At 45.4% G+C, this 144179-nt stretch overlaps 6 protein-coding genes across 16 annotated transcripts; 2 read left to right on the top strand and 4 right to left on the bottom strand.

Annotated features, from left to right (window-relative positions):
• Positions 1 to 30648: 30648 nt before the first annotated feature.
• LOC109757300 (putative cellulose synthase-like protein H3) lies at positions 30649 to 32831 on the bottom strand. Its single transcript, XM_020316121.4, has 3 exons — positions 32640 to 32831; positions 32180 to 32530; positions 30649 to 31337 (listed from the first exon to the last, which is right to left on the bottom strand). The coding sequence occupies exons 1-3, from the start codon at positions 32721 to 32723 to the stop codon at positions 30777 to 30779; spliced, it is 996 nt and encodes a 331-aa protein (XP_020171710.3). The 5' UTR covers positions 32724 to 32831; the 3' UTR covers positions 30649 to 30776.
• An 11922-nt stretch (positions 32832 to 44753) lies between these two features.
• On the top strand, positions 44754 to 48619 carry LOC109757301 (probable xyloglucan glycosyltransferase 3). Its single transcript, XM_020316122.4, has 6 exons — positions 44754 to 44962; positions 45067 to 46240; positions 46323 to 46631; positions 46944 to 47234; positions 47365 to 47478; positions 47579 to 48619. Exons 2-6 carry the CDS (start codon positions 45386 to 45388, stop codon positions 48284 to 48286), a joined length of 2277 nt encoding a protein of 758 aa, XP_020171711.1. The 5' UTR covers positions 44754 to 44962; positions 45067 to 45385; the 3' UTR covers positions 48287 to 48619.
• A 21689-nt stretch (positions 48620 to 70308) lies between these two features.
• Positions 70309 to 75146, bottom strand: LOC109757299 (homeobox protein HOX1A-like). The gene is made up of 9 exons (XM_045234021.1): positions 74775 to 75146; positions 73547 to 73712; positions 73340 to 73463; positions 73138 to 73253; positions 72476 to 73048; positions 71929 to 72132; positions 71118 to 71318; positions 70944 to 71033; positions 70309 to 70858 (listed from the first exon to the last, which is right to left on the bottom strand). The coding sequence occupies exons 1-9, from the start codon at positions 75068 to 75070 to the stop codon at positions 70739 to 70741; spliced, it is 1890 nt and encodes a 629-aa protein (XP_045089956.1). The 5' UTR covers positions 75071 to 75146; the 3' UTR covers positions 70309 to 70738.
• Positions 75147 to 80472: 5326 nt separating this feature from the next.
• On the bottom strand, positions 80473 to 82887 carry LOC109757298 (probable nucleolar protein 5-1). The gene is made up of 6 exons (XM_020316119.1): positions 82842 to 82887; positions 82599 to 82693; positions 81406 to 81573; positions 81152 to 81331; positions 80758 to 80958; positions 80473 to 80655 (listed from the first exon to the last, which is right to left on the bottom strand). Exons 1-6 carry the CDS (start codon positions 82885 to 82887, stop codon positions 80473 to 80475), a joined length of 873 nt encoding a protein of 290 aa, XP_020171708.1.
• Positions 82888 to 84782: 1895 nt separating this feature from the next.
• Positions 84783 to 88293, bottom strand: LOC123497771 (uncharacterized). Of its 6 annotated transcripts, XM_073509731.1 has the most exons (6): positions 88181 to 88293; positions 87865 to 88106; positions 86340 to 87483; positions 85920 to 86229; positions 85540 to 85787; positions 84783 to 85470 (listed from the first exon to the last, which is right to left on the bottom strand). In XM_073509731.1, exons 3-6 carry the CDS (start codon positions 86358 to 86360, stop codon positions 85045 to 85047), a joined length of 1005 nt encoding a protein of 334 aa, XP_073365832.1. In that variant the 5' UTR covers positions 86361 to 87483; positions 87865 to 88106; positions 88181 to 88293; the 3' UTR covers positions 84783 to 85044. The 6 variants fall into 6 exon arrangements, 4 of the variants coding, with proteins under 4 accessions (XP_073365832.1, XP_073365833.1, XP_073365834.1 ...); XR_012203991.1 differs by having other exon boundaries at positions 85540 to 86229; XR_012203992.1 differs by having other exon boundaries at positions 85540 to 86229; positions 87865 to 88099.
• Positions 88294 to 88499: 206 nt separating this feature from the next.
• On the top strand, positions 88500 to 92038 carry LOC109757295 (uncharacterized). 6 transcript variants are annotated; one of them, XR_012203989.1, is made up of 5 exons: positions 88500 to 88614; positions 88689 to 88930; positions 89312 to 90455; positions 90566 to 90875; positions 91008 to 92038. XR_012203989.1 is itself a non-coding variant. In XM_073509729.1 (5 exons), exons 3-5 carry the CDS (start codon positions 90435 to 90437, stop codon positions 91748 to 91750), a joined length of 945 nt encoding a protein of 314 aa, XP_073365830.1. In that variant the 5' UTR covers positions 88501 to 88614; positions 88696 to 88930; positions 89312 to 90434; the 3' UTR covers positions 91751 to 92038. The 6 variants fall into 6 exon arrangements, 4 of the variants coding, with proteins under 4 accessions (XP_073365828.1, XP_073365830.1, XP_073365827.1 ...); XR_012203990.1 differs by having other exon boundaries at positions 90974 to 92038; XM_073509729.1 differs by having other exon boundaries at positions 88501 to 88614; positions 88696 to 88930; positions 90566 to 90746.
• The last annotated feature ends 52141 nt before the right edge of the window (positions 92039 to 144179 follow it).

Genomic DNA, 144179 nt, shown 5'->3' with positions numbered 1-144179 from the left:
GACTGAGCCGGCATTGTCATCTTGAGATTTTACGAAGCCACCGTAGGCACCTCATAGTCGACAGGACGTCTCTTCCCAGTGAACGCATATCGCAGGAAATCATGAAATAAATTCTGGATATATGCGAGCATCGGGACAGCTACCTAAGACCTTTGCCAAATTATACCCACTTTCGTATGTACACGTCGTACGGATACCTTCTGTATGAGCCTCTCTGCTTTTGTTCTCGCGTGCCTGGCCGGACCATTTAGTCAAGTCCGTCAGTTTTATGTAGAAAAACTACTGCAAAAAAGGAGATCATGAGGACTCAAACTCAAGTCTTCGCACAAGTGCCTTTGATTTCATATAGCATGAATTATATAAGAACAAACAACAATGTTCATATGTAGAAAACATTTCTGAAAAAACCCAAAACTTTTCTTGAAAAAATGTGAACAATTTAGAAATGCAGAATACTTTAAGGAAATATCTAATAATTTATGAAGCTCTAATTTTTTTGAAACATTTTAACTATTATCGAAATTCAAGACATATTTACAAAAAAGGTGGAAATTGTTTGGGATTCTGAACATTTTTCAAAAATATAAACAATGACTGTAACATTGAATAGTTTATCAAAAATGAGATTTTTTTAAAAAATTCCAAACATTTTTAGAAAAACATGAAAAAAGATTTTTTTTTTAAACATGGACACGTTTTGAAAACATGAGAACATTTTTAGAAACCCCGAGCAACATTCGGAAAAGAAAAAAAATGGATCTGTGAGGAACTTTTTAAAGCGGGAACATTTTTTTAAATCATGATTTTTTTATAATTTGTTAAAAATATAAATAAGAATACTTTTTAACTTTTGATATTTTTTAAAAAGCGCAATTGTTTTTACATTCTCGGTATTTTTTTTCGAAATCACATTTTTTTAAAAGACTACATTTTTTGAATTTTGATTTTTTATAACATGAACTATTTTCGAATTAGTTTTTTTCAAAAACATGAACAATTTTTTAAAAAATGCAAACAATTACTCATATTTCCAACAAGTGCCTGATGGGAGCGATGCTAGGCGTAGTTGGGCGAAGGCCTAACCGTTTTTTTTCTATACTTTTGTTATTCTTTGTATTTTTTTACTTCATGCTTCTTCTTGTTGAACTTTATATATCTCTTTGGAACCAGTTCAAAATTGGAAATATTTTTCGGAAACCAAAATAACAGTTTAAGGAAGTGTTTCAAATTATTTTTTGTCAAATATTTATTAAATGCTTTTTAAGAAAATCATTTACTGTTTTCAAATTCATCTCTTTGTATTTATTAGTTGTGTTAAAAACTTAGAATAAAAGTTTTCAATGCCTATTTAAATTATGATTTTGAATACTTTTTTCCTTCAAATCTGGAACGGATGCATACCAGGGGCATTTCCACCTGCTTGCAAAAGTTGATGTCATTTCAAGAATATCCAAATCTAGATCATGAACAAATAATTCAAAAAACATGAACATTTTTTGAAATTCCTAAATATTTATAAAATTTTAAATATTATTTAAAACAAGAGGAATATTTTCCAGTATTCTAGACAACGTTCTGAATTTTGAATAGATTTCAAAAAAACTAATAAATTTCAAAAAATAATAATATAAAAATGATTTAACAAAAGAAGAAAAGAAAAATGAAAAAGACAAAAGAAAAAAAATGCTTAGCCAAGATCCTTTCATGGCAGGACCGTCAGACTCTGTGCCTTGGGCACCATGGCTGGTTCAGCTAATGGCGAGGATGGTTAAGGGGCCGAAGCACATTGATCTTGGAATGTCACTGTTTTTTAGCAGCAATTCATATGATCTTGGAATGTCACTGTTAAGGGGCTAGTGTCACGGTGTTACATCATAAATTCACTGTTCAGCACCTCCATTGGTGCCTCTCCGATGATGCATGAGTAGTTCTATGTAGACCTTCGGGTCCGTAGTTAGTAGATAGATGGCTTCCTCTCTCTCGCTGAATTCTCAATACAATGGTCTCTTGGAGATCCATATGATGTAACTCTTTTTGCGGTGTGTTTGTTGGGATCAATGAATTTTGAGTTTATGATCTGATCTATCTTTTTATATCCATGAAAGTATTTGAGTTTCTTTGATCTCTTTTATGCATGATTGTTTATAGCATCGTATTTCTTGTCCAATATTTGGGTTTTGTTTGGCCAACTTGATCTATTTATCTTGCAATGGGAAGAGGTGCTTTGTAGTAGGTTCGATGTTACGGTGCTTAATCCCAGTGACAGAAGGGGAACCGACACGTATGTATCATTGCTACTAAGGATAAAACGATGTGGTTTATCTCTACATATATAGATATTGTCTACATCATGTCATCGTTCTTATTGCATTACTTCGTTTCTCCATGAACTTAATGCACTAGATGCATGCTGGATAGCGGTCGATGTGTGGAGTAATAGTAGTAGATGCAGGCCGGAGTCGGTCTACTAATCTTAGACGTGATGCCTATGTAATGATCATTGCCTGGGTATCGTCATGATTATTTGAAGTTCTATCAATTCCCCAACAGTAATTTGTTCATCCACCGTTTGCTATTTTTCTCGAGAGAAGCCACTAGTGAAACATACGGCCTCCGGGTCTCTTTTCTCATATTATTTGCGTTTGCGATCTATTTTCCTTTGCTTTTATTTTCAGATCTATTAAACCAAAAATACAAAAATACCTTGCTGCAATTTATTCTTATTTATTTTATTTGGCGTTCGATCTATCAATCTACTACAATTTTATTCACGTTTGTTTGCCCATCTTGGGGCGTCGCTACCCGCAAGGGATTGACAACCCCTTTTACACGTCGGGTTGCGAGATGTTGTTATTTGTGTGCAGGTGCCGTTTTACGTTGTGTTGCTTGGTTGTCCTATTGGTTTGATAACCTTGGTTTCAGATCTGAGGGAAATACCTACCGCCGCTATGCTTCAAGCCGACGTAGCTTCAAGCCGCATCAGGGAGAAGTAGTGAGGAAGAAGCAAAGTGAGGAAGAGAGGAGGTGGTTGCTAGGGGAAAGTGAGGAAGAGAGGATGGGGGAGCGGAGGGGGAGGAAAAAAGGTGGTATGGCTGCGGCTTAGCAGTAGCGCTAGGTGTAAAATGCGCTACTGCTAATAAGATAGCAGCAACGCGCTTCTGGCATACGCGCTACTGCTAAGCGGGGCTAGCCATGTGGCCAGGTTCGAAATTAGTAGTAGCGACCTGCAAAAAAGCGCGCTACTACTATTACTTTAGAAGTAGCGTGTTTAGCATGGGCACGCTACTACTAAACCTAGGGTGGCGGGAACGGTCGGGCAATTTTAGTAGCAGCGTGGTTCTACCGAGCAGTGCTACTGCTAAGTTGGTAGCAGTAGCGCGTGTTTGGGGCCTGCGCTACTGCTAATTAGCAGTAGCGCCTCTTCCTGACCCGCGCTGCTGCTAAGATTCTGTGTATAAGGTTTTCCCTTGTAGTGATTCATGAAATCAAAGATTCAAAAAGTTTATTGTGTCCTCAATACAAGCACTAGTAGAAAAAGGGTCAAATGTCAAGCACATTAGTGCCGGTTTGCTTTTGAGCCGGCAGTAATGTGTGCATTAGTGCCGGTTCCAACGGCTAGCCAGCCGCTTTCATTAGTACCGGTTCACGGCCGACCTTTAGCACCGGTTCGTGCCACGGACCGGTACTAAAGTGAGTGGTGGCAGGATGTTGTCAGTCCGTGGCCCCTCCAGCACCTTTAGTACCGGTTCATGGCACGAACCGGTGCTAAAGGTCGTCCTACATAAACCCTTCGTCCACCCGAGCTCACTCTGTTCTTCCCCTTTCCCCTCTCCTCTCTGTTCTTCCCCTCTTCCTCTCGAGCTCATCACACATTTTGCCCAAAATTTGTCAAGATTTGAAGGCCCCCATTGTAACACCCTGAGGATCATGCTACAGTAACTCTCTGTGATTAAGCTAATCATGTTGCTAAACAGGGCATGATCACATTTGGAATCACATTTCTTTTCAAACTCCTAATTCAAACTTCAATTAAAATTAAAGTGGAAAATAAAAGTTTTCAAAAATTTAAACAAAAATGTTCGGTGGGTGCCAAATAATACACTGGTAATTATGGTGAAGAAAACACATTTTTATAAAATACCTAAATACTTTTAAATGAAATAAAACAGAAAAGAAAATAAATAAATAAAAAGAAAATACAACAGAAAACAGAACAGGCAAAGAAAAAAGAAAAAAAGGAGAAGGCCCTCCCCCCCCACTGGACCCCTGGCCCGACTGGGCCGACCCCCGGCCCAGCCCACCTCTCCCACTCGCCCCCTTCCCTGTTCCCCCGACCGGGGTCGGAACAGGGGCAGTCCCCGCCGCACCCCCTCGCCGGCGACGGGGAGGATAAGGGCGCCAGCACCCCCCCGCCTCCTCGGGCCTCTCTCCCACTCACCCCCGCTCACCTCTCGGCCCCTGCGCCTCTCTCTTCCCCCCAGATCCGCGCCGCTCTCTCCTTCCCCACGCCCGACGCGGTCGCCGCCGTTCCCGTCGTTCACACGGCCACCGTGCCCACCTCGCCGCCCCACGTTGTCTCCAAGGACCGCCGTCGTCCGCTGCTTCGGCTGGTGCAGCCCGTTGGAGATCGGAGCCCCTACAACGAGCACACCGAGCTCGTCTTCAACTTCGGACGCCGGCGACCCCCTTCTTCCCCGGCGCCGACCTGCTGCTCCTAAGCCTCTCACCGGCCTCCGTGTGCCGCGCGGTGAGCCTCTCCCCCCTCCTCCCCTGTCCTTTCTCTCTCGCGCGCCCCCTAGCTTCTTCCCCACGCGCGCCCGAACGCCGCCCAGCGGAGCTCGCCGCCGGCGGGTCTCCGGTGACCATTTGGTCATGGGCGTAGGCCCGTTAGCTCGACCGCATCGTGCCGCACCCGCCTAGCTAGTTAGTTCGGCCGCTCGCGCGCTCTAACGCCGCACCCGCCCCAGCCCGAAGCACCTCGCCGCCGGCGAGCTCGTAGCGCTCGCCCCCGCCCGTTCCAGCCACTCCGGCCACCACCGTTGGACGCGCGGCGCCGAGCCGCGTCGAACGCGCCCAGCCACAACCCCGCAGACCCCTGTGCGCGAAACCCGCGCCCCTCCCGAGCCGCGCCGCCGCGTTTGGCTCGTCGGAGTTGCTCCGGCGCCGGCCGCCGACGTGGCTGGCCTGGGGCCACCCCAGTGCCACTGCCAGTGGGCCCCGTGGGCCCCGTTGACTGGGTCAACCCAGTCAACGTGCTGACTGGGCAGGCCCAGCCACTGACATGCGGGCCCCGCCGCAAAATTAAAAAAAAGAGAAAAGAAAAATGTTTTTATAATTAAAACTAATTAATTAATCTAATCACTCACTGACAGGTGGGCCCAGTAGTTAATTAACTAAAAATTAATTAGTTTAATCTTCTGATTAGGCCACTGTCTATGACAGATGGGGCCCACTGGTCAGTTTGACCTGGTCAGCCGCTCTGTTGACCTGCTGACGTCAGCATTGCCTCATGCTGACGTCATAATTCATTTTTGCTTAATTCAAATAATTCCAGAAATTCAAATAAACTTTGAAAATTCATATCTTTTAAACCGTAACTCGGATGAAAATGTTTTCTATATGAAAGTTGCTCAGAACGACGAGACGAATCCGAATACGCAGTCCGATCGTCCACCACACCTCCCTAACCTATCAAACTAGCAACTTTCCCCCTCCGGTCCGTCTGTCCGGAAACGCGAAACATCGGGAATACTTCCCGGATGTTCCCCCCCTTTGCCGGTACCACCTACTGTCGCGTTAGGGCACACCTAGCACCGCTCATTTTCATGTCACGCATCGTCATGCTTATGTTTGCATTGTATTTACTGTTTCTTCCCCCCTCTTCTCTCCGGTAGACTACGAGACCGACACTGCTGCTGCCCAGTTCGACTACGGAGTCGACGACCCCTCCTACTTGCCAGAGCAACCAGGCAAGCCCCCCCCTTGATCACCAGATATTGCCTATTCTTCTCTATACTGCTTGCATTAGAGTAATGTAGCATGTTACTGCTTTCGATATCCTATCCTGATGCATAGCCTATCCTTGCTACTACTGTTGTTACCTTTACCTGCAATCCTACATGCTTAGTATAGGATGCTAGATTTCCATCAGTGGCCCTACATTCTTGTCCGTCTGCTGTGCTATACTATCGGGCCGTGATCACCTGGGCATGATCACGGGTATATACTTATATACTATATACATGACACATGAGATGACTAAAGTCGGGTCGGCTCGTAGGAGTACCCGTGAGTGGATCTTTGTGGCGGAGCGACAGGGCAGGTTGAGACTGCCTAGGTGAGAGGTGGGCCTGGCCCTGGTCGGCGTTCGCGGTTTGTTAACACGCTTAACGAGATCTTGGTATTTGATCTGAGTCTGGCCATTTGGTCTATACGCACTAGCCATCTACGCGGGAGTAGTTATGGGTATCCCGGCGTCGTGGTATCAGCCGAAGCCTTCTTGACGTCAGCGACTGAGTGGCGCGCGCCGGATTGGACTGGAACGCCACTAGGCTAGGTCTGCTTCCGGCCGCGTACGCAACGTGCAGGTGTGCATAGGGCGATGGGCCCAGACCCCTGCGCGCATAGGGTTAGACCGGCGTGCTGACCTCTCTGTTGTGCTTAGGTGGGGCTGCGACGCGTTGATCTTACGAGGCCGGGCATGACCCAGGAAAGTGTGTCCGGCCAAATGGGATCGAGCGTGTTGGGTTATGTGGTGCACCCCTGCAGGGAAGTTTATCTATTCGAATAGCCATGTCCCTCGGTAAAAGGACGACCCGGAGTTGTACCTTGACCTTATGACAACTAGAACTGGATACTGAATAAAATACACCCTTCCAAGTGCCAGATACAACCCGGTGATCGCTCTCTAACAGGGCGACGAGGAGGGGATCGCCAGGTAGGATTATGCTATGCGATGCTACTTGGAGGACTTCAATCTACTCTCTTCTACATGCTGCAAGATGGAGATGGCCAGAAGCGTAGTCTTCGACAGGACTAGCTATCTCCCTTTTATTCTGGCATTCTGCAGTTCAGCCCACTGATATGCCCCTTTACACATATACCCATGCATATGTAGTGTAGCTCCTTGCTTGCGAGTACTTTGGATGAGTACTCATGGTTGCTTCTCTCCCTCTTTCCCCCTTTCCTATCTATCTGGTTGTCGCAACCAGATGTTGGAGTCCAGGAGCCAGACGCCACCGTCGACGACGACACCTACGACACCGGAGGTGCCTACTACTACGTGCAGGCCGCTGACGACGACCAGGAGTAGTTAGGAGGATCCCAGGCAGGAGGCCTGCGCCTCGTTCGATCTGTACCCCAGTTTGTGCTAGCCTTCTTAAGGCAAACTTGTTTAACTTATGTCTGTACTCAGATATTGTTGCTTCCGCTGACTCGTCTGTGATCGAGCACTTGTATTCGAGCCCTCGAGGCCCCTGGCTTGTATTATGATGCTTGTATGACTTATTTATGTTGTAGAGTTGTGTTGTGATATCTTCCCGTGAGTCCCTGACCTTGATCGTACACATTTGCGTGCATGATTAGTGTACGGTCAAATCGGGGGCGTCACACCCATCCATTCAAATGATCACAAAGGTTAGCAACTTTGTCCTTTCATCTCTCATTGCTAGATTAGCTCTTGCAATGCTTTGTATAGTGATTAATTTATGAGTTTAGTAATTTGGTAGAAAATATATGTGCTAGTATTTGATTTATATGCAATTTGTGGTCAAAACTAACACTTAGTTTGCATATGTAGGTGTGGTTTACTTAGTGCCTTCTAAATCTCCATCGTAACCACAGTCGATCGCCCGCACCGTTCCGTCGCCGGCACCACCTTGTGGTGAGCCTCTTGTTCATGAATGTTTTACATTACCAAATTGATGTTTGTGTGATTTGGATATATAGTTACTCGTATAATTATCTTACCCGTACGTTGTTTGTTATACATAGTGCCATGGTTTTGATATCCGTCCCCGTCGGCCCTCGTCCTTGTTATGATTCGGATGTGGTATATTCTCTTTTAAAACTAGTTGTTGCATTTCGTGTTTATGACAAATTATGCCCATCAAGTTGACATAGATATTTTTGTCTAGGAGGTTTGTGAACGGGAAATTCCAACCGACCCTATTGTCGAGAGGTTAAATTTAGTTGAAAGAGAAAACGAGTATTTTAAAGAAAAATTGAAAAGAATTGAGGGGGAGAAGATGGAATTGGAGTTGCATGTTGCCGATGTCGTCGATGATCACAAGATCAAGATGCAGAAAATGCGCTTGAAGATTAGAAAGATTAGAAAATATGACATTGTTAGTGAGGCTTGGTATCATTATGCTGTTGGATCAATTGTTATCTTAGTTGCGATCTTGATCGCATTTGTTGTTGCATTTAAATTCTTTAGTTAGAGAGTTATTTGTTTGTTGCATTTAAGTCTTGTATGAACTTGTATTAATTTGGTCTATTCGGTGTTGTGTAATGAAGATGAGCCGACAATGGATGTACGATGACCGATGCTATCCCGAGTTCATTAATGGCGTGCAAACTTTTCTGCTTGCGGCTGAGGCAAACAAGCGGGCGGATGGTTTTATGCCTTGTCCATGTTTAGTCTGTAAGAATGATCACAATTACTCTACGTCAAGAACCATTCACGTCCACCTATTTAAGTCCGGTTTCATGCCCCACTATAATGTTTGGACCAAGCATGGAGAAAGAGGGGTTATGATGGAAGACAATGAAGAAGAAGAGGACGACGATAGCTATCCTGGCCATGGGTTCCCTGAATACGATGATACGACAATGGGGGAAGAAGCTGAGCCGGCAATGCGGGAAGAAGCTGAAGAAGAGGCATCAAATGAGCCCGTTGATGATCTAGGTCGGGCCATTGCCGATGCAAAGAGAAACTGCGCAAGTGATTTGGAGAAGAAGAAGTTGCAGCGCATGTTAGAGGATCACAAGAAATTGTTGTACCCGAATTGCGAAGCTAACAAGAAAAAGTTGGGCACCACACTGGAATTGCTGCAATTGAAGGCACAGAATGGTGTATCTGACAAGGGATTTGGAAAGTTGCTGGTAATGATAAAGAATATGCTTCCAAAGGACAACAAATTGTCCAAGAGTATGTACGAAGCAAAGAAGGCTGTCTGCCCTCTAGGGTTAGAGGTGCAGAAGATACATGCATGCCCTAATGACTGCATCCTCTACCGCGGTGAGTACGAGGATTTGAATGCTTGCCCGGTATGCGGTGCATTGCGGTATAAGATCAGGCGCGATGACCCTGGTGATGTCGAGGGCGAGAGCCCCAGGAAGAAGATTCCTGCCAAGGTGATGTGGTATGCTCCTATAATACCACGGTTGAAACATTTGTTCCAAAACAAAGAGCATGCCAAGGCGATGCGATGGCACAGAGAAGACCGTAAGAAAGACGGAAAGTTGAGAGTACCTGCTGACGGGTCGCAGTGGAGAAAAATTGAGAGAAAGTACGGGAAGGAGTTTTCAGATGACGCAAGGAACGTATGGTTTGGTCTAAGCGCAGATGGCATTAATCCTTTTGGGGAGCAGAGCAGCAACCATAGCACCTGGCCTGTGACTCTATGTTTGTATAACCTTCCTCCTTGGTTGTGCATGAAGCGGAAGTTCATTATGATGCCAGTGCTCATCCAAGGCCCTAAGCAACCCGGCAACGACACTGATGTGTACCTAAGGCCATTAGTTGAAGAACTCTTACAGCTGTGGAATGGAACAGGTGTACGTGCATGGGATGAGCACATGGGGGAAGAATTTGACCTAAAGGCCTTGCTGTTCGTGACCATCAATGATTGGCCTACTCTCAGTAACCTTTCAGGACAGACAAACAAGGGATACCGCGCATGCACGCACTGTTTGGATGATACCGACAGTATATATTTGGACAATTGTAGGAAGAATGTGTACCTGGGACATCATCGATTTCTTCCGAGCAGGCATCCTGTAAGAAAGAAAGGCAAACATTTCAAAGGTGAGGCGGATCACCGGACGAAGCCTCGCCACCGTACTGGTGCTGATGTACATGATATGGTCAAGGATTTGAAGGTAGTCTTTGGAAAGGGTCCTGGCGGACAACCTGTTCAGAATGACGCTGACGGACGCGCACCCATGTGGAAGAAGAAATCTATATTTTGGGACCTGCCCTATTGGAAAGATCTAGAGGTCCGCTCTGCAATCAACGTGATGTACGTGACGAAGAATCTTTGCGTGACCCTGCTTGGCTTCTTGGGCGTGTATGGGAAGACAAAAGATACACCTGAGGCATGTGAGGACCAGCAACGTATGCATGGAAAAGACGGCATACATCAGGGTCATGCCAGCTACGCTCTTACCAAAGAAGAGAAGGAAATCTTCTTTGAATTTCTGCTCAGTATTAAGGTACCGTCTGGGTTCTCGTCGAATATAAAGGGAATAATAAACATGGCAGAGAAAAAGTTGCAGAACCTAAAGTCTCATGACTGCCACGTGATTATGAAGCAACTGCTTCCGGTTGCATTGAGGGGGCTTCTACCGGATAACGTTCGATTAGCCATTGTGAAGCTATGTGCATTCCTCAATGCAATCTCTCAGAAGGTAATCGATCCAGAAATTATACCAAGGTTAGAGAATGATTTGGTGCAATGTCTTGTCAGTTTCGAGTTGGTGTTCCCACCATCCTTCTTCAACATCATGACGCACGTCCTAGTTCACCTATGCGAAGAGATTAACGTTTTGGGTCCTGTATTTCTACACAATATGTTCCCCTTTGAGAGGTTCATGGGAGTCTTAAAGAAATATGTTCATAACCGTGCTAGGCCAGAAGGAAGCATCTCCAAGGGCCATGAAAATGAGGAGGTCATTGAGTTTTATATTGACTTTATTCCTGACCTTAAGCCGACTAGTGTTCCTGAATCGCGGCATAAGGGCAGACTGGATGGAAAAGGCACACTAGGAGGGAATCAAAAAATATGTATGGACGGACATTCTCTCACTGAAGCACACTACACAGTTATACAGAATTCCGCCTTGGTGGCTCCGTATATGGACGAACACAAGAATTTTCTACGCTCCAAACACCCGGAGCGGTCTGATGACTGGATTACTCGTGAACAAACCAGGAGTTTCACCGGCTGGTTGCAGACACGTACCATGCATGACGCCTCTATTGAAGATGACCCGTACTCGCTGTCCCAGTTACCATCTTCGAATATAATGACTTTCAAAGGGTACGCGATAAATGGTAATACATTTTACACGATCGCCCAAGATAAGAAGAGCACCAACCAAAACAGTGGTGTCCGCTTTGATGCAACAACCAAGACGGGAAAGGAAACATATTATGGTTACATAGAGGAGATATGTGAACTTGACTATGGACGTGGTTTGAAGGTCCCTTTGTTTCGGTGCAAATGGGTCAATATGACACGATATGTGGTAACGGAAGACCCGCAGTATGGAATGACAACAGTGGATCTCAACAATCTTGCGTATGCAGACGAACCATTCGTCCTAGCTAATGATGTGGCACAGGTTTTCTATGTGAAGGATATGTCTACCAAGCCGAGAAAAAGAAAAGATAAGGAAGCGAATGCATCATACGATGAGCCAAAGCGCCACATAGTTCTTTCTGGGAAGAGAAACATCGTGGGAGTGGATGACAAGACAGACATGTCAGAAGATTATGAAAAGTTTGATGAAATTGCTCCATTCACAGTGAATATTGACCCGAGCATCCAGTTAAATGATGAAGATTTTCCATGGCTACGGCGCAAAGGGACATACGCGAAGAAAAAGTTTCACACCCAAAGATCTGGGATGTGATCGGCTTCACTATCATCACTTTCTTCTGTGTTTCACACCCAGGAGGGAATCTCTGTAATAGTTAGGGTAGTTATGTGTTTTGGCATTTGAAACGCGAAGAAATTTTATGTGCAAACAAATTCTTTCATGCATTTACCGATTTTTTCAGCTAAATGACCCTGAATTTGAAAAGCATTTCAAATGAACTCAGAAAAGGTTGAAAGTTGGCATGGTATCATAATTTCACCCACATAGCATGTGCAAAAATGTAGAGAGGGTTACCGCAAAAACTGGATGCACTTCGTGTATAAAATGTAAAATCTTTTTCGAAGTATCAGGGTTTCGGATGAATCCTCACCCGTTACAAAGGCATTTCATTTTTTAAATAACCTAAGCATTACCTAATTGAATATAATGATAAAACACACTAATATTAAACATAAGAAAAAAGAATCACTGAAAATCTATTTTCAAAGTTAAGTTATTCACAAACTAGTGATTCACACAAATTTCAAATAATTCAAAATGTAAACTATTCAAATTTGTAAACTACCGACACTAATAGAAAGTTTGTAATTTTTTGTACCTAAAGCAAAAATATTCACAAAGAAACTCTAAATACAGCAAAAAACAACTCAAAAATAAATAAAACAAAAATAAATAAAGCAAAAAAATAAAATAAAATAAAAAGCCCGCCTACTGCGCCACAGCGACGTGCATACGACTAGAAACTCAACCTGTTGTTGGGCCAGGATGCAGGCCCGCAAAGGCCCAGTAGGCCCACAGGGCAGCATAGAACATTTAGGCCCAGTACGCCTGCTTTGGAGAGGAGCTCGAGAGAGCTACTGCACTGGGGCTTATAAACCAGTGCGGACGCCCCTCGGCTAGCGAGGTGGGACTAAACATGACGCACTGCACCTTCACCAGCGCACCACCTTTAGTGCCGGGTGGTGGCTCAAACCGGTATTAAAGGGAGGGTCTTTAGTACCGGTTGGAGCCACCACCCGGTACTAAAGGTGGGCGCTTCCCGCTGCTTGGCCTGGCCAAATTGACCTTTAGTACCGGTTGGTCGCTCCAACCGGTACTAAAGGCCCATCCTATATAAGAAAACACTTCAAAAAATTCAGTTTCTCATCTGCTTCTTCTCCTCTGCCCCGTCGCCCGCCGCCCCCCGTCGCCGCCCCCGTCGCCACCCCTCGTCGACGCCCACGTCGCCGCCCCGTCCCTGTCGTCGCCGCCCCGGCCGTCCCCGTCGCCGCCCCGTCCCCGTCCCCGTCGTCGCCGCGCCGCGCCCCGTCGTCCCGTCGTCCCCGCCCGGCCCGTTCCCGTCCCCGTCGTCACTGTTGGGGAACGTAGTAATTTCAAAAAACTTCTTACGCACACGCAAGATCATGGTGATGCATAGCAACGAGAGGGAGAGTGTTGTCCACGTACCCTTGTAGACCGAAAGCGGAAGCGTTAACACAACGCGGTTGATGTAGTCGTACGTCTTCACGATCCGACCGATCAAGTACCGAACGCACGGCACCTCCGAGTTCAGCACACGTTCAGCTCGATGACGTCCCTTGAACTCCGATCCAGCCGAGTGTTGAGCGAGAGTTTCATCAGCACGATGGCGTGGTGACAATGTTGATGTTCTACCGACGCAGGGCTTCGCCTAAGCACCGCTACGATATTATCGAGGTGTAATATGGTGGAGGGGGGCACCGCACACGGCTAAAAGATCGTTGATCAATTGTCGTGTCCATGGGGTGCCCCCCTGCCCCCGTATATAAAGGAGCAAGGGGGAGGCCGCCGGCCAAGGAGGAGGGCGCGCCAAAGGGGGGAGTCCTACTCTCCTTTCCTTGTTGGAATAGGAGAAGGGAAGGGAGAAGGAGAAAGAAGGAAGGGGGCGCCCCCCTCCCTAGTCCAATTCGGACGAGTCCATGGGGAGGGGTGCGGCCACCCTTTGGGGCCTTTCTCTCCTTTCCCGTATGGCCCATTAAGGCCCAATACGAATTTCCGTAACTCTCCGGTACTCCGAAAAATACCCGAATCACTCGGAACCTTTCCGAAGTCCGAATATAGTCGTCCAATATATCGATCTTTACGTCTCGGCCATTTCGAGACTCCTCGTCATGTCCCCGATCTCATCCGGGACTCCGAACTTCTTCGGTACATCAAAACACATAAACTCATAATATAACCGTCATCTAACTTTAAGCGTGCGGACCCTACGGGTTCGAGAACTATGTAGACATGACCGAGACACGTCTCCGGTCAATAACCAATAGAGGAACCTGGATGCTCATATTGGTTCCCACATATTCTACGAAGATCTTTATCGGTCAGACCGCATAACAACATACGTTGTTCCCTTTGTCATCGGTATGTTACTTGCCCGAGATTCGATCGTCGGTATCTCGATACCTAGTTCAATCTCGTTACCGGCAAGTCTCTTTACTCGTTTTGTAATACATCATCCCGCAACTAACTCATTAGTTACAATGCTTACAAGGCTTATAGTGATGTGCATTACTGAGTGGGCCTAGAGATACCTCTCCGACAATCGGAGTGACAAATCCTAATCTTGAAATACGCCAACCCAACAAGTACCTTTGGAAGCACCTGTAGAGCACCTTTATAATCACCCAGTTACATTGTGACGTTTGGTAGCACACAAAGTGTTCCTCCGGTAAACGGGAGTTGCATAATCTCATAGTCATAGGAACATGTATAAGTCATGAAGAAAGCAATAGCAACATACTAAACGATCGAGTGCTAAGCTAACGGAATGGGTCAAGTCAATCACGTCATTCTCCTAATGAGGTGATCCCGTTAATCAAATGACAACTCATGTCTATGGTAGGAAACATAACCATCTTTGATTAACGAGCTAGTCAAGTAGAGGCATACTAGTGACACTCTGTTTGTCTATGTATTCACACATGTATTATGTTTCCGGTTAATACAATTCTAGCATGAATAATAAACATTTATCATGATATAAGGAAATAAATAATACTTTATTATTGCCTCTAGGGCATATTTCCTTCAGTCTGCCACTTGCACTAGAGTCAATAATCTAGTTCACATCGCCATGTGATTTAACACCAATAATTCACATCACCATGTGATTAACACCCATAGTTCACATTGTCATGTGACCAACACCCAAAGGGTTTACTAGAGTCAATAATCTAGTTCACATCGCTATGTGATTAACACCCAAAGAGTACTAAGGTGTGATCATGTTTTGATTGTGAGATAATTTTAGTCAACGGGTCTGTCACATTCAGATCCGTAAGTATTTTGCAAATTTCTATGTCTACAATGCTCTGCACGGAGCTACTCTAGCTAATTGCTCCCACTTTCAATATGTATCTAGACCGAGACTTAGAGTCATCTAGATTTAGTGTCAAAACTTGCATCGACGTAACCCTTTACGACGAACCTTTTGTCACTTCCATAATCAAGAAACATATCCTTATTCCACTAAGGATAATTTTGACCGCTGTCCAGTGATCTACTCCTAGATCACTATTGTACTCCCTTGCTAAAATTAGTGTAGGGTATACAATAGATCTGGTACATAGCATGGCATACTTTATAGAACCTATGGCCGAGGCATAGGGAATGACTTTCATTCTCTTTCTATCTTCTGCCGTGGTCGGGCTTTGAGTCTTACTCAATTTCACACCTTGTAACACAGGCAAGAACTCTTTCTTTGATTGTTCTATTTTGAACTACTTCAAAATCTTGTTAAGGTATGTACTCATTGAAAAAACTTATCAAGCGTCTTGATCTATCTCTAGATCTTGATGCTCAATATGTAAGCAGCTTCACCGAGGTCTTTCTTTGAAAAACTCCTTTCAAACACTCATTTATGCTTTGCAGAATATTTCTACATTATTTCTGATCAACAATATGTCATTCACATATACTTATCAGAAATGTTGTAGTGCTCCCACTCACTTTCTTGTAAATACAGGCTTCACCGCAAGTCTGTATAAAACTATATCCTTTGATCAACTTATCAAAGCGTATATTCCAACTCCGAGATACTTGCACCAGTCCATAGATGGATCGCTGGAGCTTGCATATTTTGTTAGCACTTTTAGGATTGACAAAACCTCCTGGTTGCATCATATACAACTCTTCTTTAATAAATCCATTAAGGAATGTAGTTTTGTTTATCCATTTGCCAGATTTCATAAAATGCGGCAATTGCTAACATGATTCAGACAGACTTTAAGCATAGATACGAGTGAGAAACTCTCATCGTAGTCAACACTTTGAACTTGTCAAAAACCTTTTTGCGACAATTCTAGCTTTGTAGATAGTAACACTACTATCAGCGTCCGTCTTCCTCTTGAAGATCCATTTATTCTCAATTGCTTGCCGATCATCGGGCAAGTCAACCAAAGTCCACACTTTGTTCTCATACATGGATCGCATCTCAGATTTCATGGCCTCAAGCCATTTTGCGGAATCTGGGCTCACCATTGCTTCTTCATAGTTCGTAGGTTCGTCATGGTCTAGTAACATAACCTCCAGAAGAGGATTACCGTACCACTCTGGTGCGGATCTTACTCTGGTTTACCTACGAGGTTTGGTAGTAACTTGATCTGAAGTTACATGATCATCATCATTAACTTCCTCACTAATTGGTGTAGAAGTCACAGGAACAGATTTCTGTGATGAACTACTTTCCAATAAGGGAGCACGTACAGTTACCTCATCAAGTTCTACTTTCCTCCCACTCACTTCTTTCGAGAGAAACTCCTTCTCTAGAAAGGATCCATTCTTAGCGACAAATGTCTTGCCTTCGGATCTGTGATAGAAGGTGTACCCAACTATCTCCTTTGGGTATCCTATGAAGACACATTTCTCCGATTTGGGTTTGAGCTTATCAGGATGAAACTTTTTCACATAAGCATCGCAACCCCAAACTCTAAGAAACGACAACTTTGGTTTCTTGACAAACCTCAGTTCATAAGGCGTCGTCTCAACGGATTTTGATGGTGCCCTATTTAACGTGAATGCAGCTGTCTCTAATGCATAACCCCAAAACGATAGTGGTAGATCGGTAAGATACATCATATATCGCACCATATCTAATAAAGTACGATTACGACGTTTGGACACACCATTACACCGTGGTGTTCCAGGTGGCGTGAGTAGTGAAACTATTTCATATTGTTTTTACTGAAGGCCAAACTCGTAACTCAAATACTCTTCTCCACGATCAGATCGTAGAAACTTTATTTTCTTGTTACGATGGTTTTCCGCTTCACTCTGAAATTATATGAACTTTTCAAATGTTTCAGACTTTTGTTTCATTAAGTAGATATACCCATATCCGCTCAAATCATCTGTGAAGGTCAGAAAATAATGATACCTGTTACGAGCCTCAATATTCATCGGACCACATACATCTGTATGTATGATTTCCAACAAAACTGTTGCTCTCTCCATAGTTCCGGAGAACGACGTTTTAGTCATCTTGCCCATGAGGCACGGTTCGCAAGCATCAAGTGATTCATAATCAAGTGATTCCAAAATCCCATCAGTATGGAGTTTCTTCATGCGCTTTACACCAATATGACCTAAACGGCAGTGCCACAAATAAGTTGCACTATCATTATTAACTTTGCATCTTTTTGGCTTCATTATTATGAATATGTGTATCACTACGATCGAGATCCAACAAACCATTTTCGTTGGTGCGTATGACCATAGAAGGTTTTTATTCATGTAAACAGAACAACAATTGTTCTCTAAGTTAGATGAATAACCGTATTGCAATAAACATGATCAAATCATATTCATGCTCAACGCAAACACCAAAAACACTTATTTAGTTTCAACACTAATCCCGAAAGTACAGGGAGTGTGCGATGATGATCATATCAATTTTGGAACTACTTCCAACACACATCGTCACCTCGCCTTTTACTAGTCTCTGTTTATTCTGCAACTCCCGTTTCGAGTTACTACTCTTTAGCAACTGAACCAGTATCAAATACTGAGGGGTTGCTATAAACACTAGTAAGTACACATCAATAACATGTATATCCAATATATCTTTGTTCACTTTGCCATCCTTCTTATCCACCAAATACTTGGGGCAGTTTCGCCTCCAGTGACCAGTCCCTTTGCAGTAGAAGCACTTAGTCTCAGGCTTAGGTACAGACTTGGGCTTCTTCACTTGAGTAGCAACTTGCTTGCCGTTCTTTTTGAAGTTCCCTTTCTTCCCTTTGCCCTTTTCTTGAAACTAATGGTCTCGTCAACCATCAACACTTGATGTTTTTCTTGATTTCTACCTTCGTCGATTTCAGCATCACGAAGAGCTCGGGAATTACTTTTGTCATCCCTTGCATACTATAGTTCATCACGAAGTTCTACTAACTTGGTGATGGTGACTAGAGAATTCTGTCAATCACTATTTTATCTGGAAGATAAACTCCCACTTGATTCAAGCGATTGTAGTACCCAGACAATCTGAGCACATGCTCACTAGTTGAGCGATTCTCCTCCATCTTTTAGCTATAGAACTTGTTGGAGACTTCATATCTCTCAACTCGGGTATTTGCTTGAAATATTAACTTCAACTCCTGGAACATCTCATATGGTCCATGACGTTCAAAACGTCTTTGAAATCCCGATTCTAAGCCGTTTAAGCATGGTGCACTAAACTATCAAGTAGTCATCATATTGAGCTAGCCAAACGTTCATAACGTCTGCATCTGCTCCTGCAATAGGTCTGTCACCTAGCGGTGCATTAAGAACATAATTTTTCTGTGCAGCAATGAGGATAATCCTCAGATCACGGATCCAATCCGTATCTTTGCTACTAACATCTTTCAATATAATTTTCTCTAGGAACATATGAAAAATAAACACAGGGAAGCAACAACGCGAGCTATTGATCTACAACATAATTTGCAAAATACTATCAGGACTAAGTTCATGATAAATTTAAGTTCAATTAATCATATTACTTAACAACTCCCACTTAGATAGACATCCCTCTAATCATCTAAGTGATTACGTGATCCAAATCAACTAAACCATGTCCGATCATCACGTGAGATGGAGTAGTTTCAATGGTGAACATCACTATGTTGATCATATCTACTATATGATTCACGCTCGACCTTTCGGTCTCCGTGTTCCGAGGCCATATCTGCATATGCTAGGCTCGTCAAGTTTAACCTGAGTATTCCGCATGTGCAACTATTTTGCACCCGTTGTATTTGAACGTAGAGCCTATCACACCCGATTAACACGTGGTGTCTCAGCACGAAGAACTTCTGCAACGGTGCATAGTCAGGGAGAACACTTTTATCTTGAAATTTTAGTGAGAGATCATCTTATAATGCTACCGTCAATCAAAGCAGGATAAGATGCATAAAGGATTAACATCACATGCAATCAATATAAGTGATATGATATGGCCATCATCATCTTGTGCTTGTGATCTCTATCTCCGAAGCACCGTGCTTGTGATCTCCATCTCCGAAGCACCGTCATGATCACCATCGTCATTGGCGCGACACCTTGATCTCCATCGTAGTATCGTTGTCGTCTGGCCAACTTATTGCTTTTACGACTATCGCTACCGCTTAGTGATAAAGTAAAACTATTACATGGCGATTGCATTTCATACAATAAAGCGACAACCATATGGCTCCTGCCAGTTGCCGATAACTCGGTTACAAAACATGATCATCTCATACAACAAATTATATCACATCATGTCTTGACCATATCACATCACAACATGCCCTGCAAAAACAAGTTAGACGTCCTCTATTTTGTTGTTGCAAGTTTTACGTGGCTGCTACGGGCTTAGCAAGAACTGTTCTTACCTACGCATCAAAACCACAACGATAGTTTGTCAAGTTGGTGCTGTTTTAACCTTCGCAAGGACCGGGCGTAGCCACACTCGGTTCAACTAAAGTGAGAGAGACAGACACCCGCCGGTCACCTTTAAGCAACGAGTGCTCGCAACGGTGAAACCAGTCTCGCGTAAGCGTACGCGTAATGTCGGTCCGGGCCGCTTCACAATACCGCCGAACCAAAGTATGACATGCTGGTAAGCAGTATGACTTATATCGCCCACAACTCACTTGTGTTCTACTCGTGCATAACATCAACGCATAAAACCAGGCTCGGATGCCACTGTTGGGGAACGTAGTAATTTCAAAAAATTTCTTACGCACACGCAAGATCATGGTGATGCATAGCAACGAGAGGGAGAGTGTTGTCCACGTACCCTCGTAGACCGAAAGCGAAAGCGTTAACACAACGCGGTTGATGTAGTCGTACGTCTTCACGATCCGACCGATCAAGTACCGAACGCACGGCACCTCCGAGTTCAGCACACGTTTAGCTTGATGACGTCCCTCGAACTCCGATCCAGCCGAGTGTTGAGCGAGAGTTTCGTCAGCACGATGGCGTGGTGACAATGTTGATGTTCTACCGACGCAGGGCTTCGCCTAAGCACCGCTACGATATTATCGAGGTGTAATATGGTGGAGGGGGCACCGCACACGGCTAAAAGATCGTTGATCAATTGTCGTGTCCATGGGGTGCCCCTCTGCCCCTGTATATAAAGGAGCAAGGGGGAGGCCGCCGGCCAAGGAGGAGGGCGCGCCAAAGGGGGGAGTCCTACTCCCACCGGGAGTAGGACTCCTCCTTTCCTTGTTGGAATAGGAGAAGGGAAGGGAGAAGGAGAAAGAAGGAAGGGGGCGCCCCCCCTCCCTAGTCCAATTCGGACTAGTCCATGGGGAGGGGTGCGGCCACCCTTTGGGGCCTTTCTCTCCTTTCCCGTATGGCCCATTAAGGCCCAATACGAATTCCCGTAACTCTCCGGTACTCCGAAAAATACCCGAATCACTCGGAACCTTTCCGAAGTCCGAATATAGTCGTCCAATATATCGATCTTTACGTCTCGGCCATTTCGAGACTCCTCGTCATGTCCCCGATCTCATCCGGGACTCCGAACTCCTTCGGTACATCAAAACACATAAACTCATAATATAATCGTCATCTAACTTTAAGCGTGCGGACCCTACGGGTTCGAGAACTATGTAGACATGACCGAGACACGTCTCCGGTCAATAACCAATAGCGGAACCTGGATGCTCATATTGGTTCCCACATATTCTACGAAGATCTTTATCGGTCAGACCGCATAACAACATACGTTGTTCCCTTTGTCATCGGTATGTTACTTGCCCGAGATTCGATCGTCGGTATCTCGATACCTAGTTCAATCTCGTTACCGGCAAGTCTCTTTACTCGTTCCGTAATACCTCATCCCGCAACTAACTCATTAGTTACAATGCTTACAAGGCTTATAGTGATGTGCATTACTGAGTGGGCCCAGAGATACCTCTCCGACAATCGGAGTGACAAATCCTAATCTCGAAATACGCCAACCCAACAAGTACCTTTGGAAGCACCTGTAGAGCACCTTTATAATCACCCAGTTACGTTGTGACGTTTGGTAGCACACAAAGTGTTCCTCCGGTAAACGGGAGTTGCATAATCTCATAGTCATAGGAACATGTATAAGTCATGAAGAAAGCAATAGCAACATACTAAACGATCGAGTGCTAAGCTAACGGAATGGGTCAAGTCAATCACGTCATTCTCCTAATGAGGTGATCCCGTTAATCAAATGACAACTCATGTCTATGGCTAGGAAACATAACCATCTTTGATTAACGAGCTAGTCAAGTAGAGGCATACTAGTGACACTCTGTTTGTCTATGTATTCACACATGTAGTATGTTTCCGGTTAATACAATTCTAGCATGAATAATAAACATTTATCATGATATAAGGAAATAAATAATACTTTATTATTGCCTCTAGGGCATATTTCCTTCAGTCAACGCCCCGTGCCCATTCTCGTCGTCGCCGCCCCCCGTCGCCTCGCCTCGCCGGTGAGCTCCTGCCCCGGCCGCCATGTCCACACACACACACACATTGTTTTTTAGTTTTTTAGTTATAGAATTTTTTTCTGTTTTTTAGTTATAGAAATATTTATAGAAATGTTAGAATTTTTTTTCTGTTTTTTAGTTATAGAAATATTATAAATGTTATAGAACTGTTAGTTATATAAAAATGTTATAAATTTTTCTGTTTTAAGTTATAGAAATGTTAGTAGAAATGTTAGCAACTTTTCTGTTTTTTAGTTATATAAATATTAGAAATGTTATAGAAATGTTAGTTATATATATAGAAATGTTAGAAATTTTAGAATTAGTTTTAGTTAGATGAATTAGATTAATGTCAAATTGTTAGAATTTGCATATAGAATTTTAGTTATCACAATCCAATCATTTAAAAAATGTTACTTTTTGCGGGCATGTAGTATTTGTTCTCGATGATGCCCGGCCCGCATCCTCGCCGTCAACCCGTTCGCGACGATGTCCGGCTGACCCATGTCCGGGATTGGGCTCCACCGGGATGGCACTGGGAGGTGCTACCTGGAGGGGTGCGCCGCTTGGTGAGGAACCCGGCCTCGGGTCCCGTCGTCGACCCTGATCTCCTTTGGTGGCGTTCGCGTGGGCCACATTCGGTACAGAGGGAGCCGGCCCCGCCGGAGGTGGTGCGTCGTCGTGTCAGGGAGGAGGACGAGCACGCCCATCGCTACATGGCTGCTATGGACATCAGGTTCTCCAATACCTGGCAGTTTCTTTGGGCAGATGACCGGAGATATGATCCTGTGATGGTTCCTTGTCTTTGGGTGTCCACCGCCCGCGCCCCAGGAACCGCGAGTGGCCTAGATTCTTCTATAGTATTCGATCTTTATTAGCTACCTAGCCAGTGATGTATTCGAGATTATATATTATTCGAGACGATGTATTCGAGATTATATATTATTCGAGACGATGCATATTATGTACTATATGATTCAGTTTTTCCTTATTGATTGCATCCATGCATTATAATTTGAATACTAAATTGTTTTATATTTCTTCTATATTAGTTAAATAAAAGCTATGGCGGACAATACCGGCAGAGAGGGAGAAGAGGCCCTGTTCGAGATCATACGTAGCCCTGGCAGGCCAGATGATCTGAATGAAGCAAATGACGGCTCCCAATATCTGAACAATACCGGGGAGGGTGATGATAAGATATTCAATCTCGACGACCGAGCTGATGAAGTCATGAACTATGATTATGATTATGATGACGCAGACAATGATTATGATGACGAATACAATGTTGATCTTGAAATAACAAAGACTACCTGTGAGGTATATTTATATAAGCAGGCATCTAGTGATCATCACATGTTTTTCTATTGAAGATATATTAATGAATCAATCTTTCTTCTTTCAGCCCTCCGGATCGAGCAAATCTGCTTCTACAGACAGCAGGACAAAGCGCGGCCCGGGCAAAAAGTTGAAGGAGGGTGTAAAGTACAACATCGATTCCATCAAAGCTAGTGGCGAACCCCTCACGCCTAAGAACATTGCGAACAAGTTCGTTCGTCAGTGCGGAGTTCTTGTGAAGGACCAACTCCTGATCTCCATTCAAGAATGGAAAGAGCCAAAAACTAAACGCCCAGATGTTACTTGGGTCGACGACAGAGCAAAACAAAAGATTTGGGAATCTCTGATGGAACATTTCACCCTACCAGATTATTTCACTGATGCAGATGTGCAGAAAGTCAAGGACGCCGCTCTTAAGAAGATGGCAATTGCATTCAACACCCACAAGAAAACTGTATGGGCCAACTACCTCGCTGCCGAAAGGAAGACTCCAGAATTCAAGGGAACACTGGAGAAGCAAAGAGAACACTGGCCCGCTTTCGTGAAATTCAAGGAATCAGAAATATCTAAGGAACGGTCGAGAAAAAACAAGGCCAATGCCGCAAAAAAGACGCAGTTCCATAGGCTGGGTCCAGGTGGCTACGCGGTGACAATGCCTAAGTGGAATAAGTCTGAGCAAGAGATGGAGGATGCAGGGGTCACTCCGGTTACTAGGATCTGGCCCCCCAGGTGCGGAAATTGGTTCTATGCGCATGGGGGGGCGTTGGACCCGAAGACAGGCCTGGTTTCGAAGAAGGCAAGTCTAAAAGGAGCAGAAAAAAAGTTACTTGACGCAATAGAAGATGCTCGAAAGGGGGTGTTCACGCCCAACAGAGAGAACGACGAGCTTACGCGCGCCCTGGGAAATCCTGAACACCCAGGAAGAACACGAGGCAAGGGCGTTATTCCCTGGTATGAGGGCTTTTCGGAATGGAACGACGACTACAGGACCCGTGCAAGAAAGAAGATGGAGGAGGAGAAGAAGAGGAAGCTGGAGGAGGAGCAGAGGAAGCAGGACGCAGAACGCCTTCAAGGCCTAGAAGCAAGGCACGCGGACTTGGCACTCAAATTCCAGCAGCAGCAGCAGCAGCAGCAGATTGACTCACTTAGCCAGGAAAGGGGGTCTCAGCAGCGGTAGCAGCAAGCGGATGATCATCCAGCATTGGATAGCACCGTCCCATCCATGCCGAGAAGCAGCGTTGGTTCCGCCCCGGGTGACGCACTGCTGGATACATACCCTGTGGATGACATCATAGAGAACACTAACTGTGAGCTACACTTCAAAAAGAAGAACATATCCATGAAGGTGGCGGACGCCGTTGCTTTTACAATTACCCCCGAAGCAACCTTCCATTGCGCCCCGATTCCAACGGGCTATGCTCGTGTCTTGGTTGATGAGGTGGTGGACCCATATTCGGGGCTAGAGCTTGACATTCCTGGAGGTGACGACGAGCACACACTGGGAGAGGCCATACATCGTATCATACTATGGAGAAAGGATTGCATCATCTTTCGAAGTCCACCGACACTGCGTCTGCCGACTGCTCCTCGAAGTCCGCCACCGTGTCAGCAGACTCCCGCTCCTCCATGTCCACGAACGCGTGAGCAGACTCCTGCTTCAAGTCCGGCACAACGTCAGGCCACTCCTCCTGTTTCAAGTCTGACACCGTGTCAGGCCACACCTCCTGCTTCAAGTCCGGCATAGCGTCAGGCCACACCTCCTGCTTCAAGTCCGACATCGTGTCAGGCCACACCTCCTGCTTCAAGTCCGGCACAGCGTCATGCCACTCCTCCTGCTCCAACTAAGCCATGTCAGCCATCTCCGCTGCCTAAGCAATCGCAGAAGAGACACGCCGTAGCTATGGTGCGTAGCGGTACGAGTCGAGGTAGTACAGAAAGTACAGGCGGAGGCAAGCGATATAAATATGGTCCAAGCAGCCTCGCTCCTCTTCCTCAGAGGCCTTACGACATGACCGAGGAGCAAAACGATGCAATAGTGCGGGCCGAAGTGGACGCTCATTTTCGACCGAAACCGGCAACGCCGCCGAGGGAGAAAGTGCCTGAGGAAAAGATTGACCACTTCATTCGTATGGCTAGACCACCAGCTCCCAAGCCTGTTGACTCAGACTATGAGCGCCAAATCAGGAAGGCACATCGAGCACGACTACAGAAAGAAGCGAGCTCGAGCTCGAGCCAACAAGCAACTGTCAAAAAATGCGGGAAAACCGTTCCCCAGCTGGGAGAACAGGCGGCGCAATCGACCCCCCCGCTTGTTGTGCCAACAACACATGAGAGTACGCGCGCCCAATATTATTGTGGGCAAACCGTTTACGTTCCCGAGCTGGGCGATGTGGTAATAACCGAGGAGCATATAATGCAGGCTGAAATGCTCAAGATCACTGTTGGACAACTCCTCGATATCGAGCCCATGTCTCCGCTTAGAGAGGAGGAAATAAAACGGAAATATGTCCGGGGCCAACCTTTGGTCGAGCCCGAGGAGGTCAAGAACCTCCCAACGAGAATGTATGAATTGCATTATTGGTACATGAAAATTACCAAGATTTCCAATCGAGAGTCCCTCATGGTGCAAGTCGAGGAAGATCATTACTTCAATAAGAAAGCTCTGTCCGTTGAGTATTCAGAACTATTTCAGTTATTCAATCAAGATGCACTCGACAAATCTATCGTCAGTTGCTATTGTCTGTAAGTGATTTCTTTCTGTAATTTAAGTCTCAAGCTAGCTCTAGTGCTCATTGATTGATCATTAATTACCTGTAATTATATATCCTCACTATATATTCTTTTCTGTGGTATTATGCAGGATGAAGATGTATGAAATGAAAAAAGCTGGACGCTATGGCATTGGGTTCATTGACCCAAATACCGTTAAAGAATACACATGGAAATTGGAATGGTGTAGACAAGATGTAGAGAAAAACATGGTAGAGTTCTTGAAGCGCCTCAATAGCAATGAAGATATACTACTTCCTTACAACTTCGAGTGAGTCACACTGTCTTGTACTACAAATTCTGTTTTTGCTTACTAGCTAGATGTTAATAAGTGTATAGTGTAGGAGATATGCCCTAGAGGCAATAATAAATGATATTATTTATCTCCGAGTTCATAATTATGTTTATATTCCATGCTATAACTGCAATGGTTCTCGAGTCTGCAATATCCACGAGGCTCGGAGGAAGACTCATATGCACGTGTGGAATAATAAACGGTAGAAGTATTCCTAGTCTGGCCTCTAAGACTAGCTCAAGTGTTGCATGATGGTTCTGTTTTCCTGATCATGGGCATGTCTATGCCAGCAATTTTGAGGGCACAATGTTAAGAGAACATTTGTGTTGAATCAACCCGGATTGATGTTATGCTAAGAGATTCATTCGTCACAAGTTAATGGTTTATAACACAGAGATAGTTAATGTTTGCATAATTCCTTAGACCATGAGAGTATCGAGTTTCTTCATGCTTGCTTCATGAACTCTGGGGTTTGTTAAACGTCATCCGTAACTGGATGGCTATTACGGCGGCTTACGGGTTCATGGGAAAGTATGTTAAGTAACTTGATAGCTCGAGATTGGGATTTGCTCCTCCAACGATGGAGAGATATACTTGGGCCCTCTCGGTGTTACGGTATCCATCATCGTCTGGCCAGACACTTTGTGATTTGATCACGGGGATGCCGGAACATGATAACGAGAAAAGAGAACAATACCGGTAACGAGGTAACTAGCATAGTGGACAAGTTGTTGATCCACGGGAATGCCAACATGTCTCACCTCGGGTATTTGTAACATATCGCGAAGCAACAGGAATAGCACACGGCAACTGGAGGTTCACTCGAATATTTATTCGTGTGGGTATAGGGGTGAATATGGGTGTCCATGGCTCCGATGTTGATCATTGATCGGAAGGGGTTCCGGGTCATGTCTATACTTCACCGAACCTATAGGGTCACACGCTTAAGGGTCATCTATCTGCTGAATACTAGACAGGGAGTCTAAGAGAAAATCACCGAAAAAGTTTCGGACACCAAAAAGTTTCGAACAACGGAATCGTACCGCAGAGAGAGGTCATCGGATAAGTTTCGATGATACTGAAAAGTTGTTTCGGGATACACCATTAAGTCAAATTGGTTTCGGCACATGCCTGATAATTCTTGGAGGATGCCAGAATCATTCTGGAAGCTTTTTGGAATTTTCTGAGATAAAAACCGGAAATGTTCCGGAGCTGCCGGAGCCACTTCAGATGTGTTTCGCAGATGAAAATCACTAAAACCGGAATTGTTTCGGAACGCGTTGAAAATCATTTTAGTGGGTACTGGAAATGTTCTTAGCCCACATAAATATTTTCAGTTCGATCAGACGCTGAAAAATGTCGTCGTGAATAGTGAAAATCAGCTTTATGGTTACTTTATGGAAAGCCACCTTTTGGGGCTTTGCTCCAAAAGATCTTGGGGATGACATGGATGGATAGGAGCCATTTTTTGGGCCCCTCATGGGGGTGTGGCCGGCCACATGGGGTATCCCCCCTTGGGGACCCTCTTGTTCCTTGGTTTCACTCCTAGGTCCTTGCGGAAGGACTTCATTCATGTGCATTTTGGGTTTTTTGTGAAACTACCCTACCCCCTTGGGATTTCCTATAAATAGAGGTGGAGGGGCAGCCCTCCACACTCATCCCTTGCTCTCATACACATGCCATGCATTATCTGGCTTCTTCTCTCCCTCCCATGAAAAGAGTTTCGTAGAGCTGAAAGGCTGTCTGGGTTCCGGCAGGAACTAGTTCTGGACGGCGAAGCCCTGCCGGATAGATGACACCGTATGTGTGCAACTCTGTAGAGAGATCGTAGTTTCGGTCTTAGTTCGTGAGTGCCTCCCGAAGGGCTGTCCGTGTGACCGTCCGAGTTTCGAAGGTCCTCCCGAAGGGCTGTCCGAGTGACCGTTCGAGTTTCGAAGGTCCTCCCGAAGGGCTGTCCGCGACACCGTCCGGGGGGCTGTTCGACCGCCTCCCGGAGGGCTGTCTGAGGAGCAGATGAGGGTATACATCCTCGCGGTTGGGAGGTTGTAAATCCTAGCTGCGGGGATCTGCACCGCCGATCGTCATCGACTCTACTTCCCGCTGCGCTACGAGTCGGTAACGAAAAAGATCAAACCATGTATGCAGTCTCCATAGTGGTCCTGGGCTGGTGCGTAGGTCGGAATTTTTTTTCTGCTGCGTTACCCTACATATAGGGTAAGCGGCATGAAATGTAAGTCATTGGAAGTCCTAGATAGGAAAGTAGAGTAGGCACAGATCCTCCAGAGAAGGAAAAATGTATATGAAAAAAGATTGATTGAACTTTCCAACGGACTCGTTCCATGAGTAAACGATTGAATGAGATTCGCTTGGGCAATACATGACCCTAAATGTGATTGTGCATATATGTACTAACATGAAACAGCCACCTAAAAATGATAGAAGCAGATATGATTATGGTCAACAAAATAGAAAAATAATGACTGCATGGTGGAATGATGGAATAAAGGGAAACTAATCATAATTTGAGATATTTAGTTGTTTTTGTCTATATTAGGTGTCCATATTTTCAGTTAGCCCACCTAGAAGGAATTATCCACATTTATAAACTATCACGTAGACACTATTAGAAAACTCATCGGCTTAATTTTAACGGAAAAAGATTCTATCCATCAAAACTCTAATCTAGAAGCTTCAAAATTAAGTTCCATTTTTATAATTCTATTACAGACCTAATTACAGAGTCCTTAGAAAATGTACTAATATTTATAAAGGGTGGAATTTTTGCATCATCATTCTCGATAAAAATATATTGACAGAAGCAGATGTTTGGAACATCCAAATGATCTGAAACCATCGTCAAAATATATGTACCTAGAAAATTGGACCTTGCAAATGCGAGAGCATCTTTTGTTTAGTTCATCTGATGTCTTGAGTATTTATGTTGATTTTGCGTGAATTTTTTATTCCTCTTTACCCTTCATTGCATAATATTCAACAGTTGACGCGCCAATACATTTATAAGGTGGTGTACCAATACGTTATGCATATTAATACTTTCGGGTTGGAGAAAAAATGACCCACACAATCATGAGGGAATTTTGCATTTCTATGATTGAAGACTCTAGATAGCATTATTTTAGAGCACCCAACACAAATGACAGCATCAGAAGATGGGTTAGGAAAGATGGTTCTCTAGGATTCTTGGATGTGTCAATCGCATGCACCGGCAATAGAAGATTTTCCTTGCAGCATTGTGTGGGAAAATTAATTGGGCATTGTCATGATTCCATAGTCATACTTGAAGATGTTTTGCCCCATGATATATGGACATGGCATTGTGATCTCACATACCTCCTATTAATAAATGGAGTGAATTTAGTGCTTTCCAGAGTGTTGGAGATTGGTGCGTGAAGTTATTAGGCTCTTGTTAGGTGGGAGTCCAAGTGCAGAGACTGTCGGACAACATTAAATTTAACTTGAGAACAATTGTTTATCAAATCCATGGAGGTAATGGAGCACTATAGTTCTCTCCTCAAATATTTTTTTATTGGGTGCTAACATGTAATTCACATCAAATGTGACCGTTCAACACACATTTGTTTGTAGGGAACCCAAATTTTTATTTCTCACTCAATTGCGATTTTCTTAAATGTCAATCAATCTGATCTAAGAGCCTTACTTGAAATAAGATCCAAAACAATCGGTAATCATAATCTAGGAGTAGCATGATTTGAATATAGTAAGCAGCATGAAAGGTAAGTCATTACATGACCCTAAATGTGCCCGTGCATATATGTAGCAACATGAAACATGCCACCTAATAATGATAGAAGCAGGTATGATTATGGTCTACAAAATAGAAAAATAATGACTGTATGGTGGAATCGTGGCATAAAGGGAAACTAATCGTCATAATTTGAGATATTTAGTTGTTTTCGTCTATATTAGGAGTCCATACTTTCAGTTAGCCCATCTAGAAGGACTTATGCACATAGTGAATGGAACCACTTTTGGTATGAAGGAGTTTGATAGTACAAGATAAACGCATGAGTTAATTCATGATTCCTTATCTATGGGTGATAAAGCTAATTTGTGATTTGCTGATAACAAAGTGAATGATTCGTGCACAGAGAGTACATAGTTGATAAGGAGGTGATAGAGCTAATTCTTGATTCGTGATTCATCCACATGTTTAATTCATGATTCGTTATTCAGTTATGTATGTTTTCTATTCTAGTTATCTAAAGTTCATAATAAGGAAGTGAATGAATGTCACGACGTTTGATATGCACTTGGATGGATCTTTGGAATTTATGAAGTATTCATTAATTTTCAAAAAGTTACATTAAGTTATGAATGTATTTCGATGCACATCAAAATATTTATTTCAAATGAAAAGTACTCTTCTGAAATAGTTTTGTGATGACTAATGGTCATACAAAATATTCTCTAGTTTGCAGCTTGTTGTAGTTGTGTCTTAAGTGGAGCTATGGATACTTTATTTAGATAATATAGAGCAATTGTACTTATTACATATTCCAATAGTTGTTCAATGGAAATACAAATGTGAGATTTCAATGTTGTGGAGTCCCACCAACTTAATCTCCTCTACAGAAGTACAAGAAGGCAACCACAATCACCCAAGCCTTGAGCTTGACATTCCATGGGATTCCATATCTTCCCCTACCAACAAGGCCTTTGATAAATGGCCAAAAGTATAATATCATCCATCCACAACACATAAATTCTCCAATATTTTGGCAATCATGATTTCCTGTTATCATCCAAAAAATGGCATGACGCCATACCCCGATAGCAATTGTGGCAATGTTCAAGATTGCAACTGTCGTCACTGGGATGAACACTGGTGAAGAGTCAAAGGTGAACCACCCTAGATCAGTCTCATGGGTGCTGGGATCACCATCTGATGTGCTTTTGTCCTTACGGGTGACCTCAAACACAGTTTTGGAGAGGCCGATTGTTTTGAGGACCACACTAAGGAAAGCAAGGAGCCAAGAGGAGATTGATACGATGCATTGCATCCTCATGTTGTTCCACCAAGTCCGCGCTGAGAGTCCGCATTCCATGTACTCCACAAAGTTGTATATGTTGTAGGACAAGAATAGGGCTAGTTGAATGCTGAAACCATGGTTTGATGCCTGCAAAAATACTATGAATTTCTGAGGTGACAATCATCAAACTAGTAGATGGAAAAATTGTATCTTTCCCAAGATGGGAATACCCTATCTATCTCTACTATATTACTAAGACAAAATAAAAAGCACGATGGAGATACATCAATCTTAAAGGACGGTACACATTGAGGACACGAAGATAAAGTTTGTGAAGAAAGTACAACTCTAAAGATTGAATAAGTGCTTAAAACTCTAATAGAGTTTGTGATATATAAATAGAACTTTATATTGGTCGATTTATTATTATATTGAAATAAAGAAAAGAGATAAGTGTAAGAGTTAATATAGCAAACAATAGGAACAACCACATGTGGATTTGTTTTAGAACTCCCTCAAATAACACGAGGATATAATTAAAAGGCCATCATCGATCAGGATGATACAATTAATTAAGATAAACCATATGGATACGAGCTTAGATTCCAACATGTACTTTTAGCTAAATTGTGCATCAATTATACCCGTATTACTACCATAAGTAAACGAAATCATGGTATAAGTTTATAATAAAATTTACTATAATTTATAATGTATAATATGCATGCGAAACAATTTGAAATCTACTTCATTAAATTAATGTATAGAATTGGCGTTATTGAAAAAACAAGAAGTATTAAATTCATAGGGAAGAGATCAATATGTAATAAATCTAGACGCACAAATGTGCAGGGCATCAAGATAGTTATTGTAGGTAATTAAACAATATTGTTGATTAGATGGTGGGTCTGTAAGAACTAAGTTGGCAGAATTATAAGATAGAAAATAGCTCTCAGCTAATTTTAATGGACTGTGAGACAAAGGTTCACCTTGAGAAGGAAGGATTGGTTTCTGAAGAGACAGAAAGGTCCTAATAGTGCATAGCATAGCTCGAAAGGTGCCCTCATGGACCAGACGTAGAACACTAGGTATGCAAGGGACTGCCGGAACTGGAGGCGCTTGAAGATGGTGGCCATGATTGGGCTATTCTGCCCGAGGAGTATTTCTAGAAGGCCAGTTGCCCATCTCTTATACTGGGTAAGGCTGGCTGGTCCTCCTGTAGGAGCGCATCCCAAGAATGCTGGTGGGTTAGTGTCCAGCAGCGTGGATTTCCAACCTGATGAATGGATGCGCTGGCCGGTCAAAATGTCTTCTGCCATTGACCCATAGGACCAACCAATCTGCAGATAAATGGAATGGATGAATATTAATGGTTGACAAAGAACTAGGAAAAATATAGTATGTAGCAAAAAAGTAGCGATGGAAATTGGATGAAAAATATATGTATACCTCCTGACCCCAATGTGTGTCCGTCTCATAGTTGCAGCTGGACACTTGTTTTGCCACTTGGATGCGACTCGATATGTCGATCATTGGACTTGGCGGTATTTCTCCGGAATATATGTTCCTGGCTGACTCGACCAGTTCCACTGAAGCTCCAAACTTGGTCCGCAGATCCTCGTAGGACCGTGAACCTTTTTTTCAATGATCCGGGAAAAAATTGCATTGTAGTATGGCAAAATCTACATGTGCTATGCCATTTGTTTACTCAACACAAAAAAGATCCGTGGCAATACAAACCTGAATTTGCTTATGGAACAAACAAAGTTGGCCCTATTCAGAAAAGTAAAAATTGCCATGGTTTTCTGAGACGCCATAAAAATGCCATGATACATTTAAATCTATATTTACTATGGGGTGTTATCTAAATTACCCGTGTTGTGAACTAAATTTGCCATGGTCTGTAGAATAAATTGCCATGGTAGATTGTGAGAAGGTGGCAAATTTTAGGGTTTGTTCGTACATGGCAAAAAAAGTGTCATAACAAATAGCTTGGAAAATTTTCCATGGTATATAAATGTGTTTATGGCATGGCAAAAGTTGCAGTGGTGACAAGGGAAAAGCTATATTACAGGCACGGCGAAAACTATAAAATCTTTTTTGGTATGGCAAAACAGTGCTAAACAGTACTTACTTTTGATTCATGAAAAAACTGGAGAAAATTTTGTTGCACGACTCAAGGCAAAGCTAGAGTTGGTATGTACTGGCATTGCGAAGATTACAAAAATTTGTACTACAGACTACTTACTGGAGGAGCAATCCCCATGTTAAAGTAGAGAATCAACTAGACATTTCAACATTCTGTGATGTTCTACACAAATGTCCTGTTCTACTCAACTTGTCGTGTCTCGACGTTTTGAACAAACTTGCCATGTTCCCATGGCAGCTAGTAGAAGAGCATCTAGAGATTTATTCATGCATCATCACAAAAGGTTTTGTAATTTTTTGAAGCCATGATTCAAACAAAGAGCAAAGTAGACATGTTAAAAAAGGAATAAATTTGCCATGATATATACATTAACTTAATTTGCCATGATATGTGAACTAAATTTTCCATGGTTTCGAAAGCAAAAAAGATAGGGTCCATAAAAATAAATTTTCCATGGTTTGGAAAGGAACAATGCCATTAGAGGCTCTCACGAGTCATGTGAGAGACGATCCCACTCTTTCTCAGAATGGTAATCGATGCATGAACTAGTTCGGAATAGTCTTAGATGGTGTGTGTGTGTGTGGGGGGGGGGGGGTCAAGTTAGCTACTTTAGTGCACTTTAGTGCTTTAACAAGATCCAACATAGCAACATTCCACAAAACATTAATTGTGCATGTAAGTTAGATCCAATCGCATCGCCTGGCATATACTTGAATGTTTATCGACTAAGTTCGGCTTTTGCCAAAAGTGGATCTCTCTGGTGATGACCAGCGTGTTGTCAGTCAGATCCCATGGGAAGCTTGCGCGAAGGTGATCCGCTGAGCTTGCTCGTTCCGGAAGGTTTGTCCAGAGCATTGGTACATGAAATTACTAGTGGAAGAACCACTCGAATTAAAATTAGGAGGGAACCTTCGTATGTCCCACCTCGTTTTCCCTGATGACATCATTTTGTTCTTCAAGGCATTGCTGGCTCTCGGAAGTCATGTGAGAGATGAGCCCACACTTTCTCAGAATGGCAATTGATGCATGAACTAGTCCGCAGTAGTCTTCGATGGTGTGTGTGTGTGTGGGTGTCAAGTTATCTAGGTTGGTCGATGGTGCATTTCATGTTTCATGTCGACGGTTTGAACTTGTTGTAATGAATTTCACTCATTTTTCAATAGTAATCAAGGAAATATCTTCTGCTTGATTAATTGATTGAGACATATAGACTCCATTCAAAAGAGAATACATTACTGGACTAGTGAAAATGATGAATAACCAATCAACTCCTGTAAGATAAACAAACAATGAAATGTATTTTTTTATTAGAAGGGAAACAAAGAACCGATCAACTACTCTACCACATGGTACATGTGGCAATCTATCTCTAAAGTTCTAATAATAATGTACGTAAAATGCTGCTTGTAATTCTTTTAATGAAGGAAAAAATCTATTTTTTGTTCTTTGTAGTGACGAAAAAAGTGTCCTGTATACTTCAAGATCCTTGACAGGCGCATGATGAAACATGGTGAGGTGCCGGTTGTGCAGCTCAAGGTTCAGCGGCAACTTGGCTCCCCCGACACAGCAACTCTAGAGGATTACAACGTGCTTCGGCGGTGTTATCCAATAGCTCCGACATGGGAAGAGGAGGCCAGCGCGTAAGGAAGGGAGAATGTCACACCTGACCATCCCCTTGATAGTGTGACTTGACACGCCTGACAAGCGGGGCCCACCTTGCTAGTGTGTGCATCGGGGGGGATATCTGGTGCACCAGTGATTGTGGTGCTACCGGTGCATCAGACCTCCATAACACATTTTAAAAAGTTCTAAAAAATGTGAAAAAAATTGAGTAAATTCACACAACATCAATGGTTTTTGTCGAAAAATTTCAAATTAAAATTCACAACATTGCTCAAGATATAAAAATGACAATCTAGCACTGTATGGTATGTAATATACGTTAGACTTCATATGTGGCCCATTATCACGTTGATGCACATTTGTCATTTTTGTATCTCGGGTGATGTTTTGGATTTTGATATGAAATTTTGTGACAACAAATATTGATGTTGTGTGAATGTGCTCAATTTCTTTTAACATTTTTTGGAAGATTTTAAAATGTGCTATGAGGTCTGGTGCACAGGTAGCACCACAAGCACTGGTGCACTGGATACGTTCCCGTGTGCGTCGAGAGGGTTAAAGAGCCAGCATGTTGGCCGAGCGAGACATGCATGTGTAAACCACTTCCTATATCCTCAACCATTCGTCTGTAATCTCAACCCCTTCTCCAAGATCACCCCCCCTATCCCTTGTGCAACTCTCACCTACTCTGGATCATCGATTCCCTTCCTCCGATTGGGGTATTACACTAGGTTGGTCGATGCTGCTGGTTATGTCTCGTGACAACGGTTTGAGCTTGTTGTAATGGGTTTCAATTCCTTTTTTTTGTAATAATCGGGCAATTCTCTTATGCTTGATTAATATATTGAGACATATAGACTCCATAGGAAAATAATAAAGTACTGGACTGGCGAAAATGTTGAATAACCAATCAACTGCTCCAAGAGAAACAATGAATCTGTTTTATTATCACAAGATAAACAAGGAACTGGTCGGAAAATCCATTTTGGCTCTAGGGAGCACATGCTCCTCCGTGCGAAAAGTAGATTTTTAGAAATGACCAAAAAATTGAAAAATATAGATGTGTTCATCGTCACACCCTAATGGTACATGCAAATTTTCATGGAAAAAACTTAAGCATTTTGACCTGTGCAAAAAAAAAAAACAAGTCGAACGCCAAATGTTACACTTGCTACACTATTATGAACATCTACAAAAAAAATCAAATTTTTAAAATTTAGTCAGTACTTATTTTGTTTTTACTGGTCATTACGGAGCATATATATGCTCCCAAGAGCCAAAAATCCGTGTCCAGAACTGATGCGCTACTCTACCACAATCTATCTCTAAAACCTTAATAATGGTGTACATAAAATGCTGCTCCGTACTACTTTTAGTGAAGAAAATTAAGAAAAAAAATACCAATCTTTTGGTTTTTCTAATGAAGGAAAAAACCTGACAGTACTAGTACTTCAGACTTCAGAGCTCTATTTTCTGGCAGGTATCGCCCGAAAATGTCAGCCACACTTGCCATACGCCACCTCCTAAAACATACACATTCTCATAGTTTGCCCAAACGGCTGCCAGTCACATCACCTACCAAGGGGAGGGAGCAGCGCCGCGCACCTCGTATCTTTAATTTTCAGTTTCCGCTCGCGTCACTCCGTCCGCGTGAGGAAGTGCGACAGACCACACTTGGGGCTTTTCCTTCTTTTTGGAACTGATGGGCATTGCATTCCGTCTCAGTGGGTGCACAGCACACACTTATGCACCAGCCAGTCAGCCAGCAGCCTTTCCATCTCCTCGACCCATCGCCTTCGTTCTTTACTCTAACCTGTCAGAACCATATAGCTGCAGCTGGACGGCCCTGTTCATGATCCTCTACTCACCCTGTGCCAGCCGCTTTTGATATATATAGATGTGTATCGGCCTTAGGCTTGTACCGTGTTGTGATAACTTAGTATGACACACAGATTGTATTGGTAATGGAATGAATGTCCTCTACTGACTTCAAAACAAGATATTTTGTAGATGCAGATTTAGCTACTATCAGTGTTTGATAAGTTGTATAATGTGATCACTTGTTACATCCAATAATGTTGATTGTAGGTATAGAAAGCGATCTACCTTTTTATTCAAAAAAATGTTAATTATAGTTTATGTACTTGATGTAGGTGCTAAGATACCAATTCTTTTGTGACTGCTCCCAACGCAAGACAATTCGCCGAAGCCGCCTTCTTCGTTTTTATTACAAGAATATAGTTTCTGGCCGCCATCCGATGGAGTTCTCGAAAATTTGTAAGGAAATTAGATACTTCTTGAATCGCAAAAAGTTTCAGAAAACTTTTCTTGAAGCGTACGCCAGTAAAGGCAGGAAAAATCAAAGGTTTGCCAAATTTCTATTCATGTATTTGATTTGATTTGCTGTTGCTTCTTATTTAGCGCTTTTGCTTCTTACTGACTTAGATTCCCTGGTATATTAGGCGCTGTTGATTCTTGAAACATTAATATTTATTTCATCTGTATATATGTTAATTAATTAGCAGCTTCTTTTTCTGGAGCTACAATACATACGGATATGATTTACTAGAAATGTGAAGACCACATTATTCCTCGAATGTGGTCTTCACATTTCTAGTAAAAATGTGGTCTTCACATTTCTAGTAAATCTTATCCGTATGTATTGTAGCTCCAATAAAAGAAATTGCTAATTAGTTAACATATATAGAGAGTAAATCATATCCATATGTATTATAGCTCCAGAAAAAGAAGTTCCTAATTAATTAACATGTATACAGATGAAATAAATATAGAAATGTGAAGACCACATTCGTCTCCATATTAGTGGAGAGAAATGTGGTCTTCACATTTCTAGTAAATCATATCTGTAGCTAATTAATTAAAATATATAAAGATGAAATAAAGAAGTTGTCTCCTGGAAGCCTCCCACCTTTGGGATTTTCAAGATTAATGTCGACGCGAGTTTTGTGGAGGCCATCAAAGCTGCGAGCGTTGGGGTGGTCGTTAGAGACCATTATGGACAAGATATCATCTCCTCTTGGGACTACATTGGAGCTTGCCATAGCGTCGAGGAAGCGGAACTAAGAGCGACCCTATCCGGCTTGTATATTGGTATCACTCTTGACAAGCCCATCATTTTAGAAACTAACTCCTCTTTTGTGGCTTCTGTGTTTGGAAAAGAGTGTGTTGACAGGTCAACTCTGGTGGATCTAAAGACGGAGGTGTTGAATGTCTCTAGGCAGATGGTGGGTATAGAGATAGTCAAGATTAACAGGAGGGCCAATATGGTGGCTCACGAGATTGCTAAGTTCAGTTTTGATAATAGGTCTGACGATATTCTTTTTAATACTATCCGCCCTGTGTGGCATGTTTTGTAATCGATGATTGTATGAATGTTATAATTTAATTAATATATGGTGGGGTTTTCAAAAAAAGAAATGTGAAGACCCACTGCAACAATTTTTTTTACCCACTGCAACTAACTAGGCTCACAATTAGTCTATTATTATGAACCGCCACAGAAGTACAAAAAAGGGTAATCTTGGTAACTACGAAAATACAAAATTAAAAGATTCTTGAGTTGGGTGTTAAGCTAAAACACTGCCTTTTTGTTGGTCTTTCATATTTACTATGTTGTAAACCACTTCCTATATCCTCAACCATTCGTCTGTAATCTCAACCCCTTCTCCAAGATCACCCCCCCCCCCCCCCACCTATCCCTTGTGCTCCTCTCACCTACTCTGGATCGTCGATTCCCTTCCTCTGATTGGGGTATTACACTAGGTTGGTCGATGCTGCTGGTTATGTCTCGTGACAACGGTTTGAGCTTGTTGTAATGGGTTTCAATTCCTTTTTTTGTAATAATCGGGCAATTCTCTTATGCTTGATTAATATATTGAGACATATAGACTCCATAGGAAAATAATAAAGTACTGGACTGGCGAAAATGTTCAATAACCAATCAACTGCTCCAAGAGAAACAATGAATCTGTTTTATTATCACAAGATAAACAAGGAACTGGTCGGAAAATCCATTTTGGCTCTAGGGAGCACATGCTCCTCCGTGCGAAAAGTAGATTTTTACAAATGTCCAAAAAATTGAAAAATATAGATGTGTTCATCGTCACACCCTAATGGTACATGCAAATTTTCAGGGAAAAAACTTAAGCATTTTGACCTGTGCAAAAAAAAAACAAGTCGAACGCCAAATGTTACACTTGCTACACTATTATGAACATCTACAAAAAAATCAAATTTTTAAAATTTAGTTAGTACTTATTTTGTTTTTACTGGTCATTAGGGAGCATATATATGCTCCCAAGAGCCAAAAATCCGTCTCAAGAACTGATGCGCTACTCTACCACAATCTATCTCTAAAACCTTAATAATGGTGTACATAAAATGCTGCTCCGTACTACTTTTAGTGAAGAAAATTAAGAAAAAAGATACCAATCTTTTGGTTTTTCTAATGAAGGAAAAAACCTGCCAGTACTAGTACTTCAGACTTCAGAGCTCTATTTTCTGGCAGGTATCGCCCGAAAATGTCAGCCACACTTGCCATACGCCACCTCCTAAAACATACACTTCTCATAGTTTGCCCAAACGGCTCCCAGTCACATCACCTACCAAGGGGAGGGAGCAGCGCCGCGCACCTCGTATCTTTAATTTTCAGTTTCCGCTCGCGTCACTCCGTCCGCGTGAGGAAGTGCGACAGACCACACTTGGGGCTTTTCCTTCTCTTTGGAACTGATGGGCATTGCATTCCGTCTCAGTGGGTGCACAGCACACACTTATGCACCAGCCAGTCAGCCAGCAGCCTTTCCATCTCCTCGACCCATCGCCTTCGTTCTTTACTCTAACCTGTCAGAACCATATAGCTGCAGCTGGACGGCCCTGTTCATGATCCTCTACTCACCCTGTGCCAGCCGCTTTTGATATATATAGATGTGTATCGGCCTTAGGCTTGTACCGTGTTGTGATAACTTAGTATGACACACAGATTGTATTGGTAATGGAATGAATGTCCTCTACTGACTTCAAAACAAGATATTTTGTAGATGCAGATTTAGCTACTATCAGTGTTTGATAAGTTGTATAATGTGATCACTTGTTACATCCAATAATGTTGATTGTAGGTATAGAAAGCGATCTACCTTTTTATTCAAAAAAATGTTAATTATAGTTTATGTACTTGATGTAGGTGCTAAGATACCAATTCTTTTGTGACTGCTCCCAACGCAAGACAATTCGCCGAAGCCGCCTTCTTCGTTTTTATTACAAGAATATAGTTTCTGGCCGCCATCCGATGGAGTTCTCGAAAATTTGTAAGGAAATTAGATACTTCTTGAATCGCAAAAAGTTTCAGAAAACTTTTCTTGAAGCGTATGCCAGTAAAGGCAGGAAAAATCAAAGGTTTGCCAAATTTCTATTCATGTATTTGATTTGATTTGCTGTTGCTTCTTATTTAGCGCTTTTGCTTCTTACTGACTTAGATTCCCTGGTATATTAGGCGCTGTTGATTCTTGAAACATTAATATTTATTTCATCTGTATATATGTTAATTAATTAGCAGCTTCTTTTTCTGGAGCTACAATACATACGGATATGATTTACTAGAAATGTGAAGACCACATTATTCCTCGAATGTGGTCTTCACATTTCTAGTAAAAATGTGGTCTTCACATTTCTAGTAAATCTTATCCGTATGTATTGTAGCTCCAATAAAAGAAATTGCTAATTAGTTAACATATATAGAGTAAATCATATCCATATGTATTATAGCTCCAGAAAAAGAAGTTCCTAACTAATTAACATGTATACAGATGAAATAAATATAGAAATGTGAAGACCACATTCGTCTCCATATTAGTGGAGAGAAATGTGGTCTTCACATTTCTAGTAAATCATATCTGTAGCTAATTAATTAAAATATATACAGATGAAATAAAGAAGTTGTCTCCTGGAAGCCTCCCACCGTTGGGATTTTCAAGATTAATGTCGACGCGAGTTTTGTGGAGGCCATCAAAGCTGCGAGCGTTGGGGTGGTCGTTAGAGACCATTATGGACAAGATATCATCTCCTCTTGGGACTACATTGGAGCTTGCCATAGCGTCGAGGAAGCGGAACTAGGAGCGACCCTATCCGGCTTGTATATTGGTATCACTCTTGACAAGCCCATCATTTTAGAAACTAACTCCTCTTTTGTGGCTTCTGTGTTTGGAAAAGAGTGTGTTGACAGGTCAACTCTGGTGGATCTAAAGACGGAGGTGTTGAATGTCTCTAGGCAGATGGTGGGTATAGAGATAGTCAAGATTAACAGGAGGGCCAATATGGTGGCTCACGAGATTGCTAAGTTCAGTTTTGATAATAGGTCTGACGATATTCTTTTTAATACTATCTGCCCTGTGTGGCATGTTTTGTAATCGATGATTGTATGAATGTTATAATTTAATTAATATATGGTGGGGTTTTCAAAAAAAGAAATGTGAAGACCCACTGCAACAATTTTTTTTTACCCACTGCAACTAACTCGGCTCACAATTAGTCTATTATTATGAACCGCCACAGAAGTACAAAAAAGGGTAATCTTGGTAACTACGAAAATACAAAATTAAAAGATTCTTGAGTTGGGTGTTAAGCTAAAACACTGCCTTTTTGTTGCTCTTTCATATTTACTATGTTGTGCCGGATTGTTAATCAACCAAGAGTGCGTCAGGTAAAGTGACAGGCTTACCATCTTTAAATTTCATTTGAGAAATACAATAATGAGTCTACATTCATCTAGCTCTCCATTAATTGTGGTGTGAATCTCTTTGGTCCATGTTGATTGTTCTTTGAGAAAAGAAAGAACGGAAAGGGATTTTCGTGTTCAAAAAAATTGTCTTGCTCCCGTAACTAGGCGTACATGTGGAGGATTTTGTAGTAGGCATCTGTCACACTGTTTTCTAGTTGTTGCACGCAACATAAGTTGGTTTTGTGGCCAAAAGGTATCAAGCCATTTCTGTCATACTATACACATCCATTTTTTATGCTTCCTCCCTTCAGCGTATACTCAAACAGAGCTTTATCCAGAAGCTTCTTGATGTGGATGTACTCTTTCTTTTGGATCCTTGTTGAATCCAAGAAATAAGTATCAGCGGATGTCGGGGCAATAAAATATGAGGACGTAGTGTTTGCTGCACAAAGAGTTCATTAGAGCAATTATGTATCCTCAAATTAACCTTGGTACCAGCAAGCATAATAGAAATCTAGGAAAGTGTTCGCTGCACAAAGAGTTCAGTAGGGCCAAGTACACGAACGACCCACCAGAAGCCCATGGTCATCGATACGGCCAAGAAAGACCATGGGCCATGAGATGTCGTCGTCAACCCATCAAGTTAAAAGAGGATGGCTCAGGAATTGGCTAAGTCCCTACAGTCGGATCCTGAGCCGTCCGATAGACAAGATCCAGCAGTCGGCTGGCTACCTAGGGTACCTCTCAACCATGATGTTTTTAAGACACCAGTTACCCAAAGATGGAATAATCTAGTTAAATATGGCAGTTACCAGTAGTAACTTCCATGGAATAGTCGGCCACACCTGAGGCCATAGATAGCATTAATATCAACTTGTTACATACCCCCTCCTAGTGCACTCTATATAACCCAGGAGAGGAGCATGAGGCTAAAGGTAAAACATTCAGGCCTTGTATCTTACGCCGAGAGCTAAGGGCACCATGATAGTAGGTTATTAACTCCACCGAAGTGGGCCTGAACCTGTATAATTCCTTGTGCGTACTCCCACCCGCACCGTTTGGTGGATACGATTGCCACTACATTCCTACTCATGAAGTATTGTCAGGATTATATACATGACAGAAAGGGTGTGCATGCATCCAGTCAGGCGACGTAGAAGAGGTGCTAGGTTTAGGGGAGTGGGGAGCGGAGGGGTGGGGTGAGGGTGAGGAGAGGAGGGGAGAATAGACGCGCTCTCTCCCAGCGTTATTCGGCTGGCAGCCATGCTGTGAAATGACAGTACCCCCAACCGAACGATCGAATTGCCCAACCTGTGCCATTAGTGAACATATCTGACATGTCATGTTGATTGCCGAAATATCCAATGGCCGGCGTCAATCAGGGAGAAAACTGAAAGGACTGCATCACCTGGTAAATCAGATCGAATGGCCTAGAAGATCCAGCGAATGTGGGAGCTCTCTACCTATAGGATAAGGGAGGGTAAAATATTATTAAGACCAGCAAACATACTTAATTTTACTATTCGAGTACTTTTCACAGAAACAATCATGGAAATCCTTTTGCTGCCAATATCAAAAGCAAGTATCCATTGTGCTGCTTTTGTTGGGCTCTTCCTATCGGGCCGACACTCACTCCTAGAGTGATACTATTAGACACTGCAAAGTGTGGTTGTAGTGAAGATCATAATGGCAATTCGGTTCTAGCAATTCACGATCATTAGATCCTCTGTCATTTCCTGTTCTCTCATGTTGCAGCGCTTTGCTGTCTCTATTGTGTTCATCTCTTACCCTCTTGTCTTCTTTGTGTAGCATACGTAGCGGTAAAATTCATAAATAATTTTAGCCGGTGGACCGCGGTGCAATATCACCCGTGTCAACGGATGATTACACTAGCGAAAGTTATAGATACATTTAAAACATATCACCTCTTGGTCGAAGGATGGATGATGCCACGACAGTGTATCCTTTTTGAAGCACAAAATAGGTAGACGTTCTCCTCATGGTTAGACCATGTTCCTCTCTTGGGCGTCGCAGTTACTGTACCAACATTACTGATTAGCGTGTTAGGAGTTCGATGGTGTCGAGCAGCGCTTCGCTTTGCACCTTTTTTTTGTGCGGTTGTTTGTTAGTACACTTGATTAGTTGTTCCTCTTAGTTCCTTGTATCGGATTGACCGCTCGGCCGGTGTTTTTTGACACTAAATCCTCCACTGTCCCAGCCAAAAAAAATTAATGTGTCGGTTTCGTTTAATTTATTGATAAAGAGGGACAGAATCTATTTTGTGATCTAGGCAGTGGTAAGCCTGAGCTAACCACGATTCGATCGAGTCGAGTCCAGCTTGCCGACAAAGAGAGAGCAGCCCAAGCAGGAGAACACATGACACCGACAAATTCCAAGGATTCCCTTGGCAGAAAAAAGAACACCAGCAAATTCCAAGGAAGCTTCTTAATGTGAATACTAAACGGAAATTAGCTGTCCCTGAAGGGCTAAATTCAGAGAGTGAGCTCAATTAGCAGAGTGGTACTATAGTAGTGTGTACACATGATCAGCGCAGGCTCCAGATTCCCAATGCATTTAAAGACCCACATGGACTCGATCGATCGACGCACACGATGCCGGGCAGATTCCCCGGTTCCACACTTGAAGTTTTGAAGTCAAGATCACACCACCATACTTGAATTTAATGCCGCAATCAGGTCAACTCTAAGCTAGTACGTACGCGCTCTGGAGCTATGCTACTACGTATACTATGTTAAAAAAAAGGGAGCTGATGTACGGAAGGGAACTTGGTACACCCGGGTGCTAGCCATATATGCGCAAAATATCTTAGTAATTGCAACAAATTATAAAAAACACATAACATTTTTAGAGTCAAATGTGATCAAGTAATTTTTTGACATTTTTTTAATTACAGTAGTAATTTATTTTGTGTGCGCTGGCACCCGGGTTCACCAGAGTAATTCTGGGTGATGTACTTGTTAATGAGTGTTGCATCTCAAACTTGGCTAGGTCTATAAAACCCTCCAAGTGGGCTGCCTACCGGAAGCCTCACTCTGGAGTCTGGAGTCGATCTGGAGCTTGTGGTACAGCAGTAGCAGTAGCAGTAGCAGTTGGTTGGTTACACTCTGCTCAGTACTACAGCTCCACTGTGTCTCTACTGAATCAAGCTAGCCACTCAAGTGAGCGGATCTAGACACCAGAGCGAGAGCCACTCAAGTGAGCGGATCTGAAGCACGGCCTCAATTTGTTTTCTCATCAGGTTACAAGGTACGTTACTTGTGCACAGTTTGTTTGTTCATCGATATTTCCACAGCTAGATTGTAATCTAGCGACAAATTCTTAGAAACTAAATGTACTATGCTCATATATAGACATAGGTGAGTAGTAAGTGTATCATTCCGAGAGGCAACAATCCAAGGGACGCATCACTAGCTAGCCCAAGATCTTGGATCGGGGGCCAAGACGGAGGTGGTGCCGTGGGCTGAAGCAACCTACCTCACATGCTGTGTTGTTGGAACCGAGCTTAGCAGCTGCGCTTCCAAGAACAGATCGTATCACTAACCAGCTGGGCTTGGCTTCCCGATCCGTCAGCACAGTTACCAACGTGCTCACGCACTGACTGAGCTGAAAGATCCATCCATCGAGCAAGCAAGCTACGCTTTGTTCACTGAGTGATCTGAGCAAGCAGCCATGGCGTCGTCGTGGTGGGGCGACAAGGAGGAGCACGGCACACCGGTGGTTGTCAAGATGGACAACCCCTACTCCCTGGTGGAGATCGACGGCCCCGGCATGGACAGCTCCGAGAAGGCGCGGCGCAGCAAGAACGCCAAGCAGTTCAAGTGGGTGCTCCTCCTGCGCGCGCACCGCGCCGTCGGCTGCGTCGCGTGGCTCGCCGGCGGCTTCTGGGGCCTCCTGGGCGCCGTTAACCGCCGCGTCCGCCGGAGCCGGGACGCCGACGCAGAGCCCGACGCCGAGGCCTCAGGGCGCGGCCGCCACATGCTCGGCTTCCTCCGCGCGTTCCTGCTCCTCTCGCTCGCCATGCTCGCCTTCGAGACGGCCGCCTACCTGAAAGGGTGGCACTACTTCCCCCGGGACCTGCCCGAGCACTACCTCCGCCAGCTCCCCGAGCACCTGCAGAACCTGCCGGAGCACCTCCGCCACCTTCCGGAGAACCTTCGGCACCTTCCGGAGAACCTCCGCCACCTGCCGGACGGCCTCCGCATGCCGGAGCAGCAGGAGATCCAGGGGTGGCTCCACCGCGCATACGTGGCATGGCTGGCCTTCCGCATCGACTACATCGCGTGGGCCATAGAGAAGCTCTCCGGCTTCTGCATCGTCCTCTTCATGGTGCAGTCCATCGACCGCATCCTCCTCTGCCTCGGCTGCTTCTGGATCAAGCTCCGCGGCATCAAACCCGGCCTCAAGGCTGCCGCAAACAAACGTGGCAGCAAATACGCCGACGACGATGACCTCGAGGACGGCGATGACCTCGGCGCCTACTTCCCCATGGTCCTCCTGCAGATGCCCATGTGTAACGAGAAAGAGGTACGTGCATCATGCATGCATGCTTTGTATCCGCTTGATGCTACATTTTTCATACTTACGTTTTAATGAAACTGACGTGCAGGTGTACGAGACGTCGATCTCACACGTGTGCCAGATCGACTGGCCGCGAGATCGGATGCTGGTGCAGGTGCTGGACGACTCGGACGACGAGACGTGCCAGATGCTCATCAGGGCGGAGGTGACCAAGTGGAACCAGAGGGGAGTGAACATCATCTACCGCCACCGGCTGTCGCGCACCGGGTACAAGGCCGGCAACCTCAAGTCCGCCATGAGCTGCGAGTACGTCAAGGACTACGAGTTCGTCGCCATCTTCGACGCAGACTTCCAGCCCAACCCAGACTTCCTCAAGCTCACCGTCCCACACTTCAAGGTTTTTCTCTTTTTTGCTACTTTAATTAGTAGTAGTAGACTAATTAACTCGACTATCGATGCATTGCTTAACGTTAACTCCGTCGACAAGCATGATAAAAGAGAGATCTACTACCCAGCTAGATGGACTAACTTTCAGCTCAAGTGGATCGATCTCAGATTTGGCCGTTGACCTAGCAAGTAGCTAGATTGCTAGTGTAGTGATCTAAACGCTCTTATATTTTTCTTACAGAGGGACTACTATCGTATAGAAGTATACAAAACAAATTGGCTTTGAATTTACATGTTTAGATGGATTGATATTTGTTTGTAGGGGAACCCGGAGCTTGGGCTGGTGCAGGCGCGTTGGAGCTTCGTGAACAAGGACGAGAACCTGCTGACCCGGCTGCAGAACATCAACCTGTGCTTCCATTTCGAGGTCGAGCAGCAGGTCAATGGCATCTACCTCAACTTCTTCGGCTTCAATGGCACCGCGGGCGTGTGGCGCATCGAGGCCCTCGAGGACTCGGGCGGGTGGATGGAGCGCACCACCGTGGAGGACATGGACATCGCCGTGCGCGCCCATCTCCAGGGATGGAAGTTCATCTACCTCAACGATGTCAAGGTATATTATACTACTGCCTCTGTTCCAAAATATAAGAGCGTTTTTGGCATGTATATAGTATCGGATGCAATCTAGCTATGTCCAAAAAAGAAGAAGAATGAAGCCAATATATATATGTGTATTTGTGTAGGTGCTCTGCGAACTGCCGGAATCGTACCAGGCCTACCGGAAGCAGCAGCACCGGTGGCACTCCGGCCCCATGCAGCTCTTCCGCCTCTGCCTCCCAGCCATCATCAAGTCCAAGGTGATTTTATCGATTAATTAACAGTCACAATCGCATGCATGCTGGCACATAGAGATCTGCTGCTGACTAGGTCCTTGTATGTTTATTTAATTGCATGTAGATCCCGTTGTGGAAGAAGGCCAACCTGGTGATGCTCTTCTTCCTCCTCAGAAAGCTCATCCTGCCCTTCTACTCCTTCACGCTCTTCTGTGTGATCCTGCCGCTCACCATGTTCGTGCCCGAGGCGGAGCTGCCGATCTGGGTCATCTGCTACGTGCCCATGATCATGTCGGTGCTCAACATCCTGCCGGCGCCCAAGTCCTTCCCTTTTGTCATCCCATACCTCCTCTTCGAGAACACCATGTCCGTGACCAAGTTCAACGCCATGGTGTCGGGGCTGTTCCAGCTGGGCAGCTCCTACGAGTGGGTCGTCACGAAGAAGGCCGGCAGAACCTCGTCGGAGTCCGACATCTTTGCAATGGCCGAGGAGACCGACACCGCCACCAGGCCCGCCCCCAGGCTCGTCCGCGGAGTGTCCGAGGCTGGGCTGGAGGCATGGGCCAAGACACATCAACTTGACAACAAGGACCTGCAACTGAAGGCCCAGGCGGAGGAGGTCACATCACTGGCAGCTGCGATCAAGAAGACCAGTAAGGCCAAGCCACCCAACAGGATCTTCAAGAAGGAGCTGGCCCTGGCCTTTCTCCTCCTCATCGCCGCGACGCGCAGCCTGCTCTCGGCGCAGGGGCTGCACTTCTACTTCCTGCTCTTCCAGGGCGTCACCTTCCTCGTCGTCGGACTCGACCTTATAGGCGAGCAGGTCAGCTAGTGGCAAGCAGAAATAAAGTGACCCTACTTGCCATGCATCGATCACGACGACAACGTACGCCAAGGCTGCATAGTGCCCATGGGAGAAATTTTGATCGATCAGGCTACTGGGATTATGACTTTTGGCCCTTCTATTAAATTTATATATCCTTTTGATTTTATTATCTTGAGAGATGAAAGACTCAATGTTACATGAACTGTTCTTGTGGTCTAGCTAGCTAGCTAGTTTTCTGCTGCCAAAGTGAGAGGCAAGCAAGCCAGCAAGCCGGTTGTTAATTACTTTTAACACAGTACTCCATCCGTAAACAAATATATAAAAGACATTTTAGATAGTTCAATATAGACTACATACGGATTGAATGAGTTAACAAATACGCTAAAATGCGCCTATATGCATCCGAATTAGAAAAGAGTTAGAACGTCTTATAATTTTTTATGGAGGGAGTAGTATTTAATTCGGTAGCCCTCTTCCGAACTCGGTAAGAGTGAGGATTTGGTAGCCACCGTGGGTGGTGCACCAAAATTATGGACCATCGGATATAGATCGTGCGGTCTCGTGCTAACCAGGTCTTGTAGAAGGATGGACGTCTAAGCTGCGGCTGTGGCGTATGAGTTGCAGGTGAGGGTACATCGTGTTGCAGGATATGTAATGGGCATCGTATGAGTTCGTACGTATGGGCATCGTATGACCCAATGGGGATATGTTATCTAGGCAGTAGTAAGCCTGACAAAGAGATGCCCAAGGAGGAGAACACATGACACCAACGAATTCCAAGGTGAATATTAAACACCAGTAAAAAAGGTCAATTTTACACGGCAAAATTCAGGGAGTGAGCTTAATTACAAGTGTATCACATGATGAGCCCAGCCTCCAGATTCCGAATGCTTTAAAGAACCCCACATGGAGTCGACTCGATCGACGTACAGGGTGCCGGCCAGATTCCGCCCAAGTTTCTAAGTCAAAGATCGCACCACAGTACTTAATTACATGAATTTAATGCCCTAATCAGGTCAACTTCAAGCTAGTAGTACTGCGTGCTATGCTACAACTATGGTAGCTGATGTACTTGTTCGTGTTCCATCTTAACCTTGGCTAGGTCTATAAAACCCTCGTAATGAATCTTAATTAAATGCCAAACTGTGACTGAATCCAACAAAAAACACATATATTTGAAAGAACCTATATTTCGCACGAAATTATAAGAATGTTCAATACACAATTTTCTTTATTAAAACAATATATTTGATTCACATTTTTTTATGCACATAGAAAGTTGAATATAAATATTTTGTGAGAAAAATAATTTAAATGTTCCAATTTAAATGACTATAGCCTAAATAGTACCCCATGTACATAATATAATACCTTTTAGATCACTAAAGTAGTGATCATTAAAGTGATGATCTAAAAGTCTTCTACTCCCTCCGTAAACTAATATAAGAGCGTTTAGATCACTAAACACACTTATATTAGTTTACAGAGGGAGTATTTGTTTATAGACGGAGTACTCCCTCCGTCCGGAAATACTTGTCATCAAAATGAATAAAAGGGGATGTATTTAGACGTATTTTAGTTCTAGATACATCTCTTTTTATCCATTTTGATGACAAGTATTTTTGGATGAATGGAGTACTAGATAAACAATTGTCCTAAATAATACTTGACGTGGGAATACCTACAGGGTATGCCCACGGATACATAATGGCCCAGCCAAGGGCTAGCTCAAGCGCATCAACGATATGGTGCAAGAGAGAAACAGCCAAGGGATAACACACTAAGCCCACTGAAATTACTACCCAATTTTATGGTGTAGGACTAGTGAAATGCTGCCATGACGTCCTCCTTGATGATGGGCCAGCAGGAGCGGTAGAACGTGCCGTTGAAGCCATCCAGCCCTGGGGATTTCTCCTGCGGAGATTTGCAGATCGCCGCCCACACCGCCTCCTCGGTGAAAGGGTTGTCGAGGCTTGCCGCGGGCAGGGTCGGCAAGTGGATGGCGTCCCAGTCAATGGTGCAGCTACGAGGCGTCGCCGTCCCCACTGTGGAGTTGAAATGCTCATGAATGATCCGCTCTTTGTCACTGTGGGAGGTGGCAATGGAGTTGCTGGTGCGGAGGGCGTGGATGAAGTCCTTCAGGCACCTGGAGTTGATTTTAGCCTGGAAAAACACCGTCTTGGCATCGCCCGCACGGAGCCAGGTGACACGCGACGCTTGCCGCTTCCGAGCTTTGTCGATCGCAGCGAGGCCGAGGATGCGCAGCTTGAGATGCTTTCGCAGCTGGAGCTCGCCGTGCGACAGTTATCTGCTTTCCTGGGTGATGTCGAGACGCAGAATGATCTCGTTGGCCATGTGCATCTGGAGCCTTGTCTCGCTGAAGAAACCTTTCGCCCAAATCTTCAGGTCCTTTGCCGTTCTGGCAACCTTCACGTTGAGACGCTGGAAGGCACAGCCGGAGGTGACCGTATGCTTCCACGCGTGATGGACCGTGACGTGGAAACGAGGGAAGCGCGGCCACAAGGATTCGAAACAAAAACGGGCCACGCGGCGAGGTGCAGAAGCTTCTGACAGCAGAAAGGGGCAGTGGTCGGAGCACGATGTGGAGGCAGCATGGAGGAGGTAGGACGGGAACATGGAGCTCCAGGCCACATTGCAGAAGAACTTGTCTATGCTAACTAGGGTTGGAAACGCGCATTCGTTGCTCCATGTGAATTTCCTGTTTTTGCACATGATCTCCTTCAACCCTGCCGCGTCGATTGCAGCCCGGAATTTGCCCATGATCCCATGGTTTATGTTGCTATTGTTCTTATCTCGCGCCTCATAGATCAGGTTGAAGTCGTCGTTGATGAGCCAGGGGTCGCTCGGTGCCGGCGGTGTACGTGCCAGCTCGGCCAGGAACTCGTCTTTCCTCCCATCATCAACGGGTCCGTACACCGTCGATCATCCAGAATGATGTTGTTGTTGCCGCGAGAGTGATTTTGGCCATGATGGAGAAACGACCGATGGCGTGGGATTGCACATCTACGCGGCTCTTGTCCCAAAAGATTGCCGCGCCTCCCCTAGTGCCTGTTGTCGGGAGGACGATGCAGTCTGCTAGCCTGGTCCCGCCCACCTCTCTAACTAGAGATCTATTCCATTCGTCCATCTTTGTCTCTTGAAGGCAGAGAAGAGCTAGCTTGTGCGCCTCCGCCATCTCGCTCACAACGGCTAGCCGGGCCGGCGAGTTGAGCCCTCGTACATTCCCGCTCATAATTGGGTAGTTTGTTTCAATCATGGGGAAACAGGTGGTTGCTCCGACGACTAATTCTACTAGAAAGGAAACGATAGCACACCGCCATCGGCCCGGGGGGTCGCTGGCGGCCACTAATAGGCCCCAAATTCTGTGGCGATCAACTACGCCTCTACTGCAAGAGTACTCTAGACTGTTACAACACATAAAAGAACCTAACTCTACCCAGCCGAACGCTGGGGGTCGCCGGAGACTAAAGCTACTAGGGAAACCTAACATGGGGATGCGGTGGCCTGAGCGGCCTCTTCGTCTGGTCCGTGCATGCCTGCGTGAAGGAAATATGCCCTAGAGGCAATAATAAAGTTATTATTTATTCCCTTATTTCATGATAAATGTTTATTATTCATGCCAGAATTGTATTAACCGGAAACTTAGTACATGTGTGAATACATAGACAAACAAAGTGTCACTAGTATGCCTCTACTTGACTAGCTCGTTGAATCAAAGACGGTTAAGTTTCCTAGCCATAGACATAAGTTGTCATTTGATTAACGGGGTCACATCATTAGAGAATGATGTGATTGACTTGACCTATTCCGTTAGCTTAGCACTTGATCGTTTTAGTATATTGCTATTGGTTTCTTCATGACTTATACATTTCCTATGACTATGAGATTATGCAACTCCCGAATACCAGAGGAACACTTTGTGTGCTACCAAACATCACAAGTAACTGGGTGATTATAAAGGTGTTCTACAGGTGTCCCCGATGGTACTTGTTGAGTTGGCGTATATCGAGATTAGGATTTTTCACTCCGATTGTCGGAGAGGTATCTCTGGGCCCTCTCGGTAATGCACATCACTATAAGCCTTGCAAGCATTGTGACTAATGAGTTAGTTGTGGGATGATGCATTACGGAACGAGTAAAGAGACTTGCCGGTAAGGAGATTGAACTAGGTATTCAGATACCGACGGTCGAATCTCGGGCAAGTAACATACCGATGACAAAGGGAACAATGTATGTTGTTATGCGGTTTGACCGACAAAGATCTTCGTAGAATATGTGGGAGCCAATATGAACATCCAGGTTCCGCTATTGGTTATTGACCGGAGACGTGTCTCGGTCATGTCTACATAGTTCTCGAACCCGTAGGGTCCGCACGCTTAACTTTCGGTGACGATCGGTATTATGAGTTTATGTGTTTTGATGTACCGAAGATAGTTCGGAGTCCCGGATGTGATCACATACATGACGAGGAGTCTCGAAATGGTCGATACATAAAGATTGATATATTGGACGGCTACATTCGGACACCGGAAGTGTTCCGGGTGATTTCGGAGAAAACCGGAGTGCCGGAGGGTTACCGGAACCCCCCGGGAGAACTAATGGGCCATATGGGTCTTAGTGGAGAGAGAGAGGGCCGTCTAGGGCAGGCCGCACGCCCCCTCCCCCTCTGGTCCGAATTGGACTAGGGAAGGGGGGCGGCGCCCCCCTTTCCTTCCCCCTCTCCTCCTTCCTTTCCCCCTCCTAGTAGGAGCAGGAAAGGGGAGTCCTACTCCTACTAGGAGGAGGACTCCTCCTCTCCTGGCGCGCCCCAAGGGCCGGCCGGCCTCCCCCCTTGCTCCTTTATATACGGGGGACAGGGGGGCACCCTAGAACACACAAGTTGTTCTCTTAGCCGTGTGCGGTGCCCCCCTTCACCATAATCCACCTAGGTCATATCGTTGCAGTGCTTAGGCGATGCCCTGCGCCGGTAGCTTCATCATCACCATCATCACGCCATCGTGCTGACGAAGCTCTCCCTCGACACTCTACTGGATCGTGAGTTCGTGGGACGTCACCGAGCCGAACGTGTGCAGATCACGGAGGTGCCGTACTTTCGGTACTAGGATCGGTCGATCGTGAAGACGTACGACTACATCAACCGCGTTGTCATAACGCTTCCGCTTACGGTCTACGAGGGTACGTAGACAACACTCTTCCCTCTCGTTGCTATGCATCACCATGATATTGCGTGTGCGTAGGAATTTTTTTTGAAATTACTACGTTCCCCAACAGTGGCTTCAGAGCCAGGTCTATGCGTAGATGTCATATGCATGAGTAGAACACAAGTGAGTTGTGGGCGATAATAGTTAGACTGCTTACCAGCATGTCATACTTTGATTCGGCGGTGTTGTTGGATGAAGCGGCCCGGACCGACATTACGCGTACGCTTACGCGAGACTGGTTCTACCGACGTGCTTCGCACGCAGGTGGCTGGCGGGTGTCTGTTTCTCCAACTTTAGTTGAATAGAGTGTGGCTATGCCCGGTCCTTGTTGAAGGTTAAAACATCACATACTTGACAAAAAATCGTTGTGGTTTTGATGCGTAGGTAAGAACGGTTCTTGCTAAGCCCGTAGCAGCCACGTAAAACTTGCAACAAACAAAGTAGAGGACGTCTAACTTGTTTTGCAGGGCTTGCTGTGATGTGATATGGTCAAGACGTGATGAGATATAAGTTGTTGTATGAGATGATCATGTTTTGTTGAAGTTATCGGCAAATTGCAGAAGCCTTATGGTTGTCTCTTTATTGCATAAGATGCAAGCGCCAAATAATTGCTTTACTTTATCGCTATGTGATAGCAATAGTTGGCGAGACGACCATATGACGACACGTTGATAGAGATCAAGATGATAGAGACCATGATGTGATGCCGGTGACGATAGAGATCATGACGGTACTTCGGAGATGGAGATCAAAGGCACAAGATGATCATGGCCATATCATGTCACATATTTTGATTGCATGTGATGTTTATCCTTTATGCATCTTATTTTTCTTAGTTCGGCGCTAGCTTTATAAGATGATCCCTTACTAAAATTTCAAGGTATAAATATTCTCCCTGAGTATGCACCGTTGCGACAGTTCTTCATGCTGAGACACCACGTGATGATCGGGTGTTATAAGCTCTACGTTCACATACAACAGATGCAAGCCAGTTTTGCACATGCAGATATGGCCTCGGAATACTGGAGACCGAAAGGTCGAGCGTGAATCATATAGTAGATATGATCAACATAGTGATGTTCACCATTGAAAACTACTCCATCTCACGTGATGATCGAACATGGTTTAGTTGATTTGGATCACGTGATCATTTAGATGGCTAGAGGGATGTCTATCTAAGTGGGAGTTCTTAAGTAATATGATTAATTGAACTTTAATTTATCATGAACTTAGTCCTGATAGTATTTGCATATCTATGTTGTAGATCAATAGCTCGCAAATAGCTACCCCATTTATTTTGGATATGTTCCTAGAGAAAATTAAGTTGAAAGATGTTAGTAGCAATGATGCAGACTAGCTCCGTGATCTAAGGATTATCCTTATTGCTGCACAGAAGTATTATGTCCTTGATGCACCGCTAGGTGACAGACCTATTGCAGGAGCAGATGCAGACGTTATGAACGTTTGACAATGCTTGGTATGATGACTACTTGATAATTTAGTGCACCATGCTTTACGGCTTAGAACCGGGACTTCAAAAATGTTTTGAACGACATGGAGCAAATGAGATGTTCCAAGAGTTGAAATTTGTATTTCATACTCATGCCCGTGTCGAGAGGTATGAGACCTCTGATAGTACTTTGCCTACAAGATGGAGGAGACTAGCTCAACCAGTGAGCATGTGCACAGATTGTTTGGGTACTACAATTGCTTGAATCAAGTGGGAGTTAATCTTCCAGATAAGATAGTAATTGACAAAGTTCTCTAGTCACTATCACCAAGTTACTAGAACTTCATGATGAACTATAATATGCAAGGGATGACGAAAGTAATTCCCAAGCTCTGCGCGATGCTAAAATCGGCGAAGGTAGAAATCAAGAAAAGCATCAAGTGTTGATGGTTGAAAAGACCACTAGTTTCAAGAAAAAGGGCAAAGGGAAGAAGGGGAATTTCAAGAAGAACGACAAGCAAGTTGCTGCTCAAGTGAAAAAACCCAAGTCTGGACCTAAGCCTAAGACTAAGTGCTTCTACTGCAAAGGGACTGGTCAATAGAAGCGGGACTGCCCCAAGTATTTGGCGGATAAGAAGGATGGCAAAGTGAACAAAGGTATATTTGATATACATGTTATTGATGTGTACTTTACTAGTGTTTATAGCAATCCCTCAGTATTTGATACTAGTTCAGTTGCTAAGATTAGTAACTCGAAACGGGAGTTGCAAAATAAACAGAGACTAGTTAAGGGCGAGGTGATGATGTGTGTTGGAAGTGATTCCAAGGTTGATAAGATCACCATCGCACACTGCCTTTACCTTCGGGATTAGTGTTGAACCTAAAATAAATGTTATTTGGTGTTTGCTTTGAGCATAATATGACTGGATCATGTTTATCGCAATAAGGTTATTCATTTAAGTCAAAGAATAATTGTCATTCTGTTTACATGAATAAAACCTTCTGTTGTCATACACCCAAGGTGAATGGTTTATTGAATCTCGATTGTAGTGATACACATATTCGTAATATTGAAGCCAAAAGATGTAAAGTCAATAATGATAGTGCAACTTATTTGTGGCACTGTCGTTTAGGTCATATTGGTGTAAAGCGCAAGAAGAAACACCATGTTGATGGGCTTTTGGAATCACTTGATGCTTGCGAACCATGCCTCATGAGCGAGCAGCTGATTTATTGGATATAATACATATTGATTTATGTGGTCCGATGAGTGTTGAGGCTCGCGGCAAGTATCGTTATTTTCTGACCTTCACAGATGATTTGAGCAGATATGGTTATATCTAATTGATGAAACATAAGTCTGAAACATTTGAAAAGTTCAAAGAATTTCAGAGTGAAGTGGAAAATCATCCTAACAAGAAAACAAAGTTTCTACGATCTGATCGCGGAGATGAATATTTGAGTTACAAGTTTGGCCTTCATTTAAAACAATGTGGAATAGTTTCACAAACTCACGCCACCTGAAACACCACAGCGTAATGGTGTGTCCGAACGTCATAACCGTACTTTATTCCATATAGTACAATCTATGATGTCTCTTACCGATTTACCACTATCGTTTTGGGGTTATGCATTAGAGACAGCTACATTCACGTTAAATAGGGCACCGTCTAATCCATTGAGACGACACTGTATGAACTATGGTTTGGCAAAAAATCTAAGTTGTCGTTTCTTAAAGTTTGGGATTGCGATGCTTATGTGAAAAAGTTTCAACCTGATAAGCTCGAACCCAAATCGAAGAAGTGCGTCTTCATAGGATACCCAAAAGAAGATGTTGGGTACACCTTCTATCACAGATCCGAAGGCAAGATATTCATTGCTAAAAATGAATACTTTCTAGAAAATGAATTTCTCTCGAAAGAAGTGAGTGGGAGGAACGTAGAACTTGATAAGGTAATTGTACCTTCCCCCGAATTGGAAAGTATTCCTTCACTGAAATCAGTTCAAGTGATGCTTACACCAATTAGTGAGGAAGTTAATGATGATGATCATGAAGCTTCGGATCAAGTTACTACCGAACCTCGTAGGTCAACCAGAGTACGTTCTGCACCAGAGTGGTACGGTAATCCTATTCTGGAGTTCATGTTACTTGACCATGACGAACCTACGAACTATGAGGAAGCGATGATGAGCCCAGATTCCACAAAATGGCTTGAGGCCATGAAATCTGAGATGGGATCCATGTATGAGAACAAAGTGTGGACTTTGGTTGACTTGCCCGATGATCGGCAAGCCATAGAAAATAAATGGGTCTTCAATAGGAAGACGGACGCTGATAGTAGTGTTACTATCTACAAAGCTAGACTTGTCGAAAAAAGTTTTTGACATAGTTCAAGGTGTTGACTATGATGATATTTTCTCACTCGTAGCGATGCTTAAGTCTGTCCGAATCATGTTAGCAAATAGCCACATTTTATGAAATCTGGCAAATGGATGTCAAAACTAGATTCCTTAATGGATTTCTTAAAGAAGAGTTGTATATGATGCAACCAGAAGGTTTTGTCGATCATAAAGGTGCTAACAAAATGTGCAAGCTCCTGCGATCCATCCATGGACTGGTGCAAGCATCTCGGAGTTGGAATGTACGTTTTGATAGTGTGATCAAAGCATATAGTTTTATACAGACTTTCGGTGAAGCCTGTATTGACAAGAAAGTGAGTGGGAGCACTACAACCTTTCTAATAAGTATATGTGAATGACATATTGTTGATCGGAAATGATGTAGAATTTTCTAGAAAGCATAAAAGGAGTGTGTGAAAGGATTTTTTTCAAAGAAAGACCTCGATGAAGCTGCTTACATATTGAGCATCAACATCTATAGAGATTGATCAAGACGCATGATAAGTTTTTTCAATGAGTACATACCTTGACAAATTTTTGAAGTAGTTCAAAATGGAACAGTCAAAGAAGGAGTTCTTGCCTGTATTGCAAGGTGTGAAATTGAGTAAGACTCAAAGCCCGACCACGGCAGAAGATAGAAAGAGAATGAAAGTCATTCCCTATGCCTCAGCCATAGGTTCTATAAAGTATGCCATGCTATGTACCAGATCTATTGTATACCCTACACTGAGTTTGGCAAGGGAGTACAATAGTGATCTAGGAGTAGATCACTAGATAGCGGTCAAAATTATCCTTAGTGGAATAAGGATATGTTTCTCGATTATGGAGGTGACAAAAGGTTTATCGTAAAGGGTTACGTCGATGCAAATTTTGACACTGATCCAGATGACTCTAAGTCTCAATCTGAATAAATATTGAAAGTGGGAGCAATTAGCTAGAGTAGCTCCGTGCAGAGCATAGTTGACATAGAAATTTGCAAAATACATACGGATCTGAATATGGCGGACCCGTTGACTAAACTTCTCTCACAAGCAAAACATGATCATACCTTAGTACTCTTTGGGTGTTAATCACATGGCGATGTGAACTAAGATTACTGACTCTAGTAAACCCTTTGAGTGTTGGTCACATGGCGATGTGAACTATGGGTGTTAATCACATGGTGATGTGAACTATTAGTGTTAAATTACATGGCAATGTGAACTAGATTATTGACTCTAGTGCAAGTGGGAGACTGAAGAAATATGCCCTAGAGGCAATAATAAAGTTATTCTTTATTTCCTTATTTCATGATAAATGTTTATTATTCATGCTAGAATTGTATTAACCGGAAACTTAGTGCATGTGTGAATACATAGACAAACAGAGTGTCACTAGTATGCCCCTACTTGACTAGCTCGTTGAATCAAAGATGGTTAAGTTTCCTAGCCATAGGCATAAGTTGTCATTTGATTAACGGGATCACATCATTAGAGAATGATGTGATTGACTTGACCCATTCCGTTAGCTTAGCACTTGATCATTTTAGTATATTGCTATTGCTTTTTCATGACTTATACATGTTCCTATGACTATGAGATTATGCAACTCCCGAATACCGGAGAAACACTTTGTGTGCTACCAAACGTCACAACATAACTGGGTGATTATAAAGGTGCTCTACAGGTGTCTCCGATGGTACTTGTTGAGTTGGCATAGATCGAGATTAGGATTTGTCACTCCGATTGTCGGAGAGGTATCTCTGGGCCCTCTCGGTAATGCACATCAATAAGCCTTGCAATCAATGTGACTAATGAGTTAGTTGCAGGATGATGCATTACCGAACGAGTAAAGAGACTTGCCGGTAATGAGATTGAACTAGGTATTGAGATACCAACGATCGAATCTCGGGCAAGTAACATACCGATGACAAAGGGAACAACGTATGTTGTTATGCGGTTTGACCAATAAAGATCTTCATAGAATATGTGGGAGCCAATATGGACATCCAGGTTCCGCTGTTGGTTATTGACCGGAGACGTGTCTCGGTCATGTCTACATAGTTCTCGAACCCGTAGGGTCCGCACGCTTAACCTTCGATGACAATCAGTATTATGAGTTTATGTGTTTTGATGTACCGAAGATAGTTCGGAGTCCTGGATGTGATCACGAACATGACGAGGAGTCTCGAAATGGTTGAGACAAAAAGATTGATATATTGGATGGCTACATTCAGACACCGGAAGTGTTCCGGGTGATTTCGGAGAAACCGGAGTGCCGGAGGTTACCGGAACCCCCCGGGAGAACTAATGGGCCACATGGGCCTTAGTGGAGAGAGAGAGGGCCGGCCAGGGCAGGCCGCGCGCCCCCTCCCCCTCTGGTCCGAATTGGACTAGGGAAGGGGGCGGCGCCCCCCTTTCCTTCTCCTTCTCCTCCTTCCTTTCCCCCTCCTGGCGCGCCCCAATGGCCGGCCGGCCTCCCCCTTTGCTCCTTTATATACGGGGGGCAGGGGGCACCCTAGAACACACAAGTTGATCATTGATCTCTTAGCCGTGTGCGGTGCCCCCCCTCCACCATAATCCACCTTGGTCATATCGTTGCAGTGCTTAGGCGAAGCCCTGCGCCGGTAGCTTCATCATCACCATCATCACGCCATCGTGCTGATGAAGCTCTCCCTCGACACTCTGCTAGATTGTGAGTTTGTAGGACGTCACCGAGCCAAACGTGTGCAGATCACGGAGGTGCCGCACTTTCGGTACTAGGATCGGTCGATCGTGAAGACGTACGACTACATCAACCGCGTTGTCATAACGCTTCCGCTTACGGTCCATGAGGGTACGTAGAAAACACTCTCCCCACTCATTGCTATGCATCACCATGATCTTGCGTGTGCGTAGGAATTTTTTTGAAATTACTACGTTCCCCAACACTGCGGCGATCTTGAGAGCCACGGCATCGAGGTTGGTGAGCTTGGCGATGGCCGTGATGTCGGAGTCGGAGAGCGGCTCGTTGAAGCGGCGGATTAGTGCCTCTGCTGCCTTGGCCGTCATGGTCTCCTTTGGCCCTAGGATGCCGAGGCCGTGCACGATACGCAGTGTGGCCCTCTGGCTGACCGAGACGTTGGACGGGTTGCTTGCCTGATGAGCGCTCTGGCAGGGACGGGGGCACAGTAGGTTTGGAACACTTCGGCGTCTTGGCACGAGCAGGGGCCTTCCCCAGCACGGATGGCACGGTGCTGGCAAACCGCTGACCCGGGTCGCTGCTTCCACCAGCTTCAGTGATCTGTAGGTGGCACACGTGGGAGTTGACCGCGCCGAGCTGCAAGGAGTGCGTTGTAGCCGCTCTAGGGGTGTGCCGGGCGAGGGAGAGAGCCGGGCCCATGTCGATGCCGTCCTCGTTGTTGCTGACAGCGTCTGCGTTCCCGTCGAAGCAGAGAGGCTTCTCCACGGTGGCCGCGGCTGCCTTGTCTACCGCGGCCATCCTTGGGGTCTACCCGCGGCGGAGGGGGCAGCTCCTTGCCCACCTCGTTGAAGAAGGCCACCAGCGGGTCGTCGTCATGCGTGGCCCCCGACGCCCTGGGCAGGGGCCGGGGCGGCGCCAGCAGCGGGTTAGTCGGTGGTGCAACCATCCCGGAACAAGATGCAGCCCGGGAACCGCCCTTGCCTGCCCTGGCAGCGTGGCCCGAGCGCCCGTCGTGAGGGCGGCTCCGGCTGTGGCGCGAGGTGGGGGTGCGACTGCGGTGGTGCTCCGTGGGGGGGGGAGCGCGGCCGGCTCCTTGCCGCGACCCCGCCCAAGGATGGTGTCTTTCCAGGACCTCCTCTAGTTGTCGTCGCCATCATGGCCACGCCTGTGGCCTACCAAGGGCATGCCCTTGCAACCCGAGGACGCCACCTGAGCGGGAGGGCGTAGGCCTGGCCCCTGGTCCTGCGATGGCTTGCCGTCCTCCACGCCTGGCACCCAGCCTCCCGCGCGTGGGAGGAGCGGGGGGACAACGGTGTCCAGTCTTGAACGCGATCGATGTGCACGAGGACGTCCCAGCGGAGCAGGTTGGGAGGTGGCGCGACCACCCGGCTCGGCGGTGAGAAACCGAGCATCTCCTCCACCCTGCCGGTGCCCCGTGCGTGCTTCCACAGCGTCCCCTTGGTGGGGATGTGGTGGAGTTTCCACACCCACACCCAGACGGCGAAGAGCTTCCTGTCCGCGCGCTCAAAGGTGCGGCTGTCGAGGCGGTCGATGATCACCATGTCGCCCAACGCGTCCTTCGCGCCCTCCAGGGTCCATAGCTGCATTGGCAGCTTCTCCATGACGACGCGGATGTGCAGCATCCAGGTGTCGTGGATCACGTGCGTATACTCCCTCCACGGCTCCAGGAGGAAGGAGACGCCGTCCACCGCGATCGAGCCACGCCGAACGACGAGGTCCTTGTGCGCCAGCATGCTGAAGTGGATGAAGAAATCCTCAGGATCGTGGCTGGTGACACGGAGGAGGTGCGCGGGGATCTGGAACTCCCGCTAGATGGTCCGGCCGATGGAGAGGGGGCTGGCCGCGTGCAGCTTGCTCACCGCGGTGACCACCACCGCGTGTTGCTGCAGCGGGAAGATCTGCTGCTCCATCTCCGGAGTGGAGGCGATCACCTTGTGGCTGGTTCTTGGCCGGCGCCCGTGGTCGATGTAGGGGGCGCCCGTCGGGGCCATCGGTGGCGGGGAAGGGCGGGCGGGGGCGGGGAGCACCAGCCTGTCTCACACTGGACGAGCTTGCAGCCCGCCCTCTCTCTGGTTTCTCTTGTTCTTCGGGCACTCCCTGCCGATGTGTCTAGGGAGCTTTTAGATGATGCAATGGAGTGGGAGGTGGGCATGCTACCTCTTGAGCACAGCGTTGGTTTTTCCTTGAAGACGAAAGGGTGATGCAGCAAAGTACCGTAAGTATTTCCCTCAGTTTTTTAGTACCAAGGTATCAATCTAGTAGGAGGCCACGCTCAAGTCCCTCGTACCTACACAAACAAATAAGAACCTTGCAACCAACGCGATAAAGGGGTTGTCAAGCCCTTCACGACCACTTGCAAAAGTGAGATCTGATATAGATGATAAGATAATATTTTTGGTATTTTTATGATAAAGACTAAAAGTAAAGAACGCAAAATGAATGGTAATAGCAATTTCTAGTTGTTGGAAGATTAATATAATGGAAAATAGACCCGGGGGCCATAGATTTCACTAGTGGCTTCTCTCAAGATAGCATATATTACGGTGGGTAAACAAATTACCGTCGAGCAATTGATAGAATTGAGCATAGTTATGAGAATATCAAGGTATGATCATGTATATATAGGCATCACGTCCGTGACAAGTAGACCGACTCCTGCCTGCATTTACTACTATTACTCCACACATCGACCGCTATCCAGCATGCATCTAGAGTATTAAGTTCATAAGAACAGAGTAACGCATTAGGTAAGATGACATGATGTAGAGGGATAAACTCAAGCAATATGATATAAACCCCATCTTTTTATCCTTGATGGCAACAATACAATACGTGTTGTTTCCCTTTCTGTCACTGGGATCGAGCACCGCAAGATTGAACCCAAAGCTAAGCACTTCTCCCATTGCAAGAAAGATCAATCTAGTAGGCCAAACCAAACTGATAATACGAAGAGACTTGCAAACATAACCAATCATACATAAAAGAATTCAGAGGAGAATCAAATATTGTTCATAGATAATCTTGATCAGAAACCCACAATTCATCGGATCTTGACAAACACACCGCAAAAGAAGATTACATCGAATAGATCTCCAAGAGAATCAAGCAGAACTTTGTATTGAGATCCAAAGAGAGAGAAAAAGCCATCTAGCTAATAACTATGGACCCGAAGGTCTGAGATAAACTACTCACACATCATCGGAGAGGCTATGGTGTTGATGTAGAAGCCCTTCATGATCAATGCCCCCTCCGGCGGAGCGCCGGAAAAGGCCCCAAGATGGGATCTCACGGGTACAGAAGGTTGCGGCGGTGGAAATAGGGTTTCGTGGTGGCGGAACTCCCGATCTATTGTGTTCCTCGATGTTTTTAGGGTGTATGGACATATATAGGCGAAAGAAGTCGGTCAGGGGAGCCACGAGGGGCCCATGAGGGTGGGGGCGCGCCCAGGGGGGTAGGGCGCGCCTCCCTGCCTCGTGGCTTCCTCGAAGCTTCCCTGACGTCTACTTCAAGTCTTCTGGATTGCTTCCATTCTAAAAATAACTCTTCCAAAGGTTTCATTCCGTTTGGACTTCGTTTGATATTCCTTTTCTTCGAAACACTAAAATAGGCAAGAAAACAACAATTTGGGTTGGGCCTCCGGTTAGTAGGTTAGTCCCAAAAATTATATGAAATAGCATATAAATACATTGAAGACGTATCAGGGCACACTATATAAGCCGGGAGGTGGGCACCAAACTGGGGGTTGAACTCTCTCATATGGAAACCTACAACAAGGCAAGAATATCCCATATGAGTAGGGTATTACCTCCACCAATGAGGGCCCAAACCTGTCTAATTCCTTGTGCGTACTTGCATCAGCATTGCAAGATATATATGATTGCCTCTACGTAGACAACCCGTGATATTGTTAGGATTATATACACGACCGTTGGCACTCACCATCGGGCAAACATCTATCGACATGACGGTGCAGATGTTGTATTCTTCGGATTCCGCCTGCAATATGCGTTTGAGCGGTCTCGAAAGCCATCGACAGTTTGGCATGGGGTCCTAATGTCCCGCTGTAAAAAGAAGACATGCCAGTGCATGGGATCCGCCACTACCGAGACAATGGCTCGGGCATCCAGTGTCTTCACGTTTCGTCTTCGCACCAGCCGGCTTGGCTAGCGCCTCGTCGTTGCCGGAAGCACTCAAGCAAGGCTTGCCCTCGGTTTTTTCTTGCCGCAGGCAAGGTCGTGGGCAGGATGGACACCGACTCACTATATTTTACACAATTTTGGAGCTCAATTATTGTGTGTTATCTCCATATATAATGTGCCATAGATCTAAGTACAAGTCCATTATGCATGTTTTCTAGTTTCCACTCTTTCCATTATGACCATTCCATAGTTTGTGGTTTTATTTAGTTTTCATTACTTTCCTTTGTTCTGTACGGAGGACTTCCAGGTAGTAGACTTGGGATTTGGATGAAAAGCGAGCTCAAGAACTTCAAATTCCGAGTTCGTTTGAAAAAAAGGCAACCGTTTTAGCTGAGTAGTCTAGATCATTCAACGATGCATAGTGCTTATATCACTTCCTGACAAGCTCGAAAAGGCTCATATCGGACATGATTCTTCACCGATTTCATTAATGTTTGTTCCCATGACCTCCTTGGATAATAAAGAAGCTTTTGAGAGAGGATAAGGCTCATCTAGAGCCCTTGGATCTATTCGCACATGAGAACGTCACCGTGTACCATCAATGCCACGGGTAATGCACTGCAACTCACGTCGAAGAAGAATGGTATGCAAGACATCCTGCGGGCGCTTTTGTAGAACGAAAACACCACTCGCTTTAGAGGGACCCCATCAGGCTAGCGGTGGCTAAGCACTGCTCCAGGTCAATTCAGTCACCCCTGGGGCATCATGGATCCTCAATCCTCCATCAAAGAGGACTTATGAAGGAACAGAAGCATGACACAAGGTCAGCATCACTTCATTTTTGGTTCAATTGGTGTTGTTCAACGTGCGTTACCAATATATGAGGCGGCTCGAATACCCGTACAAGAAAAGTAATTATCTAGGTTTTTCTTGCAAGAAAATAAATAAATCAATACACGTCCTAAAGTCCTAATTCTAGTCCAACAGGGACTCAGCCCGGATCTAACTCGTACTCCTGTCATACTACTTGTCTGGGACGTAGAAATCGCATAAAATCTCTTATTGAGATAGTCCAAACATTAAACTTGTGTGCCTCAACCAGACAAACAATTCCTGTGGCACCAATTTTCCATATAAGGCCAATCTTTAGTTTCAGTTTGGTATCCGTCACATGGCTGGCTGCGATGTTCAACAATTTTCTAGGGCAGATCACCGTTTCTTAAATATCCGAAGACCCGTAACTCCAATCGGGTTAAAAGTTTAAGTTGATATTATTAGTTTTTTTGGTTTCCCGTGGTAAAAGTAGAGCCCCAACTGACATAAGGGGCCCCCACGCGTAACCACCATGCACCTAAGGGTGGCCGTGTGGGCCTTCCGTGTGGCACCTGGTAGCTCCCCTTCACCCCATCTTCTGGCTGTGGGAGTATTCTGGCTTACAAGAATTTTTGGAAAAAATTCAGATTTTTCCATGTGGAAAGTGAACCATGACACGAGTCGAAGTGAACTACAAGACTTTTTTTCTTTCACTAACTTTTTATAGGCACATTACATGGTCAGTGTACTGCAACTTATTTTTTCAAAAAAATTTTGACTTCTTCATTAATGAGTCTAGACTACAAGGGCAGAAATTAGTGAACTACATCCATTTTTTTTGGCTGCACGCGCCAACGCAGGGACCTGTCGTAAGAGGGATACTTCGGTGTGGTCAATGAAAAAGTGAACTGCACATCGAAAAAAATGAACTGCATAGTTTTTTAGCCAACATTATGCCAATTTTTGCGTGGACAAAAGCGAATAGCCCGTAAAATAAAGGTGTACTCCTTATGGAATTTCCCCCCTTTTCTCCCAGAGGGTTCTGATTAGAAAATATAGAACTTCACAAATACATATTTCCAACACATACTACATACTTTGACACAATCCCATGGCTCCCGTACATCACACAAAAAATGAAAAAGAAGTCCAACTAAAAAAATAAGTTTGGAAAAGAATTGTTTGTTTGATCTGCATATGGTAGACATGTGATCTTTTCATCGCACTATTAAATCTTCAGTGATTTGATATGCTACTTCTAAATCTTTTGGACACACTACTCGATTTTCTGAAGGGTTTAACAAAGGCTACTCGTAGCGTTTCGTCGAAAGTACTAGCTACACATATAAACATAGAAACCATTGCATCCATACATTGATATATACGAAACATGTCTTCCTACAACCAAAATAGCATTAAACAAGCTAGGGTTCGGCTAGTCGGACCATCAAACTAAAGATAGATAGAGTACTCTAGTCCTTCTTCGACGCTCCATCCGGGCCGTTATCTGGGCGAGGACTTTTGTCGATGACCGTCGACTGGTCACAATCGCTACGCTAGGCATCGTCTTAATAGTTGTCCTCCTCCTTCTCTGACTCAGAATACTTCAACTCTGAGTCTGTCTCTGAGGGCTCCTTCTACCTTCCCATGGCCTCGATGAAGTGTCGGGGCTGGAGGCCGACGAAGGCGGATCTGAATCCTCGCTATAAGCGGTATTGTGAGTGTTGTCGTCCTGGAGGACTCAACATGACATGCCCCATTCCAATACGGTCGTGCCCGGAATTTTTTACACTAATTAGTAGTTGTATATATCTAGCTAACTTTCTGACAATTAACAACTATATATAACTAGCATTTGCTACTAACTTACTTTTATCAATATTGCAAACAAATTAACATCATGCAAGCATGATATCTAACTTAATTATTTTAACTAATAAAAAAATTCCTTCTAGCTAGTATTTTAACAAATAAACAATTTGCTTCTAACTAGCATTTTAACAATTAGCAACTAACTAGAATTTCTTACCATCATAGATCTAACTTATTTTAACAAATAAAAATGCATGCATTTTAGCAAAAGAAAAAACAAGAAAAAGTTAATGAAGAATTCACCTCACGCGCTCCTTCTTGAGGATGGGGATGCCAGTGATGGTGTGATGAGGAGGTGGGCAGCCGGCGCCGTCTGTGGCTGCGGTTGTGATGGTGGTGGAGCCAGTGGCCGAGGCGTTCATCGGTGCAGCGGGCTCCATGGCGATGTCGGGAAGAAGATAATAGGAGGGGCGGCACATCAAGGAGAAGGTAGCGAAGCAGAGGTGGTGCCGGAGGTATGACGGAGGAGGGAGACCATGCCAATGTTTATAAGTGCGGTGTAGACGAAGGCTCAGCCCTTTGTGGAGTTTCGGAACACGCTATAGGAAACCCTGTCAGAACGTTAAGAAGTACGAAACATGGAAAGCATTGCAAGACATGGAAAACATCATTGTTCAGCCAAGACTGGGATCATCGCCGTGAGCACCGCCAAGACCAGTACCACCATACAAGAGTGGAGTGACTAGGCTCTCTAAAGCAGGAGTCGGGCCACCAACACCAGATGGAAAAACCGATGATCCACCGGTTCCCTACATGTTTGAAAAGAGATTGTAAGGGTAAATATGATAGTGTTGAATCAACGAGAACTAGTTGGTGAATAGTTAGGCAAATGTACTAACCGGAGTACCACTGCCTAGTGCCACCCATTCTTCGATCATGGGCACGTATGGGGGTTCTCCAGAAGGTGGTCATGCGGGTCCCATTGATGGTGCATCCGTGTGGTTTTGCATAGACGAGAACATAGCCTAGATGTTAGTTAACCAAGCAAACACGGAGATCAGAATAAATGGAAGTGCAAAATTTAGGTTCGTTCTAAGTAGGTAAAAGTTACCGCCGTCATCCGACGGTTCTAATCCTCATTTGCCTTTACTCTTTGCAAGTACTCCCACACCTCGACATGCTTAAGCTCGACAAAGGCCTTGCATGCCTACAAAATTTAGGTTATTTCTAAGTGGGCAATACAGAAAATAAAGTGAGAAAGTGAGAAAGAAAGAAGATAGGTGGGAAAGCACTTACAACATGCTGGATGGCTAAGCTAGGCTACGAACAGCTCGTACTGCCGCTCGGGTTAGGGTTGGTAGCTCGGAGCCATGTGTAGGAGACAGAACGAGTGATCAAGCCATCGAAGACAGGTAGCGGCCATGGAACTTCGGCTGGATGGCCACCACTGCCGTGTCATCGAGCTGAGACAGGACGGGGTCACCAGCATCCGGACCAGGATGAGGCCTCTGAAACGACTCCTTGTAAGACTCCAGGTTCTCCTCGGTATTGCCATAGTACTCGCTCTCAACGTCCTTGCGGTTACTCTGTGCATGGGCCAGCTTCGACAACTTCATGCCAGAGAGCGGCTTCTTCAACTTCTCCTCTTGAACATCAAACAAAAGTTAGCCATACATAAGAACATGAAGGTAAAAATAAGAAAAAGAATGCATCATGTATATAGATATACCTTCAGTACCTTGTAGCCCTAGTGGTTCCTGTTTCCTTGGTCGTGTGTTCCGTCGGTTCCATGGTTAGCCCGGCTCTTTGTGCTCTTGGCAACAAACTCTGCATCCTCACCAAGCCACCTATCCACCAAACTTGACCATCCCTCATCCTTTCCGTAGCACCAAGTAGGAATAACCTAAATAATGGAAGCATGACATGTCATCACGAAACAATGAAATTGACTGTTTAGATGTCGGAATGAAAAGTCTGTAGTACATATGTGCCGACGGCCTTCCTATGCCTACAGTTGCCGTAAGCATAGACGGCGGTATGCCGACGGCCTTTCTATGCCTACGGCCTCAGCAAGGCCATCGGCATATATCCATCTATGCCGACAGCCCCAACAAAAGGCCGTCGGCATAGAAAAAGTCGTCGGTGTCGACAATTATTCCGGTAGTGTATGCGGCATGATTATTCGTTCCGGTCATAGAACACCAGAGACTTTTTGGGGCAAATCTTGTTATCTTTCGCTGCCTTGCGTCTCCTCCTGAATAGAGACGACAGCCGTCACCCATCTACTAGGGGTTTGACTCGTTTGGTTTGTTCTGCTCCATGGAGAAATCAAGCAACCTAGTTCGTCTTCTAGTTATGATCCCACTCGCCAAACCTAACCAACCACAGGTCCGCAACTAAGGCTTCAGTTTCACCGAGGCCAACTCCAACGCTAGACCCAAAACAGACGTTCGATTTGTCCGGATTTCGTCCGTTTGAGGCAGAAAAAAGGACACGTGCGTCCGGTTTTGGACGTCTATCATCTTGTGCATCCAATGGGATGACCGCATCTCAAACTGTCCGCCCGCCCCCACCATGGCTCGCCCGTGCTATCCGGCACACTGGCGCGCCCAGCCGTCCATGCCTGCGCGCTCGCCCCGAGAGTTGCGCCCAGCCGTCCACCAGCACTTGCCCCGAGCGTGGCGCACTACCTAGCAAGCCCATGGGAGCCGGCCGCTAGCTAGCTAGCAAGCACTGACGCGCATGCGGCTGGCTATCTAGCGAGCAGCTGTGCACGTCCGCACGTCGCCCCCATCGCGCTCGCCAGTTGCGCCCTCGCACTCACTAGTTGCACCCGCCAGAGTCGCCCACGGCGAGCTCGGCCCGCCTCGCCGCAGCCTTCTCTGCATGCCGCTCCCGCCGCAGCGTGCTCCAGGTTGGGCTCGGGTGCTGCGACGCCGGGCGTGCTCCAGGTCTGTTGTCTACTTGCCGGCCGCGGCGGCTAGGGCCTCGATGCCGGCGAGGCGAGGCCGTCCGGAGGGAACGCCATGCGGGAGGGCCAGGAGACCGCCGTAGGCAGGGCAACTGCGCCGCGTGCTCCTGGGAACCCCGCTGCTGCCTAGTGGTGGTGGGTGGGCGTGGTGGGCCAGGTAGAGAAAAGACGGAGAGAGAGTGACTGGTGGGCCAAGCGCGGACACAAACGGACGAAGAGGACGCGAAGACGTCCGTTTTCTGTCCGCTTGGTCCCAAATCCAGAGCAACCTTGTTCTAAAAATGAAGCAGAACCAACACGGGCCGGACCAAAAATCGGGATGGGATCTACGGTTGGGCCATATTTTTTGTCCGTTTGATGCAAACAGACGCGGCCCACCACGCCATATTTTTTGTCTGTTTGCATCAAACGCGGCCGGACGATTTGAGGTCTAGTGTTGGAGTTGGCCTAACACCGCGTCAAGATAAACATGTCAAAAGGAAAACATAGCTTACAGTACAAATGAAGGACTGATGCAGACGAGGGATAAGAGGAAATCATCAAAAGGAAGTCTCAAGTCTTAACGAGAATATACTCCTTCAAAAAGTACAACATATATTTCCCGCAAAAAGGAAAGATTACAACATGTACCAAGGAGATCAACTGACATATCGTCAAAAATTCATATGAACAATAAACAACTAGTCACTTATTTCTAGGTAAACAACAACTGACACAACAATGACCACAACCAATGACAGAACATGAGCATGATTCTACATCATATTAAAGGAGACAACAACAGGGACGCAAGGCACAATCAAACGTGAGTGTGTTCCATTCTCTCCCATAACAGTGTGCGGTCCCTTTGCGGGCGGTCCCTTATATCGCAGCAAGCTTCCACCACAGGATTGAAACACCTGCCATTTGGATAAAGAAGGAAACAATTGCTTGACTTGTAGGAGCCAAAATCCTTAGCTAGAAACGTCGTTAGCCAATCTTCCTCTTCTTTAGCTCCTGCGGCATTTTGCTATGGTTTTCTATGGGATTGCTGTTTTTGTTAGATGCTTTTTTTAAGTGACGCCGTCTATTTTCAAACCATTTCTCAACCTGTTAGCAGAAGCCGTAGTCAGGGTTAGCTCAATGCCAAGACAACTTACATGCAGTTGGAAATTCATGAAAAAGAGGTACAAACCTGATGAAATGTCAGACCTAGTTCTTGTGCCAAGCTTTCTTTAACAACACGGCTAGGGTATTGATGTATTTTGAATTGCTCATGTAGCCTCTGCGAAAAATAAAATGAAGTGAAGTGCTTGCGGATGAATCAAACTATAGGACTAATGTTATAGGAAAAAGAATGCCACTGTACCTGATTAATTATTGGCCCATAGTGTCTCTTCTGACCTGTTGTACTGCTTCCATTAGGGGTAAGCAGCTCTTCTGTATTTTGCCAATTCACCGAACAATTCAAGCTTTGTTGAGGGCTTTGCGGAGTGAATTCAGTTTCAGGTGTGCATTTCTGAGACAAATCTTCACGGTAACTCGAACCAGGTGGTGCTTTCCCATCAGCCTGCTTTTGGTTTCGACATGAAGAAGAAATATTTTATGTTTATAAGTGAGATCATCACAAAATTGTACATAACACTTTAGGCAGAGGGAGTAGTTAACAAAAAATTTAGAGCAATTGTTTAGTATCAGCTCAAATGCTAAACAAAATACTAAACTGAAGACATAGCAGCCAAGCTACGTATCTGGTACTATATTATCATGATATCCATGTATGTCTAAGAGCTGGTATAATAGCAGGCTTATACCCCGCTTATATGGCAATTTTACCTATGTAGAGGAGAGAAAAATGAAAAGGTATTGGACGTATGATCTCATGCAAGAGCTTTCCACAGCATGTGCTCTTAGGAAAGTACAACAAATATGAAGACAGGTTATTACAAAAGACATGGAAACACCATAGAGCCAGCAGTTGGCTGTACTATTAGGCATGATTTAACTCATATTCCAATCATTTTGAGCATTCCCATGATGGCTTTTTGATTTTCTAAATAAAGTAATGATTCGCCCAGTTGACATCAAGGCAAACAAAGATACGAAAAGCTTTAATGGAGGACAAAAACAATTATCATAAAAGCTGCTAAAATATGCACACAGGCAAGTTGGGGGCTTACAGCCTGGTCCACTTCAGGACCAGAGGTCAGCCTCCTGGAGTGTTGATCATTTACTAAACCACGATGCACAGCTCGCGTTCCCCTGGAGCTTTTGTGTACAAAGGAATCCACTTCATTTTCTTCTTCACTGTCTTCTTTGAGTGTGCTCTTCCCAGACCAGTCTTCGCCATCGCTTGAATCAGATGGTGCTTCCCCATAAGCATCCTTTTGATTTCAGCATGAAGAAGAATCATGTCAGGTTCACAAACCCAGTAGAACACATTCTGATTAACAGTTGAGTTAGTAATTTCTACTCAACAGTGGTACTTGAGTTAATGGTCAGCATCACTTCAATTTTGTGTTCTAAACAGAATAACGAAAAATCAAGAAATACAAGACCAGCTACGCATCTATACCAAAATTATCAAAGTATTCATGCATGTTTTATTACGGTCATCACATTATAATCATGTTAATCACCCCCAAAAATGTTTTTTTCAATCTTCAGTGGAACTATTGGATTTGACTATATTTTAAGAATAAAGTAATGCATGCAAGTTGAGCTTACATCATAAAGTTTTTTGTAGTCCAACGGTTTAACCTGCCGTCTCCTTGATGGTAAAATCGCATCCTGGTCGATCTCAAGATCCTTGGTTGTGAGATGTGAAATTGATGTGTTAGGTCCAACAGGGGCCCCTTCCAAGTCATTAGTATGATCTCCAGCCTTACGACCAGATGAAACTTCCTCCATATGACAAGACTTCGCAATGTCAGCACAGAAATCATCAGAGTCTGATGTGAAGTCTGACTCATCTTGCTTCTCTTTGATATCTTCATCAGAATCTGGCCCTGCTGGATCATAGTCATCATCCTCCGAGTCATCAGAAGGTAATCCAAGGTCATCAACTTTCTCTCCGTCCTTCACATGTTCTAAATTGTCAGAAGAGGTGATGAAATTGGAGTCATCAGAGTATGAACCTTCATCCCCATCCTCTTCTGATGATCCTTCTACATCACAAGCCACATGTTCTTCGGATATATTGGGGTCGAAGTCATCATCTTCTGAATCGTCCGATGGAAGATCAGGTACATCACTTTGCATAGGCCCGTGCGCCATGGCAGCTGCCTCAGGAAAAACTTTCTGCAAAAATAATGTACTATCATGGTGAAATATAGTTCAAATTAAATTGCCTTGAATCAGTGAAGTATTCTTAACAGTGAAAATGTTACCTGCCAAGAGTCACTAATTGAAAGATCTGATGTCCCTTGGAATTTATTTATTGATTCTATACAGTCTATCCTGCAATCACATGCAGGGCAATGCCATTTTTCCTCTCCCTCGGGGACTACAAAGGCAATGATCACATGAATGAATTAACAACAGAAATAACAGAACCTTGAATAGCATAGGAAATAGGAAAATAAGTATTACTATCTTTAGTCAGTAAAGGAGGGTTTAGACAATTCTGGTGGAACCCTCTTTTGCAGGCTCCGTCACAGAGAATGATGTCATTATCCAATGTATCTTCTTTTAAACTACAAGTGGCACAAATAATCTGCAAGATGGAAAGCATGATCACTGATTAAAATATTAAGCATAACAGAACAGAACACTGGAAAAGAAAAATGTGTTGCATACATCATCCGAAGATATATTTCCTTCAGAATCAAGCAAACATTCCTCGGGCTTCCCCACAGTTAGAAGATGATGAAGATTCTGGAAAGCTTCTCGTATTTTTAATTTGTACCGCATGATATCCTTCTTGGCCCGTTCAAGATCCTTCTCGGGCCTTATTTTTTCCACACTGCATGTTTATGTCTGGGTGAATAACATTTCTAAACTGCAACTAACGCTGCAAGGAACCCAAAGTAAGAACGTCCAACAAACCGTGTTGTTAACCATGAGTGTGACCCCAAAAAAGAAAGCATGCTCATGCGCCATTGATGAAATAACCAGCCAAATAAGAACATTGATTTAGTTGAATACTAAACTGGAACCTGGTGTCATCCAAGTGACTAGTAGCGCGCGGCCGGCTGTGCGCACAGCCCGCCACCGCCTTCGAGCTTTGGGCTCGCAAGGCTAGTGCTATTGTTCTAAATCATTGATTACAACTGGCCCAATTTGAGATTTTAAATGTACATGAATGAGATTTTAAAGACATCAGCAGAGATAAAATGATAAATCCTGTAATACATGAATGTTGACCTCATGACTCGTGACTGTATTTCTAAACCAAAATGCACAGATGGTAAGCCTGTCACTTTTATACTTCTAACCTCGCACTCTCTTGGTTGATTAAACTGCAGATTAAATAGGAAACACCGACAAAAAGGGAGCGTTTCTTAACAGCCAAATCGGGGAACCTTTCAAATTTTTAACTAAAAAATACCATTTAATTGTACTTCTGCGCCGGTTCCAAATTAATACACTAGCAGTGAGCCGAGTTAGTTGCAGCAGGTCTTCACATTTCAATAAATCGTGTCCATGTGCAAACATATATACAAATGAAAGAAATATAATTGTTTCAAGAAGCAACTTTGCCAAATACGCTTAGGAGTCTAAGACAATAAGAAGAATGAAATAGTTCAACTAAAAGTAAATATTGTTATCCTTAAAGCCATTTTATTGTGTGATAGATGGGAGTCAGATACGTTTTGATATATGTAGCTGCAGAAGGGTGTCACAGCAACTCGGATGCAAAACGATATATGCGACTTCCAGTTCGATTTTTTTTCCAACTAAAACACCTTAAAGAATGGAATGCAAGGAGTAACAATGAATGAAAGTTTAGCCACGCACACAAAGGTGAGTTCAGGAGAAGTCGCCAGCAAATCAAATCAAATACATGAACAGAGAGGTGGCGAACCTTTGATTTTTCCAGCCTTTACGTGTATATGCTTCAAGAAAAGTCTGATGATAGCTTATCCGGTTGAAAAAGTATTTAATTTGCTTACGAATTTTCGACAACTCAGGTTCCGGACCACTCTCTGTGGGTCTTTTCCTTCTTATTCTTTTAGCAGTTGGTTTCACTAGAGTATCCACTGAGTCGGCAGGTGGCTTCTTCGCGGGTCTAGAACGAAGAATCCTGACCTCGAGGTTCTGGCTAGAGTTCCGAGTCTCAGTAATGTCCTCAGCGGAGGCAGAATTATTTCTTTTGTCCATCGGATGGCAGCAGGAAACAATATTATTAGAAGAAAAAATGAAGAAGTCTTCTTGTGGAGCCTGCGCCGAATATGGATCTCAGCACCTGCAGAAAGTAGACATGGTATAATCAACTTATAAAACAGTGATACCTAACTTTGCATCTTCAAACTATCTCGTTTTAAAAGCCAGTATAGTACATTCATTTCCATTACCAATACAATCTGTGCTTCATACTAAGTTATCACAACATGGTAGGAAGCCTAAGAGCGATTCATACACATGTGTTAGAAGTCAGATCTACTGCTGCCAAGACATGTTCTGGATTACAATCAAGTACACCAGCACGCAGCACCATCAGCACAATCTATATATGAAACCATCTCAAAACTGGACCATCAGCACATCTCAACCGAATCTACAAGGTACCTGATCTAGCATGAGCAAAGCATCAAAATCCTAGATACCACGCAATCTATAGACTTGAGAAGGGATCTATAGATGAAGCCATCTCAAAACTGTACATCAGCACAATCTATACCACGTGGGCACACCTGTACATCAGCACAATCTATAGATCAAGCCATCTCAAAACTGGACCAGCTAACTGATCTCAACCGAATCTACAAGCTACCTGATCTTTCCTCCCTCTTGTAAACCCAACTTGAGAACGGATCCATGAACCACCGCTGCAGGCTGCAGAGAATCACGAAGAAGAATACAAACCCAAAACGACTGAAAAACGCCGCACAGATCTTGCGACCCACGGAGACTAGGGCTTGGCGAAGCAACCCTACGAGAATTCTACCATGAATGATTGGATTTGGCCGACGCTAGAACGAGACAGGGAGTCCCAAGGGGGTGGCGGACGGAGGAGGAAGGGAGGCGGACGGAGCTGGGCGTGGAGGAAGGGGGGTGAAGTGAACAACTCACCGGGTGGGGTGGAGGAAGGTCCGCCGCCGCGCCGCGATGATCTGTGGCCAAGCAGTGGACGACGGCGCTCTGACGGAGTGCGGTGAGGGAGAGAGAGATGGGCGATGGGGGGAAACTCAAAATATATAAGCCACCAGATGCGCGGTGCTGTCCCGTGGTAGGTAGCGTATGGCTTCTGGGCCAAGATTGGGTAAGGTTTTGGGAGGTGGATGCCGGCCCATTTAATCCTGCCAACAAATAGAGTTCTCAAGTTCAGATATAAATATAACAAATAGAATTCTCAAGTAGTATAACGTAGTAAAATAGATTCTTATTTCTCTTATGATAAAAAATATATATTCATTCTCTCTGTTGGAGCAGTTGATTGGTTATTCGACATTTTCGCTAGTCGAGTAATTTATTCTTTTCAATGGAAAACTCTGTACTTCTTGATCTATTAATCAAGCAGAAGAGAACAGCCTAGATCTTTTCCCTATTAAAAATTGATTTATAATCAAATAAATAACCCGATATTTTATTTTTCCATTAAATGGTCAATAAGTAAACCCCTTGTCTCTACAGTTGTTCATGATCGAGACTTAACTAAGTACGGTCGGACACGACCTTGTTGTGAGGAGGCACCCAAATTATTTCTCAACATTTCTAAATATATGCCAAACGGAGTGAGGTGAGGGAGATATTTTCTAAATATATGCCCCCTCTCGAATACAAGGACCCCCCCCCCCCATGGAGAGAGCCTACCACTCCCTAGGCCCCCCTTGCTATCTTGCAGCCACCCCCGTAAATTTCCGCCTCTAGCCCTCCTAACTGATGGTGTCCTAGACCAGGGTGTGCTCACCACGTCGACTCCTGGCCAGGTGGGCGGGGCCGAGGATACCCATGGTGGTTCATTAGTGGGCCATGAATGGAAGAGCCACGACGTGTACAAGGAAGGTTCTAGAAGGCTTGACATGTACTCCAAGGCCGGCCAATCCTCTACACCACGATATCCTTACATAATGAACCAAGGGGTAGGGCATGCAAAATCCCATAGAATCTTGTCGTAAGAACACTTGTACACTGTACTCCATGCACCTCATTACAAACATAGCAGGTCATAGGGGGTTATCTCTTCAAGAGAGCCCGAACCTCGGTAAAAACTCACGTGCCTTGTTACCAGCATACGCTACCAGCTCGGGACCCCCTATGAGAGATTCGCCTGAATCAAATCGGTGATAGGTGGCCCATACAGGTCCCCATCGTTAGCCGAAAGCGTCCGATGGGAATCAACCCAAGTGAGCACATCGGTTCTCGCGTGACTTCTAGGCCACAACAGATTTTCCTTATTTGAAACATCATGCTTCTCGCTGACTCAGTTGACCACCTTGGCCAGGTCGAGAACCTCACTCCCGGTCAGATCATGATATTTGGCAATTTGGAGTATACCGTGGATTCCTGTGGTGAGTTGAACCTCTCAAGTTGGGTGTCAAACCAGATCGAGGAACAAAAAGATAGGCCCTTCTCTGCGCCAATGTCGGATCGGGCCCGGAAGAAGGAGAAGAAACCCACACTTGATCCAGAGATGAACTCTGTCTTGAAGAACACGCGTGCACCCCAGGCGCTAGACCTGGCCCCACAAACGTACCTCGGATCCACGTCAGTGTAGATCTTGGGTGAACTTCCTCTTGTCCTGACATTAGACTAGGCTCCGGAGGACTACAACAAAACTTCCTTGGACAATATGTTAGATCGAATTCAGAGGCTTGCTATTTTCGACGAGTAACCATCCATCTATGATCGGATCTGGGAGTCTGCAAGGAAGGTCAGAAATTTTGACCCACCCAACACCCACGTAGTTGCCAACATCGAGGACCTAACCGTGGGTCCTATAGAGCGGCTCCTAGGAATTCGACTATCCAGACGAGGACTTAGAAGAATCCTCGAGCGGCCAGCCAGCCCCAAACGCACCCATGGTCAAGTGGATGGCAACCTCCACCTATGACATCTACATGGTGATCCCGCAAAAAAATTGACATCTACATGGTGGACACCCCGGAGAGGCAATGACACGAATGACCCAGATGACCCCAATGGCAATGTCGGCAGCAACAATGGCGGCGGCTGAAGTGGCGACGAAGCCAATGGTGATAATAATGACAATGGAGATAACAACCATAATGACAACAATTATGAATTCGATGACTTGTGCAGTAGCATGGGTCCTGAGGACAATGAGCTCTTGAATGAGACCCTGGGTAACTCGGCCCATGATGATTTAAGGATAAGGCTGGTCCGTAGGGCCAACAGGATAAAAACCTGAGAAGAGGCAGATATGTAGGAGCAACAAGACCAAGATGAGGCCGGCGACTAGGCATGTAGCACCGCCTAGCTATTATTGAAACCTTATGAAGGATATCGACGAAGCTGCCGAGGAAAGCACAATATCTAAGAATCAGTGGGCACAGGTCTACGTAACAAGACCCGACCTCCCCGCTTTGATAGACGAAGGGAAGGCACTAGCAGACGCGCCACCGACGATGATAATGGCAGCTCTATAGTATGCGTTAACAACCGAATCTGGGGGAAACAATCTACCCAATAAGAAATCTTTGTTTCTCGAAACTTATATCAGACCATCCAGCATAACTGTCCTCCTCCAGGTCTGGCCGGATGCCTTGCTTGGCTGGCAAAATACTAGACACCCCCCCCCCCCCCCCCCCCCGATGACTACACAAAGTACGATGACTATGCAGATGGTTGATTGCAGCGAAGTGGAAGCCCTCACCGCATTCCGAAAAAATATCAGTGATGAGTAGCTATTGAGAGACTTTGTGCATTCAAAGTTGAGGACTATGGCCTCTCTCACTCAAATGATGAGCAGATTTTACTAGCTCTCCAGTGAGAAGGGCCGGAGTGGTGATCCGGACACATCTGAGGTGCGTGACGAAAACGGTAAACGATGTGGCAATCGGAAGGGCAGACGTCGGGACAGAAGAAAATTGCCTTCTTCAAGAGGACAAGAGAGAAATAAAGCTCCACCTTTTTGCCATCTTTTAGCAGTCTACAACCCATTGATTCCCTGTAGAGGACGATGCTTTTCAAATAGTCCCACAACGTTTCACGTGGCAACGAATTGTGCGCAAGGAACCTTATGTGTGTAATGGAATCACTTGTTGGAGCAACATTCTGGCAGTGTGCCAGCGGGATCCAATCCAATCCAACTCTCTTTGTCACTCCTCTCTCAATCCTGTCCCTAGTCTATCAAAATAAACGTTCTTTCCTCTCTCCTCGTGATCTAGCCGCCCCTCATCTGGATAGAACCCCCCAACCCGGTCCCCGCCTCATCTCCGAACCCATTGCACCAACACATCCACCCCGCTCGTGTCATGGTTGCCGGCGTTGTGCTCCTGGTCGATCTACTCCCTTGGCTCCACCTGCGTCGTCGGCGCCACAACCATGCATCTTCTCGAGACACAATGAACCGCTCATGTGCTCCTCTCGTACCACCAAATTTGAGATCTGTGTGGCGGCTACAACGACTGACAAACATAATCATATTGCACATGTTAGTCCTGGTTGATATCAAGGGTGGTGGTGGTGGAAGGCCACGCCACTATCGGTGATGTGGGCTAATGACGTTGTTGCCACAATGGATGTAATAAGGCGTATCACTACGGATATGATATGAATAATTTTGAGTGACAGACTGAATCATGTTACATAGGCTACTCGTGTTTTATATCATGGGTGGGGGTGGTAGACACCCAAAGCACTCCATTGGGGATGTGAGTAAAAGGCGTTGTTGCCACCATGGATCTTACAAGGCAGTTCAGAGGGATGCCCCTATGTGCACTGGAAGGTCATGCTAAGCAATCGAGGTTGATCCTGACGGGTTCTTTTCATGATAAATATTTCATTTTTTAATCATTTTTTATTACTACTTTCTTTGCTATGGTTAGCTTTATCTTTTGACTCAATCCACTTATCCTTCACATTCCAAAAAGACAAGAAAATTTAGGGTAGGAAACATTATCTGGATTTTCTTTTTAAGATTCGAACAAATATTGGATTATACTAGAAGTTGAACGGATCTCCTTTTTTTTACTCAAACGAGCCCATATCTTTTGTTTGTAATCAATTGCTAATTCTGATCTCCCTCGCCAGTGTAGAACTGTAGATAGAAATTCCCTTTCCCTCATGGTGTAATTCAGAGAAGGAGTAAATACAATGAAACTGAACATTCACAAATCACACCTACTTGGACCAATATTCCATTGAAAGCGAAAAAATGACGTATAAGCAGAATTATAGTAGCCAATTGAACATAATTGCTTAACATTAATTTGCCCTTGGGTATTGTTAATAGCCAAGCAATACAATCCTGGGAAAAGTACTATTGAGCATGCCAGATAAGAGTAGCTTGCGAAAGATACATAATAAAGTCAACCAAGCTTAGTATGTACTTCTTGGAGAGAACAAATTATGAGCTTGTGCTTCTCTGGCAGTTCCGTTTATTCAGCTTCATATGCGTCCAGAGCTTGCGCAATATATTTTTTCAATAGTATTTTCTTATCATTCCTAAAATGAAAAACTGTTATCATTTGTCTGGAGACTTTCAAGCAAGCATCCTTATCCAGCTTAACTTCATATTTATCGGCATCATTGACCAACCTCTTTACCTCGTGTTCTGAAAACTAAGAGAGAGATATTTGCACATTTAGAAGTCACAAATATGCCTATAAATGTACATATGTTGCAGCTTGGAACACATTCACAAAATAATACATACAATTTACCTCACAAGAATTGCTAGCTTCTTTAGGGCACCATATCCTCCTCACGGCTGTTGCAATTTTTGGTAAGTCCCAAGCATCAGTTTCGATGCCAGACACATCCTTAATGACAGAAGCTACATGGTGCAAGTCTCCAGACTTCTCGTTCTCAAATGAGTCACACTCAAACAAGGCATAAGCCATAATAAGAATTCTTTCGTTGAGCTGGATAGAAAGAGGATTGCTTCATCACTAAAGCAAATGTCGAAAGGATATGCTTTCCCTAGAAGTTGCATTCAGAACTTTGGTGTGAAAATGAAGGACTCCAAATGTACAACACAGAAACTATCATACAGTGGCATGCTAAATGTCATGGCCCTATAAATGAAAGGGAAAGCATGTGAACTAGTTAACTCACCATGTCCGGGTTGAAATAATTAAAATCATAACGACTCAAGACATTTTGTAGTCCTTGACTCATTGGGAGAAGTTGAGATTCATGCAGATACGACTTTTCTCTAGGCACCAATTGTCTCATACGAATCTGTATGCCCCACATTAACTCCATCACAGTTGGATCATACACGCAGGTTATTTTCTGGAAAAATTCACAGCAAAAATGGTGAACAATGCGGTACAAAATAAAGGCATACCAGTAGAGCTTATACTCACCAATCTTTCTTCAATGATTTTTTTATATCCAGACTCTCCAACAGCCATTCTCTGCCCAGGGCAGTGATACTTCATGATCATCTCAGTAAGACTTCCATTAACACCAGTGCTTTGATTAATGGCGCTAGAACTGTCCTCTATAGTTTGAAACTGCCTCAGCCAAACAACCTGACAAAGAAGTAAACAGGGATGAGAATGTTAAGGGGCCAAAAGAAACAATTAATCAAATATCACGACATGCTTCTAAATCAGGAGAGGAGGTTGATTCTGATTCAATAGGTATCCCAACAGTAAAGATATACCCACCATGCAATTATGTAGAAAGTAATTAAAAGTGTGTTTACGTTCCGCAATGCAAGAAAAAAATAACTACTATGATTAATTTGGCACCATGTGCACAGGTTACGCACCCCTTTTCTCCTAAGTGCACAGGGCTCCCAACCTAGGGTTTCCGCTCCCTCCCACCGCGCCTCTGCCGGTCTGCCTCATCTCCTGTTCCCTTAGGGCCATGGAGGCACGTCCTCGCCGGCGGGAGGGCTATGCTTTTAAGTGTTTCTTTCAGTTTCACTAGGGGTTGTGTCTTGCTCAGGGAGACATGGTGGGGCTCCAGCAGTGATGCTTCTAACGTCGTTGGATGGTGTGTGGAGGTTTGTCTCCGGTGGATCTCGCGGGAATTCGGTTGGCGTTTGCCTTCTGTGGATCCGATCTTCGTTCATCTACGTTCGTGCGTCTACCGGTTGGATCCTTCCGATCTACGCTTCCCTTCATCTATGGCGGTTGTTGTTCTAGTGCTTGTAGTCGTCGCTAGGTGGTTTATGGACCTAGATGTAGTTTTTACTTCTGGTGTTTTTTGTACTACCATGACAGTTGATGAATAGATTGGAAATATTCAAGAAGAAGAAGAAGAAGAAGAAGAAGAAGAACAACGACAACAAAGCCTTTAGTCCCAAACAAGTTGGGGAGATTGGAAATATTCCCTGCAAAAAATTGCACCAAGCAACATAAGGAAATAACAATCACAATTATGGGACGGAAGAAAAGGAGGGGGCACTAACATTCTTGGCCTTCTAAATCTTAGTGAAGTTAGTCCATATTTTCTGGAGGAAACGAGGATAAAACAGAAAATAAGATAGTGACATAAGTGATAAGCACAAGCAAGCACATCAATCACTAAGAGGGTAGAACATAGTTACCTCCAGGGCATTTGGTTGTTCAATGAGCGTCGCAAAAAAATTGAAAACTGCAAATCCAGAGGGCGTCTCAAACAGCAGCAGCATCACTTTGTCAGCTGCAAACCAGAAGTAAAATTATCATAAGCAAACATGATTGTTACAAATAGAAAAATGTAGAGAATTCAGATCACAAGGGGTTGTCATACATGGTCTGGGCTACTAGCTAGGGGAGGGCCATAATAACAAAAATATGGTCCGTTTTACATGTCATCTTCCACATTGGACTTGCTCCTCTCAGCCCCTTGTCCATTCCTAGGCCTTCAGCCACCTGATTTTCAAGAATCTGGCCGCTCGTGGCTACCACCGACAAGCCCTAAACCCCCAGCTAATGCCCAAGAGTTGTATCCAGTGCTCGTAACTGTTCCAGGCCATACACTGGAATGTTCCAGCCATGGAAGGCAAGCGATAGGGCATGGGGGGAGACAACAAACCGCAGTCGGGTGAATGATGCGCCTAATGGTCTACACCGCAACCAAAACACCAGTAATTAACCCAGTGAGAGCAACTCTAGCAAACCCCGCAAAAACTTGACCCGCAAAACGCGTTTGCAGTTTCATAAAGTTCGCGTTTGCAGGTTGAAAACTAGCGCGGCCGAACAGATACTGTAAAACAAACTGCAAAACTGGAATAAAGAGCTCCTTCCTCCAGTCCGGCCGTTGCCGCCCCTTCCTCCAGCTGGCCGCGCCGGCCACGCCCCTCACCCGCAGGCCATGCCCCGTCGCCCGTCAGCCGCGCCCCATCGTCCATCGGTCGCGCCCCGTCCCTGCCGGTCACGCCCCATCACCGCGCCGGTCGTGCCCAGCCTCACCGGCCACGCCCCGTCGCCTCCGTCGTCTGCGCCTAGCCTTGCCGGCCACGCCCCATCGCCTCCGTCGTCCGCGCCTTGCTCTACTGCCAGGCGAGCCGTGCCCCTTTGCCTGCTGCGTTGGGAGGATTCCGGCGGCCAGGCTGAGGTCATGGGAGGCCACGATGATGTCGAGCTCGTCCAATTCGAACCGCCGGCGAGCGATTGCAGCGTCTAGCGGCCTTTTCCGATGTGCGGCGATGAATTCCGGCGAGTTTAGGGCAGATTCCGGCAAACTCCGCGGCGGCGTATTTGCTCCGACGAGATTTGACCGGTATATGGAGGCCCCTAAATTCGGCCTTCCAACCTCTAAAGATAAGGGTTTCGGGTGTGCATTTGCGGTGGCCCTTAAAAATTTTACGGGTTGGACCACTTTTACGGTTTCTGTTCTGGACACTTTTTTCGCCCAAAACTGTAAAACGTAATTTTTTTGCGGGTTTGACCACTTATGCAGGGTCTGCTGGAGATGCTCTGAGCCATCATGGTGCCGAACCTAAATCGACGAGGGAGCATATCATTTGGATCCTTGCGCTGGGATCGAAACCCTATTTCTCTCAACAACGGGAATGTGCTGCTACAAATATAGGGTTTCCTTTCTTTGACTACCCAAGGTTTCCCTGCTGAATCTGCTGTGAAATTAATAGAAGAGGATGACGGCTCACCTGTCCTCCTCGTCGTAGGACGTTGTTGGGCCGTCGCCGGCGGAGGGACAGCGCACCGGCGGGAACGCTTCATCGCCGTTGCCGCCGCTCCAGGCTTGCGGCCGGTTCTGGATTCCAGCGACTCGATTAGGTTTCAGTAGTCACGGGCGAATATAGAGCCAAGGGACATCCTACACGCGGCCCATTAAGGCCCAGTAACTAAAAAAAGGCTAATATTTTTTTTTATCCACAATATCTTTCCAAATCTGTTTTTTTGCGGGTATAAACTAGCATTACTCAATCAACATCCTCTTTACAATCTACTTTGCATAAGTTCAGGAACCAACCACACGATAGTTCTTTTTTCAGTCCTAGCAAGGTTAGCCAAGTAGTCACTGACAGTGTTTTTGCTCGAGTAATCTTTATCTTTATCTTTACCTAATATTAAAAGACGGAAGCTTATATAATTCTCCATACGTCATCCGTTTATATCCGTTGTTATTATGTTAACCACAAAAATTAACGGCGGAGATTGTCCATTGTTGGCTTCATCAGGGGCGGACCCAGGAGAAAAACCGACTGGGGGCACACAGCGATAGAAAACTCTCGAACATGTTTACACATAGGCTTATAAACATGTAAATATGCTATATTTAGCAATTTTCTTGCAAGTCATAACATATTTCATCCAAGTTCGAAAAAGATACATTATCCAATAGACAATAGTAACACAACAAGTTAACACTAAGGTGATCAGAGCCTACAAAAAGACTTCATATCCCAACAGTTCATGCTTTGCAAAAGAGAATATTCATTTCTAATATAAATGCCGTTATCTGTAAAGAAAAAACACATATTAGTATTAGCCATTAAAATACAAATGGAGATGGTAAACACACAAAAGGTGTATGGCATTGGATCTTTACATTTCGTTCTTCCCACGACGATCTTTCATCTTATGAAAACGATCAACAATCACTTCATTAGTAATTTCGTCCAGCAGTCCCTTTTCCACAAAGCAAATTAGGCTATGGCTCAAATAATCATCACCAATTTTGTTACGCAAAGCATTCTTCACAATCTTCATAGCTGAAAAACATCTCTCAACAGTGGCAGTGGCAACAGGAAGAGTCAAAGCTAGCTTCAAAAGCCGATATACCAAAGGATAGGAGAGGTGCTTCCTTGTATCCACCATCAGTTTAGCTAGATCACCTATTTTGTCCAAGCTAGAAAACCTTGTATCATGGAGTATATTATCTATGTAGAGACCAAGTTCATGCTCAAGAGTCACCATATCTTGGTGATTAAAGTCATCGGGATAATGCTTAGCTAATTTCAGCAACTTCGCCTTGTCAAAACGAGAAAATAAATCACTTGGGCTCAAAGCAGACATGCATAGAAGCAACTCAGAATTTACCTCATTAAATCTGTCATTAAACTCTTCTCCTAACAGATCCAGAACAGCAAAGAAACAGTCAACACGGTAATAATGTTCATTGTTAATACCGGTCTTTTGTCTTGGCTTCTTTGGGTTAACATAGGCGTCTTCCATGTCCAGTACTGGAATGTCATGTTTCTCACAGAAACAGTATACCTTCCTCATAAGAGAATCCCACCCTTCATTGGTTCTGAGCTTTTCTAACTCCCGTTTAGTTGATTCCACATCTGAAATAGCATTTACAATGTCTTTATCCTTTCTCTGTAAGGTTTTTGATAGTCCATTTGTTAAAGCTAATATCATCATCATCATATGTAAGAAAAATGCAGAATCAAAAGTCTGGAAATATTTGAGAAGACCTCTAGCTTGACGCCTCTTTCCAGTATCTGTGCCATCTTTCTCAACATATTCTAGAACTTTAACCACCGACGAGAACATCTTTGACAAACCCAACAATGTTTTATAATGGGAGTTCCATCGAGTGTCACCTGGTCTTTGAAGAGATAATTCTTGATTCAGTCCAGTCCCCGTAGCAATCTCTCCACATCCTATTGCTTTTCTCACTTCTTCTTGGTGATGCTCACGAAGTTGGTCTTTTCTCTTGCAAGACGCGCCCACGACATTCAGCAAAACTGAAACCATATCAAAGAAATCTCCGACCTCGAATATCTTCTTTGCAATAGCCACAACAACCAAGTTGAGTTTATGAGCAAAACAATGTACATAATATGCTGATTTGTTCTCATTCATAATTTTAGCTTGCAAACCATTGAACTCACCAGACATATTACTTGCTCCATCGTAACCTTGGCCTCTAACTTGTTCAAGATTCAGCCCAAGTTGTGAAAATAATAAATCTATGCAAGACTTGAGATAAGAAGATGTTATCTCCTCCACATGAACAACACCAACAAACTTCTCTTGGACCAGTCCACACTTATCAAGATATCGGAGAACAACCGCCATTTGTTCTTTGTCGGAAACATCCCTACACTCATCAACTAATAAGCTGAACACACCATTACCAATTTCTTTCATCACATGGCCTAGTACTTCTTTTGCAAAGCACTCGGTAATATCTCTCTGAATTTTGGGAGACAACATTTGATTATTATTTGGAGCATTCTTGAATGCCTTAGCAACAACATCATTTTGCTTAATAGTGTAGTCCATCAACTCAAGGTAATTTCCTTTATTTTCAGAATCTTTAGATTCATCATGGCCACGGAAAGGTTGTCCCTGATGCAACAAGTATCGACAAACATCAATTGCGGCATTTAACCTCATGAGATGCTCATTCTTTTCAGTTTGGCTTTGTCTATTCCAGGCTGCAGGGATTGATTGATCTTGCTTTAATAGATCCTCGCAATCCTTGAGTGCTCTGTTGTGAAAGCTGTTACGATCACCGACGTGAGTTACAAATCTCTCTGTCTTGTTCCAACAGTTGAAACCTTCTACTACAAATGCATCGTGCCCATGGTGGTTGTCTTTAATGTTGTCCCTAAACAAATAGCAGCATAAGCAATAGGCTTTGTGCTCCTTCTCGCTGTACTCTAGCCAATAAGCATAATCATCATACCAATCCGGATTGAATCTCCTCTTCTTTTTCTTCTTCCCAATCTCCCTGTATGGAAATTCCAATTTGCGGGGCTGATTAGGTCCCCAAATCAAATACTTCCTTCTTATCTCGTCACGTTGGTTGGGGTGGTAATCTGCCATTCGCTTCCTTTTAGCTGGATCCCGAGGGAGCTTATTCAAATCAACTAGTTCAGGCACAACAGAATTATGTTTTGCTGCAGGTCTTGATGCATTACTACTGCCACTTGAATTGTTGCTGGTGATAGCCCCCCGGGGCTGGGTGGTGGTGTTGGCATTTGCTGATTTCTTTATCAAATACTTCTCCATTATCTTCCCTTTTCTTCCCTATCAAATAATGGAAGCACAAATTGTAAAAGTTCAGATACAAAACATTCTAGTGGAGCAGACTAGCAGGCCAGCAAAAGTACTAGTAGTAGAATGGCATGCCAGATTGAATTCCATAGAAATTTTCCAAGTACAAGTAGTGTGTCACACTACTCCTATAATTTTTTGGTAGAACCAACAGTACATGGCTACATGTCTGATAGAGTAGTACTACTGTACTAGTACGAACCGCAAGTTTTCATTTGATTTGATATGAGATAAACCAAGGAATCAACTGAAGAATAAGGACCAGAGTGTAGTCAGGCAACAACAAGCAAAATAAAGAACTAAGAAGTATCTTTGTAGTCGTTTGGGATAAGGAGATGAGGAGGTGCTACAGACCTGATTAGAGATGAGTTGCTGAGGATGCTCTGTTCATCCGTTGCTGCTGTACACCCGTCGACGGTGGCGCCGCCGGTGGCCGGCGACCGGATGGCACAGGACTGGCACCCGCCAAGCCGCGATCCACCAATGGTCCAACCAAGCGGCGGCCGAGGGCTCGCCTCTTCGTTTTTCTCGCTATTAATTGTGAGCTCCCAGAGTCGAAGCGGCAGGCGGCAGCAGGGTAGACGCACGCCTTCAGCCTTGAATTTTTTTCTTGATTAGCTTTTTGTATTGGGCTTTACAGAAAGGCCGAACTGGAAGGGAGTGGGGGCACCTGCTATAGCCCGACCGGGGGCCTGCTCGCTAGCATCGGGACGTAGTACGAAGAGGACGATGAATCGAGCGGGGTCCTGGGCCCCCACTCGCCACAACATGCGTCCGCCCCTGCACGTTGTGGTTTATTCCATGTGCATGAGACGTACAAAACCGGGATGGTGATGGAGACGTGTGTAAGAGGGTTTATCTACATGCCAGCTCGTTCCTTTGCAACATGGCTCGATTCCTATGTGGGCATTGTTTTTTTATTGTTTTTGATATAGCTTACCACTCATGCCAAGTGGTTATGTGGGCATCGTTTTGACGGACGGATGAAGCCCAGGGGCGGACGCATGTTGTGGCGAGTGGGGGCCCAGGACCCCGCTCGATTCATCGTCCTCTTCGTACTACGTCCCGATGCTAGCGAGCAGGCCCCCGGTCGGGCTATAGCAGGTGCCCCCACTCCCTTCCAGTTCGGCCTTTCTGTAAAGCCCAATACAAAAAGCTAATCAAGAAAAAAATTCAAGGCTGAAGGCGTGCGTCTACCCTGCTGCCGCCTGCCGCTTCGACTCTGGGAGCTCACAATTAATAGCGAGAAAAACGAAGAGGCGAGCCCTCGGCCGCCGCTTGGTTGGACCATTGGTGGATCGCGGCTTGGCGGGTGCCAGTCCTGTGCCATCCGGTCGCCGGCCACCGGCGGCGCCACCGTCGACGGGTGTACAGCAGCAACGGATGAACAGAGCATCCTCAGCAACTCATCTCTAATCAGGTCTGTAGCACCTCCTCATCTCCTTATCCCAAACGACTACAAAGATACTTCTTAGTTCTTTATTTTGCTTGTTGTTGCCTGACTACACTCTGGTCCTTATTCTTCAGTTGATTCCTTGGTTTATCTCATATCAAATCAAATGAAAACTTGCGGTTTGTACTAGTACAGTAGTACTACTCTATCAGACATGTAGCCATGTACTGTTGGTTCTACCAAAAAATTATAGGAGTAGTGTGACACACTACTTGTACTTGGAAAATTTCTATGGAATTCAATCTGGCATGCCATTCTACTACTAGTACTTTTGCTGGCCTGCTAGTCTGCTCCACTAGAATGTTTTGTATCTGAACTTTTACAATTTGTGCTTCCATTATTTGATAGGGAAGAAAAGGGAAGATAATGGAGAAGTATTTGATAAAGAAATCAGCAAATGCCAACACCACCACCCAGCCCCGGGGGGCTATCACCAGCAACAATTCAAGTGGCAGTAGTAATGCATCAAGACCTGCAGCAAAACATAATTCTGTTGTGCCTGAACTAGTTGATTTGAATAAGCTCCCTCGGGATCCAGCTAAAAGGAAGCGAATGGCAGATTACCACCCCAACCAACGTGACGAGATAAGAAGGAAGTATTTGATTTGGGGACCTAATCAGCCCCGCAAATTGGAATTTCCATACAGGGAGATTGGGAAGAAGAAAAAGAAGAGGAGATTCAATCCGGATTGGTATGATGATTATGCTTATTGGCTAGAGTACAGCGAGAAGGAGCACAAAGCCTATTGCTTATGCTGCTATTTGTTTAGGGACAACATTAAAGACAACCACCATGGGCACGATGCATTTGTAGTAGAAGGTTTCAACTGTTGGAACAAGACAGAGAGATTTGTAACTCACGTCGGTGATCGTAACAGCTTTCACAACAGAGCACTCAAGGATTGCGAGGATCTATTAAAGCAAGATCAATCAATCCCTGCAGCCTGGAATAGACAAAGCCAAACTGAAAAGAATGAGCATCTCATGAGGTTAAATGCCGCAATTGATGTTTGTCGATACTTGTTGCATCAGGGACAACCTTTCCGTGGCCATGATGAATCTAAAGATTCTGAAAATAAAGGAAATTACCTTGAGTTGATGGACTACACTATTAAGCAAAATGATGTTGTTGCTAAGGCATTCAAGAATGCTCCAAATAATAATCAAATGTTGTCTCCCAAAATTCAGAGAGATATTACCGAGTGCTTTGCAAAAGAAGTACTAGGCCATGTGATGAAAGAAATTGGTAATGGTGTGTTCAGCTTATTAGTTGATGAGTGTAGGGATGTTTCCGACAAAGAACAAATGGCGGTTGTTCTCCGATATCTTGATAAGTGTGGACTGGTCCAAGAGAAGTTTGTTGGTGTTGTTCATGTGGAGGAGATAACATCTTCTTATCTCAAGTCTTGCATAGATTTATTATTTTCACAACTTGGGCTGAATCTTGAACAAGTTAGAGGCCAAGGTTACGATGGAGCAAGTAATATGTCTGGTGAGTTCAATGGTTTGCAAGCTAAAATTATGAATGAGAACAAATCAGCATATTATGTACATTGTTTTGCTCATAAACTCAACTTGGTTGTTGTGGCTATTGCAAAGAAGATATTCGAGGTCGGAGATTTCTTTGATATGGTTTCAGTTTTGCTGAATGTCGTGGGCGCGTCTTGCAAGAGAAAAGACCAACTTCGTGAGCATCACCAAGAAGAAGTGAGAAAAGCAATAGGATGTGGAGAGATTGCTACGGGGACTGGACTGAATCAAGAATTATCTCTTCAAAGACCAGGTGACACTCGATGGAACTCCCATTATAAAACATTGTTGGGTTTGTCAAAGATGTTCTCGTCGGTGGTTAAAGTTCTAGAATATGTTGAGAAAGATGGCACAGATACTGGAAAGAGGCGTCAAGCTAGAGGTCTTCTCAAATATTTCCAGACTTTTGATTCTGCATTTTTCTTACATATGATGATGATGATATTAGCTTTAACAAATGGACTATCAAAAACCTTACAGAGAAAGGATAAAGACATTGTAAATGCTATTTCAGATGTGGAATCAACTAAACGGGAGTTAGAAAAGCTCAGAACCAATGAAGGGTGGGATTCTCTTATGAGGAAGGTATACTGTTTCTGTGAGAAACATGACATTCCAGTACTGGACATGGAAGACGCCTATGTTAACCCAAAGAAGCCAAGACAAAAGACCGGTATTAACAATGAACATTATTACCGTGTTGACTGTTTCTTTGCTGTTCTGGATCTGTTAGGAGAAGAGTTTAATGACAGATTTAATGAGGTAAATTCTGAGTTGCTTCTATGCATGTCTGCTTTGAGCCCAAGTGATTTATTTTCTCGTTTTGACAAGGCGAAGTTGCTGAAATTAGCTAAGCATTATCCCGATGACTTTAATCACCAAGATATGGTGACTCTTGAGCATGAACTTGGTCTCTACATAGATAATATACTCCATGATACAAGGTTTTCTAGCTTGGACAAAATAGGTGATCTAGCTAAACTGATGGTGGATACAAGGAAGCACCTCTCCTATCCTTTGGTATATCGGCTTTTGAAGCTAGCTTTGACTCTTCCTGTTGCCACTGCCACTGTTGAGAGATGTTTTTCAGCTATGAAGATTGTGAAGAATGCTTTGCGTAACAAAATTGGTGATGATTATTTGAGCCATAGCCTAATTTGCTTTGTGGAAAAGGGACTGCTGGACGAAATTACTAATGAAGTGATTGTTGATCGTTTTCATAAGATGAAAGATCGTCGTGGGAAGAACGAAATGTAAAGATCCAATGCCATACACCTTTTGTGTGTTTACCATCTCCATTTGTATTTTAATGGCTAATACTAATATGTGTTTTTTCTTTACAGATAACGGCATTTATATTAGAAATGAATATTCTCTTTTGCAAAGCATGAACTGTTGGGATATGAAGTCTTTTTGTAGGCTCTGATCACCTTAGTGTTAACTTGTTGTGTTACTATTGTCTATTGGATAATGTATCTTTTTCGAACTTGGATGAAATATGTTATGACTTGCAAGAAAATTGCTAAATATAGCATATTTACATGTTTATAAGCCTATGTGTAAACATGTTCGAGAGTTTTCTATCGCTGTGTGCCCCCAGTCGGTTTTTCTCCTGGGTCCGCCCCTGACAACGTGCTGTCCATGTTAGACACGAAATGATTCAGGATTTTCTAAAAAAATGATTCAGAACCTACCTGTATAAATATACCACAACCGACACAATCCTATTATCATCACCAAACATATTGGCCTCAATGTCGCCATCGCCTTCAGCGCTGAGATCCGCTGCCCCTCACGCGGTTGCAGATGTGTCGATCTAGATGCCGCCGCCTTCAACGGCGAGATCTGGACGCCACGAACAAGTTGCGCTCCCTCCATCGCCTATCTTCTTTACTTTCTATAGCCGTCAATCTGGACGCCATGAACAAGTTGCCTACTGATGAGTACTGACCCACTCCTGACCTTCGCCGCAACAAGGCAGGCGGTCCAGCCACCCAGATTAGACATCGGCGGCCACCGCAGAAGAGTGGAGTACTACCCAAGCAACAAGAAGACTGGCGGATCCACGCTTCTCTTCACCGTCAGCGTCGGCGACGGCAATGCCGCAACACGGTTTGACCTCAGCGTCCTCAACCTCACCGGAAGCCGTCATACACTCAAGCCTTGAAACTCTCGGTCGACGGCAGCTCGACCTGGGGCCGGGAGTGTTCTTGCCGAATGCTCGTGTTAGAGAGAAAGTGTGGAGCTCAGGAAAGAGATACATGCGCGGGGCAGGAAGTTTTGTGCTGCCTAAATGGCAGCGTTTTTACCTCGCGGCCACCTTGCTGAACTACCTCCCGGCCGGCCAGCTCGCTGTGATCCGTAAAAGCAGCGTCATCCCACGACCTCGTCACACAGCGCAAGTGCCAACAGGGAGAAAAACAACGAGAGAGGGAGTACGTGCATGCGACACTCCTCCACAAGCTACGTGCATGTGCAGGTCACGTCAACAGCCATGCATACATTATTTAAACAGAAGACAAAACAAAACTATACGGCTGTGAACTTAACTTAGCAGCCATCCTCTCGCCGCTTAAGTTACGGATGGCGCGATTCCGGTCCAGTTTTTATGCAGATGATGCGGCGCTCTTTCTCAACCCCATGCAGAATGGCTTTGCTGCGGATGCCTCGGGCTTAAAAACAAGCATTCACAAGTCGGTGGCCTATCCTATCTCCTGCACGGGTCTTGATTTGGTGCCCTTAATGGCTGTTTTTGGTGGGAAGCAAGGTGCCCTTCCGTGTCAGTACTTGGATTTGCCATTGGGTGTGCGAAAGCCAAAGAGAATTGAGATGCAGCCTCTGAAGGAAATATGCCCTAGAGGCAATAATAAAGTTATTATTTATTTTCATATATCATGATAAATGTTTATTATTCATGCTAGAATTGTATTAACCGGAAACATGATACATGTGTGAATACATAGACAAACAGAGTGTCACTAGTATGCCTCTACTTGACTAGCTCGTTGATCAAAGATGGTTATGTTTCCTAGCCGTAGATATGAGTTGTCATTTGATTAACGGGATCATATCATTAGGAGAATGATGTGATTGACTTGACCCATTCCGTTAGCTTAGCACACGATCGTTTAGTATTCTGCTATTGCTTTCTTCATGACTTATACATGTTCCTATGACTATGAGATTATGCAACTCCCGTTTACCGGAGGAACACTTTGTGTGCTACCAAACGTCACAACGTAACTGGGTGATTATAAAGGTGCTCTACAGGTGTCTCCGAAGGTACTTGTTGGGTTGGCGTATTTCGAGATTAGGATTTGTCACTCCGATTGTCGGAGAGGTATCTCTGGGCCCACTCGGTAATGCACATCACTATAAGCCTTGCAAGCATTGCAACTAATAAGTTAGTTGCGGGATGATGTATTACAGAACGAGTAAAGAGACTTGCCGGTAATGAGATTGAACTAGGTATTGAGATACCGACGATCGAATCTCGGGCAAGTAACATACCGATGACAAAGGGAACAACGTATGTTGTTATGCGGTCTGACCGATAAAGATCTTCGTAGAATATGTGGAAGCCAATATGAGCATCCAGGTTCCGCTATTGGTTATTGACCGGAGACGTGTCTCGGTCATGTCTACATTGTTCTCGAACCCGTAGGGTCCGCACGCTTAAAGTTCGATGACGGTTATATTATGAGTTTATGTGTTTTGATGTACCGAAGGTAGTTCGGAGTCTCGGATGAGATCGGGGACATGACGAGGAGTCTCGAAATGGTCGGGACGTAAAGATCGATATATCGGACGACTATATTCGGACATCGGAAAGGTTCCGAGTGATTCGGGTATTTTTCGGAGTACCGGAGAGTTACGGGAATTCGCCGGGGAGTATATGGGCCTTAGTGGGCTTTAGGGGAAAGAGAGAGGAGAGGCTGGGCGCCCCCCAAGGCCTAGTCCGAATTGGACTAGGGGGAGGGGCTGCGCCCCCTCCTTCCTTCTCTTCTCTCTCCCCTTTCCTTGACTCCTACTCCTACTACTTGGAAGGGGGGAATCCTACTCCCGGTGGGAGTAGGACTCCCCTAGGGCGTGCCATAGAGAGGGCCGGCCTCCCCCTCCTCCACTCCTTTATATACGGGGAGGGGGGCACCCCTTGGAGACACAACAATTGATCGTTTGATCTTTTAGCCGTGTGCGGCGCCCCCCTCCACCATAGTCCACCTCGATAATACTGTAGCGGTGCTTAGGCGAAGCCCTGCGTCGGTAGAATATCATCATCGTCACCACACCATCGTGCTGACAAAACTCTCCCTCAACACTCGGCTGGATCGGAGTTCGAGGGACGTCATCGGGCTGAACGTGTGCTGAACTCGGAGGTGCCGTGCGTTCGGTACTTGATCGGTCGGATCGTAAAGACGTACGACTACATCAACCACGTTGTGCTAACGCTTGCGCTTTCGGTCCATGAGGGTACGTGGACAACACTCTCCCCTCTCGTTGCTATGCATCACTATGATCCTGCGTGTGCGTAGGAATTTTTTTGAAATTACTGCGTTTCCCAACAGTGGCATCCGAGCCTGGTTTTATGCGTAGATGTCATATGCACAAGTAGAACACAAGTGAGTGGTGGGCGATATAAGTCATACTGCTTACCAGCATGTCATACTTTGGTTCGGCGGTATTGTTGGATGAAGCGGCTCGGACCGACATTACGCGTACGCTTACGCGAGACTGATTCTACCGACGTGCTTTGCACATAGGTGGCTGGCGGGTGTCAATTTCTCCAACTTTAGTTGAACTGAGTGTGGCTATGCCCGGTCCTTGGGAAGGTTAAAACAGCACCAACTTGACAAACTATCGTTGTGGTTTTGATGCGTAGGTAAGAACGGTTCTTGCTAAAGCCCGTAGCAGCCACGTAAAACTTGCAACAACAAAGTAGAGGACGTCTAACTTGTTTTTGCAGGGCATGTTGTGATGTGATATGGTCAAGACGTGATGAGATATAAGTTGTTGTATGAGATGATCATGTTTTGTTGAAGTTATCGGCAACTGGCAAAAGCTTTATGGTTGTCTCTTTATTGCATAAGATGCAAGCGCCAAATAATTGCTTTACTTTATCGCTATGTGATAGCAATAGTTGCAAGAGCAATAGTTGGCGAGACGACCATGTGACGACACATTGATATAGATCAAGATGATGGAGATCATGGTGTCATGCCGGTGACGATGGAGATCATGACCATGCTTTGGAGATGGAGATCAAAGGCACAAGATGATGATGGCCATATCATGTCACATATTATGATTGCATGTGATGTTTATCTTTTATACATCTTATTTTCCTTAGTTCGGCGGTAGCTTTATAAGATGATCTCTCACTAAATTTCAAGGTATAAGTGTTCTCCCTGAGTATGCACCGTTGCGAAAGTTCTTCGTGCTGAGATACCACGTGATGATCGGGTGTGATAGGCTCTACGTTCAAATACAACGGGTGCAAAACAGTTGCACACGCGGAATACTCAGGTTAAACTTGATGAGCCTAGCATATAACAGATATGGCCTTGGAATACTGAGACCGAAAGGTCGAGCGTGAATCATATAGTAGATATGATCAACATAGTGATGTTCACCATTGAAACTACTCCATCTCACGTGATGATCGGACAGGGTTTAGTTGATATGGATCACGTGATCACTTAGAGGATTAGAGGGATGTCTATCTAAGTGGGAGTTCTTAAGTAATATGATTAATTGAACTTTAATTTATCATGAACTTAGTCCTGGTAAATGCCCGATAAATGGTCATACGTGACGCAAATTGCAGACGGTGTCAGAAATGGTCAGATGGAGGACTACCACGAGCGTGCCCACCTGCTAGAAAATAAACCATGTTCAACATAGGTTGTTTGGGTAGGCGAGAAGGGTCCGTATGAGAGTACTATTTTTTCCGGCATCGTTAAATGGCCCCTATTTTTTTTCCAAGAGCTTATATGACCAATTCAAGTCACCATGCCAGATTGTTTGAGTTTCCAGCAATTCTTGCATTATTTGGAGTTTTCTCGATGAAAAATGGTCCATAATTTGCCCGAGGTGACACAACTTGCATACGGTGCTAGAATTCGTTCAGACATAGCATGGATGCCTATAATCAGCCTAAATATAGTATGGCAAAATTTAGGATCATTTAAACAATGTCCAAAACTAGACCATGTTCAACGGAGGGTGTTTGGGTACGCCAAACGACTGTTTGGGAGCACGTTTGTTTCTCGACATCCTTGAAACCGCCCCAAATTTTTTTAATGCCCTTGTATGGCAATTCAAGGCGCCATGCCAAGTTGTTTTGGTTTTTTTTATAATTTTTACATTTTCCAGAGTTTTCTTAGTTAAAAAAGGCCGATAAATGGTCAGATGGGTCGCAACTTGCATACGGTGCCGAAGGTCATTCAAACCAGGCATACATGCCTACCATGGGCATTCTCACCTTCTTGCAAAAGTTGGGGGCATTTTAAGATGTCCAAAAGTAGACCATATTCAATGGATGGTATACGGGTAAGGCCAGAAGGGTCTGTTTGAAGCACGTTGTTTTTCAACATACGTCAAATGGACCAAATTTTTCCACTTGTTTCTATGACCAATTCAAGGCATTATTCCAAGTTGGTTGAATGTTTGACAAGTTCTACATTTTCTGGAGTTTTTTTGGTGAATGTCTCATATGTCCATGGCAGGATGCTTCAAAAAGTTGAGGTCATTCATCCATAGTCTAAAAACACCAATTGAGAGGAACGTGCCGCACAAGGCCAGACGGGTGCATCCGTGAGCATGTAGTGTTTGCTAAATTGAATGCTTCTGTTATTCGCAATTTCCGCTATTATCAATCAACACGAACATTTTATTATGTCCTAACCATTTATTGAAATTTGTCAACAATTTGGAATTTTGAATTGTGTATAATTTTTTTACAAACATGAATACTTTTTTTCAAAATTGTTAACAAAATCCCAACAATTGACGAATATTTTGAATGAAAAATGTAAACCATAAACTTTTTTTAAGTTATCAATTCTTTATAATATGCAAACATTTCTTGAATTTGTGAACAAAAAAATTAATAGGCCACATTTCCTCAAATTCTAGAGCATTTTTTAAAATTGTAAAAAATAATTAAAAAAGGATCTGGAATTCTAAATAAATTTACAAATTTTTGAAAAGGTTTCAAAAACAATAATAAAGTTCAAGAAGGAGAAAAATAATTTAACGAAAATGAGAAGAAAAACAGAAAATTAGGGAACAAAACATGCTTAAGCCCGAGAAAATAAAAAGATGATTTCCAAAAATGTTTGTCCTTTTGGAAAAAAATAATTTTTTGATGAAATGTTTGTGTTTGAAAATAATGCTCGCAAATTTGAAAAAGTGTCCGCATTTTTAAAAAAAAGTTTGTAAATTTTAATGAAAGGTTTGCAAATTTGAAAAATGGGTCGTCTTTTAAAAATATGTTCGCACTTTTAGAAAATGTGCACAATTCTGAGAAGCTGTTCATAAATTGAAGAAAAAGTGTACAAAATGAAAAATATCTTAATTTTGGATCCAAAGATTTGCATAATTAAAAAATGTTCGCATTTCCAAAAGTAGTTCAAATTTTGAAATACATTTTGTATTTTTAAAAATGTTCGTGTTTTCCAAAAATATTTCAAATATTTTAAAAGCGCATTAGATACAGTACCCTCTCAGTCGGTTCATTACATTGTCCGGCCTGGTCGTATAGTGCCGGTTTGATCTGCCACCGGACAGGAAAATCTTAATAAAAAGTAAAATGAAAGAGTGGGAGCTCGATCTCCTGGGCTATACCGGCTGTAACCGCCAACACGATGAAGCATTTGATCTGTAATGGTTTGCAAGGGTGTCCCATGTGATCATCTACACAGTTTAAATCCATTTTTTGCAAAAAGATGGTCCGTTACCGTATTTTTTGGGGGTAACGGAAAATCCGGCTAACTGGTTTCCGGAAAATTTGCCTGAGAAAAAGAATCTTGGCTACAGCACGTCTATACTATTTGACGAGAAATTGCGCTGCGTGGGCCACAAAAGTAGGTTTGTTCTGGCCGCTGCAGATCCCAGGTTCGATTCCTAGCTTGGGCCGGGCCAAGACGGACTTCCTCTAGGCTGTCTTTATTTTTAGAGCGCGAGCTACGTACTTTAAGAAGGGGTATCCGGAGACACACCTCTGAGCGGAAGGCATCGGATAGCGTGCGGAACGCGACGGATAACTTGCGGAGGAGGCTTAGTCCAGAAGCTCGCTTCCGACCGATTCAAAAAGAATTAGCAGGATTTTTCATGAGGGAAGTCATCAATCCTAAAGGAGAACACTATCCCGAGGACGAAGAAATTTATATGCATACCCGAGATTGAAACTTGTTCGAAGTTGTATATGGTCATCCATCCTAATTGTGTATGGAAACTTGTTCGAAGTTGTATATGGTCACCCGAGATTGAATATATATTATATATTCCTCTTGAATTCTTCTTGTTTGAAATTTCATATGCATGTATATAGTAGCGTAGAATATGTGTACTGAAACTTCATCAAAATTAAAATAAAACACAAAATAAAATATAAAAGAAATAAAACACTACAAATTAAAAAGAAACCAGGTTTAGGGGGGCTAAAACCCTAAACCTGCGGAGGAGGCCTTTAGTCCCGGTTAGCCACGAGAACCGGGACTAAAGGTCCTCCGCCCCGACGGACCACTGGCGCCCACGTGGACGGGCCTTTAGTCCCGGTCAGCCACGAGAACCGGGACTAAAGCCTTTAGTCGCGGTTCGTAAGAGGCGCGACTAGGGGGGGGGGGGTCTTTAGTCGCGCATATTTAGCCCCGGTTGCACAGCCGGGACTAAAGGCTGTTGCGAACCGGGACTAAAGGGCTTTTTTCTACCAGTGTCTCCTCCGTTGATGTGTTTAGAGGGGTTGTACCGAGGCAGATGTGTAATAATTAACGTATTCCTTCATAATTCGAGCTGTTACATAGCTCACAAAAAAGGCAGCCTACATAGCTAGACATAATAAAACTTCACAAAAGTCAAGTCTGGTCGCCCACGCATGAAATGTGATGATGTCCTTGCCAGTTGTGGAGATCAACGAGAACATCTAAGAGGTGAGCAGTTAAAGAAAACCTGGATTCTCCCGCACAAAAAAAAGAAAACCTGGATTGGTAAAAATGTATTAGAAACGAATTCGTTTGTTCTGAAGAAGCAGCAGACATGAATATATATTTCAGACTGGAGAGAGGCGGAGAGTGGCGCCGGGGGTCTAAAAGGGAGGAGGCAACGGCCGGGAGAGGTGGGGCCGGGGACACGTAGGACGGGGGTGGGTGCCACGTGGACGGGAGACCGGTGGTGTTTCAACGGCAACGGTAGTGACGCGACACTGCCGGAAATGCCGGCGGCCAAACCCCCGGCCGTGGGAGTCGTGTGGCGCTTGTGTCTCTGCTTCACGTTTTTTTCCCCATCACGCTCGGTTCGTAACGAATTTCATATGTTTGTGATTTTTTTTGCGAGGGATATGGTTGGATATGGTTGTGATTGACTTGGTGAGCCTAGGGTCTTTTTAGTGAAAAGGCGATGGCCTAGGGGTCTTCAGGACTTGCTTCATGGAACAATCAAAAGACAGAGGTAAGATTTGGACAAAGACAACAACAACAACAACAAAATTATGAAAACGATCATATTCTTATGCATAAAGAATGTAAATTAATATTTACGTACTACCAGTGTATCTCGATCGGTAACCACTCCCCTGACTTTGGCTAACCGCTATAGTGGCCACCCAACCGAGGATTGTTCCGCTAGAGCCACGTCCATTTTTCATATAAAGAGCTTTGCAAAACCGGGTCGATGTCCACGGTGACATGACCATCAAGTTTCTTCCCAAGTGCAAATCATTTTCCAGTTCAAGTTGGAATTGTACAACGGAATGCTCGCCCTTCCAGGCGAACACTCGAGACATTTTAGAGGGGTGGTAGGTTTACTTGGCCAACCATAGAAATGTTTGACATTTAATAAAAGAACTACTAATATATATTGGAATGGAGTGAGTAATATAGTACAGTAACTATTGATGGAAAAGGCAATTTGTCAATATTGCCAATTAAACGGTCCTATGCTAGCCACTGCCAAAAGCCATAACTGAATGTCGCGAATCAACAAGGGAATGCTTGAGTTAACCCTTGAGCGATTTTTAAAGCGTCTGGTAGCTTACTGGGTCAACCATACCAAAGTTGAGTTTTGAGAGAGGGAGTTAGATGAGACTTTAGTAATTCTCATCGAGATGAGATTTAAATCCGTTTGAGAAAACTAATATACTCCATCCGTTCAAATAAGTGTCACTGATTTAATATAGCTTTAGTATAAAGTTGTAATAAGCTATGGACGCTTATTTTGAAATAGAATGAGTACCTTGGAACGGAGCGAGCAATAGAGTAACCATAGATGGATCAATCAAACGCACATCCTAATTAACGGGGCCGTGGGCGTGAGGTTTGTCCGTGGATTATCATGTTGTGCACAAGTCTACCGCAGCTAAGATGTCTACTCGATCGCGTCGCACAGGTTAGGTACCCAATGTTATATTTCGCACACCAATCATTTCATCTAAAAGTTGTACCAATCCATGGTGCCCAAGTGCCCAACGTATTTGTCCTCAATGGCACTCTCCGTTGTCCAGGATAGTTGTCGCCTTTCCACATGGTAGCCCCGATCAAAAAGGAAGGTATTGTCACATGGAGCCCAAGTGCCCAACATGGATTTTTTTTTTGAAACTATGATGATTTGTTTTTGGTAATTTTTCGGATCCATTCGGAGCCTCTGAGTGGTTTGGTTCGGTCTCACCGAGTGAACGTGACCAAATTTGTGTACTCTTCTGTATTCCACACAGTCTCACCGAGTGCACCGGATGTCCCGTGACAAATTTTCTCACATCCATTCGGTCTGTCGAAAGTAACTCTGCAACTTCTGCCCCTGACCTTGTTTTGGCTCTACAGGTTGCATACGATATCAGATTAAGACAACTTTTATATCAAAATCAACCGTTTCAACGAGGCAAAGATTTTTCATGTTGATAACTTTTTCATTTGAGGCCATATTAATTACGTTTTGTGCCCCTGACACTTTTCGGCCAACGGGAAGCCGAAGAGTGCTCTTCGGCCAACGGAAACCCGAAAATACTATCTTCGGCCCAGCTGGGCACTCTTCGGCCAACGGGAGGCTGAAGAGCCCACTTCGGCCAACGATAGGCCGAAATGTCCCTCTTCGGCAAACAGAAGGCCGATGGGGTCATAGTTTCGATTTTTATGCATTAGGGCGTATAGTTTTCGAATTTGCTATGAAAATCATCATAGTTTCAAAAAAAAAATTCCCGAACGTGCGTACGTGTCAATGGCACTCGGTGGAATAAAGATCTCCCCGCCTAATCCCCATTCGGTGGTGCGTCTAGCATCGTTGGTGGGCGTGTGGAGGTGTGTCTCCGGCGTATCTATCCTCGGTGGCTTTGCTCGGATCTGGTTGTGGTTTGTCTATGTTTGGATCTACGTTATTCTTCATCAGCGTCGGTTGTTGTTCTGGTGCGCTGGTCCTACGGGGCCTTAGCACGACGACTTCCCGGCTGTCTACTGCAACAAGTTGTGCCAGACTTCGGCGAGGGAGGGGTGATGACGGCGGCCCGCCTTTGACTCGCTTCAGTGATTGTAGTCGTTGCTAGGTGATCTATGGACCTGGATGTAATTTTTATTAATTCTATTGTTGGTTGTACTGCTATGATATAAGAGAATAGATTGAAAATTTTCACGCCAAAAAAAAATGGCACTCGGTCTCCAGTGCCCAGGATAGCTATCCGTCCAGGACTCAAAGTCGTGGTAGCCCTGGTGCGGCCGAAAAGGCATTGCCACCTTTGCCGAATATCGCCAATTAAACGGCCAAAAGTTGCGTGCAAAACCCACTATGCGGTATAATAAACTCCTTGTCACCTTCATTCAAATGGCTGTGGGTTATGACTGCCGGCAAAACCCACTATGCGGTCGGTGGCGGGTAGCCTGAACCCGCAGGCTCGCAACGTCTACTTCGGGGGCGCACGCGCGCAGACCACCCAGTTATCCGCTGTCGCAAAGCGTACGGACGCACCGGTCACAACGTGTGCTGCACTGGGTACAGTATTTTTCTTTTTGCATGGGACTGGGTACAGTACTGGAGGGCTAGCACTGTGACTCTGAGTGACTGAAATGATACAGCACCTACATGAACGGAATGGATTCGAATGGAATATGAAGATCACGAGATCGCGAGACTTAGCTGTATATCTTAAATTTGTTACTAATATTCGGTACTGTGATTATCCATGTTAATATTGCTGTATTGATTTCAGTACCGAAAACAGCTCGACGAACGCATGACTCAATTCTAAATCACTAATTTTAGTACTAAAATATAGCATTGAAATTGACCACGTTAATAATTCAATACTGAAAAACAGCACCACGATGGCCCGACAGAGTTGTATTTTATTAATTGCGGTACTAAAATTCATTATTTTGATTATCCACCTTAATATTTCAATATTGATTTCAGTACTGAAATACAACACCAAGATGACCCGACTTTGTTCTACATCACTAATTTCGGTACTAAAATTCAGTATTGCGATTATCCATTTTAATACTTTAATACCAAAACGACGATCACCCGACTCACTTCTATATCACTAATTTCGGTATAAATATTACTATTGCAATTATCCATGTTATATTTCAGTATTAATTTGAGTACTCAAAAATAGCTTGACTAACACCTGACTCGGTTCCATATCACTAATTTCAGTACTAAAACTTAGTATTGTGATTATCCACGTTACTATTTAATATTGAAAACCGCACCACGATGACCCGACTCGATTGTATATCACTAATTTCGGTACTAAAATTTAGTGTTCTGATTATCCACGTGAATATTTCAGTACTGATTTCAATACTGAATTAGATCACCAAGATGACCCGACTATGTTCTATATCACTCATTTCGGTACTGAAATTCAGTATTGCGATTATCCACCTTAATATTTCAATACTGATTTCAGTACTGAAATACAAAACGAGATCACCCGACTCACTTGTATATCACTAATTTTGGTACTAGAATTCAGTATTACGATAATCAAAGTTAATATGTCAGTATTGATTTGAGTACTAAAAAATAGCATGACTAACACCTCACTCAGTTCTATATCACTAATTTTGGTATTAAAACTCAGTATTATGATTATACATGTTAACATTTCCGTACTGACTTCAATACTGAAATACAGCACCACGATGACCCGACTCGGTCGTATATCATTAATTTCAGTACTAAAATTTAGTATTGTGATTATCCACATTAATATATCAATATTGGTTTCAATACTGAAATATAAAATGACGATCATCACACTCAGTTGTATATCACTAGTTTTGGTATTAAAATTCAGTATTGCGATTATCCACTAATATTTCAATACTGATTTCAAGACTTAAAAACAAAACGATGATCACGAGACTTAGCTGTATATGACAAATTTGTTACTAATATTCGGCACGACGATTATCCATGTAAATATTGCAGTATTGATTTCAGTACTGAAAAACAGCTGGATGAACGCATGACTCAGTTCTATATCATTAATTTTGATACTAAAATATAGCATTGAGATTAACCACGTTAATATTTCAATACTGAAAAAACAGCACCACGATGACCCGACTGAGTTGTAAATTTCTAATTTCAGTACTAAATTTCAGTATTGTGATTATCCACCTTAATATTTCAATATTGATTTCAGTACTGAAATATAGCACCAAGATGACCCGACTATGTTTTAGATCACTCATTTCGGTACTAAAATTCAGTATTGCGATTATCCAGTTTAATATTTTAATACTAATTTCAGTACTGAAAACGAAACGATGATCACCCGACTGACTTCTATATCACTAATTTCGGTATAAATTTTACTATTGCGATTATCCATGTTAGTATTCAGTATTAATTTTAGTACTAAAAAATAGCTTGACTAACACCTGACTCGGTTTTATATCACTAATTTCACTACTAAAACTTAGTATTCTGATTATCCACGTTAATATTTAATATTGAAACCGCACCACGATGACCCGACTCGATTGTATATCACTAATTTCGGTACTAAAATTCAGTGTTCTGATTATCCACGTTAATATTTCAGTACTGAACTAGATCACCAAGATGACCCGACTATGTTCTATATCACTCATTTCGGTACTGAAATTCAGTATTGCGATTATACACCTAAAATTTCAATTCTGATCTCAGTACTGAAATACAAAACGAGATCACCCGACTCAATTGTATATCACTAATTTTGGTACTAGAATTCAGTATTGTGATTCTTCACGTTAATTTTTCAATACCGATTTCAATACTAAAAATAGCACTAGGATGACCTGACTCAGTTTTATATCACTAATTTCGGCATAAAATTCAGTATTGCGATTATCAATGTTAATATGTCAGTATTGATTTGAGTACTAAAGAATAGCATGACTAACACCTCACTCAGTTCTATATCACTGATTTTGGTATTAAAACTCAGTATTATGATTATACATGTTAACGGTTCCGTACTGACGTCAATACTGAAATACAGCACCACGATGACCCGACTCGGTTGTGTATCACTAATTTCAGTACTAAAATTTAGTATTGTGATTATCCACATTCATATATCAATATTGGTTTCAATACCGAAATATAAAATGACGATCATCACACTCAGTTGTATATCACTAATTTTGGTATTAAAATTCAGTATTGCGATTATCCACTAATATTTCAATACTGATTTCAAGACTTAAAAACAAAACGATGATCACGAGACTTAGCTGTATATCACAAATTTGTTACTAATATTCGGTACTGCGATTATCCATGTAAATATTGCAGTATTGATTTCAGTACTGAAAAACAGCTGGATGAACGCATGACTCAATTCTATATCACTAATTTTGGTACTAAAATATTGCATTGAGATTAACCATGTTAATATTTCAATACTGAAAAAACAGCACCACGATGACCCGACTGAGTTGTAAATTTCTAATTTCGGTACTAAAATTCAGTATTGTGATTATCCACCTTAATATTTCAATATTGATTTCAGTACTGAATATAGCACCAAGATGACCCGACTATGTTTTACATCACTCATTTCGGTACTAAAATTCAGTATTACGATTATCCACTTTAATACTTTAATACTGATTTCAGTACTGAAAACCAAAACGACGATCACCCGACTCACTTCTAAATCTCTAATTTCGGTATAAATTTTACTATTGCGATTATCCATGTTAGTATTTCAGTATTAATTTGAGTACTAAAAAATAGCTTGACTAACACCTGACTCGGTTCTATATCACTAATTTCAGTACTAAAACTTAGTATTGTGATTATCCAGGTTAATATTTAATATTGAAAACCGCACTACGATGACCCGACTCGATTGTATAACACTAATTTCGGTACTAAAATTCAGTGTTCTGATTATCCACGTTAATATTTCAGTACTGATTTCAATACTGAACTAGATCACCGAGATGACCGGACTATGTTCTATATCACTCATTTCGGTACTGAAATTCAGTATTGCGATTATCCACCTTCATATTTCAATACTGATGTCAGTACTGAAATACAAAATGAGATCACCCGACTCAATTGTATATCACTAATTTTGGTACTAGAATTCAGTATTGTGATTCTTCACATTAATTTTTCAATACTGATTTCAATACTAAAAATAGCACTAGGATGACCTGACTCAGTTTTATATCACTAATTTCGGCATAAAATTTAGTACTGCGATTATCAATGTTAATATGCCAGTATTGATTTGAGTACTAAAAAATAGCATGACTAACACCTCACTCAGTTCTATATCACTGATTTTGGTATTAAAACTCAGTATTATGATTATACATGTTAATGTTTCCGTACTGACTTCAATACTGAAATACAGCACCACGATGACCCGACTCGGTTGTGTATCACTAATTTCAGTACTAAAATTTAGTATTGTGATTATCCACATTAATATATCAATATTGGTTTCAATACCGAAATATAAAATGACGATCATCACACTCAGTTGTATATCACTAATATTGGTATTAAAATTCAGTATTGCGATTATCCACTAATATTTCAATACTGATTTCAAGACTTAAAAACAAAACGATGATCACGAGACTTAGCTGTATATCACAAATTTGTTACTAATATTCGGTACTGCGATTATCCATTTAAATATTGCAGTATTGATTTCAGTACTGAAAAACAGCTCGATGAACGCATGACTCAATTCTATATCACTAATTTTGGTACTATAATATAGCATTGAGATTAACCACGTTAATATTTCAATACTGAAAAAACAGCACCACGATGACCCGACTGAGTTGTAAATTTCTAATTTCGTTACTAAAATTCAGTATTGTGATTATCCACCTTAATATTTCAATATTGATTTCAGCACTGAAATATAGCACCAAGATGACCCGTCTATGTTTTACATCACTCATTTCGGTACTAAAATTCAGTATTGCGATTATCCAGTTTAATATCTTAATACTGATTTCAGTACTGAAAAACAAAACGATCATCACCCGACTCACTTCTATATCACTAATTTCGGTATAAATTTTACTATTGCGGTTATCCATGTTAGTATTCAGTATTAATTTTAGTACTAAAAAATAGCTTGACTAACACCTGACTCGGTTCTATATCACTAATTTCAGTACTAAAACTTAGTATTCTGATTATCCACGTTAATATTTAATATTGAAACCGCACCACGATGACCCGACTCGATTGTATATCACTAATTTCGGTACTAAAATTCAGTGTTCTGATTATCCACGTTAATATTTCAGTACTGATTTCAATACTGAACTAGATCATCGAGATGACCCGACTATGTTCTATATCACTCATTTCGGTACTGAAATTCAGTATTGCGATTATCCACCTTAATATTTCAATACTGATTTCAGTACTGAAATACAAAACGAGATCACCTGACTCAATTGTATATCACTAATTTTGGTACTAGAATTCAGTATTGTGATTCTTCATGTTAATTTTTCAATAATGATTTCAATACTAAAAATAGCACTAGGATAACCTGACTCAGTTTTATATCATTAATTTCGGCATAAAATTCAGTATTGCGATTATCAATGTTAATATGTCAGTATTGATTTGACTACTGAAAAATAGCATGACTAACACCTCACTCAGTTCTATATCACTAATTTTGGTATTAAAAACTCAGTATTATGATTATACATGTTAACGTTTCCGTACTGACTTCAATACTGAAATACAGCACCACGATGACCCGACTCGGTTGTGTATCACTAATTTCAGTACTAAAATTTAGTATTGTGATTATCCACATTAATATATCAATATTGGTTTCAATACCGAAATATAAAATGACGATCATCACACTCAGTTGTATATCACTAATTTTGGTATTAAAATTCAGGATTGCGATTATCCACTAATATTTCAATACTTATTTCAAGACTTCAAAACAAAACGATGATCACGAGACTTAGCTGTATATCACAAATTTGTTACTAATATTCGGTACTGCGATTATCCATGTAAATATTGCAGTATTGATTTCAGTACTGAAAAACAGCTGGATGAACGCATGACTCAATTCTATATCACTAATTTTGGTACTAAGATATAGCATTGAGATTAACCACGTTAATATTTCAATACTGAAAAAACAGCACCACGATGACCCGACTGAGTTGTAAATTTCTAATTTCGGTACTAAAATTCAGTATTGTGATTATCCACCTTAATATTTTAATATTGATTTCAGTACTGAAATATAGCACCAAGATGACCCGACTATGTTTTACATCACTCATTTCGGTACTAAAATTCAGTATTGCGATTATCCACTTTAATACTTTAATACTGATTTCAGTACTGAAAACCAAAACGACGATCACCCGACTCACTTCTAAATCTCTAATTTCGGTATAAATTTTACTATTGCGATTATCCACGTTAGTATTTCAGTATTAATTTGAGTACTCAAAAATAGCTTGACTAACACTTGACTCGGTTATATATCACTAATTTCAGTACTAAAACTTAGTATTGTGATTATCCAGGTTAATATTTAATATTGAAAACCGCACCACGATGACCCGACTCGATTGTTTAACACTAATTTCGGTACTAAAATTCAGTGTTCTGATTATCCACGTTAATATTTCAGTACTGATTTCAATACTGAACTAGATCATCGAGATGACCCGACTATGTTCTATATCACTCATTTCGGTACTGAAATTTAGTATTGCGATTATCCACCTTAATATTTCAATACTGATTTCAGTACTGAAATATAAAACGAGATCACCCGACTCAATTGTATATCACTAATTTTGGTACTAGAATTCAGTATTGTGATTCTTCACGTTAATTTTTCAATACTGATTTCAATACTAAAAATAGCACTAGGATGACCTGACTCAGTTTTATATCACTAATTTTGGCCTAAAATTCAGTATTGCGATTATCAATGTGTGACGCCCCTGATTTGACCGTACACTAATCATACACGCAAATGTGTACGATCAAGATCAGGGACTCACGGGAAGATATCACAACACAACTCTAAAACATAAATAAGTCATACAAGCATCATAATACAAGCCAGGGGCCTCGAGGGCTCGAATACAAGTGCTCGATCATAGACGAGTCAGCGGAAGCAACAATATCTGAGTACAGACATAAGTTAAACAAGTTTGCCTTAAGAAGGCTAGCACAAAAGTAGCAATGATCGAAAAGGCAGGGCCTCCTGCCTGGGACCTCCTAACTACTCCTCGAAGCCGAACTCCACGTAGAATCATCCTCGGGATCTCTAGCTCCTGGACTCCAGCATCTAGTTGCGGCAATCCGGTATAGAAAGGGGAAAAGAGGGAGAAAAGCAACCGTGAGTACTCATCCAAAGTACTCACAAGCAAGGAGCTACACTACATATGCATGGGTATATGTGTAAAGGGTCATATCGGTGGACTGAACTGCAGAATGCCAGAATAAGAGGGGGAGAGCTAATCCTGTCGAAGACTACGCTTCTGGCAGCCTCCATCTTGCAGCATGTAGAAGAGAGTAGATTGAAGTCCTCCAAGTAGCATCGCATAGCGTAATCCTACCCGCCGATCCCCTCCTCCTCACCATGTTAGAGAGCGATCACCGGGTTATATCTGGCACTTGGAAGGGTGTGTTTTATTAAGTATCCAATTCTAGTTGTCATAAGGTCAAGGTAGAACTCCGGGTCGTCCTTTTACCGAGGGACACGGCTATTCGAATAGATAAACTTCCCTGCAGGGGTGCACCACATAACCCAACACGCTCGATCCCATTTGGCCGGACACACTTTTCTGGGTCATGCCCTGTAACACCCCGAGAATCATGCTACAGTAACTCTCTGTGATTAAGCTAATCATGTTGCTAAACAGGGCTTGATCACATTTGAATCACATTTCTTTTCAAACTCCTAATTCAAACTTCAATTAAATTTAAAGTGGAAAATAAAAGTTTTCAAAAAATTGAACAAAAATGTTCGGGCCATGCCAGAAATTGCACTGATAATTATTGTGGAGAAAACACATTTTTATAAAATGCCTAAATACTTTTAAATGAAATAAAACATAAAAAGAAAATACAAAAGAAAACAGAACAAACAAAGAAAAAATAGAGAAGGAGAAGGCCCCCCCACTGGACCCCTGGCCCAACTGGGCCGACCCCAGGCCCAGCCGGCCTAGCCCACCTCTCCCACTCGCCCTCCCCTTCCCTGTTCCCCCGACCGGGGTCGGAACAGGGGCAGGTCCCCGCCGCGCTGTAACACCCTGGGAATCATGCTACAGTAACTCCCTGTGATTAAGCTAATCATATTGCTAAACAGGGCTAGATTACATTTTGAACCACACCCTTGTCAAACTCCTAGTTCAAACTTCAATTAAATTTAAAAGTGGAAAATAAAAGTTTTCAAAAATTCAAACAAAAATGTTCAGTGGGTTCTAAATAATACACTGGTAATTATGGTGGAGAAATCACATTTTTATAAAATGTCTAAATACTTTTAAATGAAATAAAACAAAAAAGGAAATAAACAAATAAAAGGAAAACAGAAAACAGATCCCAGAAAGAAAAAAAAAGGAAAAAGGGAAAAGACCCCCCCTCCCCGCTGGGCCTCGGCCCAGCTGGCCGTCGACCCACCCTAGCCGGCCCACTCCCCCTCCCCGGTCGGGTCTCTGTTCCCCCGACCCCGTCGCTACAGGAGGCTGGTCGCTGCCGGACCCCCCTCGCCGGCGATGAACCCCGCGAGAGGATAAGGCTGCCACGCCTCGACTCCTCGATCCCCTCTCCAATCCCCCTGGCGTCCCCATCCATTCCCCTCCTCCTCGCTCGCTCTCTTCCCTCCTCTGTCGTCCGAACGCCATCGCCGTGCCGTCACCGTGCTCGTGGCCACAAGCCTCCCCGACGCTCGGGAGGATGTCGAGGAGCACCGCCGACCTCTTCTGCACCGTATGCAAGCGCTAGGTTGAGCCGGAGTGCCTCGAGACGTCGCCGCCGGCCTTCTTCCCCAACCACGGCCGTCGTCGTCCACCTCATCGATCTGCCTTGCCGGACCACCCCGCGCCCGCTTAGCACCTCTACAGACCCCCCCTGTGAGCATCTCTCTCCTTCCCCTCACTCAACGCGCTCGATTGTGAGCTCTAGCAGCTGATCCGCCATCGGCCGAAAGCTTGCTCCGCCGCTCACCTCGCCGTTACGGCCACAGCTCACGCAGCTGGCGTTTGAGGACGCCGTCGTGCTCAACATCTCCGTAGGAAGCCGTAGCACCCACTAGCTCTTTCCCGCATGCCCCCTGCGTCTTTCCCGTCAGTGCCGTGCTCTGGTCGCCGCCTCGGCTCATCGCCGGTGCCATTTCCGACCACCTCGGTACCTGCCGCTTGCCGCGCCCGATGCGCGCGAGCGTCAGCTCGTCATAGGACCTAACCGCGCTCCAAATGGGCCACCGTGGGCGAAACCCGAGCTCACCCGCGCATCGCCGCCGCGTTGGAGCTCGCCGGAGCCCCTCTCCGGTGCCCTGCCGACGTGGCCGGCCGGGCCCCACCCCTGGGTCACTGCCAGTGGCCCCCACGGGCCCCAGTTGACTGGGTTGACCCAGTCAACTGCTGACTGGGCAGGCCCAGTCACTGACATGCGGGCCCCGCCGCAGAAATTAAAAAAAAAATAAAGAAAAAGAAAATGTTTTATAAATAAAAATAATTAGTTTAGCTAAACACTCACTGACATGTGGGGCCCATCCCTCTAATTATACTGTTAGATTAGTTTAATTAAGTATTAGACTAACAGAGGCTGACATGTGGGTCCCATTGGACCCACCTGTCTGGTTTGACTGGTCAGCCGACCTGTTGACTTGCTGACGTCAGCATTGCCTCATGCTGACGTCATAATTCATTTTTCTGTTCATTAAATAATTCCAGAAATTCAAATAAACTTTGAAAATTCATATCTTTTAAACCGTAACTCGGATGAAAATGTTTTCTATATGAAAGTTGCTCAGAACGACGAGACGAATCCGAATACGCAGTCCGTTCGTCCACCACACCTCCCTAACCTATCGAACTAGCAACTTTCCCCCTCCGGTCCGTCTGTCCGAAAACGTGAAACATCGGGATTACCTCCCGGATGTTCCCCCCCTTCACCGGTACCACCTACTGTCGCGTTAGGGCACCCCTAGCACCGCTCACTGTCATGTCACGCATCGTCATGCTTATGTTTGCATTGTATTTACTGTTTCTTCCCCCTCTTCTCTCCGGTAGACTACGAGACCGACACTGCTGCTGCCCAGTTCGACTACGGAGTCGACGACCCCTCCTACTTGCTAGAGCAACCAGGCAAGCCCCCCCCTTGATCACCAGATATCGCCTACTCTCCTCTATACTGCTTGCATTAGAGTAATGTAGCATGTTACTGCTTTTCGATATCCTATTCTGATGCATAGCCTATCCTTGCTGCTACAGTTGTTCCCCTTACCTGCTATCCTACTGCTTAGTCTAGGATGCTAGATTTCCATCAGTGGCCCTACATTCTTGTCCGTCTGCTGTGCTACACTATCGGGCCGTGATCACCTGGGCGGTGATCGCGGGTACATACTTATATACTATATACATGACACATGTGATGACTAAAGTCGGGTCGGCTCGTAGGAGTACCCGCAAGTGGATCTTTGTGGCGGAGCGACAGGGCAGGTTGAGACCGCCTAGGTAAGAGGCGGGCCTGTCCCTGGTCGGCGTTCGCGGATACTTAACACGCTTAACGAGATCTTGGTATTTGATCTGAGTCTGGCCATTTGGTCTATACGCACTAACCATCTACGTGGGAGTAGTTATGGGTATCCCGACGTCGTGGTATCAGCCGAAGCTCTTTTGACGTCAGCGACTGAGTGGCGCGCGCCGTGTTGGACCGCTTTGACGTAACCGCCGTGATCGTGTGGGTTGCTAGGTCTGCTCGCGGCCGCGTTCGCAACGTGCAGGTGTGCATAGGGCGATGGGCCCAGACCCCTGCGCGCATAGGTTTAGACCGGCGTGCTGACCTCTCTGTTGAGCCTAGGTGGGGCTGCGACGTGTTGATCTTACGAGGCCGGGCATGACCCAGAAAAGTGTGTCCGGCCAATTGGGATCGAGCGTGTTGGGTTATGTGGTGCACCCCTGCAGGGAAGTTTATCTATTCGAATAGCCGTGTCCCTCGGTAAAAGGACGACCCGGAGTTGTACCTTGACCTTATGACAACTAGAACTGGATACTGACTAAAATACACCCTTCCAAGTGCCAGATACAACCCGGTGATCGCTCTCTAACAGGGCGACGAGGAGGGGATCGCCGGGTAGGATTATGCTATGCGATGCTACTTGGAGGACTTCAATCTGCTCTCTTCTATAGGCTGCCAGATGGAGATGTCCAGAAGCGTATTCTTCGACAGGACTAGCTATCCCCCTCTTATTCTGGCATTCTGTAGTTCAGTCCACTGATATGCCCCTTTACACATATACCCATGCATATGTAGTATAGCTCCTTGCTTGCGAGTACTTTGGATGAGTACTCACGGTTGCTTCTCTCCCTCTTTTCCCCCTTTTTTCCTTTCTATCTGGTTGTCGCAACCAGATGCTGGAGCCCAGGAGCCAGACGCCACCGTCGACGACGACATCCACGACACTGGAGGTGCCTACTACTACGTGCAGGCCGCTGACGATGACCAGGAGTAGTTAGGAGGTCCCAGGCAGGAGGCCTTGCCTCTTCGATCGTTGCTACTTTTGTGCTAGCCTTCATAAGGCAAAACTTGTTTAACTTATGTCTGTACTCAGATATTGTTGCTTCCGCTGACTCGTCTATGATCGAGCACTTGTATTCGAGCCCTCGAGGCCCCTGGCTTGTATTATAATGCTTGTATGACTTATTTATGTTTTAGAGTTGTGTTGTGATATCTTCCCGTGAGTCCCAGATCGTGATCGTACACATTTGCGTGCATGATTAGTGTACGGTCAAATCGGGGGCGTCACAAGTTGGTATCAGAGCCAACTGCCTGTAGGAATCCCCCTTCCACACTCCTTGGCCGAAGTCGAGTCTAGTCAGTGAAAATTGTTTTACTAACATGGCTGTGTGGCTTACGGGCCCACGTCGCCATTGGGTGGTACTAGGATCTTTTACTCCTCGACCTTTACTCTGGGACTCTGAACTCTCTTCTACTCGGGTTAAACGAATTTACTAACTCTAACACTAGGATCCCGTGACCGCGTTCACCCCAAAGATGGATAAGCCTTAGTTGTTTCTTAGAATAGTATTTTGACCAATTCACACACTGTCATTTGACTCCTTTAAAACGTCTTTGCTTTCAGATGGAACCCACGAGGCAGGTTGTTCGCCACACGATGGCCATTGGTGCCTCGGGATCACCTGCGGTGCTAGCTGAGATGATGACCTATCTGGGTTATCGCTGGCACCCTGAGTACACCGTCTACGAGGAGTACCAGGACTTTAACCAGGAGCAGTACCGTGCCATCGTCCACCTCTACTCTCGGGAGTATGACTCCACTACTGTGCTGCACACCGCACATGGTGTTGGTGTGACCATCGATATGGCTGTCCACGATGCAGACACCTCCCCTTTCAGGCACATTGCTATCGCCTCTGATGTTGGTGCGGAGGGATACTATACTGCTGCCTACTCCACTGTCACCCGGGAGCCCTTCTACCATCAGCACCTGGTTCTGCATGCTGATGGGCTGGATCGAGCTAACCGAGCTCTTCGCCACGAGATGTACACCACCCGTCAGCACCTTTACCGTGCTCTGACGCTGCTGCACCCCTTTGTCCGGTCTGGACAGGTACCGCGTACTGCGATCTACCCAGCCAGGACCGTGATGCCCCACGGTGTTGGTTGGCCAGAGGTGGGAGGCTACTCTCCCGCACTTGGACCTTTTCTGCCACCTGAGCACCGGGCTCTACACTTGAGTATCCGCGGCCCCCAGTCTGCTGACGTCGAGGGCTATCCGTTGCCTCACTACCAGCTGTCGGGCTACGATTACCTCCACAGTACCTCTTGGGACTGATGTAGGCTTGTTTGTAGTGTTAAAGGCATTCGCCGCGAGCCTGTGTGCCGCCTATGATGTTTTAGTCTATGTACTGAACTCTATGTACTGAACTCTATGCATGGCCCCTTTTGTAAGTTATGCCGACTACTATGTAGTAGCTATCGTGCTCCATTCATTATGCATGTTTCATTATGAATGATTCTTGTCATTGCCAATTTTCTCAATGCTGAACTACCCCTGTTATATATTAGCAGGATGGTTAGACCAGGTGGTCGTGGTCGCGGTGGCGATGCCCCACCACCACCTGAGTACATGGCTGGTATGATCCAACAGTTCGAACTGAACCGCCAATTCATGGAAAATATGATGGCTCAGTTTCCTCGCCCCAATATGAACCAGCAGCCAGCCCAAGTGACTCTTCAAGATTTCATACGCCTCAACCCAACCATTTACCGCTGCTCAACTCAGCCTCTGGATGCTGATGACTGGCTCCGTGACATCACCTATGAGATGGAGTCTGCTGATGTAGCCCCTGCCAGCTATGTCAATTTTGCTTCCTTCTTCTTGAAGGGACCCGCAGCTCAATGGTGGGACAGCCACAGGCGTACTCTGCCAGCTGGAACAATCATCACCTGGCCAGACTTCCAAGCTGCTTTCCGTGCCCGCTTCATTCCTCAGGGAGTCATGGACCGGAAGAAGCGTGAGTTCCGCAACCTCACCCAAGGCAACAAAACTGTTGAAGCTTATCAGCGGGAGTTTCTGGACTTGTCCCGCTATGCTGAAGAAGACATTGCAACTGATGCACGCAGACAGGAGAAGTTCCGTGATGGCCTTCAAGCTGACATCAAGCTCGCACTTCTAGTGCATGACTTCGCCGATTTCGCCACCTTGGTGAATAAGGCCATCAATGTCGAGACTGGTCTGCAGGAATACCAGAGCTCTCAGAGGCGCAACCGTGACACGGGCTCATCTTCGGGCTCACCCTCACAGAAGCGTAAGATATGGATCCCGAGCAGCATGTATCGTCCAAATGCACCTGCTCCCAGGAAATCTTATGCTGCACCGCGTCTGCCTCCTCCACCATCTAAGCAGTCAAAGCTACCAGCTCCCCCACCTGGGGCTCCTGTTCCCACTCCCGATAATGGTCTGTGCTTCAAGTGTGGTCAACCGGGTCACTTTGCCAGGAACTGCTATCAGAACCAGAATCAACTGGCCCTTCCAGCAGCTGGCCGTGGTAACAACCAGCCCCGCAACAACAATGCTAAGTCTCATGGTCACGCTCATGCCAACCACGTTGATCTCAGCGAAGCTCAAGACCAGCCTGCTACAGTGATGGGTACACTCCTCGTAAATTCAGTACCAGCATCCGTTTTATTTGATACAGGAGCATCCCATTCATTCATTTCAGCAGAATTTGCATTCCTGCATGGCATTCATCACGAAGAGATAAACACTCCGCTAGTGGTACACACCCCAGCGGGCCAATGTCAAACCTCTATGGTTAGTCGCGATGTTACTGTTGAAATTGAAGGACTGGAATTTCTTGTCTCTCCCATCGTACTGAAGTCCTGTAGCATTGATCTCATTCTGGGAATGAATTGGTTAAAAGAGCATACTGCTTCAATCATTTGCACCACTAAGACCGTCCATCTGCTACACCCTTCAGATGAGATAGTTACTTACCAAGCCCATCTGGTGCAAAATGCCGAGGCAAGGCTCTATGCATTGAATGCATTGAACGCTGCACCACTCGAGGGCATTGAAAACATTCCCGTCGTGCGTGAATTCCTCGACGTCTTTCCTGAAGAACTTCCGGGGATTCCCCCTGCTAGAGCTGTCGAATTCATCATCGACTTGAAACCAGGCACCACTCCTATAGCCAAGCGACCCTACAAAATGCCGCCGCATGAACTCCTTGAGCTTAAGGAGGAAATCGACAAGTCTCTTCGCAAAGGATTCATTCGCCCAAGTTGCTCTCCTTGGGGAGCACCTTCTCTCTTTGTTAAGAAGAAGGATGGGACAAACCGGTTAGTTCAAGACTACCGTCCTATAAACCAAGCTACCATTCAGAATAAATACCCTCTTCCTCGGATCAATGATCTGTATGATCAATTGGCGGGTTCGTCAGTGTTCTCTAAGCTCGACTTGAGGTTGGGCTACCACCAGATCCGTGTTCGCGAAGAGGATATCCCAAAGACCGCCTTCGTGACTCGCTATGGTTCATACGAGTACACCGTCATGTCTTTCGGTTTAACCAATGCTCCAGCCACCTTCTCTCGTCTGATGAACTACATATTCATGGATTACCTCGACAAGTTCGTCGTGGTTTATCTGGATGATATCCTGATATTTTCCAAGAACGAAGAAGAACATGCTGAACATCTTCGACTTGTGCTGGAGAAACTACGAGAACATCAACTATATGCCAAGTTCTCTAAATGTGAATTCTGGCTACCGGAAGTAACCTATCTGGGGCATGTCATCTCTAAGGATGGTATTGCCGTCAACCCCGAGCGAGTTCAGGCTATTCTTGATTGGACTCCTCCCAAGAACGTTAAGCAAGTCAGAAGTTTTCTCGGTCTCGCCAGCTATTGCCGTCGATTCGTCGAGAACTTCTCTAAGATCGCCAGGCCTCTGACTAACCTGTTGCATAAGGGTGTCAAGTTCCAATGGACAGACAAATGTCAGGAAAGTTTCCAGGCACTCAAAGACAAGTTGACTTCTGCCCCAGTTCTAGCTCCACCTGATACTAAGAAGGACTTCGTCATTTACTGCGACGCTTCCCGTCGAGGGTTAGGCTGTGTCCTAATGCAAGACCGCAAAGTGATTGCTTATGCCTCTCGACAATTGCGCCCTCACGAAGAGAACTACCCAGTTCACGACCTCGAACTTGCTGCAGTCATTCATGCGCTGAAGCAGTGGCGACATTACCTTCTCGGTAATCGTTGCGAGATCTTCACTGACCACCAAAGTCTGAAGTATCTGTTTACTCAGCCAGATCTGAACCTCCGCCAGCAGAGATGGATGGAGCTCGTTGCAGACTTTGACTTGGGTATTTCCTATACGCCAGGCAAGGCTAATGTAATGGCTGATGCCTTGAGCCGCAACTCTTACTGCAACCACCTCCAGGTTCATAAAGTTCAGCCCTCGCTTGTTGAAGAATTCAGGAAGCTGAACCTCCATATTGTTCCTCCGGGTGCACTCGCTCCCCCTCCTAAACAATTTGGCAAGGTGAACCTCCACGTTGTTACCCAGGGTTCCCTCAATACCCTAGTTGCTAAACCAGATCTCGAGGACAGCATCAAAAGGCTACAGAAGTATGACTCTGAAGCCTACAAGATTAAGCGCTACCTCGCAGAAGGAAAGCCCTCATTCTTCACCATTTCTGAAGATGGCACCCTATACTTCAAGGGCCGCCTAGTGGTGCCATGTACAGAGAAAAACCTGGATATGACACAGGAAGTTATGAAAGAAGCTCATGATACGCCTCTAAGTATCCATCCGGGTAGTACAAAGATGTACCAAGATATCCGTCAAAGATTCTGGTGGTCTAATATGAAGCAAGACATTGCTCGTTATGTTGCTGAGTGTGACGTTTGCCGTCGAATCAAAGCAGAACATCAAAGGCCTGCTGGAACTCTGCAACCTATCTCTATTCCTGAATGGAAATGGGACCATGTTGAAATGGACTTCGTCACTGGATTTCCCAAATCACAGAAAGGTAATGATGCTATTCTTGTCGTCATTGACCGACTTTCCAAAGTTGCACATTTTCTGGCAGTCAAAGAAACGATCACTGCTAACCAGTTGGCAACGCTCTATATGTCCAGGATTGTTTCACTCCACGGTATTCCATTGGTTATCAGTTCAGACCGTGGTAGCTTATTCACTTCAAGATTCTGGGCAAGTTTCCAAGAAGCAATGGGAACTCATCTGTCATTCAGTACTGCGTTTCATCCTCAATCGCAAGGACAAGTTGAACGCGTCAATCAAGTTCTCGAGGACATGCTTCGAGCTTGCGTTATTTCCTTCGGCAAGAAATGGGAGGAATCTCTCCCGTATGCTGAGTTCTCTTATAATAATAGCTATCAAGCTAGTCTGAAGATGGCCCCCTTCGAAGTGTTATATGGACGAAAGTGCCGAACCCCTCTGAACTGGTCAGAAACTGGGGAACGTCCACTCTTCGGTCCGGATATTATCCAAGATGCCGAAGAACAAGTCCGCATTATTCGCGAGAATCTCAAGACTGCTCAGTCACGTCAGAAGAGTCAGTATGACCGTCATCATAAAGACATGGTCTATCAACCTGGCGAAAAGGCTTATCTTCGAGTCACACCTATGAAAGGTGCTCACCGCTTCGGGATCAAGGGCAAACTAGCTCCTCGCTATATTGGCCCATTCACTATTCTCGAAAGGCGTGGAAAAGTGGCATACCAACTGGAGCTACCGCCGAACCTTTCTCAGGTTCACGATGTGTTCCATGTGTCACAGCTCCGCCGTTGCTTCAAGGATCCAATCCGAGCTGTGGATCACGAAGTGCTCGAATTGCAGCAAGACCTCTCCTATAAGGAGCATCCGGTCCGCATTCTCGACCAAGCTGAACGCCGCACACGTCAGAAGGCGATCAAGTTTCTCAAAGTCCAGTGGTCGCACCATTCTGAAGATGAGGCCACTTGGGAACGAGAGGATCGTCTGCGCGAAGAATACCCCGCACTGTTTCCTTCTACCTCCTAAATCTCGGGACGAGATTTCTTGTAGTGGAGGAGATTTGTAACACCCTGGGAATCATGCTACAGTAACTCCCTGTGATTAAGCTAATCATATTGCTAAACAGGGCTAGATCACATTTTGAACCACACCCTTGTCAAACTCCTAGTTCAAACTTCAATTAAATTTAAAAGTGGAAAATAAAAGTTTTCAAAAATTCAAACAAAAATGTTCAGTGGGTTCTAAATAATACACTGGTAATTATGGTGGAGAAATCACATTTTTATAAAATGTCTAAATACTTTCAAATGAAATAAAACAAAAAAGGAAATAAACAAATAAAAGGAAAACAGAAAACAGATCCCAGAAAGAAAAAAAAAGGAAAAAGACCCCCCCTCCCCGCTGGGCCTCGGCCCAGCTGGCCGTCGACCCACCCTAGCCGGCCCACTCCCCCTCCCCGGTCGGGTCTCTGTTCCCCCGACCCCGTCGCTACAGGAGGCTGGTCGCCGCCGGACCCCCCTCGCCGGCGATGAACCCCGCGAGAGGATAAGGCTGCCACGCCTCGACTCCTCGATCCCCTCTCCAATCCCCCTGGCGTCCCCATCCATTCCCCTCCTCCTCGCTCGCTCTCTTCCCTCCTCTGTCGTCCGAACGCCATCGCCGTGCCGTCACCGTGCTCGTGGCCACAAGCCTCCCCGGCGCTCGGGAGGATGTCGAGGAGCACCGCCGTCCTCTTCTGCACCGTATGCAAGCGCTAGGTTGAGCCGGAGTGCCTCGAGACGTCGCCGCCGGCCTTCTTCCCCAACCACGGCCGTCGTCGTCCACCTCATCGATCTGCCTCGCCGGACCACCCCGCGCCCGCTTAGCACCTCTGCAGACCCCCCCCTGTGAGCATCTCTCTCCTTCCCCTCACTCAACGCGCTCGATTGCGAGCTCTAGCAGCTGATCCGCCATCGGCCGAAAGCTTGCTCCGCCGCTCACCTCGCCGTTGCGGCCACAGCTCACGCAGCTGGCGTTTGAGCACGCCGTCGTGCTCAACATCTCCGTAGGAAGCCGTAGCACCCACTAGCTCTTTCCCGCATGCCCCCTGCGTCTTTCCCGTCAGTGCCGTGCTCTGGTCGCCGCCTCGGCTCATCGCCGGTGCCATTTCCGACCACCTCGGCACCTGCCGCTTGCCGCGCCCGATGCGCGCGAGCGTCAGCTCGTCATAGGACCTAACCGCGCTCCAAATGGGCCACCGTGGGCGAAACCCGAGCTCACCCGCGCATCGCCGCCGCGTTGGAGCTCGCCGGAGCCCCTCTCCGGTGCCCTGCCGACGTGGCCGGCCGGGCCCCACCCCTGGGTCACTGCCAGTGGCCCCCACGGGCCCCAGTTGACTGGGTTGACCCAGTCAACTGCTGACTGGGCAGGCCCAGTCACTGACATGCGGGCCCCGCCACAGAAATTAAAAAAAAATAAAGAAAAAGAAAATGTTTTATAAATAAAAATAATTAGTTTAGCTAAACACTCACTGACATGTGGGGCCCATCCCTCTAATTATACTGTTAGATTAGTTTAATTAAGTATTAGACTAACAGAGGCTGACATGTGGGTCCCACTGGACCCACCTGTCTGGTTTGACTGGTCAGCCGACCTGTTGACTTGCTGACGTCAGCATTGCCTCATGCTGACGTCATAATTCATTTTTCTGTTCATTAAATAATTCCAGAAATTCAAATAAACTTTGAAAATTCATATCTTTTAAACCGTAACTCGGATGAAAATGTTTTCTATATGAAAGTTGCTCAGAACGACGAGACGAATCCGAATACGCAGTCCGTTCGTCCACCACACCTCCCTAACCTATCGAACTAGCAACTTTCCCCCTCCGGTCCGTCTGTCCGAAAACGTGAAACATCGGGATTACCTCCCGGATGTTCCCCCCCTTCACCGGTACCACCTACTGTCGCGTTAGGGCACCCCTAGCACCGCTCACTGTCATGTCACGCATCGTCATGCTTATGTTTGCATTGTATTTACTGTTTCTTCCCCCTCTTCTCTCCGGTAGACTACGAGACCGACACTGCTGCTGCCCAGTTCGACTACGGAGTCGACGACCCCTCCTACTTGCCAGAGCAACCAGGCAAGCCCCCCCCTTGATCACCAGATATCGCCTACTCTCCTCTATACTGCTTGCATTAGAGTAATGTAGCATGTTACTGCTTTTCGATATCCTATTCTGATGCATAGCCTATCCTTGCTGCTACAGTTGTTCCCCTTACCTGCTATCCTACTGCTTAGTCTAGGATGCTAGATTTCCATCAGTGGCCCTACATTCTTGTCCGTCTGCTGTGCTACACTATCGGGCCGTGATCACCTGGGCGGTGATCGCGGGTACATACTTATATACTATATACATGACACATGTGATGACTAAAGTCGGGTCGGCTCGTAGGAGTACCCGCAAGTGGATCTTTGTGGCGGAGCGACAGGGCAGGTTGAGACCGCCTAGGTAAGAGGTGGGCCTGTCCCTGGTCGGCGTTCGCGGATACTTAACACGCTTAACGAGATCTTGGTATTTGATCTGAGTCTGGCCATTTGGTCTATACGCACTAACCATCTACGTGGGAGTAGTTATGGGTATCCCGACGTCGTGGTATCAGCCGAAGCTCTTTTGACGTCAGCGACTGAGTGGCGCGCGCCGTGTTGGACCGCTTTGACGTAACCGCCGTGATCGTGTGGGTTGCTAGGTCTGCTCGCGGCCGCGTTCGCAACGTGCAGGTGTGCATAGGGCGATGGGCCCAGACCCCTGCGCGCATAGGTTTAGACCGGCGTGCTGACCTCTCTGTTGAGCCTAGGTGGGGCTGCGACGTGTTGATCTTACGAGGCCGGGCATGACCCAGAAAAGTGTGTCCGGCCAATTGGGATCGAGCGTGTTGGGTTATGTGGTGCACCCCTGCAGGGAAGTTTATCTATTCGAATAGCCGTGTCCCTCGGTAAAAGGACGACCCGGAGTTGTACCTTGACCTTATGACAACTAGAACTGGATACTGAATAAAATACACCCTTCCAAGTGCCAGATACAACCCGGTGATCGCTCTCTAACAGGGTGACGAGGAGGGGATCGCCGGGTAGGATTATGCTATGCGATGCTACTTGGAGGACTTCAATCTGCTCTCTTCTATAGGCTGCCAGATGGAGATGTCCAGAAGCGTAGTCTTCGACAGGACTAGCTATCCCCCTCTTATTCTGGCATTCTGCAGTTCAGTCCACTGATATGCCCCTTTACACATATACCCATGCATATGTAGTATAGCTCCTTGCTTGCGAGTACTTTGGATGAGTACTCACGGTTGCTTCTCTCCCTCTTTTCCCCCTTTTTTCCTTTCTATCTGGTTGTCGCAACCAGATGCTGGAGCCCAGGAGCCAGACGCCACCGTCGACGACGACATCCACAACACTGGAGGTGCCTACTACTACGTGCAGGCCGCTGGCGACGACCAGGAGTAGTTAGGAGGTCCCAGGCAGGAGGCCTTGCCTCTTCGATCGTTGCTACTTTTGTACTAGCCTTCTTAAGGCAAAACTTGTTTAACTTATGTCTGTACTCAGATATTGTTGCTTCCGCTGACTCGTCTATGTTCGAGCACTTGTATTCGAGCCCTCGAGGCCCCTGGCTTGTATTATAATGCTTGTATGACTTATTTATGTTTTAGAGTTGTGTTGTGATATCTTCCCGTGAGTCCCTGATCGTGATCGTACACATTTGCGTGCATGATTAGTGTACGGTCAAATCGGGGGCGTCACACGCGCCCCCTCGCCGGCGACGGGGGAGGATAAGGACGCCAGCGCCCCACCGCCTCCTCGGGCCCCTCTCCCTCCCCCCCAGATCCACGCCGCTCCCTCCTTCCCGACGCCCGACGCGGTCGCCGCCGTTCTCCGTCGTTCACGTGGCCACCGAGCCCCGTTCCGCTCCCCGACGTGTCCACGAGCTCCGCCGCGTCGAGCCCGTCCTCCCCGACCACCTGCTCGAGCCGGGACCCCCTACATCACCCCCAACGCCGTCGCCTTCTTCCTCGGGTTGCCGCCGTCTTCTTCGACTCCGGCGACTGCTACTGCCCGCCCTGCACGTCGCCGGCGTCGTTCCGGCGACCTTTTGGTCTTTAGCTAGCGCCCATCTTGCTCGCGCGTGCACGTAGGCCTCGCCCCGCTCTCTGGATTGCCCGATCTCGCGCCGTACCACCGTTCCCGTTGCTCGCCCGAAGCACCTCGCCGCCGGCGAGCTCGAAGCGCTCGCCCCCGTCCGTTCCAGCCACTCCGGCCACCACCGTTGGACGGGCAGCGCCGAGCCGCGTCGAACGCGCCCAGCCACAACCCCGCAGATCCCCCGTGCGCGAAACCCGCGCCCCTCCCGAGCCGCGCCGCCGCGTTTGGCTCGTCGGAGTCAACTCCGGCGCGTCTCCGGCCAGTGGCCGACGTGGCGCCACGTGGCCTCCCCTGTGAGGCTGACGTGTGGGCCCTTGGGGCCCTGTTGACTGGGTTGACCCCAGTCAACTGCTGACTGGGCAGGCCCAGCCACTGACATGCGGGCCCCGCCGCAAAATTAACAAAAATAAATGTTTTTATAAATAAAACTAATTAATTAATCTAATTAGGCACTGACAGGTGGGGTCCAATAGTTAATTAACTAAAATTAGTTAGTTTAATCTTCTGTTAGCCCACTGTCTATGACAGGTAGGGCCCACTGGTCAGTTTGACCTGGTCAGCCGCTCTGTTGACCTGCTGACATCAGCATTACCTCATGCTGACGTCATAATTCATTTTTGCTTAATTCAAATAATTCCAGAAATTCAAATAAACTTTGAAAATTCATATCTTTTAAACCGTAACTCGGATGAAAATGTTTTCTACATGAAAGTTGCTCAGAAAGACGAGACGAATCCGAATACGCAGTCCGTTCGTCCACCACACCTCCCTAACCTATCGAACTAGCAACTTTCCCCCTCCGGTCCGTCTGTCCGAAAACGCAAAACATCGGGAATACCTCCCGGATGTTTCCCCCTTCGCCGGTACCACCTACTGTCGCGTTAGGACACACCTCGCACTGTTCATTGTCATGTCACGCATCGTCATGCTTATGTTTGCATTGTATTTACTGTTTCTTCCCCCTCTTCTCTCCGGTAGACTACGAGACCGACACTGCTGCTGCCCAGTTCGACTACGGAGTTGACGACCCCTCCTACTTGCCAGGGCAACCTGGCAAGCCCCCCCTTGATCACCAGATATCGCCTATTCTTCTCTATACTGCTTGCATTAGAGTAGTGTAGCATGTTACTGCTTTTCGATATCCTATCCTGATGCATAGCCTATCCTTGCTACTACTGCTGATACCTTTACCTGCAATCCTACTTGCTTAGTATAGGATGCTAGATTTCCATCAGTGGCCCTACATTCTTGTCCGTCTGCTGTGCTATACTATCGGGCCGTGATCAGCTGGGCGGTGATCACGGGTATATACTTATATACTATATACATGACACATGTGATGACTAAAGTCGGGTCGGCTCATAGGAGTACCCGCGAGTGGATCTTTGTGGCGGAGCGACAGGGCAGGTTGAGACCGCCTAGGTGAGAGGTGGGCCTGGCCCTGGTCGGCGTCCGCGGTTACTTAACACGCTTAACGAGATCTTGGTATTTGATCTGAGTCTGGCCATTTGGTCTGTACGCACTAACCATCTACGCGGGAGTAGCTACGGGTATCCCGACGTCGTGGTATCAGCCGAAGCCTTCGTGACGTCAGCGACTGAGTGGCGCGCGCCGTGTTGGACCGCTTTGACGTAACCGCCGTGATCGTGTGGGTTGCTAGGTCTACTCGCGGCCGCGTTCGCAACGTGCAGGTGTGCATAGGGTGATGGGCCCAGACCCCTGCGCGCTTAGGATTAGACCGGCGTGCTGACCGCTCTGTTGTGCTTAGGTGGGGCTGCGACGTGTTGATCTTACGAGGCCGGGCATGACCCAAAAAAGTGTGTCCGGCCAAATGGGATCGAGCGTGTTGGGTTATGTGGTGCACCCTTGCAGGGAAGTTTATCTATTCGAATAGCCGTGTCCCTCGGTAAAAGGACGACCCGGAGTTGTACCTTGACCTTATGACAACTAGAACTGGATACTGAATAAAATACACCCTTCCAAGTGCCAGATACAACCCGGTGATTGCTCTCTAACAGGGCGACGAGGAGGGGATCGCCGGGTAGGATTATGCTATGCGATGCTACTTGGAGGACTTCAATCTACTCTCTTCTACATGCTGCAAGATGGAGATGGCCAGAAGCGTAGTCTTCGACAGGACTAGCTATCCCCCTTTTTATTCTGGCATTCTGCAGTTCAGTCCACTGATATGCCCCTTTACACATATACCCATGCATATGTAGTGTAGCTCCTTGCTTGCGAGTACTTTGGATGAGTACTCACGGTTGCTTCTCTCCCTCTTTTCCCCCTTTCCTTTCTATCTGGTTGTCGCAACCAGATGTTGGAGTCCAGGAGCCAGACCCCACCCTCGACGACGACACCTACGACGCTGGAGGTGCCTTCTACTACGTGCAGGCCGCTGACGACGACCAAGAGTAGTTAGGAGGATCCTAGGCAGGAGGCCTACGCCTCGTTCGATCTGTATCCCAGTTTGTGCTAGCCTTCTTAAGGAAAACTTGTTTAACTTATGTCTGTACTCTGATATTGTTGCTTCCGCTGACTCGTCTATGATCGAGCACTTGTATTCGAGCCCTCGAGGCCTCTGGCTTGTATTATGATGCTTGTATGACTTATTTATGTTGTAGAGTTGTGTTGTGATATCTTCCCGTGAGTCCCTGATCTTGATCGTACACATTTGCGTGCATGATTAGTGTACGGTCAAATCGGGGGCGTCACAAGTTGGTATCAGAGCCGACTGCCTGTAGGAATCCCCCTTTCCACACTCCTTGGCCGAAGTCGAGTCTAGACATTACAAAACTTTTACTAACATGGCTGTGTGTCTTACGGGCCCACGTCGCCATTGGGTGGTACTAGGATCTTTTACTCCTCGACCTTTACTCTGGGACTCTGAACTCTCTTCTACTCGGGTTAAATGAATTTACTAACTCTAACACTAGGATCCCGTGACCGCATTCAGCCCAAAGTTGGATAAGCCATAGTTGTTTCTTAGAATAGTATTTTGAACAATTCACACACTGTCATTTGACTCCTTTGAAACGTCTTTGCTTTCAGATGGAACCCACGAGGCAGGTCGTTCGCCACACGACGGCCATTGGTGCCTCGGGATCACCTGCGGTGCTAGCTTGGATGATGACCTATCTGGGTTATCGCTGGCACCCTGAGTACACCGTCTACGAGGAGTACCAGGATTTTAACCAGGAGCAGTACCGTGCCATCGTCCACCTCTACTCGCGGGAGTATGACTCCACTACTGTGCTGCACACCGCACATGGAGTTGGTGTGACCATCGATATGGTTGTCCACTATGCTGCCTATGCTGCTCTGACGCGTCTTCGTGGAGAGTATCGAGAGTTGGACACCTCCCCTTTCAGGCACATTGCTATCGCATCTGATGTTGGTGCGGAGGGATACTATACTGCTGCCTACTCCACTGTCACCCGAGAGCCCTTCTACCATCAGAACCTGGTTCTGCATGCTGATGGGCTGGATCGAGCTAACCGAGCTCTTCGCCACGAGATGTACACCACCCGTCAGCACCTTTACCGTGCTCTGACGCTGCTGCACCCCTTTGCCCGATCTGGACAGGTACCGCGTACTGCGATCTACCCAGCCAGGACCGTGATGCCCCACGGTGTCGGTTGGCCAGAGGTGGGAGGCTACTCTCCCGCACTTGGTCCTCTTCTGCCACCTGAGCGTCGGGCTCTACACCTGAGTATCCGTGGCCCCCCAGTCTGCTGACGTGGAGGGCTATCCGTTGCCTCACTACCAGCTGTCGGGCTATGATTACCTCCACAGTACCTCTTGGGACTGATGTAGGCTTGCTTGTAGTGTTAGATGCATTCGCCGCGAGCCTGTGTGCCGCCTATGTTGTTTTAGTCTTTGTACTGAACTCTATGTACTGAACTCTATGCATGACCCCTTTTGTAAGTTATGCCGACTACTATGTAGTAGCTATCGTGCTCCTTTCATTATGCCTATTTCATCACGAATGATTCTTGTCATTGCAAATTTCTCAATGCTGAACTACCCCTGTTATATATTAGCAGGATGGTTAGACCAGGTGGTCGTGGTCGTGGTGGCAATGCCCCACCACCACCTGAGTACATGGCTGGTATGATCCAACAGTTTGAACTGAACCGCCAGTTCATGGAAAATATGATGCTCAGTTTCCTCGCCCCAATATGAACCAGCAGCCAACCCAAGTGACTCTTCAAGATTTCATATGCCTCAACCCAACCATCTACCGCAGCTCAACTCAGCCTCTGGATGCTGATGACTGGCTCCGTGACATCACCTATGAGATGGAGTCTGCTGATGTAGCCCCTGCCAGCTATGTCAACTTTCCTTCCTTCTTTCTGAAGGGACCCGCAGCTCAATGGTGGGACAGCCAGAGGCGTACTCTGCCAGCTGGAACAATCATCACCTGGCCAGACTTCCAAGCAGCTTTCCGTGCCCGCTTCATTCCTCAGGGAGTCATGGACCGGAAGAAGCGTGAGTTCCGCAACCTCACCCAAGGCAACAAAACTGTCGAAGCTTATCAGCGGGAGTTTCTGGACTTGTCCCGCTATGCTGAAGAAGACATTGCAACTGATGCACGCAGACAGGAGAAGTTCCGTGATGGACTACAAACTGACATCAAGCTCGCACTTCTAGTGCATGACTTCGCCGATTTCGCCACCTTGGTGAATAAGGCCATCAATGTCGAGACTGGTCTGCAGGAATACCAGAGCTCTCAGAGGCGCAACAGTGACACGGGCTCATCTTCGGGCTCGCCCTCACAGAAGCGTAAGATATGGATCCCGAACAGCATGTATTGTCCAAATGCACCTGCTCCAAGGAAATCTTATGCTGCACCGCGTCTGCCTCCTCCACCATCTAGGCAGTCAAAGCTACCAGCTCCCCCACCTGGGGCTCCTGTTCCCACACCCGATAATGGTCTGTGCTTCAAGTGTGGTCAACCGGGTCACTTTGCCAGGAACTGCTATCAGAACCAGAATCAACTGGCCCTTCCAGCAGCTGGCCGTGGTAACAACCAGCCCCGCAACAACAATGCTAAGTCTTATGGTCGTGCTCATTCCAACCACGTTGATCTCAGCGAAGCTCAAGACCAGCCTACTACTGTGATGGGTACACTCCTCGTAAATTCAGTACCAGCATCCATTTTATTTGATACAGGAGCATCCCATTCATTCATATCAGCAGAATTTGCATTCCTGCATGGCATTAATTACGAAGAGATAAACACTCCGCTAGTGGTACACACCCCTGCGGGCCAATGTCAAACCTCTATGGTTAGTCACGACGTTACTGTTGAAATTGAAGGACTGGAATTTCTTTTCTCTCCCATCGTACTGAAGTCCTGTAGCATTGATCTCATTCTGGGAATGAATTGGTTAAAAGCGCATACTGCTTCAATCGTTTGCACCACTAAGACCGTCCATCTGCTACACCCTTCAGATGAGATAGTTACTTACCAAGCCCATCTGGTGCAAAATGCCGAGGCAAGGCTCTATGCATTGAATGCATTGAACGCTGCACCACTCAAGGGCATTGAAAACATTCCCGTCGTGCGTGAATTCCTCGACGTCTTCCCTGAAGAACTTCCAGGGATTCCCCCTGCTAGAGCTATCGAATTCATCATCGACTTGAAACCAGGCACCACTCCTATAGCCAAGCGACCCTACAAAATGCCGCCGCATGAACTCCTTGAGCTTAAGGAGGAAATCGACAAATCTCTTCGCAAAGGGTTCATTCGCCCAAGTTTCTCTCCTTGGGGAGCACCTTCCCTCTTTGTCAAGAAGAAGGATGGGACAAACCGGTTAGTTCAAGACTACCGTCCTATAAACCAAGCTACCATTAAGAATAAATACCCCCTTCCTCGGATCAATGATCTGTATGATCAACTGGCGGGTTCGTCAGTGTTCTCTAAGCTCGACTTGAGGTTGGGCTACCACCAGATCCATGTTCGCGAAGAGGATATCCCAAAGACCGCCTTCGTGACTCGTTATGGTTCATACGAGTACACCGTCATGTCTTTCGGTTTAACCAATGCTCCAGCCACCTTCTCTCGTCTGATGAACTATATATTCATGGATTACCTCGACAAGTTCGTCGTGGTTTATCTGGATGATATCCTGGTATTTTCCAAGAACGAAGAAGAACATGCTGAACATCTTCGACTTGTGCTGGAAAAGCTACGAGAGCATCAACTATATGCCAAGTTCTCTAAATGTGAATTCTGGCTACCCGAAGTAACCTATCTCGGGCATGTCATCTCTAAGGATGGTATTGCCGTCAACCCTGAACGAGTTCAGGCTATTCTTGATTGGACTCCTCCCAAGAACGTTAAGCAAGTCAGAAGTTTTCTCGGTCTCTCCAGCTATTGCCGTCGATTTGTCGAGAACTTCTCTAAGATCGCCAGGCCTCTGACTAACCTGTTGCATAAGGGTGTCAAGTTCCAATGGATAGACAAATGTCAGGAAAGTTTCCAGGCACTCAAAGACAAGTTGACTTCTGCTCCAGTTCTAGCTCCACCTGATACTAAGAAGGACTTTTTCATTTACTGCGACGCTTCCCGTCAAGGATTAGGCTGTGTCCTAATGCAAGACCGCAAAGTGATTGCTTATGCCTCTCGGCAATTGCGCCCTCACGAAGAGAACTACCCAGTTCACGACCTCGAACTTGCAGCTGTCATTCATGCGCTGAAGCAGTGGCGACATTACCTTCTCGGTAATCATTGCGAGATCTTCACCGACCACCAAAGTCTGAAGTATCTGTTTACTCAGCCAGACCTGAACCTCCGTCAGCAGAGATGGATGGAGCTTGTTGCAGACTTTGACTTGGGTATTTCCTATACGCCAGGCAAGGCTAATGTAATGGCTGATGCCTTGAGCCGCAAGTCTTACTGCAACCACCTCCAGGTTCATAAAGTTCAGCCCTCGCTTGTTGAAGAATTCAGGAAGCTGAACCTCCATATTGTTCCTCCGGGTGCACTCGCTCCCCCTCCTAAGGAGTTTGGCAAGGTGAACCTCCGCGTTGTTACCCAGGGTTCCCTCAATACCCTAGTTGCTAAACCAGATCTCGAGGACAGCATCAAAAGGCTACAGAAGTATGACTCTGAAGCCCACAAGATTAAGCGCTACCTCGCGGAAGGAAAGCCCTCATTCTTCACCATTGCTGAAGATGGCACCTTATACTTCAAGGGCCGCCTAGTGGTGCCATGTGCAGAGAAAAACCTGGATATGACACAGGAAGTTATGAAAGAAGCTCATGATACGCCTCTATGTATCCATCCTGGTAGTACAAAGATGTACCAAGACATCCGTCAGAGATTCTGGTGGTCTAATATGAAGCAAGACATTGCTCGTTATGTTGCTGAGTGTGACGTTTGCCGTCGTATCAAAGCAGAACACCAAAGGCCTGCTGGAACTCTGCAACCTATCTCTATTCCTGAATGGAAATGGGACCACGTTGAGATGGACTTCGTCACTGGATTTCCCAAATCACAGAAAGGTAATGATGCTATTCTTGTCGTCATTGACCGGCTTTCCAAGTTGCACATTTTCTGGCAGTCAAAGAAACGATCACGGCTAGCCAGTTGGCAACGCTCTATATGTCCAGGATTGTTTCACTCCACGGTATTCCATTGGTTATCAGCTCAGACCGTGGCAGCTTATTCACTTCAAGATTCTGGGCAAGTTTCCAAGAAGCTATGGGAACTCATCTGTCATTCAGTACTGCGTTTCATCCTCAATCGCAAGGACAAGTTGAACGCGTCAACCAAGTTCTCGAAGACATGCTTCGAGCTTGTATTATTTCCTTCGGCAAGAAATGGGAGGAATCTCTCCCGTATGCTGAGTTCTCTTATAATAATAGCTATCAAGCTAGTCTGAAGATGGCCCCCTTCGAAGTGTTATATGGACGAAAGTGCCGAACCCCTCTGAACTGGTCAGAAACTGGGGAACGTCCACTCTTTGGTCCGGATATTATCCAAGATGCCGAAGAACAAGTCCGCATTATCTGTGAGAATCTCAAGACTGCTCAGTCACGTCAGAAGAGTCAGTATGACCGTCGTCATAAAGACATGGTCTATCAACCTGGCGAAAAGGCTTATCTTCGAGTCACACCTATGAAGGGTGCTCACCGCTTCGGAATCAAGGGCAAACTAGCTCCTCGATATATTGGCCCATTCCTTATTCTCGAAAGGCGTGGAAAAGTGGCATACCAACTGGAGCTACCGCCGAACCTTTCTCAGGTTCACGATGTGTTCCATGTGTCACAGCTCCGCCGTTGCTTCAAGGACCCAATCCGAGCTGTGGATCATGAAGTGCTCGAATTGCAGCAAGACCTCTCCTATAAGGAGCATCCGGTCCGCATTCTCGACCAAGCTGAACGCCGCACACGTCAGAAGGCGATCAAGTTTCTCAAAGTCCAGTGGTCGCACCATTCTGAAGAGGAGGCCACTTGGGAACGAGAGGATCGTCTGCGCGAAGAATACCCCGCACTGTTTCCTTCTACCTCCTAAATCTCGGGACGAGATTTCTTGTAGTGGAGGAGATTCGTAACACCCCGAGAATCATGCTACAGTAACTCTCTGTGATTAAGCTAATCATGTTGCTAAACAGGGCTTGATCACATTTGAATCACATTTCTTTTCAAACTCCTAATTCATACTTCAATTAAATTTAAAGTGGAAAATAAAAGTTTTCAAGAATTTAAACAAAAATGTTCAGGCCATGCCAGAAATTGCACTGATAATTATTGTGGAGAAAACACATTTTTATAAAATGCCTAAATACTTTTAAATGAAATAAAACATAAAAAGAAAATACAAAAGAAAACAGAACAAACAAAGAAAAAAAAGAGAAGGAGAAGGCCCCCCCCCCACTGGACCCCTGGCCCAACTGGGCCGACCCCAGGCCCAGCTGGCCTAGCCCACCTCTCCCACTCGCCCTCCCCTTCCCTGTTCCCCCGACCGGGGTCGAAACAGGGGCAGGTCCCCGCCGCACCCCCTCGCCGGCGACAGGGGAGGATAAGGACGCCAGCGCCCCCCCGCCTCCTCGGGCCCCTCTCCCACTCGCCCCCGCTCACCCTCTCGGCCTCTGCGCCTCTCCCTCCGCCCCCCCAGATCCACGCCGCTCCCTCCTTCCCCACGCCCGACGCGGTCGCCGCCGTTCTCCATCGTTCACGCGGCCACCGAGCCCCGTTCCCCTCCCCGACGTGTCCACGAGCTCCGCCGCGTCGAGCCCGTCCTCCCCGATCACCTGCTCGAGCCGGGACCCCCTACATCACCCCCAACGCCGTCGCCTTCTTCCTCGGGTCGCCGCCGTCTTCTTCGACTCCAGCGACTGCTGCTGCTACTAAGCCCCTCACCGGCCTCCGTGCGCCGCGCGGTGAGCTCCTCTACCTCCTCCCCCTCTCCATTAGCTAGCTAGCTCGCCGTAGCCACCGCGCCGCGTTAGGCCGCACCCTCCGCCGCCTAGCACATCGCCGGCGTCGTTCCGGCGACCTTTTGGTCTTTAGCTAGCGCCCATCTTGCTTGCGCGTGCACGTAGGCCTCGCCCCGCTCTCTGGATTGCCCGATCTCGCGCCGTACCACCGTTCCCGTTGCTCGCCCGAAGCACCTCACCGCCGGCGAGCTCGAAGCGCTCGCCCCCGTCCGTTCCAGCCACTCCGGCCACCACCACAACCCCGCAGACCCCCCGTGCGCGAAACCCACGCCCCTCCCGAGCCGCGCCGCCGCGTTTGGCTCGTCGGAGTCAACTCCGGCACGTCTCCGGCCAGTGGCCGACGTGGCGCCGCGTGGCCTCCCCTGTGAGGCTGACGTGTCGGCCCTTGGGGCCCTATTGACTGGGTTGACCTCAGTCAACTGCTGACTGGGCAGGCCCAGCCACTGACATGCGGGCCCGGCCGCAAAATTAACAAAAAAAGTTTTTATAAATAAAACTAATTAATTAATCTAATTAGGCACTGACAGGTGGGGTCCAGTAGTTAATTAACTAAAATTAGTTAGTTTAATCTTCTGTTAGCCCACTGTCTATGACAGGTAGGGCCCACTGGTCAGTTTGACCTGGTCAGCCGCTCTGTTGACCTGCTGACGTCAGCATTACCTCATGCTGACGTCATAATTCATTTTTGCTTAATTCAAATAATTCCAGAAATTCAAATAAATTTTGAAAATTCATATCTTTTAAACCGTAACTCGGATGAAAATGTTTTCTACATGAAAGTTGCTCAGAAAGACGAGACGAATCCAAATACGCAGTCTGTTCGTCCACCACACCTCCCTAACCTATCGAACTAGCAACTTTCCCCCTCCGGTCCGTCTGTCCGAAAACGCAAAACATCGGGAATACCTCCCGGATGTTCCCCCCTTCGCCGGTACCACCTACTGTCGCGTTAGGACACACCTCGCACTGTTCATTGTCATGTCACGCATCGTCATGCTTATGTTTGCATTGTATTTACTGTTTCTTCCCCCTCTTCTCTCCGGTAGACTACGAGACCGACATTGCTGCTGCCCAGTTCGACTACGGAGTTGACGACCCCTCCTACTTGCCAGAGCAACCTGGCAAGCCCCCCCTTGATCACCAGATATCGCCTATTCTTCTCTATACTGCTTGCATTAGAGTAGTGTAGCATGTTACTGCTTTTCGATATCCTATCCTGATGCATAGCCTATCCTTGCTACTACTGCTGATACCTTTACCTGCAATCCTACTTGCTTAGTATAGGATGCTAGATTTCCATCAGTGGCCCTACATTCTTGTCCGTCTGCTGTGCTATACTATCGGGCCATGATCACCTGGGCGGTGATCACGGGTATATAGTTATATACTATATACATGACACATGTGATGACTAAAGTCGAGTCGGCTCGTAGGAGTACCCGCGAGTGGATCTTTGTGGCAGAGCGACCGGGCAGGTTGAGACCGCATAGGTGAGAGGTGGGCCTGGCCCTGGTCGGCGTCCGCGGTTACTTAACACGCTTAACGAGATCTTGGTATTTGATCTGAGTCTGGCCATTTGGTCTATACGGACTAACCATCTACGTGGGAGTAGTTATGGGTATCCCGACATCGTGGTATCAGCCAAAGCCTTCGTGACGTCAGCGACTGAGTGGCGCGCGCCGTGTTGGACCGCTTTGACGTAACCGCCGTGATCGTGTGGGTTGCTAGGTCTGCTCGCGGCCGCGTTCGCAACATGCAGGTGTGCATAGGGCGATGGGCCCAGACCCCTGCGCGCTTAGGATTAGACCGGCGTGCTGACCGCTCTGTTGTGCTTAGGTGGGGCTGCGACGTGTTGATCTTACGAGGCCGGGCATGACCCAGAAAAGTGTGTCCGGCCAAATGGGATCGAACGTGTTGGGTTATGTGGTGCACCCCTGCAGGGAAGTTTATCTATTCGAATAGCCATGTCCCTCGGTAAAAGGACGACCCGGAGTTGTACCTTGACCTTATGACAACTAGAACTGGATACTGAATAAAATACACCCTTCCAAGTGCCAGATACAACCCGGTGATCGCTCTGTAACAGGGCGACGAGGAGGGGATCGCCAGGTAGGATTATGCTATGCGATGCTACTTGGAGGACTTCAATCTACTCTCTTCTACATGCTGCAAGATGGAGATGGCCAGAAGCGTAGTCTTCGACAGGACTAGCTATCCCCCTTTTTATTCTGGCATTCTGCAGTTCAGTCCACTGATATGCCCCTTTACACATATACCCATGCATATGTAGTGTAGCTCCTTGCTTGCGAGTACTTTGGATGAGTACTCACGGTTGCTTCTCTCCCTCTTTTCCCCCTTTCCTTTCTATCTGGTTGTCGCAACCAGATGTTGGAGTCCAGGAGCCAGACGCCACCCTCGACGACGACACCTACGACGCTGGAGGTGCCTTCTACTACGTGCAGGCCGCTGACGACGACCAGGAGTAGTTAGGAGGATCCCAGGCAGGAGGCCTGCGCCTCGTTCGATCTGTATCCCAGTTTGTGCTAGCCTTCTTAAGGCAATATTGTTTAACTTATGTCTGTACTCAGATATTGTTGCTTCCGCTGACTTGTCTATGATCGAGCACTTGTATTCGAGCCCTCGAGGCCCCTGGCTTGTATTATGATGCTTGTATGACTTATTTATGTTGTAGAGTTGTGTTGTGATATCTTCCCGTGAGTCCCTGATCTTGATCGTACACATTTGCGTGCATGATTAGTGTACGGTCAAATCGGGGGCGTCACACGGCCGCGGAAGATCAACACGTCGCAGCCCCACCTAGGCTCAACAGAGAGGTCAACACGCCGGTCTAAATCCTATGCGCGCAGGGGTCTGGGCCCATCGCCCATTGCACACCTGCACGTTGCGTGCGCGGCCGGAAGAGACCTAGCCTAGTAGGCGTTCCAGTCCAATCCGGCGCGCACCGCTCCGTCGCTGACGTCAAGAAGAGCTTCGGCTGATACCACGACGTCGGGATACCCATAACTACTCCCGCGTAGATGGTTAGTGCGTATAGACCAAATGGCCAGACTCAAATCAAATACCCAGAACTCGTTAAGCGTGTTATTTATCCGCGAACGCCGACCAGGGCCAGGCCCACCTCTCTCCTAGGTGGTCTCAACCTGCCCTATCGCTCCGCCATAAAGTATCAGTCGGGGGCCGTCAGGAACCCAGGCCCACCTCTACCGGGGTGGAGCCACCTGTCCTTTCAGGCCCCTCATCAGAATCCCTTGCGGGTACTCAACGAGCCGACCCGACTTTAGTCACCACATGTTTTATGTATATAATGTATATAGTATATACCCATGATCACCTCCCGAAGTGATCACGGCCCAGTAGTATAGCATGGCAGACGGACAAGAGTGTAGGGCCACTGATGGAACACTAGTATCCTATACTAAGCAGTAGGATAGCAGGTAAGGGTAACAACTGTAGCAACAATGACAGGCTATGCATCAGGATAGTATTAACGGAAAGCAGTAACATGCTACACTACTCTAATGCAAGCAGTATAGAGAAGAATAGGTGATATCTGGTGATCAAGGGGGGGCTTGCCTGGTTGCTCAGACAAGGAGGGGTCGTCGGTGACGTAGTCGACCACAGGGGCATCAACATCGTCACGGGGTCTACCGAAGAGAAGAGGGGTGGAGAAACAGTAAATACATAGCTAGCAAGTGCATAACATCACAACAGGCAGAGCTAGACGTGTTCTAACGCGGTATGAGGTGATACCGGTGAAGGCGGGAAACATCCGGGAAAGTATCCCCGGTGTTTCACGTTTTTGGACAGATGAACCGGAGGTGAAATGTTACAGGTTCACTATGCTAGGGACGCGGGGCGGACGAACGGACCGCGTATTCGGATTCGGCTCGTCGTTCTGAGCAACTTTCATGTACAAAGTATTTTCATCCGAGCTACGGTTTATTTTATATGCATTTTAAAAGATTTAAATTAATTTCTGGAATTTATTTAATTATTTAATACATACATTATCCGAAACAGTGTTGTGATGACATCAGCATGACATCATGCTGACGTCAGCAGTCATCTGACACGTGGGTCCCACATGTCATAGACTAATCAGGGTAATTAGGGTTAACTAATTAATTAACTATTAATTAAATTAACTAATTAATTAGATTAATCTAAATAGGGTTAATTAACTTAATTAATTAACTAATTAATTAATTATTTTTATTTTTATTTTCTTTATTTATTTATTTATTAATTTTTATTAATTAATTTATTATTTTTATTATTATTATTTTTTAATTACTTTTTCTCGTTCTCAGGGGTGTGGGCCCCGTTTGTCATTGGGCCAGTGGGGGGTCTTAGCGGGCGAGCGGGTTACGGGCGCTGGCACGCCCAGGTCAACAGGGGGCTGGGCGCCAGCCACGGGCACGGCGATGCCGGCCGTTTGAGGCGACAGGGGCGAGGCCAAGGCGAGGCGGGTTCGTCCGACCGGAGGTGGGGGGAACGGGGTGACGCGCGGGTGCAGGGGAGCGGCGACGCAGCAGTTGGGGGCTGTGGCCATGGGCGGCAGATGCGGCGGGGCAGGGAGGTGTGGCGGGGCTGCAGGGCAAGTGCGGGCGCGCGCGGGCGCGCGGTGGCGGCCGGAGCAAGTCCAGCGGCGGGGCAAGGGGGGCGCGAGCGCGGTGGGACGCAACTGCAGCAGAGAGCGCGCGGGGGGGGGGGGGGTGGGAGAAGGAGAGGCCGGGGCCTCACCGGCGGTCGTAGGGCAACGGCAGTGGGCTCGGGGAGGTGCGGCGAGGCCGCACAGGCGACGGGGACGGGGAGCGCCGGCGACGGAGCGGAGGGCGGCGATGGCGTGTTGAAGCCGGCGAGGGAGAGGCGGGGAGGCATCGACGAGGCCGGGCGACGGCGTGGAGCGGGGCGATGGCGACTTCAATGGCGTCGGGGCGGTGCAGTGTCCTCGGTGCGGCGTCCTGCGAAGCCAGGGCGCTACGATGCTCGAGGGGGGGGGGTCCGTCGGTGGAGGGGTCGGCGAGGTGAGGCGGTCGACGGTGACGGGCGCGTGGGAAGGGCATCGGCGATGTGGGGCGATGGGCTCGGGGCAGTTGCCCGATCCAGATGGGGAGGAGAAGGGGATCGGGGAGAAGTGGGGGGAGGGTAGTGGGCGCTAGGGTTCGGGACAAGGGATAAGGGAGTGAGGGGGGGCGGCCTGGGCCGGTTTGGGCTAGCCGGCCAGCTAGGCCAGTGGGCCAAGGCCCTTGGGGTGGCCGGGGGGTTTCTTTTCTGTTGTTTTCCTTTTACTTTTTATTTATTTTTCTTTTCTGTTTTATTTCTAGTTTCTCTTTCATTTAGTTTTTATCTAATATTAAAATGATCCCTAATTTAGAATTACATTAAAACCCACTACAACAAAAGATTTTACCCCAAAGCAATTTAGTTTAGTATTTTGTTGATTATAAAAGCATTTAGATATTGGTTTTTGCTACCATTTTAATCACCTAAGGGTATTTAAACATTTTATAAAAATGGGGTTTCTTCACCATTATTAGCTAGGGATTATTTGTCACAAATAGAACATTTTAGTTTTAATGTTTGAAAACTTTTGCCGTTTGACTTGAGTTTGAATTTCGAATCGATTTTGAACTAACAGATGAATATCTCTCGAGTTGAACAAATGAAAGACCTCGAGAGCAAAGTAAGAAGGTACAATAAGGAGTTCCAAGCGGATAGACAATCGTTCGATGTCTAAAACAGAGTGGAAGGGGTTCAAAGCGTCGAAGAATGAATCTTGTGTCTGATACCAGAATAGTCTACTACGTAGGTGGCCCGTGACTTGCATACGGAGCCCAGCGCGAGGAATAACCTTGGGAACAGGGGTACAGGAGAGTCAGGTTTCGATCCTGTGGAACTGTGGGTTATGGGCCCACCATGTGGGTTTTTTTTGGAGCAGTGACATCTTGCACGATCATGATAGCAAGGCATGTCAGAGGGTAGCCTGTCAGTTATATGTCAGCAACATCGTCGGTACCAAGGGCGAGGGACGAAGAGAACCATTTTCCTGCTCGTTGAAACAAGGCGGACCATTAGGCAAAGTTCTCGTCCATCGGTGGTTACCGAAATGTCACCAACAATAGTAACAGGGTCTTACTGACAGAGTTGTACACCGAGGTGTTTACATAAGCAGGAGAATATTACTGCTTAGATCATATAGATCACCAGAATGGTTAAACCAAACAATGGAAAGGAAAATCTGATTATCAGATTAAACAGAAGAATGGAAAGGAAAATGTGTTTAAACACATATTTCAAGGGTATATCCTTCCCAAGGACAAGCAAAGCATGATATCCATGACATGATATAATGTAGAAAACTCTTTAGGTACGGGAGAGAATTTTCATGACATTACCCATACAACGGTGTTTGGATAATTGCGCAGGAAACATTTAGCATTGTGCTTCAAATGTTCCCGTTGAAAATCGGAGTACCATAGACATGCTTTGAGATAGCATTGACATGGTCAACAGGTGAAGATCAGAATTTGGAAACAAAAAGGATCGATCAGGAACAACTTATAGAATAAGTCTTACAATTTCTTCATGGAAGAATAGCTAACCTTGATAAAAAGGAAAACTTATAACAATAGGTCGTCCGGCTAGGTGTGTTAGGCATGACATCACCTTACCGGGTCATAAATAGACCAATGTTACAACTCTTGGAAATATGTTCCAACTATCATATCTGACCGAGATTCAGATCTGATTGGTGTCAGGATACCTCAGACTCAGGATGTCTGAGAAGAAAAGTGCAACACAAATTGACGGGATGAGATTGTAAGATTCTCGGGAAATGAACTATGAAAGCAAGTTCCGAAACCAGAGTTCATCATTAAACCAAAGAGAAGGTTAGGAGGTGGCTGATGGACTCAGCGACATTCCATTGATATTTCCAAAAGATGGATTTCCACAACTATGTGAATAAGGAGATAACATTAGCTAGATCGAATGACTTAATGATGTATGCTCGAGGAAAACATACACAGTTAAACATTGGTTGAAATGTGCACCCGAAATATGGGCTAGGTAGCACGATCAACGTTCGAATGATGATTCATTAAGCCATAGACGTAGAATGAAACTATAGACCAATAACTTCAAAGCAATAGGGTTGCTAGAATTTTAGAATTTACATGTCACAGAACATTTGTCGGTATTTCGTTTAGAAACAACACGGGGACCAAGAAAGAATGGTGATGGTGAGAAGTATCACTGTACCAAGAATTCTTAAGAGGTGGAGTAATGCTCACGACATTCTTGACATGAAAGATGGTAATACTCCACGGTAGAACATAACATAGGTTGGATAGCAGGGAAATCAAGATACAACACAAAATATGAACAAGTTTGTGTTGAGGGGAGGCAAGAATGTTGTCGATGATAACACAATTCATCGAGGGGCAAGGATGGTATTTCTCATCCTGAATTTCGACACACAACTTGGAAGAAGTCAAATTGTTGACAATGACCACGACAAATTTGTCGAGAGGTTTTCAAGAAGATGTAATTGATCGACGATGACATCAAGTCAAAGGAATGATGAAAGCGAAAGGTTATTGGAACCATGGGTATGACACAAACTCGAAATCAAGCTTGTTGTTCAAGGCGAAATGATATGACGGGGAAAATCGACGTAAGCTTAGCTCATCGTCGAAAGTTGTGCTCCGGGGTTAAGGACCAGGTAGCACAGTTAAAAAGTTTGCACGATTATGATATAGCCGATGAGGCTAGGAATGACTTGAAGGATTATTAAAGTCGTAAGCAACAAGAATTACTTAGAGTTATTGAATCGGAGTGCGGAATCGATTCACTTATCGGTGTTCTCGAGTGACTAATAACTCAGAGCTCGTGGAAAATTGGAATCAGTGAGAATGTAGCACTTGATGAAAAACTCATAAGAAGTTATGCAGTTCCATGATAATCTCGAGATACCAGGGGGTAATACTTGACGACAGATCAAGGTAAAGGTTGGACTAGGGTATTGCCCTGCAGAAGACAAGTGCTCAAACTTGCACGAGAAACGGAATTAAGGAGAAACATGGTCGGAACCACGTCCACGGATACCAGATGAACTTATTACAAGGGGGTAATTATTTTTACAAGCAGCTTCCATGATAAGTTATACATCGTGTCCATGGGCATGAACACAGGGTTCAAGGTCGATTCCCACTTGTTCAAGGCATAACCTTTCATTTACCTCTTGTATTTCGAAAATGACATTAGTTGTTGAAAGTTTTTACCTGATGCAATACCAAATAAGTATGACCCGTGAAATCTTTCGGGTTCACACGGATTAGGGAAGGCGTAGGTTCAACCCATCAGGGCATCTTAGGAACATATACCACAAACTTCGGAGTAATTAATACAAGCTCGAAAGTAGAGCATGGTTCACAAAGCAGAGGATACAATTTACCAAAAGCATCATGTATCCGAGGAAAAGCTCACAAGCTTATTTAATATGAAGGACATTGTCGGATAAAATCCGACAAAAGGGTCTGGTGATCCACAAGGGATCTGATGTGAGCATCAGCACTCAACCAGAGGAAGAAAGAATGCAAGGAGATCAGATTATAGAAACAACTGACTAACTAAAAGCTCAATGCAAAGGATTTATAATTTCAAATTCAAGGGACCAGAAGCAATGCTCTGATTAGGGATGGATAAGCTGAATAGACTTCGGGATACAACTGATCAAGGCATTGATTGGTCAAGAACCAGCTCATATCCAAATGACGTCTGAGCCGGAAGAATAAATTCTAGGATCTGATTGAGGGTTGTGAGCATTCGCAACAAATTGAATCAACGGACTCCAAATGATAATGACAAGGGATGCCAATAAGATTACGAGACTTAAGATTAATCATAATGCAAGTAAGCAAGAATTTCAAGAGCAAAAGGCTCCTGAGGATTTTTGGAAGATCGAATGGTATTTTGAACACTTTTGTGAAATACTTGAATCAACTGGGGATGAGCGGATACTCGGTAAGTGCGAGAATTATCCGTAGGGGTATTTAGGTGACAAAGAACAGCAAGGTAGTAAGCTCAAAGGATTCTCGTAACAACAGAGGGAATTACGGGGTATCTTGTAGTAACAAGATCAACCGGGAAACATTGTATGAATAGCGAGTATACGTGGTTATCCATAGGAGTTTACCGATGAAAGGGAATTGCAAAAGCGATGAACACAAGTTCTCGGGTTATCAGCGGGGAGTATCTTCAGGGTCTTCACGTGCAGCAGACGATCATCAGTAATAAGGGGCTCTCCGGGTGAAAGTGATAACGAGATCCTAATGTTAGATTTAGCAAAATTCATTTAACCCGAATAGAAGAGATGTCAGAGTCCCAGAGTATAGGTTGAGGAATAAAAGTCCTACTACCACCCAATGGCGACGTGGGCCCGTAAGCCACACAGCCATGTTAGTAAAAGTTTTTCAATGACTAGACTCGACTTCGGCCAAGGAGTGTGGAAGGGGGATTCTTACAGGCTGTCGGCTCTGATACCAACTTGTGACGCCCCCGATTTGACTGTACACTAATCATACACGCAAATGTGTACGATCAAGATCAGGGACTCACGGGAAGATATCACAACACAACTCTAAAACATAAATAAGTCATACAAGCATCATAATACAAGCCAGCGGCTTCGAGGGCTCGAATACAAGTGCTCGATCATAGACGAGTCAGCGGAAGCAACAATATCTGAGTACAGACATAAGTTAAACAAGTTTGCCTTAAGAAGGCTAGCACAAAAGTAGCAACGATCGAAAAGGCAGGGCCTCCTGCCTGGGACCTCCTAACTACTCCTCGAAGCCGAACTCCACGTAGAATCATCCTCGGGATCTCTAGCTCCTGGACTCCAGCATCTGGTTGCGGCAATCCGGTATAGAAAGGGGAAGAGAGGGAGAAAAGCAACCGTGAGTACCCATCCAAAGTACTCGCAAGCAAGGAGCTACACTACATATGCATGGGTATATGTGTAAAGGGTCATATCGGTGGACTGAACTGCAGAATGCCAGAATAAGAGGGGGAGAGCTAATCCTGTCGAAGACTACGCTTCTGGCAGCCTCCATCTTGCAGCATGTAGAAGAGAGTAGATTGAAGTCCTCCAAGTAGCATCACATAGCGTAATCCTACCCGGCGATCCCCTCCTCGTCACCCTATTAGAGAGCGATCACCGGGTTATATCTGGCACTTGGAAGGGTGTGTTTTATTAAGTATCCAATTCTTGCGTGCGCGGCCGGAAGCAGACCTAGCCTAGTAGGCGTTCCAGTCCAATCCGGTGCGCGCCGCTCCGTTGCTGACGTCAAGAAGAGCTTCGGCTGATACCACGACGTCGGGATACCCATAACTACTCCCACATAGATGGTTAGTGCGTATAGACCACATGGCCAGAGTCAGATCAAATACCCAGAACTCGTTAAGCGTGTTATTTATCCGCGAACGCCGACCAGGGCCAGGCCCACCTCTCTCCTAGGTGGTCTCAACCTGCCCTGTCGCTCCGCCATAAAGTATCAGTCGGGGGCCGTCAGGA

This window comes from Aegilops tauschii, chromosome 3 (genome assembly GCF_002575655.3).
Source record: "Aegilops tauschii subsp. strangulata cultivar AL8/78 chromosome 3, Aet v6.0, whole genome shotgun sequence".
NCBI classification, from domain to species: Eukaryota; Viridiplantae; Streptophyta; class Magnoliopsida; order Poales; family Poaceae; genus Aegilops; species Aegilops tauschii.
Note: the sequence above shows the minus strand (reverse complement) of the source record. Positions and strands in the feature narration are given on the sequence as shown.

What these genes read in the sequence shown, in the direction of transcription:
- LOC109757295 (XM_073509726.1), top strand. Translation starts at nt 90,435, where the DNA reads ATGGAGCAAGTAATATGTCTG. An exon ending in TGGAGCAAGTAATATGTCTG is followed by an intron (nt 90,456 to 90,565) that starts GTGAGTTCAATG and finishes ATTGCAAAGAAG; the next exon opens with ATATTCGAGGTCGGAGATTT.
- LOC109757301 (XM_020316122.4), top strand. Translation starts at nt 45,386, where the DNA reads ATGGCGTCGTCGTGGTGGGGCGACAAGGAGGAGCACGGCACACCGGTG. An exon ending in CCATGTGTAACGAGAAAGAG is followed by an intron (nt 46,241 to 46,322) that starts GTACGTGCATCA and finishes ACTGACGTGCAG; the next exon opens with GTGTACGAGACGTCGATCTC. An exon ending in TCACCGTCCCACACTTCAAG is followed by an intron (nt 46,632 to 46,943) that starts GTTTTTCTCTTT and finishes ATTTGTTTGTAG; the next exon opens with GGGAACCCGGAGCTTGGGCT.
- LOC109757299 (XM_045234021.1), bottom strand. Translation starts at nt 75,070, where the DNA reads ATGGACAAAAGAAATAATTCTGCCTCCGCTGAGGACATTACTGAGACT. An exon ending in AAAGGCTGGAAAAATCAAAG is followed by an intron (nt 73,713 to 74,774) that starts GTTCGCCACCTC and finishes ATAAACATGCAG; the next exon opens with TGTGGAAAAAATAAGGCCCG. An exon ending in TCCTTTACTGACTAAAGATA is followed by an intron (nt 73,254 to 73,339) that starts GTAATACTTATT and finishes TTGCCTTTGTAG; the next exon opens with TCCCCGAGGGAGAGGAAAAA.
- LOC123497771 (XM_073509730.1), bottom strand. Translation starts at nt 86,360, where the DNA reads ATGGAGCAAGTAATATGTCTG. An exon ending in TGGAGCAAGTAATATGTCTG is followed by an intron (nt 86,230 to 86,339) that starts GTGAGTTCAATG and finishes ATTGCAAAGAAG; the next exon opens with ATATTCGAGGTCGGAGATTT.
- LOC109757300 (XM_020316121.4), bottom strand. Translation starts at nt 32,723, where the DNA reads ATGATCGACATATCGAGTCGCATCCAAGTGGCAAAACAAGTGTCCAGC. An exon ending in ACACACATTGGGGTCAGGAG is followed by an intron (nt 32,531 to 32,639) that starts GTATACATATAT and finishes ATTTATCTGCAG; the next exon opens with ATTGGTTGGTCCTATGGGTC. An exon ending in ACCAATCCTTCCTTCTCAAG is followed by an intron (nt 31,338 to 32,179) that starts GTGAACCTTTGT and finishes GTATTTTTGCAG; the next exon opens with GCATCAAACCATGGTTTCAG.
- LOC109757298 (XM_020316119.1), bottom strand. Translation starts at nt 82,887, where the DNA reads ATGGACAAGGGGCTGAGAGGAGCAAGTCCAATGTGGAAGATGACAT. An exon ending in TCCAATGTGGAAGATGACAT is followed by an intron (nt 82,694 to 82,841) that starts GTAAAACGGACC and finishes TCTGGTTTGCAG; the next exon opens with CTGACAAAGTGATGCTGCTG. An exon ending in AAGCTAGCAATTCTTGTGAG is followed by an intron (nt 80,656 to 80,757) that starts GTAAATTGTATG and finishes TCTCTCTCTTAG; the next exon opens with TTTTCAGAACACGAGGTAAA.